The sequence below is a fragment of the Patella vulgata genome, chromosome 6, assembly GCF_932274485.2.
Source record: "Patella vulgata chromosome 6, xgPatVulg1.2, whole genome shotgun sequence".
Classification (NCBI taxonomy): Eukaryota; Metazoa; Mollusca; class Gastropoda; family Patellidae; genus Patella; species Patella vulgata.
Genome location: NC_065884.2, coordinates 27,513,547 through 27,657,725, shown reverse-complemented (window position 1 = coordinate 27,657,725; position 144,179 = coordinate 27,513,547). Strand labels below are relative to the sequence as shown.

Here is a 144,179-nt window from a genome sequence, read left to right as displayed (position 1 = left end):
CAGGACAGGGAACTAAAAGATCAAAGACTATAAACCAGTGAAGTGTATAACATGCGGCCACAATCAATGTGACCGTTGGTTAAAAGGTACTCTTCAAAGACAAAGTGTCGAAAAAAAGAATTTGACAAAAACACAATTCAAACAATGTATTTTTCACATGGTGCCGGCCATTTATTTCAAAATGGCTGCCAAGTCTGGTAATAAAATGGCGCACAAAACCAACGAGAGGGTAGTAAAATATAACTTAATTTCACAAGTTTTTTTTTGATTGCTACAGTAATACTTGAAATACATAAGACATTAATGAACCTGTGGTAAATATCGGTCTAAATGATACCAGAGACGGATTAGGGGCTGATGAACCCCGATTCTTCCTACCTGAGGGGTTCCCACTATAAGGGGTGGGGTTCTATAACCGGACTCGAGTTCTTTTTTTGAAAAACTGACTGTATATCCTGGTCTTTCTAGCTTATTCACATATTTAACAATCTTAAAATTCATTAAAAACGTCGTAAATTCATGACTAAAAGAAGTTCCCAAACTACGCATTAACTAGTTTAGGGACCCCCGAAACTACCATACTCCTTTTCAGTCCATCCCTGGAATTGATACCAAAACTCACAAGGGCTATAAACACGGATCGCATAACCATTTCTGAACTAATATTAGGGCGCAAATTTTTAACAACTTAATATATCGAAACCACTTTCAACCCCGATGAAGATGGTGCAAAGACATACCACATGAAGAAACAGAAATTGCACTAAAAAAAGCACGCTAAACAATCTCAACAATTCATTAAAAACGATTTAAATTCATGACTAAAAAGAACAACAAACTACACAAGAACATTAACTAGTTTAAAATTAGGAAACCCTGAAACTACCATACTCCCTTTCAGTCTATCCCTGAAATGATACCACAACTCATATGGGCTGTAAACACGGATCGCATAACCATTTCTGAACTAATATTAGGGCGCAAATTCTTAACAACTTGATATATCGAAATCACTTTTAACCCCGGTTAAGATAGTGCAAAGACATCACCATATAAAAGACATGGCAGTCATTTTGAAAAACAACGGCCGGCACCATGTGAAAAATACAATTTTCGGATTGTAAGATTTTAAATAAAATCTAGTTATTGTCCCACAAATAAACCCCACCGGTTATCGCTCTCAGAAACTTCATGCAGACCGCCATATTGATAGAGTGGTTCACGCTTCAAACATCTGTCCTTATAAAAACTGACATACTAATCTGCCATACTGCATCACCGACGAGATTTTCCAAAGTGAGCAAAGCTTAATCCCGCGCACATGGATTCGGAGGTCGCAGCAAATATATGTCACAAATAGCTTTCCACAAACACGCATTGTTATATAAAGCCGAATAAAAATACACCTATTACGCTCTTCGCGGTTATTTTAAAGATACATTATGTGAGATTAGATAAAGAGCTGACAGTTCTCATTATAATAGTTAAAAGCTAGATAATGTATAGGGAATTTGCTTAAGATTTCAGTCAAATTGATCCACTCTGAACCAAGAATTTAGCGATTGAATTTTAGGCCTAGCCTCGATCATCATTACTAAAGTCGGTACGATAAAAAAAAGACCTGCAATTGGCAGAGTTAGCTCTTGCATAATGTATGTTTAATAGCGAACCTGAGCAAACATTTCAATTGCACTCGTTTATTTAATTTTTGATTTTGGCGATTTCGGTACAGAGCTAGCTGTAATAGCTTTGTTTCTTTTTCTAACTTTCAAACTCATGAGCGCGGCATCATAAACTCACTACAACTCTCGTGAGTTCAGGAAATTAATATTTGCTAGCTCTAAATACGCAGAACTATTTGAGACCGGAAAATAACCGAAACAAAATTTTTATTTGTAGTCTTTATTTTCCAGACACTTTATTATCTTTTACAATTAATTTCTGGCCTTAAGCGTTAATCGACGGACTTTTTTTTCTAGATCTGAGACTGAGTCGTGCAAGATGGCGTTCACCGATGATTTGCTATCCAGCATTGGGTTGGACAAGTACCCCTATGATTTGAGCACTGTAACCAAACTACTAGGTATTGTTAATAAATTCTCGACAGCTACGGAGCATCGGTCTATCATAACTGCTTTCTTTACATGACGACTGTGTGACGTTTGGTGATAAAGACATCCAAAATAGACTGGTCAGACTGAATACAAAGACTCTGAAGTATGGTAAAAGTAAGGCTAAGTCCAATAAATCTATAAAATCATACGACGATTTTCTTGAAACCCCATTTTGCCTGGGATAGCGGACGAGACTCCATCGGCAGAATTGATTTAATAGAAAACCTTAACTGATTTAAATAGAAAAAATAGGTATTTGCGGCGATTGTCAGAGTGTCATAAAAGAACAATTGCCCAGTTAAAACATCGACTTTGAAATACTAGAAAAGAAATTATTTGCATGAAGGCTAATAATAAAAATTAAAAAAAACTTTCAGGTAAAAAAACTGGTTGCAAGTCCAAACCTTTTAAGATGAACGAAGTAATTTAGTATGATGTCGAAAATCAAAGATTACACCCCAGAATGCCATTATTTGGTCATGGAACTTAAAAATCTAAACGTTTCGAATGATAACGTAGCAGCGTTTATAACCGCATGTTTAGCTGTCGCGGGACTAAAATCCAATTACACTCCATCAAAAATTACCGTGCAATCAATATCACGTGAACGTCGGTGTATCTTTAAAACATGCTTCGGAAACCTTTAAGTCAGTGAAAAATACCACGTTATATACAAAATTTGGTTCTAAATTCGGCAGTATGCAATAATCGCTGACTCGACATATACGCAACTAATTCTTGGTCTTCGTGCAATGGCTAATAAAACTGCGCAAACTACATTAACGACATTACGCGAAATTTTGGAAGATCACGACGAAATTGCTGGACCGTTATTTTCGAAATTATAATTTACCCCTCCCCACTACACCAGCTTCGAATTCACATCCCCAACCTCAATCTTTATTGTATGTTTGTAATACTTATTGAATATTTTCCTTGTACTTTATCCGGCAATGTGTTTGTTTGTTTTTTGGTTTTTTTTTTTCACAACAAACATCATACTGCACAATATTATATTTATTTATCTATGGGACTAAAATAAAGTGTTAAATTATTAGATTTATAGAGGTCTCTCTCCCCCCCCCCTCTGTATTACATGCCATTATAAACAGACCGATGTCTGTTGGTATACAGAAATGAAAGATCTATTCAATTTAATATTAGGCTAATATTTAAATAAAATCATGTCAAACGTCATCTTTTCATATCCAGCTAAATGTGTATTTTAATTGCCACCGCAGCATTATAAGCAATTAATATTTAGACATTTGAAGGCGTGGGTGTATTGTTAAATTCAATCGTTTCATTGAGTGTATTCCATTACTTCGCAGCAAGAAAATAAATGATGTTTTCCGACTGTGATAAAGAAGTTTTCGTTACAGGGGCGTCGGTTATAATTTTAATGTGACCAAGGGACATAACTCGTATTGCTACTAAGAGTTAACTATCTTGATTGTGGGACCAAATGGTCATATCCTCAAAAATCAAACGTGGTCAGACTTCCATTGTTGATGAATAAGGTTTTTATGGTAAGTCGTATCATATAATGTTAAAATAAGCCCGAAATATCTAATATTGAATTATGTTAATTATGTCATTACGCCTTGCTTGATTTCGGTATTTGGGTATGATGCTGTCTAATATATGTATGATTGAACCCAACTGCATTGGTTTCTTTTACAATTTGTTTGGGCTCACTCCACCTTTACATGTATTACCAACGGTGGCTAGGTGGGTAAGGCGCTGGCTCGCTAGCCTGGAGGTCGGGTGTTCGATCCCCTGCATTGGCCGAGAAAGTTCATTCCGATTTTCCGGCGTGGTTTCCCCTTGTCAGTGATGCAGGACGGAGGGCCTAGTCCTTCGGATGAGACGAAAAACCGAGATCCCGTGTAAACATTGGAATGCACGTAAAAGATCCCTTGGCAGTTGGAATTCGATATAAGAGTAGTCGATAGTGCCGCTGCCCGGGCAAAATTTCCCTCATAGTACACTGTATGGCGTATGCCCGTCTTCATTAGCCCAGTATAGGAGCAGAACAGTAGGACGTTAAACCCCATTTCATTTCATTTCATTCCATAGTCCCGCAAAATAGAGCACTATCTGACTAGTCATTTAAAATTAACCGGTTGTGTAAACCGGGTTGCCGGCTAAGTCACGTGGATTCTTTAATAATATTCACATAGATTAACAATGACGCACTGAACTACATATCCAAATACACAGTAAGGAGCTGTTCTTAAAAGACAACATTAGGTTGACTCAGTCTGTTGAGTCGTTTAATATAATAGAACATAATATGTGTATAGAAGAATGCTGCTCGGGCAAAATTTCCCTCATAGTACACTGTATGGCGTATGCCCGTCTTCATTAGCCCAGTCGGAGCAGAACAATAGGAAGTTAACCCACATTTTATTTCAATTCGTATAGAATAATAAATTTAATACTGTTTGCTATGCTGCATTGTTCACATACAATACTTACACGTCAGCTACTGCACATAGTAATAGATCCCAACTAGGAGTAAATAATGTCCTTAAACATAAATATAACGTCCTACAGTACTTACAACCCATCTATTACACATAGTAAGGGATCCTAACGAGTGACTTCTGTTTCTTTTTTTTATTAGTTTCGTTATAAATAAACATACTATTAGATAAGAGCTAAATCTGCCTATTGCAGGTCTTTCTTTATTAAGCCTCAAATGTTATCTAAATTATTAATTTGACATTAATTAACTTATCCAGACCATAAGCAACTCTCAATGTCATCGCTAGCCTGCTATATTTACTGGATTTGGATACATTTTTGATGGATGATTTAACGTCAAAATGGATAATCGAGACTTTGTTCTTTATTGTACCGACTTTAGTAATGACGATCGAGGCTAGGCCTAAAATTCAATTGCTAATATCTCGGTTCACAGTGCAGCAATGTGACTAAAATTTTCAGCATATTCTCTTTATGTTATCTATATTTTTAAGGAAAATCAAATAATATTTTAATTAAAACGAAAATGGTGGTAGATGAACAAGACGTAAAGGATTATACAGTATAATACAGTATAATAATTGAACAGAAACAATAGCTCGGGGCTAAGTGATGGCAGGTTAACGAATTGTTTCCTTAAGACTGATTAATATGTTAGTTATTGGCGGTGTATCACACTATTACAATATTTACTTAATATATCTATAGAAAGTTGTTGAAACTATTGCGCATTTGATGAAAAATATCATCGGGGAATATTAAGTTTTTTTAAAAGAATTATTTCAAAAGATAAGAAATACAACATTCCATAAAAATCAGACGTTTTACACAAATTAGAAATAAATGAAATGAAATGAAATGGAGTTTAACGTCCTACTGTTCTGCTCCTAACCTGGGCTAATGAAGACGGGCATACGCCATACAGTGTGCTATGAGGGAAATTTTGCCCGGACAGCGGCACTACGGCCTACTCTTATATCGAATTCCAACTGCCAAGGGATCTTTTACGTGCACGCCAATGTGTACACGGGACCTCGGTTTTTCGTCCCATCCGAACGACTAGACAGCTTTCCTTGTCAGGCCCTCCGTCCTGCATCACTGACAAGGGGAAACCACGCCGGAAAATCTGGATGAACTTTCTCGACCAATGCAGGGATCGAACACCCGACCTCCAGGCTAGCGAGCTAGCGTCTTACCCACTTAGCCGATTAACAGCCGATTAACGTGATTAATCGTTTAGATCTGGTCTAATTTAAACCATGACACGATCTTTGAACGGATAAACTACATACCTTTATCTGAATGTCAATGTGTCACATCATGTATATCAAACATAAGGTAAGGACAATTAAACTGTGCAACACAACACATTGTTGTACACAATAGATCATACCCAGTACAAAGCAAAGTCATTGGTATTAATTTTATATCTAGTTTAATTTTTGGACCAGTAACTGGCTCCCAACCTCAACCCATTGGTATTAATTTTATATCTAGTTTAATTTTTGGACCAGTAACTGGCTCCCAACGTCAAACCCCGAACGTAAAACCGCGGATAAGTCCTCTCGTGACCCCTAATATGCTCCCCACCAAATTTGAAAATAATTCGTTAAAAACTGTAGCCTCTTTCGCTTTCACAAGGTTTACGGTAAAGGGCGACGAGGTGATGTCTCTAAAATTTAAAAAGTTCTATTAAAAACTACTGAAAAAGACTCCATTAAAAATTATTGAAATAAAGATCTGATCAATACTATACCCTCTAACGCGTTCACAAGGTGTTCGGTAAGGGACGTGGATAACTCCGGAACTATTGATAGGGCTCGTTCTCTCGTGACCACAGTGTCACCCCACCCCACCTTGTAGATATGCCAAATGGTTCGTCCTCTCATGACGACAGTGGCCCCAGCCCCCCTCCACGACCCGTTATATAGCCCCGATATCACGTTCACCTGGTTTGGAGAAAAAGAGGCATAATTCTGGAGGAATATCGATAGAGTTCGTCCCGCTCTTGACCACGATGCCACACGTAAATTGTAGAAAGATCAGCCAAAAACTGTTACTCGGGAAGCAAAATTTGATGATGGTTTATGATAGAAGGAACCCTAGTGAAGATGTTTGTAGTTTGCTATCTTTGAAAACCACGGGCTAACTTCGTAGCAATGATCTCTGAGTTAAAATTATATTTGGAACGTGTTAAACCAGTTCTATTACATATGTGATAATGACTGACACCAATATTGTCCTTTAAAAGTCTATGAGTGCCCCAATCACTATTATTAGCAGGAATAAAATATTCAGTGAATTTGAAGCATATAATTTGTATTGTGTGCCATGCGTATACCACTAAATTATGCTGCATTAGAATCCACAATCGCCTCTACGGCATAGTAGGATAGAAACGAATGGGAAGTGTTTGTCTATATGATGCACATCCGGTGCCCTATTTCTCAATGTTTAAGCAACTTCTCAGTCGACAACTCTCAAAGTAACAATACTTTTCAGTCTGGGCGCGCAAGTCTGATAGATGACTCAAAATACTTAGACTTTTGACACATGTTTTCTGCAATTGCCGATTCATACATTATTATATAGTGCTTTATAATGTATTATGATAGTTGTAACGTGTGAAGGATAAGATTCATGGAACAATTTATGATTGTTATTATTGCCTGTGTATTGCTTAATTATTGTATGCTATCTCCTTTCAAATTGGGTTTAGCAGCTTGAAAATGACATATTCGCGTTTCTCGTCCCCCATAACTTCTTAAACGACATTTCACACGGAATAATGCTCTTGCTATTGAAAGAATACTTTTCGCGCCATTTTCTTTTTTTAATTTTGGCCACCATATTGAATCAACCGTTTGTTAGATGAATCGGAAACTGTCCAAAATGAGCCCAGTGACCAACGAAACCTATAAACTGATATACAATGTCTTTCCAGCTCAATTTCAAACTATTGTTGGCCCCCATCTTGGGTTTTCAGCTCTCCTGAAGTTAGCCCGTAGTTTTCAGAGGTAGCCAACTACAGAAATCTTCACTAGGGTACCTTCTACCAGAAACCCTCTTCAAACCTAGTTCCCCGAGAAATGGTCACGGAACTGAGGGTTGTGCCCCGACAATGTAGCCTCTATCCCGTTGACAAGGCAATAATTGACGTTGGCATCCGGACGGAGGACCAACAGGGTGACTGACGACTAGATATGTGTGGGCGTATCAGGTTATGATCCCTTACTATGCGCAATAGCTGGCTTGTAACTACTGTATGTATATTTAGGTTCCGGTATATTAAAGAATTGAAGAATCACCCGGAGTCTGTTATATCTAACTGTTAGTGGCTTCCAGTGGCTTACAAATAACTTGCATTGCGTAACATTTGACTGATCTTAGAAAATCTAAAAGAAAGAAAGAAAGGAATGTCCTAGATTTACAACAAATTACTGTAATTGCGTTTTAAGCATAGGCGTGACATCTTGTTCTTTTTTATTTTTACTTTTATCGGATTTCTGCTTAACGTCATTTATTGCTACTTTGAAGTGCTTCATTTTTCTTAGTATGTCGAAATGCCTGTCTGGTTGACGACCAAATGTCTATATTAGGTAAAATAGCACACTTTTATATTATTATCTTTTGTATATGGACTAACCCTGTGGATATAAATAAACTTATTTATTCTTAGAAACCAATTTAACATAAGGTCGTTTTTATTTCAATTCACACCTAGTATCAAGGACATGGATTATTTGCTATCCCCTTCCTTTCATACACATAATATAAAAGACGATTTTTTTCATTTCTGTCATCTCTCTCTAAATATAAAATATGTATACATCCCCAATTCAAATAAACCCTTATAACTATTACTTTATTCATCCTATTTTTGATAAAAGAAAATTAGGTTACCATACCATGTAAACAGGTGGGAAAGGCACACTCCACACGACTTAGGCTGTCTTGAAGTAGTATGAAGAAGGGTAGTCAATTTATTGACGGTGCATGTATTTTATTTACCTAATGAATAAGCTATCATACACCTATTCACCTTATATATCCATTTAACGCCTACCAATGATATGAACAAACCCAGGTTCGATCTTCATGTATCACGAAATAATCAATAGGAGAACCAACATTTGATTTGGCAGCAATACATTAGACCTTAAATAAAAAAACATTTCAAGTTTCAGGTTTATAATATAAGCTGTGTTAATAATACCTATCTAATATTTCAACCGTCTTAGTCAATTAAATTCGTTCAATTATACCCCATATGACATGTTACCTGCCGTTTCTGGCTATGAATTCGAGGCATGTTGTTCGATAAAACTTACGTTTCAAATCGATGCCAAACATGAAGAGTAGACGTTGCTGTTCTTATTTCTTTCCTTCAAACTAAAGGATTTTGATCTCTTATATCTCTGATTGCCGTGAGTATATCATTAATCGACTATGCTCCGTCCCGAGACCTAGGCAGTTGAAAACACCCAGACTATCAAACCCATGACCAAGTCATCCAGAATGAGTTTATTCGCCCGATGATGTACGTACGATAGTTAAAGAATCCTAAAAATGCGTGTTAAAACAAGCAACAAAACTTAACCACGGGAGTCCTTAAAATTATAAATCTAAAGTCTCTGATCAGAAGTTTAATATCAATCCCTTGCAAAACTATCTTTTTGTCAAATTTGAATCTCTAAAATGAATAACACTCCAAAAATGGTCCACTAATGTTCAGTATTTACAAGAGAGTGACGGAGAGAGAGAGAGAGAGAGGCGCGGGGGGGGGGGGGGGTTTAACGTCCACTCGACACAAACCAAGTCATTTCGAGACTAGCGTGGTTCAATTTTTATCAACAACTCGAATGCGCGTGGGGTCTTTAAGTTGGTCACGGGATCCTACTCTTTGTCACGTACATCTGGGAAATCCAAACCACGCCAGTTGACTCCATGATAGACCTATTAATACAGCGCGCACGCGCTAACCGTTCGCCCCCCCTCCCCAGTATTTACAAAGATTGAATTGAAACATCGCAACATTCAGCATCCTATGTAGAGCATAACCAAAATGGCCAAAATTCACCCAAAACGACTAAATTTGTGGACATTTATTTGTATCTAAATACAAATCTGTATCTGTATCTCTGGATTCTTGTTAAATTACAAATGGATTAAGACTAGTAATTATCTCATGAATGTAGTTCGAGTTATAAATAGACAATTTTTCCCCCTTCTTTCTGCATTGTTTGGTTGACGTTTTGGTCCAGAATTGGAGAAAAGGCATCAAATTTGCAATTTCATAGCAGTTTTGTGTCGGAAGTCAGATTTTGACAACAGTCAACATCAAATCCCTGTAGCAAAAAATCCAAACAGTCAATCCCCTACAAAATTATGATGAGGAGATTGCCAAATGTAGTCCCCATTGTGCCTATAAAGATTGGAACCAACGGAATGTTGAGCAAAAAGTTACAGCCTGTGATGTTACAGCCATTTAACATTGAAGTCTTTAGCAGTGGGAGGACCCGGAGAAACCTCACGAGGTTGTACAGGCGACCCTACTGATTGTCACGTACAAAGGTGGGGTCGAAACCAGGCCACTTGACTCAATGACAAACCTTGTGATTAAAATCGCGTTAGACCACTAGATCACCAAAACACCAATTTTAAGACAGAATATGGCCCCGAATGTTTCAAAAATATATTTATTAGGCTAACATTTGTATAAGGTTTACATGTAAAAGCTTCCAAATTATTTTGTCATTTCCACCGCCCTTCATGTTATATTAGTTAATTAATAACATTTGTGTAGCAACCAATTCGTCCTTTATAAATTCTTACCATCTTAGAGCGAAAATTTAAAAGGGGTCGACTATTATGCTTTACAAAACTTCATATCACATTATTTACAAATTATATATAACTGTAGGAAAGAGCTTAATGAGTTTACATTGTCACCTTCGAGCGAATGCATGCAAATGAAGATTGAAGAACGTTACACGCATATATCAAAGGGAGACAACCCCATTTTACATGTCGGCTCATACGGTCACAGATCACCAATAATTTCCCCACTGACTTTAATGTTAATTCTCGTCTCTTACACTGGCTCTAACTTTTTTCCAAATTTTCGTTGGGTAGAACGCTTTCTACCACAGATGGAGCAACATGTAGCAACCTCTTGCTTAAAAGCAGGTACGAGGTAAGCCATGGAAAACTTGAGATATACAAATTGGAAGTAAAGACAAGGAAACATTTCAAACTAACAAACCTCTCAACTCTCGTATCCTTTCGCCTCAAAATCATGAACATGTATTTTCAAACCCTTTTCCTCGATTCTACACCAAAAGGTCAACAAAAATCGCAATGCAAAAGGGGGGAAAAGGTAAAAGGGAGAAAAAGACTAAAAATAACTTTCGCCCGAAATTCATGGGTGAAGGCGTAGCAATATTTTGTTTAGCTGTGTCCTATATAGGGGTGAAACTTCAGGTATCACCAAAAGGGCTTCTTATTTGTTCTGGCAGCATGTAGGTGAAAGAAAATCAAAATCAAAGATTAACTGCAAAACTGATTGCCCTTTAAGTATACATGCTGCTTTATGTACAACGGTGCATCTCGGGTCCATCGGCCTTTTGTGCTAAAATTTAAAAATATTTCTTATCAAAGGCAGTATTTGAGTTCTGTGCAAAAATTAGACAAGTTACAAACAAACTACATAGAAAACACTCATAATTTGGATTTTTTTTTCAAGAATATAATTTTTTTACTGCCATGTCATGAAAATGTACAAAATTAACATCTTTAAAAAAAACCCAATAATCTTCCACTTTTTTAGATAGCCAGACTGGCAAGAAATATACTTTTTGAAAACTTCGACAATATGCAAACAGAAAAAATGCAAATCAGTTGCATTGATTGTAATGTAATATTAGAGATCTATACTGAAACATGTATTCCAACCCCCTAAACATGTCACTGACTGAATCAATCTAATCGTTGATTGCTGAACCAACATTAGCAAAGGAATCTGTCTAACAGCTATGTTTTACCATCCCTGGCTAACATATGTACATATAAACTAAAATATGTGCAATAATTATGAATTATGATTAAAAATAGGCCTTGATGAATGAAAAAAACATATTTGGTCTACGGTCACCCCTCTCTAATAAAAGGGTCACAGAACACACAATCTCAAACCTCAGAGGCATCATACACATCCTTATTGCAATTCTTATGCTGAAGCAAGATGTCTGGACCTTTACATCAATTTCCTGAAAAAGTAAAAAAACGTAGTTAGGACAGAGTTGACAACCCAAAGGAGGCAAAATATATATAACATTTTACTTTTCTATAAGTAACATAAATGCAACAAACACCACAGATCCTAGGTTTTGATAAGGAAATATTGAACATTAAGTTGACATTTACACATCTACACCAGTTTTATATCAGGGTGTGGTATCATTGGGCTGAAATACTCCAGATTTCTAAGATTGACTCTAAACAAAAACGGTTAGAAATCCTTGAAATGTACAAAATAACTATTTATTGGTGAAAAATAACTATTTATTGGTGAAAAATAACATTCTAGCATTTAAATTTCAACACAGTTGCAATTATATCTCTCAAAACACATTAATAAAAAAAGGGTGGGGTGGGGTTATAGCCTCTCTTAATGGAATGGCGGGGTGAAAAATGCTTAGAAAGACTTGAATATTGCTTTCTTCATGATGGGTAGGCAAGAATTTAATGTTTCGAAGAAGATAAAAATGCTTGTCCTGGGTAAAATGGTGGCAAAATCGAGCCAGCCCCTGTTTTGAGCATTTTGTATTAACTCATCTGCTGTACATTATTAACACAGTATTACCAATTATCAATTTTCTGTAGGAAAGCTGGAACATTTTCTAAACCTGACAAACTTACACAAGAAAGAAATGGGTTTTAACGTTCACTCGACACAAACTAGGTCATTTCGGGACTAACATATGGTTTAATTTTATTTCAATAATTCGCTTGCGCGTAGGGGTCTCTAGCAGTGGGATGAAACCGGAGGACCCGGAGAAAACCCACGAGGTTGGACAGGCGACCCTACTCCTTGTCACATACAACCGGGGATTCGAAACCACGCCATTTGACCCAATGACAGGCTTTATGATACAGCGCGCACGTGCTAACCATTCGGACATTCACCCCCCCCCCCCCCCGCCGCCCACGACAAACCTACAGATCCCATCTAAGTTATATTACCAATGAAAATAAAGGGCATTTTTAGACATTTTAAATCATTTGAGTCGTATTTTACTGTATGTCACTGATTTTTTATGGGCACTGGTCGCATCTGCTGTTCTTATGTTCATTTACCACCAAAATATTCATTCTTGTGAATCCTATGACCATTCCCTACATTTTACACCTTGTCGCACCTTTCATGTTAATTAAATTTCTAATTAGGGGTCATTTAGTGCAAACCAGCATTATTCTCTCTTAAGTACACTGACCACCAGACATTTCATTCTTAAGTTGATGATAATGATTTCTGATATCATTCCGTCTAATTTAGAATTGGTTTCACACTAGCACCTTTCAAGTTGATTAACAGTTTATTTTCCAATGGGGGTCAAATGATATTTTCGTTATTTTTGAGATTATGGCACACAAATATCTAAAACTTCATCAATTTTATATCTCCTATTTTTAAGACTATGTCATACTTATATACTAAGCAGCAAAAGAAACGCCAGGCTGGTATGTTACTCTGAATAGACGCATTGAATAAAACTTGCCAAATGTTTGTATTGTATATTTGTGACCACATCTCCAACTTTACCTGAACAACAAGGATCCTTCCCAACCACAGAATTAAACCCAGGAATTGTTCTCAAAAACGCAACCGGACTTCTGAGATGATAATGTGTTCTCCATGATTTTCATGTAACTCATGCTGCACGTGCTGTTCACCGGGATCAGCCCTATAAAATGCACCCCCATACTTGGTTGAATCATTCACACTACAACGTCAGCAGCATGCCACGACTCACGACAGCTCAGAGGAACCAGGCGTTTGGAAGACTCGACGCTCGTCACACTGCTGACGGGCCACCAAAACTACGGATGATCTCCCCCGAACTGGTAGACCAAGGATTACAACAAGGCGACAAGACCGCCATGTTATGCGACAGCACGTGCAGAATCCCTTCACACAGGCATCCGAGACAGCACGTCAGACAGTGGAAACACACGCGAGACCCATCAGTACCGATACAGTGCGCCAACGTATCACCAGAGAGAGCATCCATTGCCGTAGACCTTACCGTGGACCGATCTTCACCTCTCGCCATCGACGTGAACGTCTACAGTTTGACCAACAACACCAGAACTGGCGACACATGCAATGGATAACTGTTCTGTTCACATATGAGAGTCGGTATCAACTGCAGATGGCAGGACCAGAATATGGCGTCGACTTGGCCAGCGTTATTCTGACCAATGTGTCATGGAACGAGACTCATGGGGAGGTCCAAGCATAATGGTTTGGGGTGGAATCGGCCTGAACCAGAGAGTGGGTCCTGTGGTGTTCCAAAATCTTGGTCCAGGGAGAGGCGGCGGAATTACAGCTGTGCGCTACATCGATCAAGGTCTCAGACGCCACGTCATGAAATGAAATGGAGTTTAACGTCCTACTGTTCTGCTCCTAACCTGGGCTAATGAAGACGGGCGTACGCCATACAGTGTGCTATGAGGGAAATTTTGCCCGGACAGCGGCACTACGGCCTACTCTGATATCGAATTCCAACTGCCAAGGGATCTTTTACGTGCACGCCAATGTGTACCCCTCCGTCCTGCATCACTGACAAGGGAGAACCACTGGCGACACATGATGAACTTTCTCGGCCAATGCAGGGATCGAACACCCGACCTCCAGGCTAGCGACCTAACCATTTAGCCACGTGATCCCCAGACGCCACGTCATACCACATTTCGCATGTCCTCGAAACAACGTTTCCCAGCCTGACAACGCCCGTGCCCACACCGCCAGAGTTACTCGGGACTTTAACTCGATTGAACATCTTTGGGGTGAAATTCAGAGCAGACTTAATAACGTCGGAGCGAGACCAAACACAACCGATGGATTGCACCAGGCTTTTCTGAGAGTGTGGTCTCAGGTGCCAATGCCGTTCATCAATCGTCTGGTCCACCCCATGTACAGAAGCTGCGCTGCTGCTATTGACACTCGCGGTACTGATGTATAGACTGTGTACAGACTCTAAACACCTTCTCGTAATGTCTTAGAATTGTGATGAATTAATCACTAATGTGTCAACATACTGTTCACAAAAATTCATTTGATCCATTTAGTAAGTCGTTTTCTAGAATGATTTGATTAAAGTGCCTCTCTGATTTTGAAATCGTACTGACGTTTTCTTTTTGATGTTTAGTATAGCTATAATTTCGTTTAGTATAGCTATAATTTCATTAATTTTATATCTCATATTTTTTTCTCCTAGCAGTATAAAACATGTAGTTTTGTGTAATATACCTGGAATAGATCACGAGATAACGAAAAAAAAAAGTTCTGAGTAAAACCGAAAAATGGCTATTTGGTGACCTTTGACCCCTTCTTAAGAGGCCTTTCCACCAAAAATCCCATTCTTAAGTTATATTTTCTAATTCAGGACACATTCCTCTATCAAATGTCACTAAAGTGGAACTTGCACCTGCCATGTTCAATAAATCAATTTTGGGGGGTTATATGGGTGACTCCCCAAACGAGAATTGGGTTTCTTGGATCTCCTAACCCAGAAATACACCATTAGCATCCCAAACCTTCCGCACCTCCCATGTTGAACAAAACCCACCTAGCCACCGGACTAAAAGTAATTGCATCCGTGCTCCTTACCCAGCGTGAACGTAATTTCTATTAGCCAGTTTTTTGTGAATTTCTGGCATGATTTGCTCAAATTTAATTTCATTTATCAGAAATGTAATTATGGTGGTTGTGGTGAGTGACATTTTAGTATGCCTGATGACTAGTAGCACTGGCTTCTAAAATTAATAAATATGGCGAATTGTTTAATCCACATGTATTATAGTTACTTAAATAGAAATAATAATACATGTACTAATTAGATAATGAAATATAAGGTATCATTGCAAAAAAGAAATACTGTTTAATTCATTAAAATATTAGCCTATATTTGTTTTTGTGTGGATTAAAATAATAATCTAATTAAAGATTAAAATAAATAAGAGAACAACAGACTATGTCTAATAGTTTATAAAATAGAAACTTATGTTTTTATCATATAGTATTTCTTTGAAGAGTAACATCTGGTATGTTAATTCTTAGTTATTGTTTGTATCTGATTGATTCGCTCCCAATAGTGAGAATAACACTGATATATCATTTACATAAATACATGAGAATAATAAATCGTTATTGCATTGTAAGTAGTAGAAGTGAAGAGCAAATCAGTTATTTCAGAATGAAAACCCCCTAAATTATTTCAGAATGAAAACCCCCTAAATATTTTGATGGTTGTACCGATTATTTTCCTATGTTAAGCAACATTTTACATTTCTTAATTCATATACTGGGATTTCTTTATATATCTGCTTAGATGATCAACATAACTGGGACATTTTAATTCGACCACAGTGGGTTTAAACCGTAACATCAATTTTGGTATGAAGTAAAACGTATCTTTTATTAATTATATCGTTAAAACATGAAAACAAACTGGAATATACGGCCATGGTTTTATTATTATGTTGGGATAAAAGGATTTTCGCAATTGCTCGAATATAATAGATATGAGTGGGTTTTGTTAAGCAACATTGTAGCTTGAATATAATACATACTTGGTTATACATTGAAATTTTAGGGGGCGAACTTATTTTGTCTGTTGTTACACAATAATAGGATAACACCCTTCATACATGAAATCGATTAGCCTTATCAGATTATGACATTGACACTCGTCTGACGCGGCCAACGGCCACGCGGAAGTCATTACTTACGACCCCTGGCCTGAGTTATGATGCAACTGCATAATCTCTTAGATATCATTTGTTTGGTAATGCAAACAGTATTAAAGACTTGATCTGACAACCTTTGTCTAGAAAGAGTTTATAAGCAGTCAGGTCCGGCCAGGACACGAGAGGGGAGGCCGTGGGGGTCTTGGCACGGGACGAGACGGAACGAGGGAGAGCGTCTGAGAGTTGGTTGTGCCAAGCTAGGACATGGCTCCCTCAATACAAGTTAGTTATGGGTGTCTTTAACATAACGATGTTTGTAACTGATATGTAAGAAGCAGAGAATAAAAGTATTATAAGATGTTAAACTATTCTTGTCATCTGAACCTGATATAAAGACCCAATACTGTCACACTGTGCATTCTTTTTGGGATTAAAAAGAAAAACTACACGAAGTAAATTGTTACTGGGTTTAATGAACCTTTGCGGGTTCCAATAAAAATGCGCTACTCACCTTGTTGATATTCATTCGGGGGCGACGCCCCGCAATTCAAGTACGATCGACATGCAATTGCAACTTGGCATTCTTGTTCCTTGGAGTTGGACGATTGCATGTCGATTGACAGACTTATATTATTTCAGTAGGGCGGCAATGACATCATGCTCGGTTCATGATCCATATAATACTGTCGTATTTGTAAGATTTACGTTCGCTTTACAGTGAATATTATCAAAACTACCAGGGTTCTTAATTTCAGCCACCATTTACTTTTTCAGACCGATGTTACTATCACTGAACCTGAAACAACATCATTAGAGTCTGTCAAGTTCGTGTTGAAATTGTTGTAGTGTATCTATTTTATTATATAACATATATTTGATCATAAATGTTACATAGGAAACGGATGTTTAAATACAGGAGAAGATATGGACATGGCAAGAACGCGTATTAACTATAATTACGTAATATATTATATCGTTACATTAAGTATAAACCCAAACAGTTAAAAGACTTGAAAGATTAGTGAGATATCAATTCGGACATTGGTCAATTACTACTTTAACTAAAATTATATAATAAAATATATACCAAAATACACTATAACAAAAAAAAAACATCCCAGAGAAAGCCGTATTTCGGATTATTGTTGCCTGAGCGAAAATGAATGTCATCCAACTTAAAGTTGCAATTGCAAATTTTCAAGTTATATTTTTAAAATGTATTAAAATAAAGCCTTAAAATAGATGGTATCCATAAACAGTCCTACCTTGTTAAAGAATAATCCTATAATTCGTTATTGCCAGCTGAAAAATTGGCAAAAATATCATTTTTATCTTCAAATTCCAACGTTAGAAAATGGCTTCCCCATGTTGTCAATAGCAAAACAGGGGAGGTAATTGTGTTGTTATTTCCTGTGTCATAGATTTTTTAAGGGCGGGAAATAATGCCCATGATCGTATAATAGTGATTTGATAACCTATTGAGCAAAAAATATAGAAATAATTATGTTTTGACTTTCTTAGAAAATTTGAAATTCTCGCTTTAAACACTGCTTATGTTATCAAAATTTATGCAGAAATAATTTTGGTAAATAATAGCATATAAATTGTGCAGGGAAGTAGGGTGATAATAACTGGCTTTGTTTAGCTCAGCCACGGCATTACGATTTTTGACAATATATAACAATAAAGAACTATTTCTCTCCCGAATAAAATCTCTTTACTTTAAATGCACTGCCAAAGGCGCTACACAATTACGAATTTTAAAAGAAATTTCAAAACTTCCATTACTTCAACATACCAAGTTTGACATTTCTTGTAAGTATATAACCGACTTCATACTGGATAATAATGATCCAATTTAAATTTTATTTTAGATTTTCTGTAGTTACCTAATCCTGTCTGAATTACCTCCCTTAATGTTTTGCCTTTATAAATACACTTACATAGTACGATTTCTTCAACATACCTGTTTTGCATTTCTTATGTGGGGTATTATATTAATATATTATATATTGTACAATTACATAACTTAATAATTCCGATTAGTCACTAGAACTTATGGTTTTTAAGCTTTTAACGTTATTTTATCTGGATTATCGGCCTATCGCCCTTATTATTGTGATTTTTTTTATCACCTTCTAAGATATGACGTCATTCTCAGTCAGCAGACGGCTGTCCCTCGAGACAGTCTACATTTCATATTTGCTTCTTTGTATTCAGTTTTGTTTTTTGTGACGATGGAACATGTACCCTATATGTATTGAATACTGAAGCATTTCTTGATTGAATTTAAGAGTTTAGACTACTTTTTTTATACATTTCACCGATGTGGTTACTTGTATAGTTGAATTTTACTACATATGCTTACATTCGTACTTCGTGTAGCATATAGCAGATCATGACTCTGTACAGCGCAGTGGACGCTTACGGCTAGCCCCCGGATCCATTCACTTTTTTTGAATTGTCTGTATGTTTGTGTTTTCCTGAGTATGATGTCCTGTCCGTGTATTTGTTTTTGTGTAAATTTTGTGTGGTGAAGCCCCCCTGCACTTACTAATAAATAACACAAGGAAAGCAATATATACATGTTGATATATTTTGTTATTTTTAACAACGTATTAATTTCTTTTTATATCATTCACCTAGACATAACTCTCCTGTTAGATTATTAACTAAATGTGTCAGAGTATGTAATAGGTAGTGGCTAATCGCATCATGCCCTAAAAATGTCGTGTTTGAAGGATTGATGAAATCATAGACAGACATTGTGAATCATTGAAATGTATGATCACCATGATATCTATGATACGGAACCTTTTATTCCATTCGGTTTTACGATAAGTGGAATATTGCATATGTGGCGACAGTTAAATTATGATCGGATACGCAACTACTCACCCATGTGATGAATTACATGGCTGTGGATGGTTTTGGACTTTGGGGTTATCATCTTCTCAGTCCGAGAGTACCATCTACTTAGTAGCTTCGGCTTTATGGCATCTAAGTTCGAAATACTGCCCCTGTTCGGCGTGAGTAATGGTGGCTATGTAAAAACCTGGGCGTGCTTACATTTTACAGAACATCTCTGAGACCACTTTTTATTTGACAAGTTTATGTAGCTCTATTACATTTATGTATCTATAGAGTAAACCCAGGACGACAACGCCGGTATGCTATAAAACAAATTACAAACAGCTGCTGTCGTCTTACACTGTATATATATATATAGTATTATATATACTATAATATATAGCTGGGCGATAAAACATTCCTACATTCGACAAAACAACTTCCCTCTACAATTTATATTGTACATTGTGAAATTAAGACACCAAGCAAGATAATCCGTCGTCTCGGGTCGTTATATTAGTAGCTACCTAAGAAACAAAGGTTTTTAGAAGTCAGCGGTCGTGCATTGGATTCGTATCGCACATTGTTGAATTAGGATACTGAGCGAATCACAGGATTTTAGACGTTAAGCTTGTCGTGACTTTAATTCTTATCGCAGATTGTGAAATTAGGATGCCAAACGAGGTAATACATCATCTCGAATCGTTGTGTTAGTAAATCTGTAAGAATCTAAGGATTTTTAGACAAAAAGCGGGTCGTGACTTGGACTCTTAAAAGTGAACAAGAATGGGAGCACTGGACTGCTTAAGGAGTATACGTGAATGTTCTACACTTTGGTTTTCTGTACTGGTACCTTTGGTTGTTTTACCGTTGCCAGTTTTACACCCCAACGATGTAAGTATCTAATTACTCAGTTAAACATATCGTATCTAGGTTGAAACGGCCTATAACCACAATTATAACATGCCGTGTGGTATTTCCGAATGTTCAGCAAAGGGGAAAACCGAAGACAGTATTTTCAACTAACACAAGTTAAAATATACACATAATGATCAGACTATAACGAGGCGAAGGAAGCCCGTTTTATTCAACAACATTTCAGGGAAGTGTAAAGTATGTCGGGCCCTTGTATTAAATAAAATGTTGTCATGGTCGTGACGTTGTATTAATTTACCGTTTACTTTAAATACCAGTGCGTGTATATACATCTGCAAGTTTCGTCACATCCAGACGAACATGATATCCACTGTTTAGATGGTTTCTTTGTTTTTGTATTGATTAGTTGACATTGGAATATATGCAGCACATGCACATGTAACTTTATACCTACCAACTGGACTTGACGCCATGATAGCTATGAAGTAATATGGTATTTGAAAGTATTTAAACTGTAAAAACTAATAGTTGTATTAAATAATTGAGAGACCCATTACCGTGACCACGTTCTTGCATGGTGTATTTACTTTTGTTGGGTATTGTTCTTGAAGAAAGCCTACGATTCTAGTTAACGGTATCAGATGTTCCGGAGAGATTGAAAAACAGACTTAGTCTGCCCCGTGTCAACAGTAACCAACAGAATCAATGATCAGTGGTCCCACTAAACCAGCCTACTAACATCTAAGTGAATGAATGAATGAATGAATGGGAAATTCCAGGTTCATGATGTAATAAATGATCATTTATCTTTGCAGCGTGCATGCCGACATTGTTTTCATTCGATCACCGCCTTTTTGAAATGACATTAACAAACACCATGTCCCAAATAATGGTTGATTGGCTTCGTACATCTATATGGATGCGCATAGCAGACGCGAAAAAAACCTCCGAAAAATCGCCGATGAACAACTTTTTTCCTTGCGTTTTCTCACTAGCTGAAACGCTTGCATTGAATCGGCGGAACGCGGACATGTTTAGCGGACACGTGCTATATCTAGGTTATCTTGTTACCTCTAAGCGACACAATTAGGGAACTTGTTTGTTATAATCAATGAAGTCAATATAATAGCCATTATTGATGTTTAATTTATTCGCATATTATACACGCATGAGCTCTTTGTACCTTATCGTGACGTATTACTCAAATTATGAATACCACCCACCCAGCATAAACATTCAGCACAGTGGAATACGTAAATCTGTTGATGCTACTTTAATCTCTTCTTATTTACGTCTTGGTTGATTGAACTCCTTCTTAACTGGGGGGGGGGGGGGTTCTTTCAAAACTACAAAAATTGAAAACCCCCAGAGCACGTCAGGTGCTGGTTATCAGGAGCACATAACTCCAATTCTGTTTTGCCCTCATTGGCTCCCTGTATCATTCAGAATATTATTTGTCTTAAATTATCGTTAATCACAAACAAATGTCTTAATCGTTTAGCGTCTTCGTAATGTCAGAAGTATTACAAATCCTCACTTCGTGAGACATACATGGTCTTCTAGGGATGATTTATCGATAGTACGACATCGACCCACACTAGCATTCTATTGTGAGAGGTCGTTTTCATTTTATGTACCTCTACTCTGGAAGAAATTGAAATCACCATCGGCTATACATTTGAAAACTTATTTATTCAAACAGGCCTTTTATTGATTTTATACATTTTCTGTTATTAGGTGTAGTTAATATTTATGTAATCTTACATTGTCTTTTCTTTTACTGGTTTACTACTAGTCAAATGCTTTTTTTTATCACTTTTATTTTATCATAAATTGTATTTTTGCGTTGCTATTTATTAAGTGGATAATCTTGACAAAAAGCGCACATTATAGTCTCCGAAAAACAAGCCTACCTGAATATAAATGTAAAACAAATGTTTTCTATAATTCTTTCATACCATCGTCAATTAGAGAATGGAACAAATTAAGTGCAGACACATAAAATTCAATATCTCTAAATATTTTCAATTCGATCCCGCGCAAACCAAATTATTCATTCGGAACTACGTCTCTCTTGCAGCAGTCTAAACGGACATAAATTTTAACGTCACATTTCCATGCTGTAATTGTGGTCATCACTTTGAAGATACTGAACATTTTTTATTGAATTGCTCCTTATATTCAGATGCCCGATAAATCATTTACCCACTGTCCGTCGAAACACCACTGTCTTATTGCATGGAATTGTCGACATGGAAAACTCACTCAATATTATTAAAACTGTCCACTCGTTTTTCGAAATCACCAGGCGGTTCAAGGGACAAACTATAACGCACTCATTGTTATTATATTTTCACTTGTACATTTCTAAAATATAAATCCATTCCAGAGACAACTATTTAACACACTCACTGTAATCGTATTTTCACTCGTACATTGATTATTTATTTCTAAAATGTAAATACATGTATCTATATGTGACAGGGAGAGGGGTATAATATAGACTATGCCGGTTCCCCAATCCCTATTCAGATAATAATCTGAACAAAATATTGCTTAAAAACAAAAAAACAAAAAAAAAATCTGGGTACTTAGTAATTGACGTTCAACCTAGGGTCATCAGCTTGCATGTAAATTAATCCTGAAGACTAGGATGAATCGCCGGTATCTGGTAAAAAAATCGAAAATAAATACAAATAATAAAAAAATTAAAATAATCAATATTGACTGTAGTACATTAGTTTTCCGGCGTGGTTCCCCCTTGTCAGTGTTGCAGGATGGAGAGCCTGACAAGGACAGCTGTCTAGTCGTTCGGAAGGGACGGAAAACCGAGGTCCCGTGTACACATTGGCGTGCACGTAAAAGATCCCCTGATAGTTGGAATTCGATATAAGAGTATAGGTTGTAGTGCCGCTGCCCGGGCAAAATTTCCCTCATAGCACACTGTATGGCGCATGCCCGTCTTCATTAGCTCAGTTCGGAGCAGAACAGTAGGACGTTAAACCCCATTTCATTTCATTTCAGTTCTAATTTTCAACATGTCCCCCCCCCTAGTCTATAAAACTAGCAACAACGTAACAATATTTAAAAATATTATTTACAAAGTGCACATACCATTTATAAGTATATCGAGCGGAAAAACTGAAAAAAAAAGTCAAATAAACATAATTCAAAGGACAATAGTAATTAACAAGGATTAAAAGACACATATGTTTTAGTAACTCCTTTTTGAAAATAAAACATGAAGATGCATGTTTCACGGTTTGAGGTAGTGAATTCAAATAAAATCATAATAACTGATGTGATGAGTCAGCGAAACGTTAAACTGCATTCATTATATGACATTATTTTTTTGTAGGCTGTACATGTTAGTGTATTTACATGTATGAATGAAAATATATGACATATCATGATTTATGGGGTTCGCGTAGTAGACATTATCATTTGTCAAAAAAACAGCCCTGACAGTCCAAGCTAACATAACACGATAAAACAAGAGAGAGAGAGAGATGGGGTTTACAGTCCACTCGGCACAAACTAGGTCATTTCGGGACTAACATATGGTTTACTTCTATTTCAATAATTCGCTTACTCGTAGGGATCTTTAGCAGTGGGGGATATCGGAGGAGATGGGGTTTACCGTCCACTCGACACAAACTGGTTCATTTCGGGACTAACATAGGGTTTACTTTTATTTCAATAATTCGCTTACGCGTGGGGTCTTTAACAGTCGGAGGACCCGGAGAAAACCCACGAGGTTGAACAGGCGGCCCTACTCCTTGTCACGTACAACCGGAGAATCGACGAAACCACGCCAGTTGACTCAGTGACAGACCTTATGATACAGTACTCACGTACTGACCATTCGGCCATCCTACCCTCCCCCAATACAAAATAGACACAAGACGCACACACCTGTACGATACAGCTGTAAAATAAGACCACATGACTATTATACATAAATATAAAACACATAGAACCACAACACTATACAATAACAGCACATAACTATTCTACAGACACATAAAGCATACAGAACCACACCATTATAAAATAACACCACATAACTATTCTACATACACATAAAATACATAGAATCAGAACGTTATAAAATAACACCACACAACTATTCTGCATACACATAAAACACATAGAATCAAAACATTATAAAATAACACCACATAAAATATATACACATAAAATACATAGAACCACAACATTATAAGATAACACCACATGGCTATTCTACATAAACAAGAACACATAGAACCACAACACTATAAAATTAATATTACCACAAAACTATTATATATACACCACGTAAAACCAAAACACTGTTTAATAACACCACAATAAAGCATGCACACCACCATAGAAAAAGAAATGGAAAGGAGATAAACGTCCTACTTTTCTGCGCCATGACAATACAACAAAAAATACATACACCGACTGGGAAAATAAAATTACACGCAACTACACTGTTAAAATAATACATTTCTGCATGTTGAATATTCTTATATTTCTAAATGCAAGTAATCTTTGAGACTAAAAATTGGGTGTTGTGAAATAATGAGCTGCGTCATATCGGACAATATGTCAATAGCCATTAATTGCTAATTTCGTCATTAAATACGGCACCAAATACACAATAGCATCGTTAAACGGCTTGTAAAAAAATCTGGTTGTTCTGAAGTATTTTTTATAAACCACAAGGGTTCAGTAATGTAATTGTTATTCTGTTTTGGTTTGGTTTTTTTTTTTTTGGGGGGGGGGGGTTAAGATATAAAGATACAGATCTAATAGTTTGATTATCATCAAACTGACATCACACGAATATTCCACATTTATCATCTTCAATAGTATTTGTCGTACTATAGTTGAAACCCCTGGGTGGATATTTTGTAATTGGAAAATATCATTAGAGACATAATTTCTTGGCGGATCATATATCATGTTTACTTGATGAAGAGACAATTCTACCATAGTAACAAAAAAAAAGAACCCAGCAAACAAAAGAAAAAAAAATCCAAGGAGAATTGTAAATGTTTCATAGAATGTTGGACAATACGATGCACACGATTCGTTATAAAGCATTTCTGGACAGGAATAGGGACAAAACGAATTGGTTAGCGAATAAGTACCATTTCTTTCGGATATAAAAGTTATATGCATGCATTGAAATACGATAGCGGATGTTTAAATACAATCTCAATTTTACAGTAAGTCTGTACCGCATATAACAACCCTACAGACACATTCAATATACAACAAACGGACATTGCAGATAATAAACACAAAACGTACTATCAAACTAAAGTGAATGGAACAGGAGGCGTTCACTGCACCCTTACATCATCGGAAGCACCAAAAAAAATTAAAACACGAAAAAGGGGTATATCTTAATGTGATTCAAAGATATATCATTTAGAGCACCCCAAACGGTGTGTGTGATAAGTACATATAATAATATTTGTAATAATGTTGTATTTTTGATATTTTTTTAGGTTTCAAGATGTGCATACTGTGTTATAGTTATAGCCCTCTTTTGGATGACTGAAATCATACCACTAGCAGTTACCTCTCTTTTACCAGTCATTCTATTTCCTTTATGGGGGTTAATGTCTGTGAAGGACGTGTGCAGTAGCTATGTTAAGGTATTACAATTCTGTACATGTATATCATGAAATTACTAATAGACGAAACCATGTTTTCAAATCGTGTATTCACCGTTAATATATTTTAACTTTGTATCGAAGAGCTACTCATTTATACCCGACCTGATTCCATGGGCGTCTATTGCTCCAGTAGGTACATTCAACAGGTTAGATATTGCATTTTGTCTTTAATCAATGTAACGCACTCACATGTTCATAAAATGTACATGATTGGCCTGAGTCGTTGACCCTGATCGATATGGGGCCTACTCAAAAAATGGAAGACATTTTATAAAAACAGATGGATAAAGCCCTTTTTGTTCAAATCAAGTAAAGTAGCCTGTACAACAAAATTAACAGCGATAATTTCTTATTTGAAAATAAACCTAATTTTAAAAATTCGCCCCTTTACGAAGAATAGTACTTATGATATTTTCTACATATATTTAGGAATAATTGTTAAATATGATGTTCTCTCTTGCACTAAATGTGACGTAATGCTTGATCACTGTATCATCAAATCATACGTACTGGAGTTCTGAATTTTATTTATATTTAATTTCCCTATTTTGATTCAATGTGCGTTATCTCAGGTATCTCCGGTATCAAGACGCTACCTTGAACCGTCTAAAAAGAACCAATTTCCCTTTCTCCCTGTGTTCCTGTATCTTAAAACTGCTGATTATCATTATAGGTATTATGAATTGCTTGCAACTTTACTACAATAGTGTAAACGTCGAATCTATAAAAAAAAACCCCACAGATTTGGAGTTATTTTTATTAGTGTGGATTAGCGTTAAAATTTGATATTGTCCGAAAAATGGAAGTGGCGATTAGCGGCTTCAAGGTAGTCCTTTGAATTCGACAACTTTCTAATACTTTTTAACACCATGACTGGTGATCATAATTATCGGCATATTTACTTCAGGACACGCTAATGTTATTTCTCGGTAGTCTTATTGTAGCAGTAGCCGTAGAGAGATGGAATTTACATAAACGTTTGGCATTGAGGACACTTACTCTAGTTGGCCCAGAACCAAAATGGTAAGTCTGCAAATGTAATGTACATAATATCTATATGTATATATAAAAATTTAAAAAAAACATCGTACGAAGCATATCAAAGTCCCGTTTCGCAATGCATATGAAAAACAATTACATGGCTGAACCTAAACCATCCACCATCTGTCTTTTAATCAAAAAGTCACAACAAATAATATTTGTGTATAAAAGGATCATGTTTACATTGTGAAACAGTCCCCGAGAACAATAGAACTTAAATTAGATGTTTATATTGACCGAATCCAATACACCACCTAGTCGAATCTCTTCTTTATTAATTTGGCCTCTTTTAAATGTGATTTAAGATAATAATGATTAGTTTAAACTATTCTGCCTCAAACTTTGTGAAGTAAAGAGGCCAATTGGCTGTAATTTATCAGAAAAGAGATTTTAAAGATGCTATTGTACTTTAATAATCGAAAGTGAAAAGAAAGAATAAAGGCCAGGATTTAAAAGATTTTCATTAGAAGATTTCTGACTAAAACCCGTTGTTTGCCTTGTACATTCTTTGTTTGGGGAAAATTAAAAAACGGATTTGACGCCAAAAAATGTTATGTTTTATTTATATTGAAGTTGATGTTACGTATTATGTTTTATTAATATTGAGGTTTATGTTAGGTATATTGCTTAACTTATATTAAGGTTGATGTTAGGTATAATGTTTAACTTATATTAAGGTTGATGTTAGGTATAATGTTTAACTTATATTAAGGTTGATGTTAGGTATAATGTTTCCATGTTTTATTTATGGTTGATGTGAAGTATTATGCTTTATTCATATTAATGTTGATGTTAGGTATTATGTTTTAATTTTATTAAGGTTGATGTTAGGTATAATGTTTCCATGTTTTATTTATATTGAGGTTGATGTAAGGTATTATGTTTTATTGATGATAAGTATTATGTTTCTATGGTTTATTTATGTTAAGGTTGATGTTAGGTATTATGTTTCCATGTTGGTTTTTATCTATGTGGATGAGTAATACAGCAACGACAGCTATGATGATGCCAATAGTTATAGCTATATTGCATCAGATAAAAGAATGTAGACAAAAGAGTAAGTAAATCTCTCACGTTTTATTTAAGATTTGTTCGACTTGTGTGAGGCAGGTAATGCTTAATCTAGAACACCAGTAACTATTTTTCAATTGAAAAGGTCACATAGCTAACACAGTCTGTTGTACTTATGCAGCGTAGAAATGTACATCGAAACAAAACAGTGTTCTATAAGAGTACGAGTTCCCTGATTCGTGCACGACTCACGTCACTGCTTAGAAAGTTTGAATCTGACTTTCAGAAGATAAGCCTTGGCCTCACTCCACGCTATTCCTATACATGTATGCACCTAAATGAGCCAAAATATTGTCTCAGGGCTATTGACTTTATAAAATTCTCGTTTAATCCCCCAGAAGTCACGCCAGACTTGAAGTTGTCCCCATCTTGGACTCCAAACACCATCCTCTACCCCCCCCCCCCACCACTGCTCATTTGTCTGAAGAAAATGGGGCCAGTGGTCTAGATTATAAGGTTTGACAGTCGATCCCAGGATGATATAGTATGCATTTTAATTACAAGAGAACTAATTTACGCCTGTTTAGTTGTGTTTTTTAAATTTCTTATATAAGCAACAATATAAATGAAGAGGATTTATTTTATATTTTACGAGGATTGAGAGCTTTGGTCTGATATTCTATGATTCTTTTAGTTAGAAATCAGAGTGGTATAATGTTATCGGAGTTAGGGAATGGTCAGACAACACACAATGAGAACATTGACGACTCTGATGAAGCTAACACGAGGTACGCATATAGTTACTTACGTTCTTATAAACTTGCCTACCATCCCATGATACACAGACATCTGCCTTAAAGGACAATATTATGTTGATCTTTACGAATTTGAATAATTTGATTTCAAGTTATATTAGTATTATGGTATATGTGAAAGTATAGAGTTAACATAGTGTATTGATCTTAACTATATTAATTAGTTCTGTTTCAGAAGAAGAAGATAAAGAATTCACAATTTTGGCAAAATCATTTTCCATATGTGCAGCTTATGCAGCTAACTGTGGTGGTATGGCCACGTTAACGGGGACTCCACCGAATATTATTTTCAAAGGGATCGCTGATGGGTTTGTTGTGATTTTTTATTTACAATTGCGAAGTGTAGGATAACATGTTGCTACGGATTTACTATCCATTTATATCGCCATGGATGTTGATCTGAGGTGTTTTTTCAACCAATGTTAAGGCAAGATTTTCTGGATTAAATTTCCATGATGATATGAAAGCCAGTTCGTTTAATTGATTTAGTTTCCTTTGGTCTCCCTTTTGATTAAATTACTTTCATTATATACATAAACCATAAATAACATAAAATCAAACATTGGGTTATTCACGGAAAATAACTGGCCCCACCGAGTGTGTGGAAGTCTTAAATGGTGATCTAGAGAGAATAAATCGTTGGGTTAAGACGTGGCCTGTATCTTAACCCGCTGAAAACTGAAACACTAGCACTAGCAAATAAAAAAAACATATTTCTTCCGATGCTAAATCTAGACAATGTGTCAATTAAAGAAGTTTCTGAGCACAGACACTAGCACTAGGAAATAAAAAAAGTCTAATTCCTCCGATGCTAAATCTAGACAATGTTGCAATTAAAGAAGATTCTGGGCACATACACCTGGAGCTGACTTTCCAAACAAACTGCAAGTGGGATATTCACACAAATAAGATTTTGGCTAACACAAGTTAACTTGTAAATCTCCTTCGCTCATTAAAATATATGTCAAGTCGTAGATATCTCCAAAGCATGTGTACCTGGGTCCGTATTCAAAGGATATCTTATGTCTAAGATAGTCACTTAACTACTAGATTTCACTTAAATATATACTGTAAGTTAGGGGTAAGTGGTATTCAAAGGCAGTGTTAATTATCGAATTTTCACTTAAAGTTAAGCTGCCTTAACTTGTAAGTGTTTAGTCTTTTAGTGGCATTCAAAGGCCAGTTTAAGTGAGAAAAATCCACTTATCTTTAAGTAACCTATGGAATCTACCTTAAAGTTAAGTGAGATTATAATGACTTCTGTTAACCGGAGTACACAATGTTGTAGCAGGTCCGTAATGGCGATTTTAAAAGTTAGGGAATTGAGATTAAAACAAAGACAATGTCGCTGAGCGTAGTTGGCGTCAAACGATTTTTTTCATAATCAGCTTTGATTTTCTAGAATCATAATAGTGTATAAGGTTACCGAAATGATCAATAGGGTTTTTCCCGATCATCTATCATGTTCGTATTGCTTAATGAATCATGTTTGCCACGACTGTCCTATAATAAAGTTTGATGCGTTAAATTTATTTGTAAATTTGACATTGCGATGACATTCCATTGTAGATTTCAGAAGATATTAATACGGCATGGCATGGTTAATTTTTACAATTCATTCCCATATACATATTTGAAGTTTTGATTGCTACATGTTCTTGTCTTCGTTTGTATAAATTTACAAATATGATGATGACTGCTGACCGAAGCGTGCCACCAAAGATTCACAATGTACCTTCATGGCCAGGCCTTTGGGATTCTAAAGTTTAGGAACTGGCACAATTTCTATGAATTTCTCAAATGATAGATTGATAAACTTTAAAGCCAATAGCCCTGTGTATTGCTAATTTGTTATTTTCTATTCGTTATGATAAAGTTTACAATATCCATCATTATACTACCACTGTTCGATAACTGCTATTGAAATCTATTGTTTTTGAAAAACATCTATACGAAAACAGCTGTTCCGGTAACGGATGCGTACCATCATAATTTATCATAAGTTATAGTCATATTATTTTCGTGCGTTACAATATAATATTTCGACAAACATTTTCCTAGTAATGACAACTAAGATTTTAATAGAGTATAGTGGTGCTCTTAAGGAGACATAACTTGCATTCGACGTGAGTAATTCGTGATTTTTGGCAGTGTAGGGTATTCCATAAGTTAAAAATTCATGCTTTTTGGCTAATGTTGTTATTCCATATTTTAAGTGTGCGGTTAAGTTTTTCACATAGCCAAGTATATGTAAAATAGACCCTTTGAATACCTATTTAAGGTAAGACACTTGGTTAAGTGGAAAAATTAAGTATTTTTACTTAACTTTAAGAAAACCTTTGAATGCGGACCCTGATATATTCTTCCTCATTTTGATTACTGGGATGTGAGTACCGCTGAGAGCTAACACATAAACTTTACAATTAGATGCACCCAGAGCTATATGCGGTGCTGTGAATGGTACAAGTCACCAACTTTTATATAAGGAAACAGGATTTATCACACTGCAGGAGAGAAGAAGGCGACATTATTAATGTTATTCTTTACTCATAAACCATTTCACCCAAGAAAACATGTTTCAATTGATACAACCCAATTTAAATTCGTATAGTGTACGCAGCCAAAATAACATCCCACATATTACTGCATAACTTTATTTTATTCTTCTTTTATCCCGTCTACAATTAGAGAACGGAATCAACTCGATCTTCCTACCAGAAACTTACCTACTACCCTCTTTTAAATCTAAATTCAGCTACCTTGATAAACTTATACCTTCAACTTACTACTCGGGCAGCAAGGAAAAACAGATTCACAATTCTCGCCTTCACCTCTCTTGCAGTGACTTGAATGGACATCGTTTTCTCAGACACACTTCTGACAGCCCTACTTGTGATTGTGGTCACGACTTCGAAGACTGAACATTTTCTTTTAATTTGCCCCTTACATTCTGATGCATGATCTTCGACAATAACACATCCACAATTTTATCAAAATCCTCAATAATTCTGAAGAAATGTTTTCTATAGTCCATACCTTCCGCGACATCTCCAAGAGATTCTGAAAGATTCTGAATAAATGAATTAAATGTGAAACTATATTCCCGTTTGTTTGGGCTCTATATAAAATCCTAGTAAATAATAGTGAAATAATAATTTCTATGTTATAGATTATATGAGAAATATAATACAGAAAATGATGTCAATTTTGCTAACTGGATGCTTTTTGCTCTTCCCATTTCGACAATTATATTTATATTCTGCTGGGGCTGGTTAACCTTTTTTATGAAAGGAAAATAGTAAGTCTTTTAATTTAGGATATTGCTTTGTATTTTGTGAGTAAGTCGTTGGCTCGCTAACCTGAAGGTCCCGTAGTCGATCGCGGTGTTGACCGAGAAAGTTCATCGTGATTTTCAGGTGTGTTGCAGGACGGAGGGGATGGGGTGAAAAACCGAGGTCCCGTGTACATATTGGCGTGAAAGTAAGAGGAAACTTGAAATTTAGAATTTGAAATGAGAGCAGGCCGTATCTACGAAAAAAGTATTAATAATTTTTATTAATACGTCTACCTATGTAAGACGAACTTACAGACAGGACACACTACTCACAAATACCTTAAACAACAAACGTATATATCAAAATAATCAAAAAGTATTTTGTAGAGTTGTTACAGCAATCTTGATCATATGTTTTGACTTTTGTATTGGTTACTTAAACCTAATTTGGGGTTGGATGACAGAATGGTTAACGCGTGCGCGCTGCACCATAAAGTCTGCCATTGAGTCAACTGGTATGGTTTCGATTCCCCGGTTGTATGTGACAAGGAGTAGGATCGCCTGTCTAACCTCGTGGGTTTTCTCCAGGTCCACCGGTTTCCTCTTTCTGCTAAAGACCCCTACGCGGAAGGGAAGTATTGAAATAAAATTGAACCATATGTTAAACCCCAAATGACCCAGTTTTTGTCGAGTGGACGTTAAACCCCCTCTTGTCATGGGCCAATGGTCTAGAGTTTCGCTTCGAGCTTTAGTTGGCCTGTCACCCCTGGCTTGTGGTTTGAGATGTGGCGTAGAGGGGCGCATGCTCATGCGCTAAAATATACCAAAAAAAAAATCACCTGTTTGCGATATCATCATCATCGGTGGAAGCGGACGTGTAACTCTAACAACAATTGGAAATGCTTTTGCCTGTTTCAGTTGCTGTCCATGTGTAAAAAGTAAGGAAGACATGACGTTTGATCCCGTTAAACAAATAATAATGAAGGAATATTCTGCCATGGGTACCATCACGTATGTACTCCTTTTCTTGATGGGGGCGGTAAAAGATTTCGAACGACTCGTTTTTAACTCATTCCATAGCAACGGATATTTTTTTAAGGATAGCAATCAAATCTACCAAGTTATAACACCTTGGAAGTATGATATTTTGTTCATGGTGGATCTAATGGTACTGTTTAGATTCCACACCGCAATCGTTACTTGCATACATGTCTTTAGAATTACTTTAACTCAAGATTAAATATTGGCCGCTGATTCTATTTTATAAAAATCCTTTTGTATTGACTTTCGTGCAGTTCCCAATTTCTCCACATTGTAATGCAAAATACAAGCTCAATTTTAAGCATCGTAACCATAAAATGATGAACACAGACATATTTTGGATTATTGATAAACATCTGTATAAATCTCTTCAATGACCTCACCAATAAAACCTAATTAGGACTTATGGCAATAAACATAAATTCAATGAATTTTAGGTTTCCAGAAATAGTGGTAGCTTGTAATTTTGTGATATTAGTGTTATTATGGGTAACAAGAAGTCCCGGCTTTGTACCAGGATGGGGAGCTTTATTTAAACCAGGGTGAGTATCACACATTAGGTCAGAAAATCATTCGACATTGGTTTTATTTGTAATCGGATTAATGGAAAAAATTGCCTTAAACTGTGGAATCACCCAGGGATCGCTGATCGGTCCTATTCTTTTTGTTATTAAGAGTTGGATACCCTTAATTAAGAAATTGAAAACCTGTAATTAAGAGCTTATTGATAATATTTTATCATTGATTTGTGGAAATGTTTGTTTGTCTTTTAGATATGCTAAAGATTCTACAAGTGCAATATTGATATGTATTATGATGTTTATTCTACCAGCAAAACCTCCTAGATGTTTTAAAAGAAAGTCATCAGCTTACGATATAGGTATATTATATATAATATTTTATAAATTGATTGCGTAGATATTATCGTAGGGTAGAAAAGACGGACCCGAATATAACTTTCAACTTCATCAGCTACATTACCCCAACCAATATAAAATAAAATTTACACTTTCATAGAAATGCAATAATAAGTTAATTTTTATACTGCCATTTAAGAGGCTCCCGCGCTCTTAGGCTCCCACTGGCTGATGTTAATTAGATGTCAATTAGGTACAGTACATAACTGTGGAACTTCACAGTCGAATGGACTTTTGGAAAATGAGTTCATAACAGTTTTTTTTTATCCAAACAGAAAATTCCACAGAGTCTGAGAATTATGTTTATGAACCTTTGTTAAATTGGAAGATTGTCCATGAGAAGTTAGCTTGGGGTGTTTTATTGTTGATGGGAGGAGGCTTTGCTCTAGCTGATGGCTGTCAGGTAATATAAATACCCCGTGTCTTTCTTATTTATACAACAAATACAAAGACTGCATTATCAGTCTAAAGGAAAACAATTTTAAATGAACCAGTCGACGAACATATATAGCTTAAGAGTATATTAAATTCTACTCTTAATAAACATTGCAAATTTGTCAACTAAGCGTGGAAAGAAAAATAAAATGAATGTTAGCAAGATAATTTAACCGCTTCGTCAAGATGAATAGAAAAATACCAACATGGAGATTAGATCAGCAACTAGTGATATCCAGCGTTCAGCGTTGAGGGAGGGAGGGCGGATGTCTTAGGCACGTGCATATGATTTTATTTTCCCTATAACGTTTTCCAATATGTATTAGATGGTTAATTTTAATCGAATAGCATAAAATAAATTAAATTAGATATAAAATCAGTCTTGATGACTTTGATCGAATATTATGTTTCAGAAATCTGGTTTCTCTGATTGGATTAGTGATAATTTGATAGGTTTAGCTGCTTTACCACCATGGGTGATCGCTATGTTACTGTCTATTATTATAGCTGGTGCCACTGAGATTACTAGTAATGCTGCTACCTCTAATCTGTTTCTACCTATAGTTGGTAGGCTGGTAAATATGCTCCCAAAACACATTTATACTATACTTTAATTAGGACAAACATGGACTTGTTGATTAAGGGTGTCTCTCGATATTTAAATTTGTATCTGGAGATGAAATGGGGTTTAACTTCCTCTTCTCTTCACCAGCCTGGCTGACAAGAAGACGGTCAGACCCAATAAGGGTAATTTTTCCCAAATAGCAATTTAATTCCTAATGTCAAGGTTTCTGTTACGTGCACGTCGATGTGTACACGGCGTCTCGGTATTTCGTCCCATCGGAACCACTATACACTATTCCTTCCAAGGCCCTCGGTCCTGCATTACTGACAATGGAACATCGCGCTGGAAAATCCTGGGTAACTTTCACGGTCAATATCGGATCTACTGGTTAGTGAGCCAACCAACAGATTTTGGAAAAGTAAATCAAATTCAACACGTTGTTTCGACCCAACTCTAATCTGTTTAACATCCATTGAACTCACATGTTTCGACATAAATAGGTTACACATACCCAAAAAATACAGTACGATCTAACTTAGTTTCTGTACATATAGATACACTCAGACCAATTGGTGTTTAATATTACTTTCCTATATCATGTATTATTATGTTTACCCATTAGACATAAATAATAGGATATACAACAAGCCGCGGAAATAGTTTGATTTAAACTGCTATAAATATGAAACGAGAAACCAAGTTTCAGTTTACTGATGTATTTCATTTTACTTTTAGGCAATAGATCTTGGTATAAATCCATTATATTTCATGATTCCCTGTACCGTAGCGACGTCATTAGCCTTCTTATTACCAGTTGCAACACCACCAAACGCTATAGCTTTTTCTTCTGGTTATCTTCAGGTTAAAGACATGGTAAGCCAAGCTTTGTAAACACGCGTTTAGTTATAATCAGTGGTTAGTGTTGTCAACAAGACAGGGTATGCTTAAATATTCTAGTGCTGCAACTACTTCTCATAAAATTTATAAATCTTGTCCTGCACCACTCGTATTGTGCATTACCCAAAATGAAATGAAATGAAATGGCCATTAACGGGCGACTTTTCTAAACCGACTGGGCTAATGAAGACGAGCATACGCCATACAGTGTGCTGTGTTGAACATTTTGCCCGAACTCAGCGGCACTACCCACTTCTCTTATTTCGAATTCCAAATGCCAAGGGTTCTTTTCGCCCACGTCAATGTGTACACGGAATCTCTTTGTTACGTCCTATCCGAAAGACGAGACAATGTTACTTCTCTGACAAGGAGAAACGACGCTGGAAAATCCCGAGGAACTGTCTTGGGCAACACCAGGGGCGAACCCGAGACATCCTGGTTAGTAAGCCAGTTTCTTAGGCACCGAGCCACCTCGAGCTCCTTGTTCAGTAACCAACCGGGTAAGAGATAAGCTAAGTCATAGTGTAAGAGAACGACATCAGTGGCCAGAATCTATGATCGCTTTTATGTTCCTAACTGACAAAATTATCAAAGGTAATTTATTGCTGACCAAATTGATATCATTTCTTTTCAGGTTAAAACTGGTATCTTCATGAATATCTTTTCATTGGTGGTTGTAAATATAGCATTAAATCTGTGGGGAGTTCCTATATATAATCTTCACCATTTACCAAAGGAATTCTTTAGTAATTACAGTGCTACGCCTACGGTTGTAAATGTTACTCTGTTAAATTAACCTGGACATTGTTTTATTCAGTTAGAAGTTGGCCTAGAGGCTTTTAAAATAGTTTAGTTTATAATACACTGACGAAGACAGATCAACAGTAAATTTCGCCTTTCAGAGAGAGAGAGAGAGAGAGAGACAGAGAGAGAGAGACAGAGGGGGAGAAGAGAGCTTTTACGTTAACGATTTTTCTACAATAAAGTTCTATGCCACAATATAGCCTTATATTCGGATTTGTTTGAGGGAAGTTGGTTTGGCACAATTAAGTCATTCAGTATTTAAAGTTCCATAATATTAACAATTCAAAGATTATGAATCTCGCTAGATAATATCGGAATTTTTAATGGTCTCAGATATATTTGTATATTGCTTATCACCCAGTTTGAATTTAAATCTGTTGATATTTTATATTGGTCAATGTAATTTTTATTTCCATTGAAGTGGTGGAAAATGTGAAAGCTAATATCTACTCCTTTCGTAGACGCAAAAAATTCGTGAGATCTTACAGAGTCATATATCGTCATTTAATCTCTCAGATTTAATCCCAGAAACACATTATTATAGTGGTATTCGTGTTATTTATTACGAAATTACTTTGAAACCTAAGCGAATAAGTAAACATATATAGAATCTTATTTAAATAGTTTATATCGTGTTTATTATATAATGTCAGTTCATCATTTGCTTATATTGATAAAGACGAGAGTATCAACGTCGAAACGTTGCATGTTAATAAACCATGAGTGTTATTGAGTTTATATATTGCTGGATAGATTGAGAGTCGTGGTAGTTCTGTGATTATGTCACTGACTGACTAACCACAAACTCCTTACAGTGTTTCATTTTATTAGAGCTAATCCCACTACTCACTCCTGTAAAGAAAGCAAATTCTTGTTCTAAATTATGAGTGGTCAATAGTCTGATTAACAACCAATAGCTAACTGCGTAACAATACCAAACAGAGCTCCAAATTGGACCAAATATGTTTACATAACGTTACGTCATGACTTACGATTTCATTATTCTCAATTAACCAGTGCATAGCAAAATATTGCAGAAAAACTAATTGTGTGACAAACAAGGCTATCAATACGGATATAATGTAAACAATATTGTTTTGAGACGAACAACACTTTCACCGTTTTAAATACCTTAAATCACTGTCCAAAGTTTTAGGGAAGGCCCCTGATTAAAAGAAGAGCTGTCGTGTTGCTGTGTTTGGGGATAGATTTGATTGAACGGGAAGAATAGACACACTCCCTCAAAAGCGCAAGTATCAGAAGCTAATCCAGCAATGGACAGAGGGATTTCTCGGGCCATTGCTTCAGGAATATGGACTAACCAGGGTGTCCTAGGTTCGACCCCGACTGGCAAAGTTCCAGTCTGGTTTTCCCATGTCGTTTGGAATATACAAAAGTCCAGGGTCCCGTGTACATGTGGCGTGCATAATTCGGAGAAACTAGGTGGAAGCGCCACAGTTCGGGCAAACTTTACCCGTCTTCATTAGCGCTCCAGTTCCTAATTGTGTGAATGATTTTTTCAACTAAACTGTATGTGGCTACTTTAAGATGATCCCGTTACGTTATAATACAATATCATCAGTAATAAAAAGATATGTTCTAAATCCTCGTCCTGTTATATTTAAACAGACACATCTTTTTACGTAATTCCATTCAGAATCATTTAAAGCTTCATATCAAATTGATCTTATTTCAAATCTGTAGCCTCTGTCGGGGGGTGGGGGGCTAACTCTGAATGTCCATAAGCTTCGTGCACTCATGGCCATATTGTTTCACAGCAAAAACAAAAACATCTTAAAACTATAGCCTCTGTCGCGTTCACAGGGTTTTCGGAAATGTCAGTGTGGGAGGAAATGAAGAACGCAGAACGCTCAGGAGTCTAATGCTTGACATAAATATGTTAAAAATGTAACAACTATCGCGCTTACGATGGGCTAACTGTCAGACGAACAATCGTAGAAGAGAGAGAGAGAGAGAGAGAGAGAGAGAGAAATGGGGTTTAACGTCCACTCGACACAAACTAGGTCATTTCGAGACTAACACATGGTTTAATTTTATTTCAATAATTCGCTTGCGCGTAGGGGTCTTTAGCAGTGGGAGGAAACCGGAGCACCCGGAGAAAACCCACGAGGTTGGACAGGCGACCCTACTCCTTGCCACGTACAACCGGGGATTCGAAACCACGCCAGTTGACTCAATGACAGACTTTATGGTACAGCGCGCACGTGCTAACCATTCAGCCACCCAACCCCCCGAACAATCGTAGACATGACCGTAATGCCACAGCATGCCCCATCTGTGGTAGAAAGCATTTAAGTTGAATGATTCAACCCTACGAAACTTTGGGGAAATGTTATAGCCGGTCAAAGAGACGAAATGAGGAAATCAATGATGACCTGTGTCCTGTCCTGCTTCACACCAAATCACGTCAATCGAAAATTATTTTTTTTATTTACGACAGGCTAGTATTACATCTTTAAAGTACCAGTGGCTTTGTGTATAATTTTTTAGAATAAAGACGCTCTATATAATACACGTTACTACTAATTGTACCAATAAAAACATTCTATATAATTCATTTTACTACTAATTGTACCAATAAAGAGAACCTAGGGAAAGTCGAGATAATTGTGCCGCGTTAAACAAAGCGATAAAGAAAAACTGCTAAAACATTATTAGTGGTAATGTATATACATTTTCAACACATTTTATATCCCTAGGTTTACCAAAAATTTTAATGGCCACTCATTATATCTACTGCGATTACCTTCCGATTTTTGTGATTAGATGCACTGCGAATCTTAGAGATGTTTCTTTTCTCACACCACTAATTACTCAAATAGTGCATGTTTTAAAACTTAAAGATACATTCACATAAAATTATTTATCGTGTACTTATTTCCGATAATATTAGGGCAATGTAGGTATAAATGGAAAGTAGAGACACCCAATCTTACTAGAATATACTAGATTTACTGAAAAACACTTATGGAGTGCATACTAGCAAAAATGTGAGGGTATCCCCAAGAGGCAGCCTGTCTACCCGAGTGACGTAAGGAGCTCGTCTTTCGCGTTGACCTAATGGCATATTAAACAATGTGATTAAACGGTGGAAAAAGAAATTAGCAGGGGCTAATCCAGGAATTTACTTAAGCTTCGATATTTAATGTATATGGACAGTGACTAATGACAAACACAATCTCTAAATGTATTTTCCCTCAACAAGTCACGTGATAAACAAGGCTGATAAAAATGGATTCTTGCAGCATTGAAATATGAGATTGAGATGGATTTAACGAATACTATTGGTAGATATAATTAGATCATACATTGATCATACATTGTAATTAAAGTATTTGTTGAATACAGCCACATTAACTAGAACGATAAAGATTTTCGAGTGATTGCAACATTTCTGTAAACAAGACACAGCCCATTGCCCTTAAGAAAAGAGAGATATAAATATGACATGGCAGTAAATACCTAAATATTAAATATTCAGTTAGATATGAAGATAAAATAGTTTTTATTACATATATTTAGAATATTATACACCGATCCTTCAGATGGTTATCTTTCCCGCTTACGGCACTGTAAAGACTTCGTTACACTAGCTTTTTAACAATATTCACATAAAATGAATCGGATTTCGATGTTTCGAGCCGCCATATTTACGGTAAATATATTTCACATAACTTAATTAAGTAAATAAATGTTAAATATGTAATTTTTTAATCAGTCTAATCCTAATATAACATAGTTTAACTCCCCTTTCTGAGGTAAAAACAATGCATAAAGATTTGTTGTTAGTTTGAATAGCATGGCATTAAAATAACCAACGTGTCACGATTCATTACAGATCAGGAATATAACATTTCCATTCATGTTATCTTTTTTTGTAAAAAAAGGAATGTTAAACAAAGTCTATAGTTTTGACGAATTTCTAAGTAATTGTATTTTTTTAAAGGGATTTTGATATTTCTTCATCTGGTCGGAATTACTGAAACATCACAAATAATGAAGCTGATAACAAAATCTTCGATTTCTTTAATTATAATTTCGATAAATTTTGTACTTGTTCCGGCTCCAGTTGCCGATATTTTAAAACGTAAGTTAAACACTTTATTTTAATCTATTGTATTTTATATTGGATAATTGATCACGTTTCAAATATAATTTATACGAAACTCAATTTGTACTTGTATTTAAATTTCTTATCTTTGACAATTCTTTCGGAGAGAGAGAGAGAAATGGGGTTTAACGTCCACTCGACACAAACTAGGTCATTTCGGGACTAACATATGGTTTAACAATTCTTTCGGAATATTTTTTTTATTAAATATAATGATGTATTTTATTTGATTTATATAGTAGTTTGGTCACTTATATAAGGATTTGATACATATGATTATTTTGTATTTTTCGACATTTATCCCGCAGCAATTTATAGAAATATTCAGATCCGGGCCATTTAATGCAGCTGTCTCGTGACTATCATAGTTTTGTCCTAAGGATGTTTATTTGGGACACCGCAAGTTAAGATATCTTTTCAAATGTATCCAAGCGCTATGACGAAAAATGCGCATGCTTTGATTAATGTCATGTGATCAATATTTATTTTGATTACGTACATGGAAAATAACAACAATGACTTTGTTTTGATTTTATCAATCTCTTTCACAGAGGATTACGAAAGTCTTCTAATATCTCTGTAAAAGATGACTACCTACAACACGTGACGTCTTATTACGCGGGGTCAATCATTGACTCAATGGCGCGTCATAAGACATAACTGTTTCGGGTAGATTGGTGTCTTTTACTCATTTTAATACCCATTTACACAAAATAGGAAATAATTTTTACCTACAAATACGTCAAACGTCTTTATTTTTTTTTTTCTAATACATAAAAAAAATTATTTATGTTGTTTATATCTCTTATAAATATGTCGATATACATTTAATTTTGTAGTCATTCCATCCGAAACCGTATTAAGATCAATTTGATATGTAATAACCTCAGACATGTAGTAGGTTAATCTTCTTGGTCTGAGAATACCTTAGAACGCATCGTAGTGTAGCTCAGCTTCGTTAGTAAGACCTCGGTCTTTATGATTTACTGGATAATAATAAGTTCGTAATAGAATAATTCAAATAATATCTTTTTCAGAATGCCTGAAACCAACCGCCATTTCTTTCTGCATCGATGGATCAATCACAAGCAATGATAAAGATTTTCAAATTATTACTGATTTTGTGGCAGATTTTATTTTTTATTGGAAAACGATACAACCTATGCTTATGTTGTCAGCTATACCGTATAGTCTTGGTATAACAGACTACGTTCAACCGACTTTTAATGTAGATGCATTCCAAGATCAAGTCAGGAGTTTGGCGGATCCTGGATCCGATGCCAACAGCAACACAGCACTATGCATATTTCGAGCGAGAACATTTCTTGCTGGAGTACCAGCAACGGTACCAAGACTTCTTTTTGTGATCAGTCGTGGCAAATCAATAAACAGTTTTCAAACACTATACGAATCGTTTTTAACAAGATCAGCCGGGATCGCCGTATTTTCGCTTGGTGTGGAATCCAGTTCGATGAATATTGAAATCAATCAAATGGCAACCAACCGTCAATTTACCAGAACTGTCTCTGGACTAGACCGACTTAATTTTCAATTGGTGAATTTATTATTACGACGACTATGTGATGGTAAGCCATTTTCTGGTTCTTTATAGTGTTCAAAGAAATTATTATACCCTTCATTGCTGTTTATTGGGGGTAACAGTAACACAAATTATAATGCATTTATTGAAATTTTGAAGACACAATAATCCCCTTCGTTGACATACATTTCAAAGGTAAATAGGGTAAATATATGTACAATTGTATTGTACCGACTGTTGCAATTGTTTAATTAGGTCCATCTGAGCATGGCCTGATATTTACCTACTTGTGGCCCTAGGCCAAACTCATCAGTGTGTCCCCAGATTTATAGAAACAATGTTATACACAGGCACACTGCGTAATAAATTAATTTTAGTGGGCCTCCAGATATCCGTGCCCTTCATCTGGGCATAAAATGGCCTTCATGTAGAATAATATAACATTATCATTATAACTATTTATGTCTAAGAGAGAAAAAGATGGAGATGTGAAATCAATAGAAACCAATGTAAATGAACATAACTTGCATTATCATTGATCGAACTGAATAACTTTTAATAAAGTTGATTTTTTTGTGTATGATCTCAAACTTTATATTAAAAACCTGTTTTTAAATTAAAAATGTTTAAACTATGTTTCGACAATCTGTTCTTTGTTGATTAGGATTTCTTGGAGGGGTGGGGTGGGTTGTAGATAACGATTGTACAATAATGAGTGGATAAAACAAGACACGTTGTATTTGTAATAGTTTAGACCAAGCAACATTTATTGAAAACATCAAATACACGATTTATGATAACACATAATCCTTTGAGGACAGATAACACGAGTTATTGCTTTCCATGTAAATGGTCGTTGTGTTACAGACCACCTTTAAAGATATGTTGCCTCGGGTATTGGAGCCCAATTAAAGTTCTTAATTTTTTTTATCGCAAACTTTTATACAATTATATGGACTCAAATTGACAACAATAATTTGAATGATTTAATTATTACAGATAATTAACTATTATTTTGTTTGTTCTGTAGTAACGTCAGCACACGTCTATTGTATGTGTACTACATAATGCCGGGAACATCAAAATTTGTAGAATGTCAACAAAGCTTTCCTGGAAGTATCTCAAAAGATACAATATATTTTTCTCGGTAGATGTGGGATATTTTGTCCAATCATTGGATATTTATAATCGAGTTTGTTGAGAAAATAGATCTTTAAAAAATAGGATGTTTCACATTTCGAAATTTCATTTAATTAAGTTTCAGTAATTGAAATAAAGCCGCCACCTGAGGAACCCAAATGGTGTACTGGTATTACTGTTAGTGGAACTATGTTGCCTATTATTGGTGACTGTAGCAGATTTGTTGAATGTACCCTAGTGAACGGTGTCATTACTCCGGATGTGAGACGTTGTCCAGGGAGTGAATTGTGGGATACAGTCAGCAGAAGTTGTAAATCAGCAGATCAGACTATGTGCTATCAAGGTAAATTGAAAAGCTTACTTCCTTTTAAGTATATCGGGTGGCCAGGAAAAAAAAAACAAGTACACTATTTAAAGTGGAATAGCTGAAAAATATATTTGTAGCATTAACGTTTCACACGAGGTACAATTTGAATGTTTGACAACTCTATTCTAAATAGCAGGTCAGCCGTATAGTTAATATAGTACGAGTTTTAAAAAAATAATATCAGGTCATGTTTTGCCGAAATAAAAAGTTGCATCACACTCACATCAGTTACATAAACAAATGGTCAATCTGTCCCCTGTCCTGCTCGTAATGACCGTTGCCACCCATAAGTAGAATTAAGCTTTGACCATCTATATATAACCGTATGCTGTTTGTTCTAATGTTTTGTTTCTTTGAATTTTGTAGAGTTGTGCTCTGAAGTAACTATCGATGGAACTTTATTAGTATTGCGTGGAGATTGCTCGATGTATGTAGAATGCAAATTAATGAACGCAGTTATAACACCTACGGTACAAAGCTGCGGACCAGATCAGCTATTTGATTCAACCACCAAAACTTGCAGCCCCGCAAACCTAGTTACGTGTTCAAATGGTAAATTGTATTTCCTACTAATTTTCTACATGTATAACTCACTAATTGTAGGCTATATATTAAGTACTTTTGCCAATGGGCATGCTATTCAACGCCTAAGCCGTGTGAATTTACACTTGTATCAATGCGGTAGGTTACGGGCCAGCAAGCGCACAAACTCGGCATGAGTCAACCTCTGTCCGGAAGGAGGTTGGCAACACGGGTCAGTCAGCATCTACATGTAAATAAACTATAAACATACTTATGGAAAACAGCTACTGATTTATTTGGGCGACGTTTCAAAGAGTATTCTCTCAACGTTTTCATCATCACAGTGGTCTTGAATAATGTTACCTTTTGACATTTATCTCCGGGAACTGCGCCTTTGTTGTTTTATATAAATGACACCGTATCTCAAAGGCACGAGAGCGCCTTTAATCAAGTGAATGGAGGTTACCTTTTCTGCCTCGCCTACCTGTTCTCACCTATGCAGGACTAGACTCATAACCACGATTGGCCCAGCAAGCAAGCTTCTCAGGAAATATTTAGGTGGAAAGGGGCGTTAAGACTTTGTTTTTTTTTAAATTGCTAGAAAACAGTATTATCAATTATTGCTGGGTTTGTATTTGTACAATATGGTCAGTATGTGTTATTTCTAGAAAAAAATTAATTGTGAAATGTTCTCTGCCTCATTGATCACACAAATGGATCCTTTATCGATATCCATATTTTATAATAGAGTGGTGCACGAATGTAACTGTTAGTGGAACCATGTTACCCGTGATTGGTGACTGCAGTATGTTTGTCGAATGTAATCTTGTTAATGGCGTCATAACACCGGAAATGAATAGCTGTGCCTCGGGGGAACTATGGGACCCAACATCGGGATTTTGTAGAACTAGTGACCAGGTAACCTGTTCAAACGGTAAGTTAAATATTATAGCTTAAGGCTATCTAAACTATTTTAATTCATTTCGAAATGGTTGAAAATAAAACTTTCAGAAATGGTTAAATATTTAAACTTGGTCGTCTTAGCTAAATGTTTTAACTTGTGTTACAGTTGCTTATTTCCTTAGATGTATGTGTCTGTATGTATACATGTATATATGCATAAATAAATTATAAAATACCGCCAGTTAAAAACAATTCAATATATGTTTATTTAAATCATGATATATAATTCTCTTGTGTATCATATCGTGATTATCTGCCCCTTCATTAATTCATATCCATTGTTTGTATTTTTATTTACAGAATGGTGTTCTGATATCACAGTAGACGGAACCATATTACCAGTACAAGGAGAATGTGGCATGTTTGTTCAATGTACATTAATCCAAGGTACAATGACAGCAGTTATGAATAATTGTGGCCCTGGCGAATTGTTTGATACGAACACTACAAGCTGTTCGCCGGGAGACGCCGTAAATTGTTTACCAAGTAAGTTTTTTTGTTCTTCGTTGCATCAAATATGTTTAAAAAACGAAAACAATGATTACAAATTCGGAAGACCTAAATGTAGTTAACTAGGTCACATTTCATGTCGACCACAGTCAACCCAGAAACAGCCACTTTGTATACAAACGGCATATATAATGCAAAAATTAATAGTTGCGGAGTTGAAATTAGCATTGTTTCAGCGATTAGTATGTTTTGTCATTTTAAATCTTGATATAAAATAAGTTTATGGATAAATATGTTTTTTATATGTTTTTTTTCATGTTTATTTTCTATGGTCATTAGATCTAAGTGTTTACAATGTAATTTCAATACAGTAGGGCATCGTGGGAACAGACATTCCACTATTTGTATCAATCAACATAATATTATATTGATCTCTTTTTGTTTTGTTTACTTAGTAACAATTTCTCTAGTTTTACCCGCAACATCTCCAACAACCTCACGCGTTACATCACCCTTAACATCCCCAACAACCTCCCCGATAACATCTCCAGTAACTTCACTAACAACCTCCCCAGTAACTTCACCAACAACCTCACCCGTTACATCACCAGTAACATCTCCAACAACCCCACCCGTCACATCACCAGTAACATCTCCAACAACTTCTCCCATAACCTCTCCAACAACCTCCCCCGTCACATCACCTGTAACATCTCCAACAACTTCCCCCATAACATCACCCGTAACATCCCCAACAACCTCACCCGTCACATCACCAGTAACATCTCCAACAACTTCTCCCATAGCCTCTCCAACAACCTCCCCCGTCACATCACTTGTAACATCTCCAACAACTTCCCCCATAACATCACCCGTAACATCCCCAACAACCTCTTCAGTTACATCACCAGTAACATCTCCAACAACCTCCTCCGTCACATCACCTGTAACATCTCCAACAACTTCCCCCATAACATCACCAATAACATCTCCAACAACTTCACCCGCTACATCACCAGTAACTTCTCAAAAGACCTCTCCCGTCACATCACCTGTAACATCTCCAACAACTTCCCCCATAACATCACCCGTAACATCCCCAACAACCTCACCCGTCACATCACCAGTAACATCTCCAACAACTTCTCCCATAGCCTCTCCAACAACCTCCCCCGTCACATCACCAGTAACATCTCCAACAACCTCTCCTATAACATCTCCAGTAACTTCTCAAACAACCTCCCCCGTTACATCACCAGTAACCTCTCCATCAACCTCATCCGTTTCATCACCAGTAACATCTCCAACAACCTCCCCTATAGCATCTGCAGTAACTTCTCAAACAACCTCCCCCGTTACATCACCAGTAACCTCCCCCGTCACATCACCTATAACATCCCAAACAACCCCCCCGGTACAATCTCCAGTAACTTCGCGAACAACCTCACCCGTTACATCACCAGTAACATCTCGAACAACCTCCCCCGTCACATCACCTGTAACATCTCCAACAACTTCCCCCATAACATCACCTGTAACATCCCCAACGACCTCCTCAGTTACATCACAAGTAACATCTCCAACAACCTCCCCCGTCACATCACCTGTAACATCTCCAACAACTTCCCCCATAACATCACCCGTAACATCCCCAACAACCTCTTCAGTTACATCACCAGTAACATCTCCAACAACCTCCTCTGTCACATCACCTGTAACATCTCCAACAACTTCCCCCATAACATCACCAATAACATCTCCAACAACTTCACCCGCTACATCACCAGTAACTTCTCAAAAGACCTCTCCCGTTACATCTCCAATAACGTCGCCTGCAACATCTGCAATAACATCTCCGGTAACATCTCCAACAACTTCCCCCATAACATCACCCGTAACATCCCCAACAACCTCTCCCGTTACATCGCCCATAACATCTCCAACAACCTCCCCCGTTACATCACCTATAACATCTCCAACAACCTCCCCCGTTACATCGCCAGTAACTTCTCAAAAGACCTCTCCCGTTACATCTCCAATAACGTCGCCTGCAACATCTGCAATAACATCTCCGGTAACTTCGCCGGTTACTTCACCAATAACAACTCCAGCAACCGCCCCAGTAACGACATCCGTAACATCTCCAGTAACCCCAACCATCCCAGGTAAGAAACAAAAATATACTCTTCAAAAAAAGTAGGGGATATTGAAATGCAAATACCTATGCAAGTTGTGATATGATAAATAGTCATGGACACTTGACATGCTTTGAGAGTATGTTCACAGCGAGCAGTAGCCAAATGCTTAATGTGTCACAGTCTTTGATCAGCAGATTGTGGAACCGGTACCTCGTTCGGGTCGTCCTAGAGCCACTACACATTCGTACACGGGTCCTGCGAAATCGAGGACAAACGGTCAATTAGCTTTCTGTAAACTTCTACCAAGTTACAGGAATTCGAGTTACACCCCAAACGATTAGAAATCGGCTACATGCAACCCATTTGCATGCGCTACGACCGCATGTTGTGCATCCGTTCATCGTCAGCACATGGAAAACAGACGTCAATGGTGCAGGCAGCGTAGAAATTGGGGTAATAGTCGATGGGCGCGTGTAATGTTCTCAGATGAGTCCAGATTTACTCTGGATTTCACCGATAGGCGTGGTCGCGTTTGGAGGCGTGTAAATGAGCGTCATGCTAACGTAAACGCCAGACAGCATGACAGATTCGGGCGTGGGTCTGTTATGGTGTTGTGAGGAATCACCATGACTGTCAGAACGGGCTTGTATATTGTTGAAGGAAGGGTCACTGGTGTGTACTACCGTGACCACATCCTGGCACCGATAGTCCTGCCCTTTGCTTAACGTGTAAGTCGACGTTTCATCTTTCAAGATGATAATGCCGTGCCCACCGCGCTCGTGCCGTGAATCACTACCTCCAGCGTCACCATATTGTCCTTATGCCTTGACCAGCCATGAGTCCTGACCTTTCCCCTATAGAGCATATCTGGGGCATGATCGGGAGACGTGTTCGTCGACGTCAACGTCAACCGACAACACTGCAAGAATTGGTCGTGGTACGACAAGAGGAGTGGGTCAGATTGCCCCCAAATCGTGATTGGACGATTGATTAGGAGCATGCCACGACGAATTGCTAAATGTCTCAGGATTGGTGGAGCAATTACTCATTATTAAGACAAAAATCAAAAACGTCCATTTTCACTTTTGACAGTGTATCTCTTTGCGAGTGAAATGGGCTGTCAGATAAGCCGCCCATATGAACTGTTTATGTTCATGTGTAGGCAATTGGCCTGTTATTAACATACACTGGTTACCTCAAATAAAAACAGCAGTGCATTTCCGCTGTTTTGTATTGTTTCTGAATATCCCCTACTTTTTTTGAAGAGTATATAATAATGATGATAATTAAAGATAAACATGCCATTTAACATTGTTATTATTACACGAAAGTTTAGATTGAATGCAAATTGCTTTCAGTTATATTTTTTTTCTCCCATGTCCACAAAAACGAAATTGTTTCAATGACATTTATTTTAGTAATTGAACTGGGGTATACAGGTCATAATTCTATGTAATACAATTACTGCTTATTACAAGACAATATATACATGTACGTACACAACAATACTTAGTTAATGCTGACCAACCAGAGATACCCCTTAATTACATGTACCTAAAGGGAATCTAACAAGTTATCCATTAATCAATTAATCAATTTGTGTTAATTTTCAGGTAAATTGATCTGATTGAATGTTGTTACTAGCATTAAACTTTGTAATCCTTAATTAAATTAGAATCCCGTTGGTACATGTAATTAAAGGGTATCTCTGGTTGGTCAGCATTAACTAAGTATTGTTGTGTACATGTATATATTGTCTTGTCATATTTTCATATTTTGTCATTGCTTGATAATGACTAGAGAAGCCTAGTCGAAACGTCACTCAGTAATAAGCAGTAATTGTATTCCATAGAATTGTGACCTGTATACTCCACAAAAACGAGTTTCAACCGAATACAGTAAAGAACCCTTGACAGTTGGAATTCAATGAAGTGTATTCCGAAAATCAGCGGTCTGGAGAAATAGATTAAGTTAAATTAGATTAGATAGAGCTTTATTTATATTAAACGTGTATCTATTACCCAAGTAGTACCATCATACAACCTGTCCATGGTACAACACAATACCGTAGCTCTTCCTCCCATACAGGAGCCACGGTGGCTAAGTGGGCAAGACGCTGGCTCTCTAGCCTGGAGGTTGCGTGTTCGATCCCTTCATCCGGATTTTCCGGCTTGGTTTCCACTTGTCAGTGGTTCTGAATGGAGGGATTGACAAGGGCATCTGTTTAGTCGTTCGGATGGGACGAAAAACAAGGACCCGTGTGTACATTTACCTCATAGCACACTATATGGCGTATGCCCGTCTTCATTAGTCCAATCGGAGCAGAATACTAGGACGTTCAACCCCATTTCTTTTCAATTCATTTTCCTCCCATACATCTATGATAACTCTGGTAGTTACCATCTATTGGATATTGGGTATGGATCTTAAAACATAATGTTATAAATTTATCATTATCAACCAAAGTTGTGTTTACTACATCTCCTGCATAAAATATAAAGCACAAGTGACTCCCAGTACTTAGTCAAAATGAAAAGTTCAATTAAGAACGAGAAGTTGAAACGATATGAATATCAATACAAATGTTTAACAATTACCATGTGGACAATCTACTTCATCAGCCGGCTTGCAACTATTAGATACTGAATCCCAGAATTCTCCAGGTAAACAGTTCTGTAATGATAGCTGTCATAATTCCACCCATGGTTATACATTGAACAAACATCTTGGTACAATCTCCAGTAAATGATAGAAGTGTTCCCCGAACAGTTATATCTTTCGGCTAGTTTTTTAAATTACTTTTATAAAAAAAAATATGATAACAACAACAACTTTGCAATAGTTATTTTCAAAATGTCATTTTGATTAATTTTAGTTTATTTATCTATTCAAATTAGATTAGAATTTCGTTTCGCTTATTTAATCTGACTTTTCACACTGCATTGTGATTTTACCTACTTTGTCTGTAACACTAACAACTGTATCCTGTCAATGTAAGGTCTATGTATTATATACTATTCAAAAAAAGTAGGGGATATTTGATTTTTAAGTGTTATTAAAGTCACCTAATGAAACTGACGAAGAAACAAATGACAAAATGAAATGAAGTTCACATTCATCGATATATTCCAAATGATCGTTAGACTAAGTAAGGCACAGACTGACCATTATAAGGGTAAAATGATACCCGGGGTCAAACAGCAAAGTTACCACAGCATCACAACCAAGTCAGTAACGGATAAATCCTCCTCTGTTTGCCAAACAAGCATTGATCCGACGTGGCATACTCCTAATATAACGTCTAAGGTCATTTTGGTCCAGATTGTCCCATTCCTGTTGCAACGCAGCAGCAAGTTCTTGGACATTGGCAGGACGTTGTTGACGTTGACGTAACCTCTGTCCAAGCATGTCCCAGACATGCTCGATGGGGGAGAGGTCGGGACTCAGTGCTGGCCAAGGTAATGTGGTGATGTTCTGTTGTTGGAGGTAACCTGTAACGATCCTGGCCCTGTGACATCTTGCGTTGTCATCCTGGAAGATGAAACGGCGGCCATGACGTCGTGCGAACGGCACAACATGGACTGCCAAGATGTTGTCCCGGTAGTACTGGCCTGTAACACGCCCTGCAACAACATGTAAAGCCGTTCTTCCAGCAACAGTGTTGCCTCCCCACACCATAACAGAACCACCCCCAAATCGATCATGTCTGATGACGTTAACGTCTTGGAAGCGCTCGTTTCGACGACGCCACACCCTCCTACGTCTGTCCAAAAAATCAACAGTGAACCTTGACTCATCTGAAAACATCACATTGCTCCAGCGTTGATTATCCCAGTGTTGACGATCCCTACACCAACGACGTCTTGCCTGAATGTGATGATCTCTCAAACAAGGGATCACGCGAGGACGTCGGGCGCGAAGGTGACCCCTATGCAGTCGATTCCGAATCGTCTGGCCACTCACTCTCACACCAGTGTCTGTTTGAAGACGAACGCTGATCTGATTTGCTGTGATGACACGATTTCTCAAGGCCAAGGTACGGATAAATCGATCCTGGGCTTGAGTTGTCGCCCTTGGTCGACCTGAGCGTGGTCTGTCCTGTACAGATTGTGTATCACGGTATCTGGACCATAGCCTGCTTATGACAGACTGAGAAACATTCATCGTCCGCGCCACAACCGCCTGTGTTGTGCCGATCTGTAGCATGCCAAGGGCACGTAACCTTTCATTTTGGGTAAGCCGACGCATATCAAAATTTGTTTTCTGGTCACTAAAACAATTAAACTGATGTTTCCACCCTGGAATTCAATGCCACAATGACTGTAACATTCAAAGTCAGAGTCGTGCAAATCTTGGGTTGGACCCCCATGATGATCCCAAGCATCACCTGCATTCCATGCGGTAGCTATTGGTGCGTTTGGGCGTCACATGTAACTGGAAATGTTTCTTCTGTTAGGTTCTATAGTGACTTTTTTCGTAGTCATTTGCATATTTTAGTATTATGCCCCCAAAATCAAATATCCCCTACTTTTTTTGAATAGTATAATATGTCAACAATCCCTTAATTCACCACCAAACCAAGCCCTGTATGCATGATCTGAACACTTTCTTCAAAGAAAATATGCCAGATGTCTTTGTATATTGAATTTTAGAAAACGATGTCATATTCATTCGCTAGAGCAGTCACAGTGGTCTCCAAGTGTTATTGTCGCGAAACCGTCGGTCAGTAATTTAAAACAGATTTGAAGCGTTACCTATATTTAAAAATATTAAGAATCACAATTTATGGTAGCAAGCTACAGCATATAAAATGAATAAGAATTTTGCATAGCATTAATTTCTACAATAAAATAAAAATATTACCTAATGGGAAGATTTGATCCACCGGAATCCTTAATAATTTTAAATGGAACACTAAAATTCCGGGAACACACTTTGGGGACTATTGGTCTTGAGAATCTACCACGTTTAAAGTTTAATTATTTAAATGAAAACCATATATTACATTCGAAAATATCTGATGTTGTAATATTTGATACCGTATGTTGAACGTAGAGTATCCATCTTGTAATGTTTGAAAGGGCTATACCAAACCCAGGTACAATTAGGAAATTTAAGATGTACATCACATAGATTTTTATTTTGGTGTTTTCGCCCGGAAGCATATGAACAACCACATACTTTCATAACAATCTGCGAATTATTTTAGTTTTTATTGCTTTGGTTTCTCAGCATTTTCGTTTATGATAATACGACAAAACATAAATGACAATGTAAAACACTGTATTATTTGCGCATTAAAGTCAATTCCGAATTTTGAAAGTGCCCTCCCTTTTGACTAGTGAACAACTCCACACATGACGTTTTGCTGACTAGCAGTAACTTCACAAAACCTGACTTGGTGACTCGGTCACTCCAGAGATTTAAAGAAATCCAAAAAGCCGTGGCTTATGCAGAAAATGATAGACGACAGACACGATTATTCCGACGGGCTTAAGCACCATTGTGAAACTACGAACGTACGAACATGGGCAAGGAAAAAATAAAATATCAATTGTTATGTGGGAATTTAAACAGCTTGATTAATACAATTTACCAAGGTTCCGAAATGTTATATTGGGATATTGATGGACATTTTGTATGATAGTAATGAAAGCGCCATATTCTGTCCGATTATACGACACACTTTATTTGCTTAAATATTTTTATTTACGTAAGTTTGAACAGTATGCTTTAGGCCACGGCGTGTTGTTTTATTTAAATTTATATTTAGCACATCGTTACCTCAATCTGTAGGCGTGATCTCTAAAGATTTGTATTATCATCATAGTCGTTCTTTTTCCTTTGGAGGTCGGTAGGAGAGTAATTGTCAGTAAATGTTCGCTTAACAATATTTTACAACGGGTTTGCTCCTATATATTTATTGTTTACAGGAAGTTGTGTTTAAAAATTTGTAGATGTCACATGATAGAAACATATTTTCTAATAATTATTTCCAAATTTAAATATAGTTTTTATTTAAACAATTAAACTTAAAATTATGTGGTCGATGTAGTTAGTTTCATTAAACTAGTGGTTTCCAAAGTGTGTACCCCGGAACCTCGGGAATACGCGGAACAAGTCAGGGCTTCCGTGAGACAAAATTCAAGAAAAACAATTCAATTATACAACATTAAATCAGAGGATACCAGAGTCTAAGAAGCCAAACCATTCATCCCATTAGGTAATCGTTTTATTTATTTATTTTTTTTTAAAAACTAATCAAGTACAAATTTGTGGCTCTTAATATTTTTCAAAAAAAGGTAAGGATTCCAAGCTTTATTAAAATAGTGGCTGACGGTTCCACGACGACAATAACGTTTCGGAACCACTGTGGCTGCAGTTCTAATTCAATATGATTAATATCATTTTCCTTAAAGATGCCGTTCAGATCCAATATGCAGGGCTCCATTTTGTGGTGAATTAAGGGAATATATATATATATATATACATATATATATAGCAAAAAATAAAGGTTAAAAATGCCTAAAGAAAGTACTATTGTTTAATTGTCTACATGTTTCGACAAGCTCAGGCGAAACATGTATACAGTTAAACAATAGTACTTTCTTTAGGCATGTTTAACCATTATTTTTTTCTATATTAACACTACTACGATCTACGACAGAATACAGTTGCTATAAAGAAAGTAGAATTTAGTGTATAAAGTAAACAAAAAAACACAAACATTTAAAAAAAAAAACAAAAAAAAAAAAAACGAAACGAAATTCTGATCTAATTTATGGATAAACTCAAATCAAACCTTGCATTTTGAAAATAAAAATAACAATGTGTTCCTTTTTTTTTACCTTCTCCTTTACTTTCCTTGTTGAAATATATAGATAATTTAGACAGATACAACTGTTGACGGAACACTCCTGTTATTTACTGGAGATTGTACCAGGATGTTTGTTCAATGTACGCTCATTGGTGGAATTATGACAGGTATCATACAGAACTGTTTACCTGGAGAATTCTGGGATTCAGTATCTAATAGTTGCAAGCCGGCTGATGAAGTAGATTGTCCACATGGTAATTGTTTAACATTTGTATTTATATTCATATCGTTTCCACTTCTCGATCTTGACTATTTTCCAGAATAAGTCCATTGGACGTATTACTTTGACTACTAGGGGTAAATTGTGATTGATTGTTTTTTCGGGGTATGTTGTTAACACAACTTATGATGGTGCTGAAAAATTTACAATATTACGTTTAAGATCCATGTAAAACTGCTCTTGACGGTATAACCTATCCAATAGATGGTAACTGCCAGAGTTATTATAGATGTATAGGAGGAAGAGCTACAGTATCATGCTGTGCCACGAACAGGTTGTATGATGGTATGAGTTGTGTTATAGATACAATGGGAATGTGTTCAGATCCCTGTGTTGATAACGGTAGGTTTTATAGCTTCAGCTTTTACTTTGGAATTATTAAACAATCAGAGATGAATACTAGTTTTAGAAGTATAAGGGAGTGGGAGTCTTCAGCGCCATACATTTATGTCATTCTGAAGCCAACATTTTCTTTTCTGTGATGGCAACTAAGTATTATGTATTATACCCAGACCGTCATGTTTGAGAGTATTCTTCCTCGAATATCAGTGTTCAAATAACTTCTATTTTTTATCTCGCTTAAACAACTTTACAGGAATCCACAAAGTTATAGGGTTTGAAGCATTCGGCCGCGCCTTGTACAGTACTCGGGGCAATATGCAATATAATCATCCAGTTGCACTGAGAGATACGGTGTTTAGAATTAAATCAACTAGCTTTAAGCTATAATTTAATGCCTCACAGCAGCCAAATCGTGGAGTTCAATCATATGAACTCATATGACCCCAGAGCTATAAATGCATACCTACGTACAGATTATTCATTTTTTAACCGCGCCTTATGGTGCTGGGAGCAATGAATTTTAAAAAGTGTAGACGACAAATAAATGCATAAGACTAAATTTCCCATGTTTTTTCTATAAACAATATTTTATTCGTAAATGAAAAGGATAGGAGAACAGACCTGGGCTATTCAACCCATAACCTATAGATAATTAAAGTTTTACATAGCATGTGTGTTAGGATAAAAATGAAAAAGAAAATTTAAACTTAACTTCGAAAAAATAACCTGCCTCTGCGAGGATGAGCTATTAAATTCTGGTGTGCTGAAGTAGCCAGTTATTATATCACACACGTCTAAATTCTATTGACAACAATTGTAAACTCTTAAACGGTAACCAAGGTACTAAAATGTTACACTCATAACTATTTGATTAATACAAAACGACCATACACAATATGACTACAGTTTGGTGTCCTGGGTGACTGACGTAAAGATTGTTTTACCCAATACAGAAGACTTCAGTTTGTTTGTTCATTGTATTAATATGGAGACCATGTCCAAAAGGGCATTTTTGATTCAATAATGAATGTCGATTGGTTGATCGGCTTCACCACTTCCACAAGGAACTAGTTTCTGCTCCGTATTTTTGTTATTTATTGAGACAACCATTCACATATTTAAAACAGTAGCCCCTGTTATGTAAAATTTGATATTTTTTCCGTTTCTAGTTATAGACCCGGATCCAGTTGCTATTACGACACCAGGTAAGGTCGTGAAATAAATTAAAGCTACTCATTGGTCTGGCTATTAAACGAGTTACCTTCTGCTTTTGCTACGAGCTGTTTATTGCTCATTCATCAAATTTATTAGATTTAAATATTTTAAAAATTATTAGTAGTCTAACACCAATATTCACATTTGAATTTTAAAAAAACTAACATTCAACCTCATTCTGCACACAGAGAACTATTTACTTTCAGAATAGATCTCTGCCCTGGATTGCCGTCATATTCAAATTTTGTAATATGCTTATAATCCCGTTTTACATCTTTCCTGCACACAAAGATTAGATAAACATTTCCGATCTTATTAAAAGGAGGATTAATAGGCCTAAATACTTCGCAAAATTATGAAAGTATAGTGTTTCGACTAAATTGCCCACGTAGGAATTAAAATTAACTTCGTGTCTGTTTGCAAGCGGAGGTAAACAAACAGTGTATCGTTCGTATGATTCAACCTTTAATGTTTTCTATCTAGATATGTGTACAGGATGTGCTATCTTTGATGGTGTTGGCTACAACCCGTACCCTGGGGACTGCACTATGTACGTCCAATGTACAGCTACGGGAACCGAAATTACAGCTCATGCAATGCATTGTCGCGCAGGACAGTTTTGGAATCCAATGCTTGTAACTTGTGTCCCTGCTCAACAAGCCATGTGCAAATATGGTAGGTATACTATTTATTTATTATCCCAAAGACACACAAAGGAACGCTGGTTCATATTGACATTGACTGTTACTATTTTTAAAACAGCTGATGTAATCTAATTATTTTGGATATTTATAACTTCCTGGTTAGTTAGTCATGTTTTACAGATTTGATTGAAAAGATAATTTGTAAATTTAAGTTTTAAACTTCAAGAAATATTTCAAACAAAAACATAACCTAGAAAAACAACTCACACAAAGTTGGTGAACTTACCTCTAAAAGAGAAAGGCATTATATTGTTGTTAAAATAGTTATACAACAGCCACCGGATTTTCGCCAATAAAATAATACAAATATAATTGTTTCAGACCCCTGTAAATCATTAGCTGATGATAGTAGGTATTCTATCTCTGGTAACTGTAGAAGTTATTATAAATGTGAAGGGGGTAGAAGTATAGCGGGTTGTTGCGAAGCTGGTCAGGTGTTTTCAACAGATGCGTGTGCACAAGACGTTGGTACTATGTGTAACGATCAGTGTGTCATAGCTGGTTCTGGAACCCCAAGTAAGTGACTTTGGCATATTAACGTAAACCAACCCCGTCCTTACTTGAAGATTATAGCAGAGAATAAAATAGTTTGCGCACGCCAGCTACCTGATCCCCATACAAATATATGAAATAATTGAATTGACTTTTCGATTTGGGTCAAAAATAAAATTGTCGATTTCACTGGATTTTCTATGTTGATTTTTTCTGTGGGGTGAAAATCTGTCATGGCTGAATATATTACCACTATAGATAAAGTAAAAAAATAAATCAAATTCAGTAAAAAATTCCGACTTGTGCTTAATCTGTGGAAAACATATGTAATGGCATAGAGTTAGTCCCACCACTATTAAAATAAGACATCAGATAAGCAAAGTTCAATGATTTATTTTGATCTAAATCAAAGAGGTTTAGCCCATTTAATAAAACTGGCATATCATCCGTTATAAAGATGTTCGAATACTGATTATAATTGTTTTCGGCCTTTGTATGGGAATTACAGAAACTGACATCCGAAACAAATATTGGAAATTGCGATTTGAGTCGAATTTTCGTTTCCACTAATTCATGTTTACATTTTTTTTTTTATCTTTTCCGGGTATGTGTTCAACTCGTCGGGTTATTCCTGGAGACAATACAAGATATGAAGCGTTAAATTTATTAAACCAGTGGATAACAGTAACCTGTGCTGCTGGTGATATATATGATGATACTGTATGTTACTGTATCAGGCCAATCTTCATACGACAGTCAACTACAGGTAAAGTTGTAAGAAATGTTTAACACAATTTGATAAGAGGGCGCTTGTCGAAACGTCGTGCTATATGTGTACATCCGAATGACTGTTTTCACCATAAGTGTTTTTGTATTGCGCCCAACCAATAAATGTCACTGAAAGATTACTTTTTTGTATACCTTGCTTAAAACATATCTGCTAATGCAAATTTGTATCGGGGAAATATTGATTAGAAAACTAGTTCGTGTGTATTATTTTGATAGTAAACACTACATGTATATATATTTACTTCCATTTGAAGATAAACTCGAATTTGGACAATGTTCTTTCTCGGCAGGACGATTTACCCAATACCACCCAATACTACTAAATACCTCATACCACCCGCAATTATGATTCAAAACACATATGGAATACATATTCCCTGAATTAGAAAAATCGTGTAAACTGGAATATCTATTTATAGTATCATTAGGCCGAGCAACTGAAGCAATTCCCAATATAACCACATTATAACACAATAGATACAAAAAAAAACAACAACCACATATTACCTTATTGGCATACACAAGTTCGCAGTATTGGGTAAATCGTCCGGGTTGTTCTTGCTTGTGATAATTCAATCGAGGGTCATCCACCATGGCACATTAACATTTTTTTTCAGAATGGTGTCTTGGTGTAACCACCCAAGCATTTGTGTCGTATCCGCAGGACTGTAGCATGTATATTCACTGCGCTAATATCGGCGGTTCCATGATGAAGTTCAAAAAGACCTGTCCGCACAAGCTATTTTGGGCCGACATGGCATGTAGGCATGCTACTGATGTCAACTGCCAAATTGGTAAGTAAACATTGTTTAATAAGAAGGAACCAAGATGCGGAAAATAAAATATATTCTCTAATATCTAGTTAATTATTATAAGATATGGGGAAATTGTATTGCGTAGGTGTAGCTTTAACCATAGTGGTTATATATAAGAACACTATTTTTGCCTTTACTGCGACAGTTTTAACATAAATCAAAAATAGTGTATCGTAAACATTTATATGCACAGAGCATTTCTAGCATCGTAAGCATCGTGTACCTTTACGCAATGCCATCTCAAAATAAAAATGTATAATTTCGATTGCGTAATAAAACGCAAGTCACCCAAATTCAGCATCTTTAGATGGATCTACTTGTAGTTTTTGTGCTTTACAGAACAATGTAAAACTGCTGCTTCTGGATCTAAATTCCCCATGAGTAACAGTTGTAGGGCTTACTTTGAATGTGTTGGCGGTTTGACGGAGATAAGGTGCTGTGCTGATGATTTCTATTTTAATGGTACCACATGTTTAGCTGATGTTGATGACTCTTGTGATGTCTCGTGCTGGTCAACGACTGCTGCCGGTGAGTATTTATGTGGTAACGGATATAGGTTAACACACCTAGTCCTCGTTGATTTGGTAAAAAGTGTTTATTTGATTAAATGTGATATAATTATTTGTTTTGTGAAGGGATAATTCAGTCTAGTGATGTGTTTTGTCCAAGAGTAAACTATATTACGCCAAATTCAATTGACCCATCATTAATCGAAATAACCAGCATTTGTTTTAACTATACTTTTATTGTCTTTCCACAAAAAAAATATTAAGGTTCTTAGTTTGCACTTTTGCAGTTAATCTAACATAGACAATAAACTGCATTCATCTCGAATCATAAGTAATATATCAAAATTCATATAATTCTAAAACTTATAATCACATAATCAGTCCGTTTATAGAGGTCTATATTATAGTTCCAGGCAATGATTGTCAACCAGTGGTAGAATACCTATTTAACGCTGATCTAAAAGATATTTCTGGACATAACATAGCCATAACGCCTACCAACATTGAACATATGGATGCTGGCCCTAACGGGTATATTAGTTTCAGTTCCATGTCTAGAATGGTCATGTGGTATTTTGCGAACATGCAGTTTGGAAGTACATTGGATATAAGTTTTAGATACCGTTTACCACCAGAAGCAGATACCGGTGCCAGTTATACTATATTAGCTAATTGTTTTGGTTTGGATGAAATGGGACCCTCTATTTACATCGGTGTCAGAAGTGGCGCTCAAAAGTCTATTGTAGCAATGTTAGATACAACGGATAATGTCAATATGCAGTTGGTGTCGCTTCCGTTCTCAGTAAGAATACATTCTATGTAAAATCACTCAGTGTTAATTTTTAAAAAAACCAAAAAAAAAAAAACCAATGCGATGTTTTCGTTCAGCGGCAAGACAAGTATCTAGTCGGTCGAATAGTACGAAAAACTGAGCTCAACCCGTGTATTTCTTGGCATTCACACAAAATTTGTCCGGCCTTATTAGCACGGTTAGTAGAGAAAAGTAGGACGTTAAACGTCAAATCATGCCATTGATCAATGATGTATATTGTCTTTTTCATTTCAATGGAATAGTTTGATCACCTTGTATTTTATAAATTGAATAGTTTGATCAGCGTGCAGTATGTTCAGGGTCGCTGTAAATATGAACATGAAAATAATAAAAACGGTTTAGCCACGTGGTTGATATCACAAGACAAATAAATAAGAAAATACAAAATATATATTTTTTTGACTTCGATATTTTGGAAGGGATAGGGGTGCAAAAGTGGTGTGTTTATGATATAAAATTATCTAAAAACTAATTGTTTTTTTTTACATTTCTATTTACATAAAACACAACAAACCCCGCAATAAAACTTGTGATTAGATTTAGTCAAGAGTGTCTCATTTATAAATTTTCTAGACTGAATGGGTCGACGTTCGATTTACTTACGATGGTTCAAAGGTTAAACTTCAAATTAACGAGGTCATGGCAGAGTTTCCACGAACAGGCCAAATAACTCGACGCCAGCCTCCGTTAGTGTTTGGAATCCCGGCTATGATTGGTGATGTAAGATTAATCGGAGATTTAGATAATGTAAGTTCTAACTTTTTGTGGTCGCATTCAAATAGAAAGCTCATAAAGATGGTGTACAACACATTACATAAGGACATAACGCGTGGGTAAGATAAGAGGGGAGAGGTTTCCTTTACACAGTTCGATCCATCCATTGGCCGAGATAGTTCATCTAGATTTTCCGGCGTGGTTCCCCCTTGTCAGTGTTGCAGGACGGAGGGTCTGACAAGGACAGCTGTCTGGTCGTTCGGATGGGACGAAAAACCAAGGTCCCGTGTACACATTGGCGTGCACATAAAAGATCCCTTGGCAGTTGGAATTCGATATAAGAGTAGGCCGTAGTGCCGCTGTCCGGTCAAAATTTCCCTCATAGCACACTGTATGGCGTATGTCCGTCTTCATTAGCCCAGTTCGGAGCAGAACAGTAGGACGTTAAACCCCATTTCATTTCATTTCATTTTCCTTTACACAAATACGAATATTACATTATCAGATTGCCATAATTTGTGACCATGGTGGCTTAGTGTGAAACGTATTGGAACAGCGTTTAGTCGTTTGAGTTGGACGTAAAAACCGAGGAAAAGAACCCTTTACAGTTAAAATTCAATTGCGGCCCGGCCAGTATTCACTCATAGTACATTGTCTGGCGTATGCCCATCTTCTTTAACACGGATGGTGCAGAAAAGTAGGCCGTTAAACCCAATAATTATCCAATGATATCGTCAGTCATTAACGACAATAACCTCGATTAGAATCTGTTTGCTATGGTTTGTGTCACTGCTATATAATGTCTTTTTTCTGTAGTTCAAGATGGCCAACTGTTTCATGAGTATTGGAAATGATCCAAGTAAGTATGTTTTGTTATTGTTCTAATTTGCATAACATTATTTTTTTTAAAACCAATGGAGTTTGCTTTAAAATATTTATGAAGTTCAATAGGTAGAGATAGTGTAAACACCCTGAATGTTTTCTATTTTTTTACAGCATTAGTCGTGCCAGCCGTTCTTGAATCTGCACCGGTCGGTGATGTAACCTCCCCCGTCACATCACCAATAACATCTCCGGTAACCTCACCCGTAACATCTCCAACAACCTCTCTGGTTACATCACCAACAACATCGGCCGTTACATCACCAATAGCATCCGCAACAACCTCCCCCTTTACGTCACCCGTAACATCTCCAACAACCTCCCCCATTACATCACCTGTAACATCTCCAACAACCTCTCCCGTTACATCGCCCGTAACATCTCCAACAACCTCTCCCGTTACATCACCTGTCACATCTCCAACAACTTCCCCCGTTACATCACCTGTCACATCTCCAACAACCTCACCCGTTACATCACCCGTAACTTCTCGAACAACGTCCCCTGTTACATCACCCGTAACTTCTCCAACAACCTCCCCCGTTACATCACCTGTAACATCTCCAACAACCTCCCCCGTTACATCGCCCTTAACATCTCCAACAACCTCCCCCGTTACATCGCCCGTAACATCTCCAACAACTTCCCCCGTCACATCGCCCGTAACTTCTCCAACAACTTCCCCCGTTACATCACCCGTAACATCTCCAACAACTTCCCTCGTCACATCGCCCGTAACATCTCCAACAACTTCCCCCGTTACATCACCCGTAACATCTCCAACAACCTCACCCGTTACATCACCCGTAACTTCTCCAACAACTTCCCCTGTTACATCACCAGAAATATCTCCAACAACCTCCCCTGTTACATCACCAGTAACATCTCCAACGACCTCCCCCGTTACATCACCAGTAACATCTCCAACAACCTCACCCGTAACATCTCCAATAACATCCCAAACTACTTCTAAGATGACTTCGCCTACCACGCCTCAAGTTAGCGTCGAACTTACTCAAGTTCAGGAAATAGGTGAGATCCACTGTAATTCGCCAAACAATTATTTAATTAATTCGTTTTCCACATAATTATCGAAGTGATTATTTTAATTACGTAAAGAATTTTACCGAAAAAGTATCAAAGCTCTACAACTAGGAATGGGAAAAATGAAATGAAATGGGGTTTAACGTCCTACTGTTCTGCTCCGAACTGGGCTAATGAAGACGGGCATACGCCATGCATTGTGCCATGAGAGAAATTTTGCCCGGACAGTGGCACTACCGCCTACTCTGTCTTTGTCAGGTCTGACACGGGGGAACCATGCCGGAAAATCTGGATGAACTTTCTCGGTCAATGTAGGGATCGAACACCCGACCTCCAGGCTAGCGAGCCAGCGTCTCACCCACTTAGCCACCGTGACCCTCTGTTTCTGAGAAACTTTCACACTAAATCAACCTGTAAAGATATCTATGAATGTCCCTTTAAATGAAAGTTGAAATCAGATCGGTCTCATATTAGGCTTCTACCAAATGTATTGAGATTTGTTTTCTTTTCTAGCTCCAATTATGTGTAACAGTGTTAGTGTTTCAAATCTCCCGGTAATGATGCGGGCACCTAACAAATGCAATATGTATATCGAATGTATTATGGTAAACGGTGTCCGCCAGTCGATTGCCAGGGAATGTGCAGCAGGTCAATTTTGGGATATCGACTCGCAGTCCTGTAAACTTGCTGATAATGTAGTGTGCTTATACGGTAACTATTTTATTTTCTTTATTTGAATTTCAATGATAATAATGTTTATTGGCACCGTTTCCCACCAGTACGGTAACTATTTTATTTTTATTATTTTTTGGGGATTTCAATGATAAAATTTTTATTGGCATCGTTTCCGAGCAGTATAGTACACATGCAAAATACAATTTCGATCAAATAATCTTATAACTAACTGATATCCTCAATGATGCCATAATTTGAAATAATTTGCCATAAATACGTTTTACTCAATCCATTTGATTGATATTAATTTGAATTGCATTACCCTAAGCAGCAAGCAATTGAAATTTTAGTACTACTTAATTTAACCTAATTATAAATTGTAGTATTTCAATAATATTAATTGATATGTTCTTGTTAAAACAGATCCCTGTAGAGTAGCTCCAGCAGGTTCTGCCTTCCCGGTAGGATCAAGTTGTACAAGTTATTATAAATGTAAGAATGGTCGATCTCTCGTATCGTGTTGTGATCAAGCTGAACAGTTTACTGGAATGACCTGCCAACCCGACCCAACTGATATATGTAGCGATACTTGTATAATTACTAGTAAGTATTAAACGTTTTACGTTTTTGTATTATATCACATTCAACTAGGCAATGGAAGCTTATCGAACACCGGTTTTTTATTTTCGACTCTCTGACACGACTTAGCAAATGTTATCGTTTTGATAATCTAATATGTTATGTAGTTTTATTAGAGGATGCACGACGCCACTAAATCGTACGTTTTCAAATATGTCGACGAAAGGCTAAACCATACTTATTTGTGTATTAAAACTTTTTTTTTTATTAGTTCATGAAAACTTTATGTTAAGGCCTGATAATTTGATTATATTTGCAGCTAATCCGCAGATAGGTGCATTGGGCATGACAGATGAAGGTAAGTTATTTTAATCCAACTATATCGCTTGTTACTGGAAAATAATGTCTATCTTCCGCAGGCTGTTTATGTAAACGTCGCATAACAATCAGTTCGTAAGGTGTCTATAATATGCGCTGTATAAATTTTATCAGGACGTGATCCTAATTGCTAAATCAAGGCATCTAATATTATTTTTATTGTTTATATTTAGAGTTGTGTGAAGGGTGCGTTATATTTGACGGCTATGGCTATAACCCCTTCCCGGGTGATTGTAACATGTTTGTTCAGTGTGCTCCACAGGGTACAGGATTCCGAGCATTTACAATGAATTGCCAAGTAGGATTCTTCTGGTCTCAGGCAACACATTCATGTGCTCCAGCTAATCAGATTCAATGTAACAATGGTAAGTTAATGATTGAAAACTGAAATATTAACAATGGTATGAAGTTTGTCCAGGATATATTTTATTTTATTTAAACCACTGGATTGGTGACTGATGTATGTCGTGATATCATCCAAGTAGCCTTTGGCTACGGAAATCCAGATCCAAACCATGGCATCAGTTAGTTATAGCACGATGCAGGTTATGCTTTTTCCTAGAACTAGGGGTGTGTGCTAATAGTCGAGTCCTTTAGTACGGTGTTAAAACTTGTGGAGGGGTATCAAAATCAATAATAAAAAAAGATTTGGAACCCCGAAGCGTGCTCCAACACACAATCTAGATTCGGAATGGGCAGTGGATTTCATAAACTATGCGCTCAAGCAACGAGGCACTAAGAATTTGAAATGTGCATCCACTGTGCAAGTGAAAGCCAAATCCCAGGACTTGATCGAATCCCAATCTTCTGATAACTTCCGAGGATATGGTAATATCGCTAAGTATGTAATTCCTGCTGTAATGGATACCGGGAAGGAGAAACAGAAGCTTTTGCATCAACAGGGTCTAGTTGTCAAGGAAATAGCAAACTTATTCCGTGACAAAAGGTGAAACAATCATTTGATTAAACTGATTAAAACAATGGGTGGCCCTTTCACAAAGGAAGCAGATGTTGATGAGCTTTTGAAAAGTAATATGGCGGACAAGCAAAAGCGTCTGTATATCGAAGTAATTAGATATGTTCGAGATGAAGCCTTATCAGTAACTAAACAAAGTGACATTTTCCGTTTATTAAATGACCATAAAAAGTTGCCAGCATTTGTTTATGGGGCCAATTTGAAGGCATGCCTAAGCAATCTCATTTGTAAATCAGATTTAACGATGAGTGATTTGAATTCAGTCTGAAATAGCCTAACTTTGCCAAAATAATGATATTATGTAATCGTATTTGGATCAATGAATTTTTCACCATATGATAAATATGTTCTTAGCGGTTTCCTTTCTGTTCGAAATCACCACAAATTCGAATTCTACGCCCTCGAATACATAATAGCCAACATATTACAACACTATGTTTGGTCGAAAAGCAAATAAATACATAATTGAGGCGCTATTTTGGCCGTCATATTGGATTTCGCCATATTGGATTGTCGCGGATCATTTTCAATGTCATATTCAGACTCGCAGACCACGAAAACCTATATGTGAGCTGGTGAAAGGCAGTCTAAACAAATTTGTTAGCGGTGAAATGACAGAAAACTGATATTTTGGCTAATTTAGGTGTACCCCATATTAAGGAGGTATGTACATGGAGGTCGGGGGAAGGGGTGTCGGGGGTCAAATTGTTTTAGTATTATGGATTGTGATACTTCTCTATCTCATTTTTAAGCACCGTACATCTTTGCTCCCAGAACGTTTGTTGAATACCCCCCCCCCCACACACACACACACTGTAATCAGTTATGTTTCCAAGCAGCAATGCCGCTTTAAGATCTATATGTACAGTTACCAAATTATAAAACCCTAAAAATTATTGTTTATATTTCAAAATACATGTAGATGTTGATAATTCATATTTTCAGACAGATGTAAAACGCTTGGTGATGGATCTCAGCACTATATGACGGGTAGCTGTAGAAGTTTCTACCAATGTGTTCAAGAGAAGAGTATACCTAGCTGCTGTAACGCTGGGTTTGAATTTATAACTGATTCATGTGTTCACGATGCAGACAATAGCTGCACTGATAAGTGTGTAACTGATGTTGATACAACACCACAATGGAGAAGTGAGATTTTCCAAAATAACTTTCCTTTTTTTTTCACCGATTTTAATAAAAATATCTCAAACTGAAAACTGAATACTAAAGCTGGCAACCGTCGAATCCCCAATAAAGTAAACAATTAAAACGTGTTTTAAAACAAACAGATAACCCGACAAAGAGTCTTTCCCCCCTCTCTATCTAGAGGCTGTTTTAGCAATTGCCATAACATTGCTCGTTTAAAATACTAAATATTATTACAACCGTCGAATCCCCAATAATGTAAACAACAGAATACTAAACGGACGAGTCCCCAGTGTTGTAAACAAATAATGATTAAAACATGTTTTAAAAGAAACAGCTAACACAACAGAGAATTCCCCCCTCTCTCTAGAGGGTGTCTTAACTATTGTCATATCAACCAAAAATTAAAGTATTCGTTTATAGTAAGATAACGTGTCGGGTTTACTATATCTTACTTTTAGATCAAGTTCATTCTACTGGACTCCCACAGGACATTACATCCGTTGCTGACCAATCTGATAATACATACGATAATGAAGACAGATTCGTCTAACATTAACATAGCCATTGTAGATATATAAAGAGCAACAATTATGACAACTTGAGTAACATATATCGATAATGTCATTCTATTATTTTCGAAATTAAACTGTCCAACCTTTTGTCTTTAAGAAGGTTCCATTCTATTCAATTTTTATTCTAATTTCGGTGAGATTGGTCAATTTTACTTTCTAGTGATCGATCTGTCTATATTTTTCAATAGATCCGTGTACATACCAGAAAGGTATTGTTGGCGATAATACTGTCTTTGAACAGCTACAAGATACTGGTAACTGGATACAGCTGACGTGTCCTGGTGTTAGTTGGTTCAACCCAGCTTCCTGTTCTTGTACATCTACACCCATTATCATAGCTCCCACAGTTACGGGTAAGAATCGACTTGATCGTTTTCAATTTAGGAAGAAGTGGTGTGGGAGACGGCTTAGAACCCCGTAACAGATTGCAGAAATGCACTAGCTAAGAATTCTTTAATTCTTAATATATAAAGAACACTATAATAAAAACAACATATCAGACTTTGACCTGAGTTTCAATTATTCTCTTGTCTATTTGTGTTTGTGTTTTATTGTGATGTAATCAATTACAAAATCATTTTTTATGTAAATCTAGAAGAACACAGCTTAAAAAATGTCAAAGTGCTGGGAAAGCCCATTACGACGACATAAACCATTCATGCAGTTCCAGGATATAAAGATAAAAGCAAAACAGTCAGTTACGTGAAAATGAAATGTAACACCTTCCTCACCTTTATTAAGCTAATTAACAAAAGGTATCGGATGGTCTGGAAAAGGTAAATATACCAGGTTCCAGGGACAATACACAAGAGGATACATAAGCTGCAATGAGCAATTATTCAAATTTACGATTTTCAAATGACGACTTTTTTTTTATTAAAAAGGATTTCTGCTTTTATTTTATGAAACCTATTCGTTTGTATCTACTGTTGCAGGGTGTCAGGCGACAGCTGATTTTCCATTCAATAATGACTTACTGGATCGATCGCCTTCAAGACTGCAAGCTCTGAATACGGCAAACCATGTAAACGCAGGCCCCGATGGTTATATAAGTTTTGATACTGACAACAGAATGGTCATGTGGCATTTCGCAGACTTCCCCTTTAGACAAGCTGTTGAAATAAGATTGCGATTCCGTTTAGCGTCTTCAGCAGATAATGGAAAGAGATATACTATTATTGCTAATTGTTTGTCTCTGTGTGAAGATGGTCGAGGACCCGGTGTTTATTTAGGTATTCAGACGGGTGTCACTGATGAAATCATCGGTATGGTGGACACAACAGACAATAATAAATTACAAGAACTCCGTTTACCTTATAAAGTAAGTACATTGTGTAATTACTGTAGAAAATAGAGCTTTGGTAACATCCCCATTCCCATTTTACTCGAAACCATAACAATAGCCCCGTTTACACTTGACCGCGATAAGCGTACCGTTCTGGTCACAGTACCAGGCCGCGATAAATTTCAAGAAATTGACCCGTTTACATTACTCTAAAATAACCGGTCTCAGAACTATGCAAAGCACGCCAAATGTGGAACTCTTCACAGAATAGTTAATTTCAGTCCCTATACAAATTACCCAGATGAAAATAATGTTGATGGTCGATTTAGTTTGAGCAGCCATTTTGACAGAACTGATAACAGAACTGTCAAAGTTTGCGGGAAAATAGGTCAAGGTTTGTTTCGCGCATGCGCAGTTATCCGTACTGAAACCGTGCTCAGTGGGCCAGATTGGCACGGTACTCAGTGCGGCACGCTTATGTTTGACCCGTTTAAGCTGCATTTCCTTTAGTACGGATCCGGTCCGACTCCGGTCCGGTTGCAGATACGGAAAAAAACACATAGAATTTTAGTAAGAGTGTTTCCTTATGTGCGGGTGCGGATATGGTTCTGTATGCGGCATCCGGTACGGTTTTTCGAAACGGACCATGTAGCGTTCGGTACGGAAACGCATGCGTAACCGTATGCTGCAGCCAATATTATCAATGTTTTTTCTTCTTTTACGAACCTTGACAATGCCGGTGCCATGTTGAAAAGAGGGCCCTTTCGCTTGAATAACCGCATATAAGGATACACAACCTGCCGTGTGCTATGTCTACTTCCGGACCGGAGCCGGACCGGACCGGATCCGTACTAAAGGAAATGCAGCTTTACACTACAAAAAAATTAACCGTACCGTGCCAGGTAAACGGGGTTAATAACATTGAAAGTGGTGTAAATAGATGTTTAGAGCTTCGTGGGTGACACAATTTTGTTGTGTGTTTTTAGAAACGATTTTCCAATAGTAAACAATGATACATTTCTTTGGCGATTGCTACATATATGTAGCCATCGATTGGACAATATGTCCAAACTACAATGAATCTGTGAATCCAAGTCTAGATTCTTTTCAGATTTCATTTTGTTTGCTTCCTAAAGATTTTCAATTCTGAATAAAGAAGCATGATTCTGTGAAATCGTCAGGTGGTGTGAATTTTTTGGAATCAAAATAGCGGTTATTGTCAAATCTCAACAGAGCATGTCGGTCGTCCGTGCAATCAAATCTGGACCCGTAAGACATTCTGGAAAGCGATTCTAGATTTTCTTTCTTGACTATCAATCACTTGGTATCAGTGAGGGCATATCTGGCACTCTGCAATAAAACTATTTAAAATACATTATGGGAGATTAGATAAAGAGCTGTCAGTTCTCACTCAAACAGTTAAAAACTAGATAACGTAGAGGGAATTTGCTGAAAATTTCAGTCAAATTTATCCACTCTGAACCGACAATTTAGCGATTGAATTTTCGGCCTAGCCTCGATCATCATTACTACAATCGGTACGATAATAAACATAGTCTGGATTATACATTTCATGATTAAATCATGAATGAAAGTTGAGCAGCAAATCGGATCCCAATCCAGTAAATATTGCAGGCTAGCGATAACATCGAGAGTTGATTATGATCTGGATACGTTAATTAATGTCTAATTAATAATTTAGATAACATTTCAAGCCTGAAGAAAGATCTAAAATAGGCAGATTTAGCTTTTGGATAATGCATGTTTAATATCACATATGATATACATTTCTGTAATGACACTGGGCTAGTTAACAGAGTTGAATTTCTTTATTTTATTATTATGAGGATATTATTCACTTTCAGGCTGATATTTTATTTTTCTCTAAATAACAAATGTCATTTGCTAAAATATAAACTCGGGGGAATGTATATTTAATGCCAGTCCACACATTTGAATAATATCATAACACCATAATACATAAATTAATTTTCCATTTAAGGGTGGATGGGTTGATCTGTTACTGAGATATGATGGTATAAAAGTTCGATTAGAAGTGGACGGGGAATCCGTAGAAGCGCCCCGAATTGGTGATATTTCTAAACGACAAACAGCTCTGTTACTTGGACGTTTTGCTATACCGGGTGATTCTAATCTTATCGGTGATGTAGATGATGTACGTTTATTACAAATTTACTTTAAATGACCAAAGAATTTAGATTATGCTTTTATATTGTTTTAACGTTTAGCACAATATTATGTTATACTGTCAAAATGTCCTTAGAAATTTTCAAAAAATACTATTTTACCCTTAAAAGACAAGGTTCAACAGAAGGCCAGTAAGCTTTTTTATTATTTGAGTTGAAATAAAGGTTGAAATGTGTTTATATAACATGTTGCCCTCGATGTTCCTGGATCAAAATGATCGATCTTTAGGCATGGAAATCAAAGAATTGACATAATTAGTATCCCATTATAATATTACAATAGAAGCCACAATAATTTTTGTTTACGCAATAGCCGTTCTCGCCTTTCAACATGCGGGGGTATTCTATTTTTCACTTGACAAATTTATCTTTGTAAATTTAAAGTAATTTCCCTTTTATGCGAATGCACTTAGTTGGTTTACTATTTATAAAAGTTATTTTTCCATATTTGGAAATTATAGTTATTTTTTGTAATGAATATATTTTCAGCTACAAGTGTTTACCTGCTTACCATGAATCTGAATTTAGTGAAATTTATATCCGGTTGATACAGAACCTTTTTGAACAAAAGAAATTCTAACTTTTTCCCCTGTGGAATTGCTTGTTTTATTTTCTGTTAACTAATGCAAATTAAAAAATAAAATCCTATAATCTATCTTTGCGTTATGACTGTTGTTTTTGTATGAAATACAAACATCAAGCATTGAGTCTATAAAGAATATATCAGCAGAAAGTTCAAAAATTGTTCCAGTCAATGAAAAGAGAATTAGCAGTCGAATTCCTCCTTCCGGACTAAGACTAGTAATTATTTCCCCTTATTTCGTAGTGCGAGTTAAAAATAGACAATTTTTCCCTTAATTTTTTTTCTCCCCTCTTCCTGTATTTTTGGGTTGACTTTTTGGTCTAGAATTGGAGAAAAGGGATCAAATTTGCAATTTCATAGTAGTTTTGGGTAATACTGATGATATTACAGCGGAAGGATAAGGGGTGTAAAGTGTCTTTCTGCAGAGCAATCATTGTGTCGGAAGTGAGATTTTCACCCCTGTCAACATCAAATCCGCGTAGCAAAAAAATCTAAATGGTCAACCCCATACAAATTTATGATGAGGATATTGCCAAATGTGGTCCCCATTGTGCCTATAAAGATTGGAACCAACGGAATGTTGAGCAAATAGCTAAAGCCTGTGATGTTACAGCCATTTAACATTGAAGTCAATGGGCAAATATTTGAAACATTTGAAACATGAAACATGAAATATTTTATTTCACTAAAGGCCTCACATGAGGCATGATAGTACAATAATTTAACAAAATTCAACAATTAGTATAATGCATGAAAAAACATATATTAAGTGGGAAGGTAATTTACCTTATTCTTTGAAGACAGACATAACAATTTAACAAAATTTAGCTAAACCAATAAGAACAAACTTGTCTATACTATTCATTAATTCAGAGAAATCCATTGTATTTTTAATTTTACATTTATCTGCAGGTAAAAACTTCTGTCGTTCAAAATTAAAGAAGGTACAGTTAAATATATAATGAAATTCGTCCCCTTGCTCTTCATTGTTACATAAATCACAAACTCTTTCTGATCTAGCAATGCTATATAATCTACCACATTCAATATGTAATCTATGACTACCGCATCTAAAATTACATAGATTAAGACTTAAATCAAAAGGCAGTGCTGTTAAATAATTTTCCAAGCCAAACTCAGATTTATACATCCTATAGTTTAAACATTTAGCTGAATTGAACGTTTTAGCCTTCCAATCATTTACAAACAAATTATGGTAAAACTGTTTCACATTTTTAGACAAGTTACAATTCGGATCTACATTTTGATTATTCCAGACATTAACAAAGCCACATTCAGTTAATATATCTTTAACACAATTTAACCATTAAGAGTGATAAACATCCCCTCAATTAAGTCGATACAATATTTCATATAATGTACGAGATATTTTCTCCTCTTTACCAGTGACGAGACGTTTCCAAAAACCAACCATTCTCGCCTTAATACTAACGCACATAGGCACTCTAGCAAGTTCTCCATAGACAATGCAATTAGGTGTACTTTTTTTTTACTTTCATTAATTCTAAATGCAATGATTCAATTATATCATTATTTTCATAACCCCAACTGTCTGCGCCATACAACAATATAGGAGCAATCATAGCATCAAATAATTGTAATAATATATCTATTGGTAAATATAGTTTTCTAGCTTTACGTATTACATAAAACATAGCTTTTCTGGCTTGTTGGACAATTCTAGATTTATTAACATGAAAAGTGCCTTTTCTAGAAAATACTATTCCCAAATACTAATTGCCAGTCTGAATCCTTCCTTTGGGAGAATAGTCTCCCTTTTTACATACTCCACAAATAAAGTCAAAATTTGTATAAATGGAAAGATAACTCGCATTGAATTGGTTTCCTAAACAAAGTTTCTTTCGTTCTACCGATAAATTAGGCAAATAATAATTGTTTTCATGGGTACAAGACTTTTTGAAGCAGCGAAACATGCAGAATTATACGCTAGATTTAGACCAAAATATGGCAAATCAGTGTACGATGCCATCATAGATTTTTGTAAATCAGGAAAATGCGATTTTGACTTGGCAGTTGATGTAGGATGTGGCTCGGGTCAAAGTACAACTCCACTGTGTTCATCATTTAAGCATGTCATTGGTTTAGACGTTAGTCCAAAACAAATTGAAAAAGCTCCAAAGAGTGTAAAGAATTTAACATTTCGTGTCAGCCCAGCAGAAGATTTAAGTTTCCTGTCAAATAATTCAACAGACTTAATTACCATTTCTCAAGCTATACATTGGGTCGATACCAATAAATTTTATAAAGAAGTAACAAGAGTTCTTAAACCAGGGGGTAGTTTGGTTGTATATGGTTATGGTTTAAATACTATGGATAATGTAGAGGCGCAAGCTGAATTGGACAAGGTTACTAAATTAATTATAGAGGAATGCATATGTTAATAAATGCTTGCGTTGAAAGAAAGGCCGATAAATTAAACGTAGATAGATCATGTGTGTATTGGCCTAGACAACCGTTTAAATAAACGTCTGGCTGTTCTGCTAATGGAGATGAAGCTGAGCATATGCCATACAGTGTACTTTGTGGGAAATTTTGCCCTGACAGCGGCACAATGGCCTTCTCTTATTTCAGGTTCTAACTGTCAAGGGATCTTTTACATACATGTGCAATCTGATTAAAATACAGATCTATATTTTGTTCCGTTTTTTCTACTTTCACTGGCCGACACTACATGAAGTTCTGACCGGTTGTACTGAAAGGTCGCATCAGGGGTTGTACAAGTGGCTTTTGACCCTATGACGTCAGGCATTGATTAATCAATCAACCTTGACGTTTCTAGTGGTTTATACACATTTCCGTGGATCGCACATCAAGAACTAGCCGTAACACATCATTTCATTGGCTAATCCCTCACTTCAACCAGAACGCCAGTAATATAACAACACTTCCAGATCCTAGCGTAGTAAAGGCAAGTAAAACAAAATTTTGAACTATAAAAAACGAAACGAACTAGGATCTGTGTTTTAATCAGATTGGCCAATGTGTACACAGGACCTCGTTTTTTGTCTCATCCAAGCGACTATATATTGTCCCTTGCAAGGCCCTCCATTCTGAGAAAGGGAAACCACGCCAGAAAATCCAGATGAACTCTTAAACATGGGACCCCCAGGTTAGCGAGCCAATGTCCTCACTGCAAATAACATTAAACTGTATGATAATAAATCAATGGGTTCTAACTGTTGAATTGTAGTTTTATAATGGTACCCTTGGTAACTACTGGGATGAAAAAAGAAAACACATAGAATGTCATTATAGAGACTATAGTCTTCCCTTTGGAGGATGGATCAGGTAAAAAAAAGTATTTAATACAAAATTCAATGTGAATTGTTAGCTATGCAAACTTTAAAAACAATTTAGAAATTAATGGTGTCTGGTGTTTAGAAAATGTAAACATACCCTGCTTTCGGGGCTGTCTTAGTGTGTCTATATAATATAGCAATTCTGTCTTTCGCCCTTTTTCATGACATTTTATTGTTGACTTTTTTGGTATAGAAACGGAGAAGAATGTTTAAATTTACATTTTCTTCAGGTTTTGGTTAAAAGTCATGTCCAAAAAAAATATATGAGATTATAGATTCCTTTGAACGGGTGTAACAAAATATCGGAATGGTCAACTTCATTCAATATTATTATCAGATGATTGTGACATTGAGAAAATTGGCATAGACAAAGAATGACATGGATTTAACATTGAAGTCAATGGGGAGATATTACAATTCTAAGTCTTTTGTACATATAGTTGGAGTTACCTCCCTTGTACATCATAAGCTTTAAATTATATTTTGTAAATTTTTTTTCTTTTTATGATAGAAATGATGATTTGAATATAACTGTAGAATGGGGTGTGGATGAGTTTGTTGGTTATTTATCAACATGGTCTGCTTGGCATTCTTACCTTAAAGAATATCCTACATCAAATGAACTCCAGAAATTATCTGATAGGTGAGATATATGATTGGTTATAATATTGTTACTCAGGGGGGCTGTGGTGGCTCAGTAAGATAGGTGTTGGTTGGGAGGTCCTTTGTTCGATCCCTGTATTGGCTGAGAAAGTTCATGGGGATTTTCAGGCTTGGTTCCCCCTTGTCAGTGGTGCAGGACAGAGGTGTATGTCAAGGTACAATAGTTGTTCGGATGGTGTACACATTTGCTTGCACATAAATGAACCCTTAACAGTTGGTATTTGAAATCAGAGTAGATCGAGTTGATAATTAATCTCATTTTGTTGAATTTCCTCAATTATATTTCTGTAATTATATATTTACTAGGTTTAAAGATTTATACACAGTAAAAGATGAATCCGGGGCTGAAGAAGAGAAAACTATCCAGATAGTATGGCCAGTATTTATGTTAATGGGACATAAACCTGTATCATAGCATATCTGCTTTTGACAAAATTAATCATCTAGAAACATAAGTATTCAAGCGTACCTTGAATTCAGTATTAATATAAAGCAATTTTAATCTTAGACATATGCTACTTCAGTCAACTTTTGAAGGTTAGCAGAAAAGTTCTAAGCCTATCTGTGAAAGATCTGTACAAAGTAGATGGTTTCCACTTATTTTGGTGTAGATTGTCAGGAATCTGACATGTTTCTGATCCGCAGTCAAAAGCTTTGTCACCAATCTTACAGAAACGTTTGTCATTCCCTTTGTCGTTCGTGATAATGTGCTCAACCTTCTCAATGAGAGATGCCCACAACACATGCATTATCGATCAGCCATCACCATTTAATGTTTTCTTGAATGGTTGCTGTTGATGGTCTTCCAGGACGTGGGTCAATGTCAAGGATCTTTCTGCCATGCTTAAATTCTGCAGCCCACTTCTTTACTGTGGAAAAGGAAGGGGAATCATCCCCTAAAGTGGAGACCATGTGAGTGTGTATCTGTGTTAGGGTTAGTCCTTTCAGTTACAGGTACTTGATGACTGCCCAATAGCCAGTTTTGTCCATTCCTGGTGATATCAACAAGATGTTCTGGTAAGAAGACAATAATAACACAACAGTTACAGTTCTTCTATCTCATTCCATGATTTTACTTGTTGGTGAAAAAAGGTTGTTTCAACCCACTTGATCTATCCTTTTCAGGCTTAGAACTTTTCAGCCAACCCTTGTATATCAATTCACAGTACGTTCTATGGCTTAAATGGTCTTGTTAAACTATAACCATGTATGTTACAGCATTGTTATAATTATTTATTTATTTTTATTAAATATGGTATGGTATATAATTAACTTATTAAAGTCAGTAAATATATTTTGATTCAAATGAATATTTATTGTGTTTTTAAAAATTGATATTACATTAGATGACTATTAACAAATAGGTCATTGAAAGGAAGAAATATTTCATCCAGTGTTAATTAATTTCATATGAAAGCTTTGTGTTAAGATTATTATTCTCTTTTTTTTTTTTTTTCCCTGCAAATCTTAGATCTCAGAATCTAACCATAGGATCTTTCTGCTTAAACTTTGACCTATCCCCCCAAGAATGGGTGGTGGCTTTTCTTTTAATATGATATTTTCAAAACATCATACGAAACTGAAATTACCAATTTTAGTAAAGAAAAAGCTAACAATGCATAGTCATAACTTGGGTTTTTTTTACCTATTTTACTAATTCTTTTTTCTTTGAGTACCTCCGTATTTCAAAAATTCGTCACTGTGATTTCGTCGCGGAATTTGAGGCGAATTTGACAACTGCTTAAATATTAGCTCGTTTTTCATGGAATGAAAGTAGATCTTACTAATGCGACTTAGAGAAATTAAGGATCAAAAGTTTTAAAAAAAATCAACAAAAAGTAGGTCAGATTGCCTTAAAAAAAAATTCTGTATTAGCTAAGAAAATACTAATGCGTTCACAAAATATGAAGTCTGTCTATTGAACAGGAAATGCCACCATCTTGAAATGTCAAAATTTCCCAAGGCTTTTGCGATATTTTACTTACAGACGTGGAAGGTACATTTTCTGAATTCTTGAAGGAATGCCTAAAAAGACGTTCAGAGCACAATTTTGATTTAGGTCAACTGATGGTCACCATTTTGAATTGAATATGAAAAATAGTGAAAAATCTACATCAACGGGAGTGAAAATATTAATATGGATATGTAAAAGAAATAAGTGAGTAAACAACAAAACAATACAATGGATACTTAATCAACAACATTTTGTATATACATATTTACACATTGGCTACGCAGTTGTTAATGTTCGCGTTTTGATCAATATAGATGTTACACTGATCATAAAAACTGCTTCTGTCAAAAAACATGTGGACCTTTCAAAGATGGCTAACAACATATGACTGCTGCTTACACCGTATGACAGATTATGTGTATTGATAAAATTAGGTGGTAAAAGATTTACAGATATTTTGCCTGCATCAGAATGTGAGGAGCAATGTAAAAGAAAATGTTCAGTATCTTCAAAGGAATAAACGCAATCACACTCGGGGCTGTCCGAAATATGCCTTAAAAATTTATGCCCATTTAGGTCACGACTATGTAATATTTGATTTTTATACGGCCACATTGAAATGTCGTCGTATTTTGTTGTCGCCCCCGTCTGCCAGAGTTATGGTCCTTGATCATGTCAAAAAATTTTGTGGACGCTCTAGAGGCTCAAGTTAATATCTGATTGACTTTAGATTTATACACAGTGTTTAAGGTCATGAGACGAAGAAGCATATTGATTTTCAGCGATTTCCGATAATTACTGTCAGAGTTATGGCCCTTGATCACTTCAAAATATCTTCTGGATGCTCTAGAGGCCAAAGTTAATATCGGATTGACTGTAAATTTATACACAGTGTTTAAGGTCATGAGACAAGGAAGCCTATTGATTTTCACAATTTCCGATAAATACTGCCAGTGTTATGGCCCTTGATCACTTCAAAATATCTTGTGGATGCTCTAGAGGCTAAAGATAATATCCGATTGACTGTAAATTTATACACAGTGTTTAAGGTCATGAGACGAAGAATCCTATTGATTTTCAGCGATTTTGGATAATTACTTCCAGAGTTATGGCCCTTGATCACTGCAAAAAATCTTGTGGACGCTCTAGAGGCTAAAGTGAATATCCGATTGACTTAAGGTTATGAGACAAAGAAGCCCTTTGATTTTCACCGTTTTCCGATAATTATTGCCAGAGTTATGGCCCTTGATCACTTTCAAAAATCTTGTGGACACTTTAGAGGCTAAAGTTAATATCTGATTGACTTTAAATTTATACGCAGTGTTTGAGGTCATGAGACGATAAATCCTATTGATTTTCAAGGATTTCCGATAATTACTGCCAAAGTTATGGCCCTTGATCACTTTGAAAAATCTTGTGACGCTCTAGAGGCTAAAGTTATCATCCCGATCGACTTCAGATTGATACACAGAGTTTAAGGCCTTGAGACGAACAAGTATATTGATTTTCAATGAATTTTGATAACTTGAAGAGCAAAATCCATGATATTAAATGTTTCATATACTAAATGTTAGCCTGGAGTAGAACTTTATAAAAATCAAACAAATTCTAATGATTTTCTGATAACTCACTCTTAATCAGATTTTAGTGTATTATAAATATTTCATTACCGAAAAAAGTAAAAATATGCGTCAACTCTTGTTGACTGCCCAGACGATTTATTTAGCTGCTGTGGGTGTGTTTTTGCCAAAGTTGAAATAAGGAGGTATATTTTTATCTTTATCAATTATTTTAGTTTTAAATATACTTATAGAGGTCGAATTTTTAATACTTAGATCAAGGTTATTCCATTCTTTTATGGTAGAAGGTATAAAGGATTTAGAAAATAAAGTTGTTTGACAAAAGTAATCAGTTAAATTATTGCTATTGCGAAGACTATAAGGAGTTTTGGAAAACTGAATTAAATTGTGGAGGTATGGAGGAGTTAGTTGATTTTAATAAGTACTTTTGGACATTAAGATGTGTTTGTGATGCCTTCGCCACTCTTGCAGAGTGATAAATCCTGTTTTTTTCATATAATAACCTATGACTGGTACCCTTTACTGCAATACTTATAGTCCCGAGTGCATCTAGTTGTAAATGTTCTAATTCAAATTTTAGTTCGCCTGTGCACCCATCCCATATTACGTCACAATAGTCAAAATGTGAAAGAATAAAAGAGGTATATTATATAGTTCTCAAGCTATTTTTGTTAAGGCAGTGTTTTAAAGACCTATGACAATCATTCTACTCGTTTTAGTCAAAATAATGTTAAAGTATTTGTCCCATTTACAGTTTTTCTGAAAAGTCAATCCCAATTGCTTGTGTTGATAAACTTCTTTAATAGGAATTCCGTCTAGATTTAGTTTAGGTAACAGTGGGTCTCGTTTAGTAGTCAGTGCAAGTGATTCAGTTTTCATAGGATTAAAGGAAACCAGCCACGTTTTTCAAGATAGCTATTTGAGACAGTCGTGCATGCGGTTGGGTCATTAATTTTTTAGATATATGCTGGTGTCATCCGCAAAAAGTCGAATTAATTTGATTTTATGTCCTTAATGATATCATTTCTATATATATATTATTTGTATAACAGAAAGCAAAGCGTCGGTGTAAGTGGAGTTTTCTCTAATCCAAAGAACGTCCCTGCTGGTTTACGGACAGAGGACAGAGCCATGTGGTACACCAGCAGGGACGTTCTTAGGAAGGTTGAATTGGAATTTTAGGAGAATGAAAATGGCCGCTCTTTGTACGCAAATTGTGTATAAGTATGTAATACAAAGGTTATGTATCCTCTAGAGGTCACAATTTTTATCCTACTTTAAACATATCTTTATATTCCAAAAATCTCAGTCCCTTTTGATATTTGCGCATTTCAGACCAATACTTTCTGGATTATGGCCTCTGATTTTACAAAAAATCGTTTTTGATTTTAGCTTGTTCTCTATCCATCTCTTGCAAAATGTGGGCATATCCTGCCTGGCAGCTGCTTGTTGTCGAAAGGGGGAGAATAAATAGATTGTATAAAGGGATAAATGTTTCAGATGAGATGGGTTTTAATAACTTGTCATTTATGTAATCAGGCCCAGTCCCAGTAGCTTTAGAGGTATCTAATGACAAGAACTTCTTGAGGTGTTAGTGTTATATTACAGAGTGAGTTTGGGTTATGTTCAAGTTCTGGAAGCTGTGCATTGGCTGTGTGAAGTTGTGACTGGTTGATAAAGAAGTCATTTAAGCACTTTGCCTTATCCAATTGGGTGGAGAAAAGGATTCTATTGGTGATAAAGGGGGGGGGGGTAATTCATCATTTTTTTTATACGGAGGCAGACCACGATTAATTTCCCCATTGACTTCAATGTTAATTCTGGCCTCTTTGCCCACCTCCAACTTTTCCCCAAATTTTCGTTGGGCTGAGTGCTTTTCACTGCAGACAGAGGAACAAATGGTCATGTCTTTGCACTAAAAATTTTGAGATACACAAACTTGAAGAAGCATACTAAAAACATGTAACTGGTTGCCGTACATATCACCATATTCATAACAAAACACAACACAAGGTATATATGGATATATATTTAATAATGACGTTTCGTAACACATACAGGTCACGTTTTTAAGTTAATGATAAATATCCATCTAGTCAGCCTATTTATACATATTTTGGCTTACACCAACTTAATTAATAATCAAAAGAAACCATTAAGAAAAATAGAAGCTTTCGTCGTTCGTTTCTAGAGTTTTACGTCCACTTCCACCTAAGGTGATATCGTAGACAAGAAAAAAATTAGAAGCACCTACAATAACAATAAATAATACAAACAATAATAATAACTGACCCTTAGTAGGATAATAACAGATAATCAGTACTAAAGATCAACCGTAATAGGGTTTCGCCATATCACATCTTAATCAGACCAACATTAATAATTACATCTTAATAACTGTTAACTTAGAACTAGGCAGTAATAAGGAAAATATAATATACAAATAATAGAGAAAACACCTTTGAACCAGCATGCCAACTTAATAGGGTTATACAAAATAAAATAAAATTATAAGCAATAAATCAGATAACAGGCCACACTGCTCTGAATTGATACTTGATTGAAATTTATGTGTTTATGTATATAATAAATAGATATTAATTACACCAGGAGAACGAGAATATAAACAAGTAAAAACCTGAAATAAAGTAAACTCCCGTATTATTAATATATAATTAGGCATATTAAGCATTAAAAGTAACTACTAAATTGTTAATATATGACTAGGAAGTTAACCGTTAATGACATGCAAAATTCAAATAACACATAGCACACAGACTTTAAACTATCAAGTCATCCCACGCATTGGATATAAATAGACCAGTGTCTCTTTTTTGTCTGTAGTGGCCAGTCTGTGTTCATTGACTCTAACTTTTATTGGGGGTTTAGTTTCTCCTATGTAGAAGCACCACAGCTACAGTCTATCTTATAAATAACATCTCTCGGATCTTGCCGTTGATTACCCATTCTACCATCTGCTTTTATTAAGTTTTTGAGTGTCATCCCACTAGTTAAAATGACTTTTACATTCAGTTTTCCAGGATTCTTTTTATCTTGTGGCTTAGGTTGCCAATAAATGGGGGGGGGGGGTGAATGGTTAGCATGTGTGCGCTGTATCATGAAGTATGTCACTGAGTCAACTGGCATGGTTTCGATTCCCCAGTTTTACGCGACAAGGAGTAGGGTCGCCTGTCCAATCTCGTGGGTTTTCTCGGTGTCCTCCGGTTTCCTCCCACGGCTAAAGACCCCTACACGCAAGCGAATTATGGAAATAAAAATTGAACTATATGTTAGTCCCGAAATGACCTTGTTTGTGTCGAGTGGATGTTAAACCCCATTTCTCTCTCTCTCTGCCAATAAATGGAATATAAACTAATACCGGTTCTTGTTTTCTAGCTGGTTTTACAACTTTCTCTCCTAGCGCCTTGTCTATTGTTTTTCTAATTATGTTGGCTGGGTAATTCAGGTGCTGAAAGCTGAATCGAAGATGGTCAATTTCTTTTTCCAGTTTGTCAGGGTCACACACAGATTTGGCTGGTTATTAAATAATAGAGAAGTAGTTATATCCGTATATACCTTGCTTCTAGATGTCATTTAAAGAATTCATATCACCGTAGCCAACCTGATAACCCTTTTATCCTTCTGCCTCAAAATCATGAATATTTACCAAAACCTGGCAGAAAATGTTAATTCAAACCCTCTTCGTCCATTCTAGACCAAAAAATTAACAAAAATGGGCATACCAATATTTCCATATTTCTTGGAAAGTCTGAGATGAAAGGCATTATTTTTAGAAACCTTGGCCAGTATACAAGAAGACAAACTGCAAATTGGTTGCATTGAATGTAACTGTAAGGAACTATAATGAAACTTGTAAGCCCACCCCTTAAAAATGTCGCTGTGGTAACAAATCCAACTTGTGTCCACATAAGTAATACTGTTGATGGAATATGGCTAATAGCCATGTTCTTCTATCCCTGGGATATATGCATACAAATAAACACAGGTACTTGTAAGAAGTATGAATCATTTATTAAAATATGGATTGATAAATGTAAAACAAATGCTGTTTTTAGGTAATAACCATCCACTCTAATAAAAGGGTCACAAAGCACTATTTTTTTTATTTTTAAAAATGGGAATATTTCAGTATTTAAAACACTTTAACAATCAGAGGTATCCTTGAAATTACATAGTGTAAATATTTTGTGGAAGCAAGTTGTTTTTTAAAATCTTTACATCAATTTCCTGACAAAATGAGGTGGAAAAGCATAAAAGGAGAATGAAAAGGCTATTAATATTTTATTGCTCAGTAAGTGGCACATTTTAAAAGATCACCACAATTAATAGATTTACATCCAAAATGTAAAACATTAAGCTGCAAAAGACACATCTACAAAATTTCCCTTGTGGGGTGTGGACTCATTTGGAAGAAATGTCATAGGATTACATGTTTGGCCATAAACAAGAAGTCTTAGAAATCCTTGAAATCTCATATGTAAATATTTGTTTATGCAAAATAAAATGCTCGGTTACAATTCAAGCACAAAATCCAAATACTGCTAATTTGGAGTCAATATATGTTCAATTGAATATCCAAATATCATGTTCAAGAAAAGGGGTGCCGTGGAGAGGGTGTCGCCGGTCTAAATGAAGACAGAGAAATTTCCCTGCAAACACATAGATTTTACTTTCTCGAGAAGCGAAATGCAACAATTTCAGGTTTCAAAAGATTAAAATTGTGTTAAGCCCAAGGAACACAGCAACAAAGTGCAGTTCACTCATGTTTTGAAAATTCTAACATACCTCAGCAGTACATAATTAGACTAAATTTCTTAATTTTTAAATTTCTGACAAACACATGGATACTTTTTCAATATCTGACAAACACAGGGATCCTTTCCAAGTTATTTAACAATTGAAATAAAGACATTTTGGTTCATTTTACAACAGGTGAATAATTAAAATTTTGACAGCAATATTGGGGGTAATCTGAAGAATTTCGGACAACTTATCATAATTTTTAGGCAAAATTGAGTGAAATTATGATACTATATTATGAAATTATTACCTTTATGATGCAGAAAAAGTAAAAATTATACATTAAAATATTTTCCACTAATTTTGAAAAGTAAATAAACACTGAAAATCACAAAATTTGTACTAAAGTAAAAATCCCCCCCACTTTTTTATTATTAAAATGTCATATATCACATTTTCTGACAATTTGGAGATCATATCATCAAATTTAGGCCTCTCATCCACTGTCAGGTTGATTACATATAATGGTTTAATTGGTTTTATAAGTTCATATATCATCAAAATTCTTTTCTTTATAGCTTCACATTTATTTTTGCAACATTATTATAATACAGAATAACCCCCCCCCCCCAACAAATTACTGCAGAAATGGTGACCTTTTAAAGTTATGTACTGTTTTGTATACAGGGTTGCAGCTCAGATCCATGGGCCCTTTGTTCTAGAATTTTAGATTCTTTCTTAATTTTGTCAAAATGTGAGTTCTGCAAAGAGATTTAAAGAGTTTCAAACAAGTCACATCAAAAATATTCAAAATATTGGAATATTTTCAAAAAATGACTTTCTTTACCTTTTTCTACAAGATGGTCAATTTCTTACACTTTATATGTCTCAAAATGCCAATATTTCCCGATTTCTTGGAAAGTCTGAGATGAAAGGCATTTATTTCTAGAAACCTTGGCCAGTATACAAGAAGACAAGCTGCAAATTGGTTGGTACCGAGATGGTGAAATTTAATGGTGGCCTGCCTCCTGTATGTTGCCCGTTCACATAAGAATTGACAAGACGCCACCAATCTTTACTACCAAATGTTCTGTTATTATTTATTTTTTGGTCTATTTTTCCATAAAATTCCCTTTCTTATATGATTAATATATTCATTTCTAATTGATCGAAAGTTTTGCCAATCATTTACAGTTTTTTATGTGCATCTTATTATTATTATTTTTTTTTTTTTTGCTTAATTTCCAAATTGTATTATTCAACTATAACTTATTCCTTGGCCGAATGGTTACTATGTTGTTTGAAATATTATTTTTTGCTATCGTGAAAGAGGCACATGACACATTAATCAAACTGTTATCAAAAATGGAATCCATTTAAAAATTAGTACGTCATGTCTAAGTCTGTCATAATTAGTTATATTGCAATCCCAAACGATGCGTTTGAAAGAAGGAAACTTTAGACGCTCGAAAGTTAACCGGCAGTACACATGGCAATGGTCGCTGAAGAAGTTATTTATACAACCAGATTCAGAAATATATCCTGGGCAATTTGTAAGAATAAAATGATTAAACTTATATTTCTGTTGTACATATTTTATTCAGTTGGCTGGGTATCTGATATACAGGGCCGCGGTTTACCCTTGTCAGTGGTGCAAGCGAGACAGTGTATAGTCGGTCGGACGGGGCCAAAAACCTAGGTCCTGTGTACACATTGGCGTGCACGTAAAAGAATTCTTGACAGAATTCGAAATAAGAGTAGGCCGTACTGCCGCTGTCCGGGCAAACTTTCCCTGATAGCACACTCTATGGCGTATGCCCGTCTTCATTAAACCCCATCTCATTTCATTTCATTTCCTTAAACCAGTTTGCCTTTTGACCATTTTATTTTAGTAGATTAATGAAGTTACTTCCCTTACACTCAGTTGTCTCCCGTAATGTTTTTACACACAGATAAGGTCAAGATAAGTTTTTAAAAAGGGAAATATTTTCGACAAATTATATTAATCAATTTTAAGTCTATATAACTCATGGCCACCAGACTTTTCGAATCAGATTATCACGCGGAACTTTATTTCAAGTTTCGACCGAAATATGGTAAATCCGTATATGGTGTCATCATAGATTTTTGTAAATCAGGAAAATGTGAGTTTGATTTGGCAGTTGATGTAGGATGTGGCTCGGGTCAAAGTACAACTCCACTGTGTTCTGCATTCAAAAATGTCATTGGGTCGGATGTTAGTCCAAATCAGATTGAAAATGCACCCAAAAATGTCAAAAATGTAACATTCCTCGTCAGCCCAGCAGAAGATTTAAGTTACCTATCAAACAATTCAACGGACTTAATTACCATTTCTCAAGCTATACATTGGGTCGATACCAATAAATTTTATAAAGAAGTAACAAGAGTTCTTAAACCAGGGGGTAGTTTGGTTGTATATGGTTATGGTTTTGATCTATTGGATAAAGAAGATGCCCAGATGAAGTTAGATAGAGTATAACTTGGATTAAATTATTTTTCTGTTTTTAGGTTATAAAAATAAATCGAGTGGATACAGCGTACATGTTTTGAAGTATATGACCTAGATACCACCAATGTCTACGTTATAAGATTACCATATTGTTAAATCGTACATACATCATTTAATGAAATAACTTAAAAAATTGAAATGATAAAGTCATGTACATGAAGTATTACTGTGTTTCGACCTCCCTTTTAAAATTGCCCGACTTCATTAGCCCAGTCGGGGCAGAAATGTAGAATATTAAACCCCATTTCATTTTATTTCCCTGGACTGATATTTCTAATATATAATATATACTGTCTTAATTTGTCAAATCAATTTATTTGTATCCTTTTCCTTTGTTGCTTTTAGTTTTATTTCGAAACAATTGCGGAGTTTTGGAGTAATAAAATACAATTGTTACTACGTAAATACGAAGACATCACTCTACCTTTTGATGGATGGATAAGGTAAAGAAATCAAAAGTTGACCTTTTCTTCGGTCAAATGATAAGGTGGGTCGGGTGTGGTTTAAAAGGATGCATTTAGGGATAGGGGCTGACTGGAATTTTGTAGCATGTTTGTGCCAAATAAATCTATCTATCTACAATACTGGCATACAAATTGCATTTGTGTGAGTTTGACGGGCAGTGACCGGAATATGACCAGGTTTCGCTGTTGACACAAGGGCCCCACTGGCATTTTTAGCCAGGGCCCCAATGCAATTTTATTCCGCCCTGCATTTACCCCCGGGCATGTCAGAGGTGTGTGTGGGTGGATGGAAGGTGGGGGGGGGTGCATCTAATAGTCATTAAACTTGACAAGTTTACTCTCTGAGGGTCAAATTGCTAGAAGAAATAGTAGCTAGGTACTTATTACTTTATACGATATGCCTAACAGATAGTTTAATATCGACAGAAAAGATGATCTAGAAATAGCTGCTGATTGGAGTGTGGGTGAGTTCATTGGTTTTGTAGCTTCATCCTCTGCTTGGCAGTCTTACCTTAAAGCTCACCCTTCGTCAGAGGAACTCAAACAATTATCAAATAGGTAATTATTTTACCTACTTGTTTTTTTATATTCAATATAATATTCGACTTTACTAGTCATTACTCGGGCAGATACTATTATTGTTCAGTTCCGGATTGTCATTGAAGTTGGCAACTTCTCACACATATGAAAGCCCACTAGAATCCATGATTTTAGCCAAAAACACGAAGTTTACTTCGAGAATTTTGAGAAGTATTTATTCTGCTTCAATTTAATAAAATCGAGAATATTTATTCAATCTGTGTGTGTATGAATAATGTAATACGGACCAGAACCGCATTACAATAGTATCTGTCTTCATTAGCCCAGTCGGTGCAGAAAAGTAGGAAGTCAAACCCCAATTCTTTTTATTTCACAAAATGGCCGCCATTAATTTAGGTCAGGGCTCACTTCTCAAACTAGTTAGTTCTCTGTGTGCGGAATGCTTCTAACACTGCCACGCATACCATCTAGCATTCACCAAAAGATGCCTTTGCATGGGAAGAAATCGTTTTCAATGAAACGTGCGAATTTTATTAGGATTTTAGTAAGATCAAGGAGACATCCTATTATCTAAAACTGATTAGGAATTAATATGCATATGCATTAAACAAATTTAGCGAGATGCAGCCGTTGTCATGTAATCGTAATTATAAAATAAGATTCATTGCGGTAAGAGTTTAACATAATTCCAAATTGTGTGATAAATTAATTGTGTGTAGTTTGATAATCCCTCATTTTTGATAGTAGGCCGCATCAATTTGATTTTCTGTTTTTAGGGGTCTTGATGAATAAATAGCAAAAGTTGTTTTGTTTAAAATTTCATAACTTAAAATTTTGGAACTGAAAGCTTTCGAACAGTTCAACTAAGTACTTTTGTTTTTTAAAGCGGTATTAGGTAAGAATTAGATAAAGAGTTATAATAGTTCTGGCTATAATAGTTTAAAAAAAAGATAATGAAAAGAGAATATTTTGAAAAATTTCAGTCAAATTACTTCACTCTGTGCCAAGGTATTGGCGATTTAATTATAGACTAGCCTCGAATGTCATTGATACCGTTGTTACGATAACAAAGTCTCGATTATCCATTTTTACGGTAACCGCATCCAAGACAAAACGTATTTGAATCTACTAAATATCGCAGGCATCCGATGGCATCGAGAGTTGATTATAGTCTTGGTAAGTTAAATGATGTCTAATTAATAATTTAGCTCATGCATAATGCATGTTTAAATAAAAAAAAATACATAAGGAAATATGGAAAATTGGTAATGCCCTAGCGCTGTTATTTTTTTTTTTTTTTTTCATGCTGTGAACTGTTATTTCAGATTCAGAGAAATATATACCAGAATCAATGAAAGCGGTGTTGAAGAAGAAGAGAAAATGCATATTATATGGCCAGTGTTTATGTTAATGGGACATAAACCCTCACCAATGTAACTATTTTAGTACGTAATTCTAAATAAAAAAGGTGTCTTATCATATTCACCCTATTTGCTATATTGATTTGCATTTCAAAATCCGAAACAAATTATTTGCCATTAATATGCCTTCCATATAGACAGTTTGAATTGTCTTTCTAAATTAATTATATGTGTCGAGGGAGGGACAGTGCGCTATACATTCTTTGAAAACGAAAAGGGGAGTGCCATTGTTATCATTGATGTAGAAAATTGTGAGGGAAACGTCCTTGAAATACTTGACGACAAACGGGTATATACAATCATAGATTCGAACCATGATAAAAGAATTATGGGTTAATAAACGGCTTAATCCAACACCACAAAAACGAACTGACGGACAAGGAGTATATTAAACACCCAAATGCCGCACCAGTGTTTTCCAACCAGACTATCTCCTATCCAGGCTTATAATTGCCGGTCTGTGCTGCTCTAGTAATAGATTATCAAATCTCATTGATACCTTACTTAAGCCGTACGTACCAGATGTAAAATCTGTTATTCGGGATGACAGACTTTGTTAATACATTACTCCAAAATCTAAATGATGGCTACTTTTTGCTATAGCAACATTTCACATGACCTATGCTTTCAGACCGTAGACTATTGACTGGAGAAACATCCCGAATACAGTCATGGGAGAATTTCCAAATGCCTCGATCTTCGATGTAAATGTTGCGACCTTAATATAACTCCAAACAGCATTATAATTTTTATAACTTCACCTTTAAAGTCAACGACAATATGAACTGTGACACACAAACAAAACCCCTCATATATGCCTTAACTTGTAACGGATAGAGTACGCATTGTAACATTGAAAATATGCCCTTATTTTTAAATAGACAGATATTTAAATGTGCACAGCATCTTCAAACAGAATTCCGTTTGATAAAATGAAAGTCATTGACATAACAAAAAGAAAAATAATGGAAAACCATTTTATTTAAAAATATACGTTCCTCGACTATCAATAAGTAACAATGTTCTATTAATTTTATTAATACATCCCGAGGTTATTTCACTCATTGTACCTAAATTATACTCATATACAACAGATCAACGGGCGTGTATACATATTTTCTCTTAGTTACCTATGTACTACGTAAGTACAGACAATTAAAACCACGGTGTTTCCATGTAAATATGTACAAATTATTGTATTGTGTCCATCAATATACCATGAGATTTTGATTTTCGGTAGATGGCCATTTTATTTTTAAATTACTAAGGGTCAGTTATGCTCGCTCTACTCTGGCTAACGTTTGAACCCACCAGGCTTGAACTGTATCTTTGCCACATTTTTCTGTGCACAGTCTTAACCAGACCGTTGCTTAAAGTGGGAGATCCCCATACGAAAAATAATAACTTAAATTTAGCTTAAAGGGCAATCTTTCGTCAAAGTAAAAGCCGTGGAAGCGGCCGTTAGTGTCAAATGCCTAGATTCTAGTCTTGAAATCTTTATTTTGTGTTTTTCATATTAGCATGTATATAACACATCTAATCTAGTAAGAAATAAAATAATGGGGCTTAAAGTCCCACTTTTCTGAGCCGACTGGACTATTTAAGACAGGGACATATCGTACAATGTGCTGCGGGGGGGGGGGGCATTTTGCACCGTATATCGAATTCCAACGTGTAAATGTCATCTACGGAAACATATCTACTTATCCGACTCTTTAAGAGAGATAAAACCATATACTAGTATCTACTACACCAATCTTTATTAAATTATTTATTTTCAAATATAACTATGTTAATGCTACATATTATGATTAATAAACATAATAATATCACAGATCAAATTTGATAAATTGGTATTGATTAATTATTATTTGGCATGGGCGGACGTTGATTATCTAATTAATTTAGTATTTGAAGTGATTAAATAACATTTGACGGGTGACCACTATTTGCAATTTCATCTCGTAACAACTTAGCTATTTTAAGTCTTTTTACCAGCATTTTTTTCGGTGTTTTTATTCAAAATAGGGAGTGGCGAAAAGATAATATTAAATAGGGATTGGGCAAAAGTCTCAGCCTACGTAAAGCCTCACTACTTATTTATAATAATGTTTAATCGTAAGAGTTTAATATACGTGCAGTTTGGAGTTCCGGGGAAGCAATCCCACTGTCGGCTCTTTTACGCGAAACGTTTTGTTTGCTTGCTTGGGACTATGTTAAACTAAGATGGGCAAGAACACTAAATCACGATTTGAGAAAACATTAATATGGTATGAAGTAAATAAATCATTAGTTTGTTTATTGAGGCGGCCATTACTTTGAATGGTATTAAACAGAAATTGCGTCTGCTTTATAGTCACTTATAACCACAGATAAATCACCAGTTCCACCCTCATGCATCATAAGTTTACCTTCTTCAGTTACTTGTGAAGTGGACACCACTAAGGTTTTCATACTATGATTTTCTTCCAAAGCCGAAGATAGAATAGCACACATATTTGTAGAGAGATCACATCCACCAATATCTAACCTCTTTAATGTTGTCACCAAACGCAGTGATTGTCCAAGGGCAAAGATCCCAGGCCTATCAAACTGTATCCCACAAAGTCGAAGTGTCTCGATGGAGCTGCTTAATTTCAATCCATGAGCTAATGCAACGATAGCTGATCCTTCTAGTCCTGTTTCGGTCAGGTTAAGAGATTTGAGAGAGAGAGAATGTTCGAGATAAGAGGCTAGATCAGTTGCACTAATGAGATTTAATGTAGTGTGAGAAAAGTCAAGCACTTGAATGGATTTTGGAAGACAATTAATAACATGGCCAGCGATTGAAGCTATAGTACAACGCCTAAATACAAACTTTGTTGTGTTAGAAAGATTTTCACAAAAAGTTTGCAAATCATCCCAAGTAACTGCTGATATTTCTTCAGAAACGGGTTTTCCATGAAAATCAATGTGCACCAAATCAAGCTGCGGTTTGTTTTGTGTTGCGATAGCTAGAAAACGTGCCACCATATCTAGTCTAGTCCAGGTAGCTTTGATTATTTTTAGTGTGGTACAACTGGATAATGCTGAAGCCAGTTCCAGGTAGGTGCTTTGTTGACCTAAGTAAAACGGATGCATAGCCATATCAAAATTTACTAAATGACAATGCCCGCTTTCAAGAATTCTTGCGAGACCCCGTAAACAGTTAATTGGATACAATCCTCTTTTGTGAAGCGTGAGTGATTTTGGAAAAGATTCAGCCACCAATCGAGTTATATACGAATTGTTGCATTCGGAAAGACTATGGAGACTCTGACTGAAAGTCACTAGGTTACTGCTATAGATTTGTTCTTTAACTTCAGAAGAATCTTCTATCGATACGACTCTACAGTGTCGATTAGATACTCGCATCATTTCCGTAATAATGGTTTCTAATGTTGTTGTTATCGGATCAGTAGCGTAGATTCCATTTAGAAAAGAAACCATATCGCTATACTTGGTGTATTTAAGAAGATTTCGCTGGTCCAATGTATCATGTAAGTCATCTAGTAACATATCAGCAAGGTATCTTGCCGCCATATAACTACAAATTGAAGAACAATGGCCTTTGATAAGACCACTAATTACAGATTTTTGAAAAATGCCCAATTTCATAATGTTTATATTCTGTGTATGACCTACCAATTCGCCTTCTGTTAAATATGCCTTCTTTGATGTCAACATGTTAAAACATAGTTCTTCAGTGAGATGAACAATATCACCTACTTCTTGAGGATACTCGCCCTTTTCCAGAACGACGTGTTGCCTTTTACAAAACTGCACCACCAAACCTTTGACATAGAGTTCAAATAATGTAGTCAAGTTCTCTACTTTTTTAATTTCAAGATTTGCGTATTTGTACGAGATTATGATAGCCATGCAAATAAAGGGGTTACACATTTGCATTCCAAGACGCCACGATTCTAAATCTTCTAACAATGATTCGTAATCATCAGCTCCAATGTGAACTATGCCCGCATATCCCAACAAACATCGTGAAACGCTTTTGGCACTTAACCCCACATTGAATAGTTTGTAATCCGGTTTAAAGAACCGACTCATAGAAGTATTTGGATTGACTAGAACAATAACGGAGCTGTCTCTACAAATGGTACCATCCATGATCCGAGTTAGTTCAGAACTACCTCCGGTAAACCCATCAATTAAAAATACAGCATCTTTTGCATGTTCTTCTAAAGTCACCCAAAACTCATCGCATGTAACTTTGCTGTGGTTAGGCATAGTCTGGTGGTAGACATACTCACGGAAATCCCCAGAGCAGCCTTGAGCGTCAACCAAAATAAGAAAGCGATAATACTGCGAAAAGAAAGCTGGTTTAGAAGCCCATTTGTAAGCCAGCATAGATGCTAACATTGATTTACCACTACCCGCCTCTCCTTCCAATATCACCCTTTTCCCTGCTCTCCCAGAAACTCTCTCGGGTAAAATATCCGCTAATCGAACTTTGTGCCTGTAAAGAAATATGTCCAGTCTTCGTTTAAAACAATACGATTAAAATATAATTTTCTATAAAAATAAATCTGTCAAATGCCTGCTCATTCGTAATTATCGACATTTCAAACTTTTTCGGTTCCATAAACGTAACTATTCAAAAAAAGTAGGGGATATTTGATTTTTAAGTGTTATTAAAGTCACCTAATGAAACTGACGAAGAAACAAATGACAAAATGAAATGAAGTTCACATTCATCGATTTATTCCAAATGATCGTTAGACTAAGTAAGGCACAGACTGACCATTATAAGGGTAAAATGATACCCGGGGTCAAACAGCAAAGTTACCACAGCATCACAACCAAGTCAGTAACGGGTAAATCCTCCTCTGTTTGCCAAACAAGCATTGATCCGACGTGGCATACTCCTAATGAGACGTCTAAGGTCATTTTGGTCCAGATTGTCCCATTCCTGTTGCAACGCAGCAGCAAGTTCTTGGACATTGGCAGGACGTTGTTGACGTTGACGTAACCTCTGTCCAAGCATGTCCCAGACATGCTCGATGGGGGAGAGGTCGGGACTCAGTGCTGGCCAAGGTAATGTAGTGATGTTCTGTTGTTGGAGGTAACCTGTAACGATCCCGGCCCTGTGACATCTTGCGTTGTCATCCTGGAAGATGAAACGGCGGCCATGACGTCGTGCGAACGGCACAACATGGACTGCCAAGATGTTGTCCAGGTAGTACTGGCCTGTAACACGCCCTGCAACAACATGTAAAGCCGTTCTTCCAGCAACAGTGATGCCTCCCCACACCATAACAGAACCACCCCCAAATCGATCATGTCTGATGACGTTAACGTCTTGGAAGCGCTCGTTTCGACGACGCCACACCCTCCTACGTCTGTCCAAAAAATCAACAGTGAACCTTGACTCATCTGAAAACATCACATTGCTCCAGCGTCGATTATCCCAGTGTTGACGATCCCTACACCAACGACGTCTTGCCTGAATGTGATGATCTCTCAAACAAGGGATCACGCGAGGACGTCGGGCGCGAAGGTGACCCCTATGCAGTCGATTCCGAATCGTCTGGCCACTCACTCTCACACCAGTGTCTGTTTGAAGACGAGCGCTGATCTGATTTGCTGTGATGACACGATTTCTCAAGGCCAAGGTACGGATAAATCGATCCTGGGCTTAAGTTGTCGCCCTTGGTCGACCTGAGCGTGGTCTGTCCTGTACAGATTGTGTATCACGGTATCTGGACCATAGCCTGCTTATGACAGACTGAGAAACATTCATCGTCCGCGCCACAACCGCCTGTGTTGTGCCGATCTGTAGCATGCCAAGGGCACGTAACCTTTCATTTTGGGTAAGCCGACGCATATCAAAATTTGTTTTCTGGTCACTAAAACAATTAAACTGATGTTTCCACCCTGGAATTCAATGCCACAATGACTGTAACATTCAAAGTCAGAGTCGTGCAAATCTTGGGTTGGACCCCCATGATGATCCCAAGCATCACCTGCATTCCATGCGGTAGCTATTGGTGCGTTTGGGCGTCACATGTAACTGGAAATGTTTCTTCTGTTAGGTTCTATAGTGACTTTTTTCGTAGTCATTTGCATATTTTAGTATTATGCCCCCAAAATCAAATATCCCCTACTTTTTTTGAATAGTATAATTCATACATTAAATCACCATTCAGCTTAACCATCCGGCCAAGTATTGTGTTGGTATAATAAGACCCTTACTCGTTCGTACACGCATAATATAATTATTAATATGATGTATGGTTAATTTGGTTGGCTTACCCGTCGCTGTTCAATATATCAAGTTTAGTGTAATATTCATTGATAGGTAGTTTGATGTTCTCAATCCATGGTAGGGGGCAACATTTAGTCAACACATTATTATAATGGGCTTTTAATGCTGTGTTACACAGTCCAATCATATCTGAAATGTGATTAACCAGTTAGGTATTGATAAAGAAAAAAGAACATATAGATTAAAAAAAATGTAATCAATAGTATTATGCTGAATAAATGGTTCTAAAAAGATTGCACCAATCGCATAAGGCAGAAGTCATATAAGACGTAAACCACGAATACAATGTATAAATATGTACAAGATACTAGAGCGGGAGCCCAGCGGGTTAACCTAGCTGAAAGTGTACCAATTGTCTCCTATTTGGTATCAATGCATGCATATCTGGTATCATCAGAATGTAAGTCTGCCGGGTATCTGTTGGTGGATGTGGCATTCCAAGCCCAAAATGCCATGCCCCCCGCCCCCCCCCCCCCCAACTAGGCTAGATTAGCTCAAAAGTGTACCACATGAAATTCCTACAGCAGTGTACCGTACATCTTCAGGTACTGCAAAAACACCCTGGCAGACATTCCTAGTGTTGGGGTACCCCTGACAGAGCTATATAATTGCCAGACATTTGTAGTGGTGGAGTATTCCTGACAAGAGTTATCTAATTTCCAGACCACAGCTAGGCTAGATTAGTTGAAATCTGTACCACCTAAAACAGCTTATATGTTCGCTGAAAAGGGCGGGGGTAAAACATTAATATATTTCAGATTCATCGCACTCATTTAACACAATGGCAGTAATGGATGGCAGGCAGGGTATACTTGCCTTTCATGGACAACTGGTACTATTTCCCACTATGACGTTTTTTCTGCAGTGGTGAATATATTTCCTGCGAAACTCTACTTTGCCGAATCCGTCCATTAGCAAGAACCCCTTATGTTTGATTTTTATTATTGTTATTAACAGTATAGTGAAAGTGTTTGGCAGATTATAATTTTATCATGAGATCGGGAAATTACCTTTAGTTTCTTTAACTCCATGCTTGTAAGTAATTCTTCTCAGCTCTGTCACTTCATCATATATTTTCGTATATTTAAACTTAAGAGCATCACAGAGCAACTTTAAGGCATATGGTAACTTAGAGTTCTGTATCTTTGCTAATATGTATTGCATTCTGTCGGAGTTTCGGGAGAGAGCCATTATTTCCTGGCGGTCTGTTATTTTGATAATTTGCCCTTGTTGAAGTCTATCAATAATATCTTCTGCCACCACATTGTCCACGAGAAGTTTAAACATTTTTGCAAGAACGACTTTATCTTCTAAGCTCAAACCTGCTTGGTGAAATGCAAAAAAAAAAAAAGAGAACTGGATTATTTTAACAGAAATAAGTCATACCTGAGTAGGTGATCGGTGAGTGTAGAACAGTAGTGGCCATTACTCATACATATCTTCATCGTTAATTTTAATTTTCATATATTTTTTTAAAGATATTCATTTCAGAAATTATAAGAACAAACGCATATAATATTCGTTACCTTCGTGTTCTTCGGTTGACTTTTTATTCCTAGAACCTTTAGAAGGCTTGTTCAATGCTCTAGGTCCATTAAGATGTCTCATCGCTCCCACATCCGATTCAATAGTTCCCCATATTTCTTTTACTTGGTGAATATAATAATTCTGTTGCTCTAGTGACAGTTGTTCGGTGTCAGTGCGGTGAATTTTACTCCGAACAGTTGCTCCACCATGGCGAAGAAGAACCCCAACTACCTGTCTCCACAGGACTGGATACTCTTCATGTCGAACACCAACAAGAGATCCGATTTGTTGTAGAAAAATCTGAAGACGCACCACATCGGCACTGAGACTGGTGTCCATAGCTAATGGTACTGTGGCCCAACCATTAGGATACGGGGGACTCAAATGACAGATGGTTTGAAGCAATATCACCAAAAGTCTGGAATCATAATACTGCGAGCTGACGGCGCCTTTACCTGGGGGATATAATACTTTCCACTGCTTCTCTGAGATGGCTTTTTGTTGATAAAGTTTTGCAAGAACGGACTGTATATGGACTTGTGCGAGGTGATCTTTCAATGATATGGCAGGGTGGATACTGTTGAAAGTACTTCTCAAGGCATAAGTCCCAGCATCGTGAAGCAACCAACACAGTTTAGCCAGATATTCTTTTTCTCTATCTGTTACCAGATTTTGCACTCCTGATCCTTGATCCATCGACGATGATCTTATTTACATTCTGAAATACACAAATAAAGAAAGCATATACTCAATGAGACTTTATACCTGTATCAATTTAAGAGACTTTATACCTGTATCAATGTTGTTCTCTAGAGTAAATAAGTCTTAAAACCCTTATAACGCTACATTAGCTAACACAATCTTTAGATCTTAACATCGATCAACATTATCAATAAATGATACAGATACGTGTACGGGCCAGCGTTGTTAGGTACACCCTGGAATGTTTTAATAAATAAATGCCAAACACGTCTTTATTACTGAAGCTAGTTATCGATCGTCATTGATTAAACTAGTCCACAGGGTAACATAACTATCAATTGCATGAATCTTCAAAATATTTCTTTATTTTCGAGGATAGCTCTTTACAGACTGGACAAAAACTCTATCATGAATATATTATGATTACAATAAGAAATAAGGATATTATTTAAGAGGGCATAAGTCAACCCCAAGTAAACCAATCATTCAAAATTAGCTTTATCCGTAACATAAGAAGCTTCAGTTAAGAAGTAAATTGTTTACAGTTCTATTATAAAGCTTTCATATCAATAATTTGAATTGCTATGTATACCAAAAACTAAAGGAAATATACCTTAGAATTGAAAGAACGCTAATGGCCCTTCTAACCAAAACATTCATCAAAGATAATAAATATGACATGTGTGCCCAAATAGTTACCAATATGATAATATAAAGTTTACACAATATACTAGCAGTCAGTAAAATATCAACAAATCATAAACACCCCATTCAAAACGGATTATATGTTTTATATTCACCTTTGAATAACCAAGAAACAACGTTCCCCCTCTACTTAAAACCTATTGACAGAAACGTCCAATCTGTCTATTCATTTACAAAGTACCATATAATTAGCTATAGCAAACAAATGGGGTCAACAGTTTAAGTTGAAAGCACTACAATATTTATTTTACTCTTACTTTTACGGTTATTATTTAGGTATGTAGACACAAATACTTTAAAATGATTGCCAACATAGCAAATCAATCCCACACAAAATAAATCAGGGGATTATAAAGATTGAATGACTTTTCACTAGGTGTAAATTGGTACAACTTCGTTAAAGTTTTTTTCATTTTAGGCCCACTTTACTGTATATCTATAAATACTCTTTATTAAAAAGATTTAAATCTCCATAAACAACTCTTAAGTCATTCCAAGCCCTGCACTCTGTATAATCATCTAAGTCTCTATATTATCCATGATGTATCATATATGCTCTATAATTATGTAATTATGTATGTATGTATGTATGTATGTATGTAAATATTTATAATGTGTACATGTACCTAAATCAGAGAGAGGGGTTACACATAGGCATAGCCTGTTCCCCAATCCAAATTCAGATTTAATGACTAAAAATATTGTTTAAAAAAAAAAATACGTTTGAATGGTAGATTTTGCTTTTAAAGTAATGACACACGTCATAGCTGAAGCTTACATGGAGCAATGAAGAAAGACATGGTTCATTTATTAACAGGTTGCTGTTATTAATACAATATTTGCCATAACAGATCTAAGTTGTCATTTCTTCCAAATAATCTACTGTTTCAAAACGTATTCGATTATTCAGCAAGTGTTATGGTATGTAATGATGTACAGTAATATTGGCTGAGTTTGGGAGGACGAATGTTTGAGCCACAGGTAATGGGCGTTAACTGGCGATAATAAGGGCAAACTAGGGTTAGGGTTTGAGTTAAAAAAAAACTGTGGCCGAACAATCTCTACTTTCATGAGTTATGTACTCAGTATTAAAATTAGCCACGGTTTCAGAATAGAAATAGAATGTTTTACAGCTAGTTATACGCCATTTTATTAATGACCACTGTATAACTTATTAAATATGTATTGTATATTCTGAACAATAATAGATTTGTAACAAATCACAAGACAAACCATTTTATAATACTGAACTCTTTATACTTAAAGCGTGATGAATCGACACGCAATACTTGTACCGTGGGAAGGTTAACAGGCTAGAATTCTAACTAGTAACGTGCAGAGAGGGATAAAGGGGTCGTCAGGCAATGATAGAGTGAATTAAATTATGTTTTTTGGAATCAGCCTTGTTATACAAGCTGCCCTGTTTATTATCAATCAACAGTTTATTTCGTCTGCTTTGATATATTTAAAGTGTCTTTTGAATGCAGTACTGTACTAGGTCCTATATACTTGAGTCTTGTGGGCATATAACCAAGCAGTTGACCCCGGGCATTATCAAACATGTGCACGCAGCTGGAACATAATAACAAAGTACAGGAGACTAAGAAGTGGTACCAGGTGTTCTAGAAATACTAGACTTAACCAACCCTTATGACTAACCGAAGAAGACGCTATTTTAACCATTATAATGACAATTCACTTAAACAGTTAGTAAACTGCTCCGCGCTATAAATATGCTGTAATAATAATAATAACAATAATAATAATTTAAACCTCAACAAGCTTGCTTTTGATTTAAAAATTAAATAAAAATATAATAATTTAAAATGTATTTCATCATACCACGAATTTAAACAGTCCACTTTGAATATAATTTCAGAAGTTGCACGCGATGCACACACGTTGTTTGTGTTTGATTTTGTATTTTTGACAATCTCATGACCCGTCACCATCGGCGAAATAGGAGACAGCTAGCTCTACATATGTTTCAAAGACTTACAATGATTCAAAATGTAATATTTGTATTGTTTTCATTTGACTTAATGAAAATGTAATTTGTGGTTTATGGATTTTGAAATATGTTTTAAAAATGGGGAAAATGTTTTGGTAACAAAAATACCATGATTTTTTTTCTGTATTGAAAATAGAATTTAGGTTATTTGAAGGAATTTCTGTTTTTATAGGGAAAACAAATACGGATAAAATGTTCCAGGTAAATTTTGTTTCCAGAACTTTTTACTTCTTTTCACGGATTTTCTTTTTGTGACAGTGTATAGAGTGTTCAGTTTTAAGGCCCCAACTTTGAGTTGAATTATTTACATTTGCCTTCAACTCGTTCTAAATACAATCAAGGCACGTTATCCAAGGGTTTTTTTTTATTTCATGTTTGGACAATGTGTTACTGTACTTCTGTTCTACAACAATATCTCTGCCATGATTGGTTTAAAGTAATAGTACCTGTGTCATCAAATGATATATACACCTTAATTTGTAAAATCCATACGTGAACAGAATTAACTTTACAGTGGACAATCATATGATATACCAAAGGCATTTCTCTGCTTACATAGGAGTCTCCTAAACGCAAAATTGTATTCTAGAAACTATTACCTCTATAAAAGAAATTATGTTCAACTAATTCAACAGCTGATCTTTCTATTAATATCATTTATATCTGCTTACAGAAAGTTCAGACTACACCTTTCGGTTTGTCAGCAAACAAATCGATATATCAATACGGTTTACGTGCACCTATATATGTATGTCATTCATGAGTGTATAATGACGTAAGAGGAAATTACATAAAATTTTATATAGCTAAGAATCCCCCAATTAAATACAGTCCAGATAAATATTAGAATCCATAATTTAACAAAAGTTTTGGTTACAATCAACTCTACGTTTGGTAAATATTCCTGTGTTCGTGGGTCTCCCAGTGAATGCTGGTCTCAAGATCCATTCACTTGATCTGGTGTTTATTGCTTGCAATAACTGTGTAGTTTGTATGTCTTATCAGCCCGCAGTTTTGTCGTATTTGATATATTTAATTCATATATTATTATTATGAATTCTAAATTTGATAGAGTTCAATTTGTGTTCTCTAGACCAAGAACAATACGTAAAATTGGTATATTTGATTTCAATCAATTACCTGTTAGCTTATCAGGATCTCTGAGTACAATTCAGTATTCATATGGAGTATACATTACATAGTCGTCTTAAATAACCATTTTAAGACAATGCGTATAACACTTACGTCAATTAAAGGCTATTGACTTCTCGAACAAAGAAAAATTACACATAATGTATGGTTTTGATTAAAATTAGATAATAAAACCACGTTGAACCGCCATCAGTACAGATATCATATTCACAGTTTATTAGTTATATTTTATAAGTTTGAAATATATGTATTAGAATAATCGTAAGTTTGAGAATGAGGTTGGCTGGAGCACAAGTTGATTGAGTTTGGTTTTTGCAATATCCAATTTACGTGTATCCATTTTTAAGCTTCAATTTTTAAAAATGTTGGAAATCTATGATTTTTTTTAAAAAAAATATGTAAATTTTATCAGAAAATCTACTCTGTTTTGGCTTGATAGAAGTGTTTACTGGAATTTGTACAAATACATCTTATATAGTTTCAGGTGTAATTTGTACTCAGCTATGTGTGTGATAACCCTCAAAATCTACACGAATTATATAACATTCAAAATTTGAATAATCGTTTATCTAAAGTATTTTATAGCTATCATATTATACATGTATTCTGTTGTTAATCATGGTGTGACTTAACCAACTTTCATAATATGTTAAACTTATCTCTATCAATAACATCAGTGCAGTTATACAAGAGCACGTTTCATATTAACTATTAATTTGAAAGGAAACAATATTTTATGAATATCGCCATTGTGTGTGTTATGTACATATCATGAATATATAACGCAATATAAAAAAAAAAACAAGCAATGAATACAAAACATCAAAAGAAACACATGTTCTTTTGTTGTCTATTCAGCTCTTTGTTACATATAGCGTTTACTTACATAATACATATCAATATTAATAAATAAAATTAAGGATTTCAAATATAAATCTAGTAACTTTATGATTCATTTCATTATTTATTTTGCATTATGATTTTTGCTTAATAACACTGCGACAGCTACGTACCCTTTCAGTGTGCCGTCGCCGTTTTTGTTTCCTTACAAATAGGTGACCACATTCTAGTACATTAATAACCTGCACGCATTATGTTTTTTACCAAAAAGCATTACAATATTTTTATAACTTCTTTGATCAACCAAAGCCACAGTTAAAGGGCGTATAGCTATATTCTCTGGAACTTTAAACTAGAAAAAATGAGTCTAAAAGCACAATTTTTATTAAAATACAACATGAATGTATATAAAGTGATTAAATTCATTTTTCAAATTTTTTATACGCCCAGATTTTCATGTGGACATATTATGCCGTCGCCCCTGTCCGTCTGTCTCCCAAAGATCTCGGTTTCTTACGAAAAGTGCATGTGTCGGACCATGACTTCATGGATTATGGCCCCTGGTTGTACGAAAAGTCACGTTTTTAGCTGGTGGACACTCTAGAGGTCATAATTTTCATCTGATTTTGATGAAACCTGAACTGCATGTTTATAACCCAAAGATCGTGGTTCCTTCTGATATTCGCACATATCGGATCGTAAATTCCTGAATTATGGCCCTTGGTTGTACGAAAAGTCGTGTTTTTAGCTTGTGGTCCCTCTAGAAGTCGCAATTATTAACCAATTAAAAAACGCGTTCGAATATATCCCCGTTACATCAAATTGTCGGTTGAGTTCGAATGTCGTGAAAATTGGACCAAAACTGCCGAATGAATGGCCTCCCCTCCCCATGCAAATAGTGTAAATATGGTATATCAAGGTTGTGGACTCTAGTCTCCGGAGGCCACAATTTTGATCCGAATTTGAATGAAACTTTAAATTTATCTTTATATCACAAAGATCTTGGTTCCTTTCGATAATCGCGAATATCCGATCGTAACTACCTGGATAATGGCCCCTGATTGTTCGAAAAATCGTATTTTTAACTCGTGGACCCGCTAGAAATCACAATTTGTATTCATTTTTTTTTTAAATGTTTAAATATCTCACCGTTACACATCAATGAAGGTTGAGTTTGAAACTATCGGACAAAATGGCCGCTCCTTGTACGCAAATCGTGTAAAAGTATGTAATACCAAGGCTGTGGACATTCTAGCAGTCACAATTTTTATCTGATTTTGATAAAAATTGAAAGATATGATTATAATCAAAAGACCTTGGTTCCTGTCGATATTCGCGCATATCGGACCGTACCTTCCTGGATTATGGCCCTTGATTCTACGAAAGTCATGTTTTTAGATTGTGAACCCGATGTTTATCCGATTTTTAAAAGAAACGTTTAAATGTATCACCCTAAAGACGGTTGAGTTCGAATTTCGTGAAAATCAGACAGCAACTGCCTTACAAAATGGCCGCTCCTTGTACGCAAATAGTGTAAAAGTATGTAATATCTAGGTTATGGACACTCTAGAAGACATAATTTTTATCCGATTTTATCTCAGTCCCTTTCGATATTCACGCTTTTCATGTCATAACTTCCTGGATTATGGCCCCCGATTGTACGAAAAATCGCTTTTATTTGTAGCTTGTTTCTATCCATCCCTTGCAAAATGTGGGTGTATCTTGCCTGGCAACCGCTGGTTTATTGTTATTTCTAATCAATTATGCTCGGTGAAATGCGCGAACAGTGCAAATTGAGCGACATACGTTTGCGCCTGCATAGTTCATTCTGCACAGGTTTTGTTATTATTTTGTCGTTTGTAAACCAGCCATTTTTAATTATTTCCGTATTATCTTCTGGTATATTACGTTTTGTCTTTGTTAATTACGCCTGGCACTCGTAACAATTATGCCGATAGAGTATTCCACGTCGTTTACTGATTTTAAAATGTTCATTGTGTCTTAAATATTGGATATTATGATCCCTATTTCCATGGTAAGATAACAGGATCAATATTGATTGACATTGACAAGTATTGAATTCTAATTCGTGTTTTTAATTTGATTATGGATAATATTGAGTTATAATAAATTTACGCATAGTTCATTTTCTTTGAGATCTCTTCATTTATTCCCGTCTTCATTTTCCCGGTCGGAGCAAAACAGTGGGACGTTAAACCCCATTTCATTTCATTTCATTTCTTCATTTATTAATAATTCTGACTGCACAAAAGTTTTTTATATTGCCATTCCTAGATTTGTAAGAAGAGCGTAAAATATCTGTAATTTCCCTGAAGGGCACTTGAAGCGAACGTCTCAAATCTCATAAAACTATTATTTTATTGTTAAACATACACTATACAAGAGCTAAATCTGTCTATTGCCTGAAATGTTATCTAAATTATTAATTAGATATTAATTAACTTATCCAGACCATAATCAACTCTCAATGCCATCGCTAGCCTGCGAATACCTTTTTTGAAAAATAATTAAACGTAAAATTGGAAAATCGAGACATTTAGTAACGATGATCGTGGCTAGCCTGAAATTCAAAAGCTAATATTTCGGTTCAGACTGAAGCAATTTGACTGAAATTTTCCGCATATTCTATTTACTTCATCTAATTTTTTAACTATTATGAATAGAACTGTCAACTCTTGATCTAATCTCCAATAATGCCCCTTCAAACTATTTAAGGTAAATGCAGATTTTAAGAGTCGTGTAGGACCTCGTAAACTTGTCTCTGTGATTAATTTTCACCGGTGTGTTATTCAAAGAAGAGCTCTTGAGGTGAACGTTTATCAGTTGTAACCAAGCTACTAAATCAAAACACTCTAAGAGAGATATAAAATTGTATAAATAATGACAGCGAACTTGACCCTAATAGGGTCTTTATACTATTAATAAAAACAATGACATTGTGTCTTGTAGAATTAAAGATACGGGGTCGGGTTATCGGAACTGGAACATAGTGAACGCCTGCCTACAGTTAGCTAAGGTTTGAGAACAGGTATTCTCGAGGTGTGAAGCAGATATGGATCTCTTGCGTTCTATAGTTTGACCATAGGTCCACAGAGTTTCCCACCCTTCAGATCCCTACTAGCAAGTGCGAACATTGCTAATTTGTAACATCTTGTGAATTGAAGTGGGGTATTGTTGCGTATGTGCTTTAATTAAAATGTTTTGTGTCTTCTGTTAAATTGAGAAGGAGTAGGGTTGCCTGTCCAGCCTCATGGGTTTTCTCCGGGTCCTCCGGTTTCCTCCCACTGCTAAAGACCCCTACGCGCAAGCGAATTATTGAAATAAAATTAAACCATTCTGTTAGACCCTAAGTAACCTAGTCTGCGTCGAGTGGACGTTAAACCCCATCTCTCTCTCTCTCTCTCTCTTTTGTTAAAATTGTATATTATTATGTTCCTTGGAAAATGTATATCTAATTAAAATGGATTCGTCCGTCCGTCTGTCCGCCACACCCCTTGGGACACACTAACTCTAATTGAGCTAGATTGTTCAAACTTTGTGTATGTGTTTATTAGGCGAATGCCTTGACCAAGTTCGATGACAAGCATTTGCTGTTTAGGCTAAATAGAGATAACAGTTTGATTGCTCGGTGCTTTACAGTTAATTAATATGTGTCATCTGTTTGCGGCAGGGGGCATCAGCCCACCAGATGGCTTGCCGTACTTTGTCCGAATATCGTTTGTTTGGTCTATATATTCAGCTAGAACCCTAACCTAACATACAACAAATAACACCACCTATTTAACACAATTGCCTCTGAAATGAGCGATCGATTACATATTTCAAAAATAATTACAAAATCAATGAATGAATGATCTGATCAATCACACAAGAAACGAAAGGGAAAATGTCACCTATAAGATCGTTGATAGCCTTTATATGGCTCAATGGGTTTTATTTTTCGATTATCGATAATTATTCTATTAACAGAATTATAAATGTAATTTTCACGGTGATTTTGATGACTGTATCAAAGTAAGTAATTAACAATGTAATGGGAACTATAAGATCTTAGAATGTATATGAGTTACTTTGGCTATTAAAGCAACCTATGTCTAATATCAGAGATGGAGAGTGTAAAACAACAAAGAACACGATTTTTAAATGATGTTTGATGTTGTATGCAGAAGGAGGGAGTGAAATGAAGCTTTACGTCCATTCGACACAACCTAGGTCATTTTGGAACTAAGATAATGTACAATTTTATTTACATTGTACATAACTCACGTTTTGCGGTTAGGTGTCTTTAGCAGTAGAATAGTCAATAATTACGGGTACAATTTCCACACTAAGCTATTAATAAAATACGTTTCTATAATGCCGAAAAACCCCGACATGTATATTGGTAGTTCACATATATTGGAATACAAATATGGCTGTGTTTGCTAATTGTTACAACACCCGATACTCTTCAAATTATTAGCAGAGGATAATTAGCGGGGTGATTTTACGCCTTAACCGGCGAATTTCAATATCCATACCCACTCATGCTTACACCGAAAAACAACATGTATATATAAAAATCAATTGACAAATTTCTAAATATCAAGTTTAATTATTCTTGAAACCATCTGTTATAATATATGAAATCTTCTTGTTTCCAAAATAAAGCACACATAACATGAATAAAATAGGGTTTAAGGTCACATTACTGTGTCCTAACCGGGTTAATGAAGAATACATAGGGAAAATGTGGAATATTTTTTGGTCCACAGTGAATCAGATGCATAATATTACATAAGTATATGTAGGTGTACATTTTGAAAATGATAAGTGTATAGCCTAATGTGTACATAACATATTGTAGCCCACTATTGAAGATCGGACATTATGATATTTATCATCTTATATAACATTACATATAAAATTATAACTTACTGCTGAGGGCAAAATATTTCTCCGAATCTTTCTTGTTCCTTAAGCCACTTTATCCTAGAGCGATATATCGTAGCAAATAGGCTTGTATGTCAGTCATAAACGATCGAGTGTACCATGACTACGTAAACAATTTAACGTGCCTTTATCATATCAGTATATAAACATGTAGGTTGTAAATTATCGTTTCATTGTGAGACTGTACGATGAAATAGTGTCATAAATATTATACGCGGGGTATACAAATTATACAAACCATATCATAGATTAAAAACTTTAACGACTGTGTGGGTATTAAATTTTAGACCTACACACATAAAGATTTAATACTGTAAAAAAAAACAGGACCACAGTATGCTTCCTGTGTATTTTTCCTAATGTAATGGCCTCTAATTAATAGCCCCAACATAAATGTTAAATATGGAGTTTGATTCATCACATAATTATTGTACTCTATCAATAAACAATTAGGCCCCAAAATTCTTTCACGTCGCCATCTTTATACACCTTAGATAAATATAGTAATAACACTGTCTTTTTTTTGTACAAAATGCCCATACTTCTTGGGATTTTTTTTTAATACTCTGATATTCTTTATCAGATAGCAAAGTTATATTACATAGTACATTGTTTCGCCTTTTAAGGTAATATGTATGAGTAATCTGACATGTTATGCCTTTAAATAGAAATTAAATGAAATGGGGTTTAACGTCCTACTGTTCTGCCCCGACTAGAGAGAGAGAGAGAGAGAGAGAGAGAGAGGGAGAGAGAGACAGAGAGAGAGAGAGGCAGAGAGAAATGGGGTTTAACGTCCACTCGACACAAACTAGGTCAATTCGGGACTAACACATGGTTCAATAATTCGCTTGCGTGTAGGGGTCTTTAGCAGTGGGAGGAAACCGGAGGACCCGGAGAAAACCCACGAGGTTGGACAGGCGACCCTTCTCCGTGTCACGTACAACCGGGGAATCGAAACCCCGCCAGTTGACTCAATGACAGACCGTACGTATGATTGCCCCGACTAGGCTTTTCAAGACGGGCATGCGGCATAAAGTGTGTCACGAGGGAAATTTTGCCCAGGCAGCGGCACTATGACCTACTCTTATATGCCTTTAAATAGAAATGAAATAAAATAGGGTTTAATGCCCTACTGTTCTGCCCCGACAAGGCTATTCAAGACGGGCATACGGCATACAGTGTGCCATAAGGGAAATTTTGCCCAGGCAGCGGCACTGTGACCTACTCTTATATGCCTTTAAATAGAAATGAAATAAAAAGGGGTTTAACGTCCTACTGTTCTGCTCCGACTGGACTAATGAAAACGGGCATACGACATACAGTGTGCTATGAGGGAAATTTTGCTCGGCAGCGGCACTATGACCTACTCTTATATCGAATTCCAACTGCGTAGGGGTCGTTTACGTGTACACCAACGTATACACGGGACCTCGGTTTTTCGTCCCATCCGAACGACTAGTCATCCGTCCTTGTCAGGCTTTCCTTCCTGCACCAGCCTTTAAATAGTAAATGCAGGAGGACGTATATATTACATCAAGACCAGCCGTACGGTGATTTGGGTATTAGGTAGATCAAGTGTGTTATTTCATTTAGTCATGGAACAAGTTTTATTCTACATGATTTTTGGGCCATGAATTGGTCCCCAAGCGGCTAAAGTTAATATCCGATTGACTTTAAATTTATACACAGTGCTTTAGGTCATGACACGAAGAATCCTATTGATTTTAATTATTTCCGATACTTACTGCCATAGTTATGGCCCTTGATCACTATGAAAAATCCCGTGGATGCTTTAGAGACCATAGTTATCATCTGATTGATTTTATATTTATACACCGTGTTTACGCCTACATATAATCGTTTTGATTGACTTCAGATTGATACAAAACGTTAGCATGGGCCAAACAAATTCTAATGATTGTCTGATAATGAGTTGTTACTCTTAGTTACAGAGAGAGAGAGAGAGAAATGGGGTTTAACGTCCATTCGACACAAACTAGGTCATTTCGGGACTAACATATGGTTTAATTTTATTTCTATAATTCGCTTCCGCGTAGGGGTCTTTAGCAGTGGGAGGAAACCGGAGGACCCGGAGAAAACCCACGAGGTTGGACAGGCGACCCTACTCCTTGTCACGTACAACCGGGGATTCGAAACCACGCCAGTCGACTCAATGACAGACTTTATGATACAGCGCGCTCACGCTAACCACTCAGCCATCCAACCCCCCTACTCTTAGTCAGATTTTAGTGTGTTATAAATGTTTCATTACCCACAAAAATAAAAATATGCGACTGCCCGTTCGATTTAGCTGCTGTGGGCATATGTTTCGTTGCCTGGAAAAAGTCTAAGACTCCGCCAATTCATATTCGATCGATAAATGGACTTAGATTCCTATTCCAAGATGGCTGCAATGACGTCATTGTCAGTTCCTGTTGAAATGGTTTAGTAAGAAAGACGACTGGTTTATTAGTTTCAGCTGTAATTGGACTGGGAAACACAATCCGTAATATCTCCACATTCATGACTTTATCTAGGGAGATTGAGCACAAAACAAATCAATATATAAAATCCAATTAAATTGACATTTATACTAGACCAAGACCGAGGGTGTGTCATTTTGAATGACGACTAAGGAATATATTTTATTCCCAAACTTATCTAAATGAACTGCTCGCACTTGTTTTAAAACACCAAAAACATGCAACATAGATCTTTGCCTTTTTAAACGTTAGGATATACTGGACCATTCCGCACACAGAGAACTATCTACTTTGAGAATAGATCTCTGCTCTGAATGGCCACCAGGTTGAAAAATTAATTTACTATTTTATTATGCAGTTCTAATCTGTTTTACATATCTTCCACACGCACAAATACAAAAATAAACATTTTTCGATTTATGTGAAAATGGAAGCTGTATAGGTACTTCCCAATGTAGAAATTAAAATATCGGTCAACTAGCTTCGTGATAGGACACCTATAAATGCCTACTTCTGCTCGTCTTTCTACCCCCACCGCCAACCTGCACCGATTTTGCATGGCGATTTTCGTTGACTTTTTGGTGTAGAATCAAAAAGGGGTTTGATTGTACATTTTCTGTCAAGTTTTGGAGAAATTTCATTACTTTGGGGCGGAAAGATAACAGTTCGTAATAATTTGGTTATATTGAAATGTAGGGCGGATAATTACCCTGTATGGTACTTCCAGTTTGTGTATCTTAAGATGTCCATGGTGAACCTTATACATGGGCTAAATATATTTGTTAAGGCCAGCTCAATTTTCGTCAAGGTCGCTGGGATGTAAATAAGGTTAGGGCACGTGATTGTTGCCGAAATTGAGTGTAGGTTTAAGGTAAGCATTAGGGCTAGGTCCAGGGTTAGGTATAAGGTTGGGATTAGTGCTAGGCCTGTTTATATTTCGTTACCTTTGACCAGATTTGAAGTTGGCCTTATCAAAAAGATCTAACCTTATACATACTTTTGAGCAAGCAGTTACTGTGGTAGAAAAAGATCAACCCAACCAAAATATTTTGGAAAGTTAGAACTGGTTGAAGAGACGAGTTAATGGGGAAATTAATGATGATATAATTGGGTCTATTCGTAGACAGATAACGTTATAGTTTCGTATGACACTGGACATGGCCACAATTAAAGATTTCATGATCTAGCCACAAGGCACCCAACCCCCCAAACAAAACAGGATAACATTTTGTTAACTAGTATATATATTATCTTTTTGGTGCTCCAAGATGTAGCTCAAAGCCAACCATATAAAATGACCGACAACAATCAACTATCATTTAGAGAGAGACAGAGAAATGGGGTTTAACGTCCACCCAACACAAACTAGGTCATTTCAGTACTAACGCATGGTTCAAATTTATTTCAATAATTCGCTTGCGCGTAGGGGTCTTTAGCAGTGGGAGAAAACCGGAGGACCTGAAGAAAACCCACGAGGTTAGACAGGCGACCCTACCCCTTGTCACATACAACCGGGGAATCGAAACCACGCCCGTTGACTTAATTGACAGACCTTATGGTACAGCGCGCACGTGCTAACCATGCGGCCACCCCCATCCCCACCCGAACTATCAGTTTAGCATAACTCCATTAAGTTAACACAGTTAGAGCAAAACAGGTAATAAAATATTAAATTACAAACACGTAGCATTCTAATTAAATTCAAATCAGTCTACACTATTTTTCAGTATACACGTACATAATTATAATCAACAATAAAAAACAGAGATTATAGTTTTATAAAAATTCAAACGATAAATCTTCTATAATATAATATTAACGGCAGTAACGTGGCTAGAGTGAGTGGTGTTGGGGGCTGTCTACTTCATTGAAAATGTTTTTTACTCCTGTACTGTAGGCCCTTTTAGCAGAATTATATTTAGTTTTCGTGGGGGTGGCCATCTTAAGGACCCCCCGGGCTTCGCCATCTCTAGCCACGCCACTGTCTAACAGATTATCCTATACAACAGTCAAACTATAGACAACACTCTAGCGGACAGAGGGAGTCCGCGGTCAGGATACTGACATAGCGTATATACTTATAACGAGTTATTGTTATAACGAGTTATTGTTAACTGAAATACCAATAACGAGTGTGGTATAACACTAAAGTAACGTATTCAAAGTTCAGTTTCTCTACACACAATTCTTTAAACAAAACACACATCAAATGGTATAAAATGAGCATTTTAACCATATTTATGTAAAAATATCGTAGAGAACCTTATCACAAAAGAGAAAGGTTGTTGATGGATCATAAGGGCGGTTAAAGAAATAACACACTTTGTCGTATACCATTTTATACCTTAATTTATAGAGACTTTTAATGGATTTCAAAATGATTTTTTTCCATTGAAGCACCATCCATGCATAAATTATACATAACATACATGTATTATTAATTGTTTTCCAAAAAATGAGTTAATTCACGTCAAATCAATTTTATTTTAAAATGTCTATGTTTCTTCTAAGACCAGACATTTGCATACCTTGTTGTGCTCTTTTTATCTATGATACGACAAGCTCTACAGTTATTACCATTGGTTGGTCCACAATAACCATCGGTACGTCTGTCATCCGTCATAACACGGCGACCACAATAATACTTTCCAGTTATTCCTTTTCGACATGATGCGCCGTCTCGATTAACCAACCATCCCCGTGGAAGTATCCGCACGTTAACATCTTTCTTCATACAGCTGGAGCAATTACATCCATTGGTTGGTCCACAATAACCGTTACAACAAGAACAATGCCCATCCAATTGCCGCATACAATAGTACTTCCCAGTTTCACCGAGACGAACGGGATGCCCAGGTTCATACAGTGTCTTGATGCGATCATTATTAATATAGGGATTAGACGCATCGATAGGGACTTCCTCTTCAAACAATTTCGATGATCCTTTTAATAACGCATCGGTATGCTCTGTATTTAAGTGGTTCAAAAAGTCATCTCGTGTTCCTTGAAATCCACAAGCTTTAGCTGAACAACTAAAGACTTTCTTTGGGCACGTCAGTTCATGACTCTTTTTCTCTGATCTCGTTAGTTTTATTCCGCAATTATAGACACATCCGATTTCCAAACCTCCTATGATTCTTCGAGCTAATGGAGACGGTGTGGCGGTATAACGAGCACGGCATGTTGGACACGCGTTATTTTGTAATCTATCCAAGCAAGATTCACAAAATATGTGGTGACAGCAGCTAGTTTCTACAGCAGCATCTGCTATTTCCAAACATATAGCACAAACGAAATTATCTTCCATCTTGCTCAAACTTTAATGTTTTATTTTATTTCCTTGTATATATTCCCCTGAAATAGAAACATTAAAGTTATTTTTAACGTTTCCGGACAACGGAGTGTTTGATGATTTTGTTAAGAATTGGTTTCTATGGGAATATTAATTTATTATGAAACAATGGACAGTATACTTTCACAAACCTCGGTGAAGATTATAGCTTTTACAATACAAAAGTACACATAATCGGTTAGCATGTGTAGTCCTAAAGTAAACTAGAAGAGTTATCTTATCTTCCGGATAACTACCACAAGCACAACCCATATTACTACTTAGCAATAGTTTGTATTTCAAGAACCAAAGCTGTGGCTTAACGCCCTGGTGAACCTACGAGCGTGGGTCAATTCAGTACCCTCGAGCGATCTCTACCCCGCCCCATAATTTATAACTAATTGCTCAATCTCATCCATAGTTGGTGCATTACAGTAGGGTGTTAATCCCAATTTCGTTTCATTTCAATTCGTTTGCTCAACCTCGACAGTAAGCGCTATGCATGATGTGTCCATTATATGGATAAGCGAACTGCCAATATTTCAGTCGAATTAAGTTCAAAACAAAATTATGCCTAGCACGGTTTATAATATCCGTTAAACTAAATTGGTTTCTATATTTAATTTGTTTTGTTATAATTTTTCAAAAGTGAATATACACAAAGATTAATTTTTAATTCGAAATGTACCCAAGTGTTTCTTTGCGAACGATACATAAATGTGTTTGGATTTTAATAACCACCTGCATACAGATCAGGAGGAATAACAATGAAAGAGGTCGAGATTGGATAAGTAAATGGTATATATGTTGGTCGATTTCTGAATCATATAATTGTCTTAAACTGTATAGCCTTTATGCTGGCATATCGGGCGTTAATGTGAATGTCAGCTTAAGTTTAGATTTTGTCTCTCGTAAAGTATTGTTTAATCCAAAACTGTTTAATCCAAAGCCCGATGATCAGAGTTTATCTACCCGATCGACTTTCGTGAGCAAAAATATGATTATTTCAATTAACAATACCTTATGAATACCCCAAAACGACAGATACGCATCTAAAACAACGTTGTGTAATGACCTTTAAAGGGACCAGGAGACGAAGTTGGCGCATAATTGTGGTTTGTTCCCAATCATTATCATAAACCTATAGCGAAGACTGTTCAGCGTTAATGGGCTTGATCCTTATTAAATAAAGCTTAATAATTATTGACAGTCTGAACACAGTTTATGCCTTCAATTCACCATATTAATATATATATAAATGGATGGTCTGTGTAGAAATAATATTTATTTCAAAATGGCAAACGCTTAGGTTAACATTCGCTTCATCTCCATTTCACTAGCTTTATGAAACAAGAACAAAGTAAAAAAATGTCGACAGCTTGATTCAAGAATTGACCATTTGAAAATTAAATGTGACTTTAAGTGTTGATCAGGATGGAACAAATAATAAAAATATCCTATTTAGTTGGGCTGTAGAATGTTATAATGTGTAAATTATTGTATTTTATCCTATATATTGATAACGCATTTGTTTGTGTGTGTACAATTATTATAATTTAATAAAACCTTTATTTGTTACAATCGATGCAGTTTCTGCTTTAAATGAGAAATGGACTATAGTTTATAACACCATTCTTCTCAGATTAACTCTGGACTAGCGGCAAAATATGATATCATTGTCTGCCGGCATTCCGGGAACACCCCATGATGGTGTAGGCCAATTTTAGCCAAACCATGGTCACACCGTGGCTATAATATTATTCAAATAAATGTTGCTTTTTTAAACTCTGGCTTTAATATTTAAATAAATATTGCTTTTTATAGATTTGTCGGCTAATACTTAAAGGCGAGGTTTTCCGCGAGCCACGTGATCTCCACTTTCCACTCGATTAACATCACCCTCGGTATCCCAAGTGGTCTCATTCCGTTCCACTCCACTATACCCTGGGCTAATCCATAGGGTTTCCATGATTTCAAATTATCTACCCTGGCCTTGATTGTAGCTTGAGTCTACGAACCAATCAAGAAACCGTTTATAACCCAGTCTTACTAATGGAACGGCCATCGTTTCGCGTTCGTTTTTATAAGGATAAAAAAACCCATTCATGTCCATTTACTGAATGATTTATATGAATAATGTATATATTTTTAATTCATTTATATTTTTTATGCTATCAAAATATGTAGTATGTTTCGCTGATTTCAAATATGTATAACATGTATGTTTTACTTTTGTTATATTGTTACTTGTTGTTAATAAATACGCATTTAGTGTAATTTGGCCTTCTCTTGTTTTTGCTTGAGTAAAATTAGGCTACCTTCTGGCTATATCATAACTTAGTCTCTTTAAAAGGTGAGTCTTTGTGTTTTGCTTGTTTTACCCGATGAGAGTTAGTTCCCTTTGTCAACTTTCTTTTCAATTAAGGATTTATGGGATTGGTCGATAACATATCACAATTATCAATAACAGATAACTGGAATACATGCCCCCCCCCCCCGGCATACTGAGGATAGATTAACACGAAACCGCGTGCTGACGGCGCATTTCTTCTACATGGATTCTTCCTCCTACCTATACATCTTATTCATTTTGCAACGGAATAAAATCAAACGGAAAGAAAACCGAAGCCCAGAAAATGCATTGTATTTTCGGTAAGAGTGAAAATAGGTAATATTACAGGACCTGCACACCTGTCGACAGCAGACGATTTTTAAAATACTTATCATTTGCTTAACTTACATTGATAGCTAAAGGGATCACTTAAATACATTTAATTTAAGCATTTGGTTTTATTGATACAATCCTATACGGCAGTTGTAATATAAACAGTATTTAAAATAAAATTTTATTGTGTAAAAAGTGCATGTAACATTAATCAAAATAGTAGATACGTTTAAAGGCTGGCGCACACTATGCGACAACTTTGGCGATTTCGGTCGCCGACGATGAAAAATCTAAAAAATTACTAGTGTGCACCCGGTCGCTAGCGATTTTCCGTCGGCGATGGCCGCGGATATATGTTTGATATGATCACTCAAGTTATCGCTTTGTCGACAACAACTCGTGTAATGTTTTCACTTCGGCGACAAGTTGAGCTACAACCTAGCAAAATAAAACCACATATGAAACAAATTAATTTTGGTTATTTTTCTCATGTGACATTACGACAAACGAGGTTTCACTGAATCTATAGTTAGGCCTAACTTACTTATTGAAATTAAGCTTACTATTGTTGATCTAATTAAACGTGTGAACTGTAAATTAAATTTTGTTAGACTATCTTAAGAAAAGATGAAAAATATCGAATACATACGGTTCCGTCTATATAACAATATACTCATTAATAATATAGTCCCAGGGGCGGATCTAGGAATTTTGAAAAGGGGGGGGGGCGCCGCAAAATGGGGGCACTGACCGCGGAGACGGGGCACGCCGCTGAGAGGGGATTTTTTTTTTTGGGGGGGGGGGGGGTCCCCAAGAAAATTATCCGTCATTATCTTGCATCTGTAGCCATTCCAAGAGCTATTTGGCTGATATTTTCGTCTAAGTAAACGTTCGGAAATCGTTGAAAAATAGCCTTAGAATCGAGCAAAAAAGCCAGTTGAACATGCGACTCGAAAATTGTCAAGGCGAGCGAGGCATTATGATGGGGAAAAAGACGAATCTATTCCCTAGCCACTTCACTATTTAAGCCCTGTAACTTGTACTTTGTACTGTCCACACATGAAACAATGCTATATCAAGTTGGGGGATCACGTGGCTAAGTGGGTAAGACGCTAGCTCGCTAGCCTGGAGGTCGGGTGTTCGATCCCTGCATTAGCCGAGAAAGTTCATCCAGATTTTCCGGCGTGGTTCTCCCTTGTCAGTGATGCAGTACGGAGGGGCTGACAAGGAAAGCTGTCTAGTCGTTCGGATGGGACGAAAACCGAGGTCCCGTGTACACATTGGCGTGCACGTAAAAGATCCCTTGGCAGTTGGAATTCGATATAAGAGTAGGCCGTAGTGCCGCTGTCCGGGCAAAATTTCCCTCATAGCACACTGTATGGCGTATGCCCGTCTTCATTAGCCCAGGTTAGGAGCAGAACAGTAGGACGTTAAACTCCATTTCATTTCATTTCATATATCAAGTTGATTCATGTGCGTCGGTGATGGGCATGAGTGTATACGCCGTCGATTCCACAAGATGTCTGTCTATAGACACTCTATAGGATTAGGGCACCGTCAGCTAAACAACAAGAATTCGTTTGAAAGTGAAAGCATTAATTAGACCAGACTGGTGTGTTTGAATCGATGGTTTGAGTCATTTGGGATCCCTGCAACGGGTTGGGAACGGACATATTTGGGTCTGAGAAAGGGCACTTTCAGCAGTAAAAAAGGGCACTGTCGAAAATTAGGGGGGCGCTTAAATCCGCCTCTGTAGTCCTATAGGATTCATAGACGATAATTAGAATGGGCGTTGTTTTTACCTTACTAAAATATCATCGTAGCAAACAGTTTCCTAGATATGACTATATTAGATATATAAAGTATACTGATTATGAACAATGTTATTGTTTTAATGATCTAAATATTCAACTAAGTGATATCGACCAGGGATGTTGATAACCAACGAAATGGCCACCGATCAATCGCAAAATACCCCGCTAACATTAAATACTACGGAATAAGATCGAGTGTAAGAATGGGGCTGGGTAAGAATTTAATATAAATTATATATGTTAGCAGCCAATTACTGACAACCTCACATTCAAGTCTCCATATATAGCTTGTAGAAATATGAGTTCAACATGAGATGGTAGAAGGTCGATAACTGGTACATTCACCCAATTAGCGTGATGTTAATCGTGTGACGTACGAACACATTCATTTTCATAATATGTTGCTACAAATCACAATGGCGGACATTTATATTTATACAAATTGAATGTCGAGGATATTGGAAAGCCTACCTTGATTCTATTATGTTTATCAGAAAGCTTATTCAGTATTCTATGATTAACGATGCCAAGCTCAAATGGTTGCGAAATTGCACGTATCTATCCCTGCCTTTCACGTTGGCCAATAATAGAAACAAAACAGTAAACAAAGGTCGATAACTCTATCATGATCAGACCACTATTAATTTCTCCCATTGACTTCAGTGTCAATATTGTCTCTTTTCCGGAGTCCATCTTTTCCCAAAATTTTCGTTGGTCTGAATGCTTTTCACTACAGACAGAAAAACAAATGGTCATGTCTTTGCACCAAATTTTGTACGAATTTGATCACCAGAATTTTGGGATACATAAACTGAAAGTAGCATACTAAAACATGTACATATCACTGTAACCAACCTGTTAAATCTTGTGATCTTTCCGCCTCTAAATCATAAATATTTACCAAAATATGGCAGAAAATGTTAATTAAAACCCCCTTCGTCCATTCCAGACCAAAATAAATCACTGGTTTTGTTCTACATTACTAATTAATTTTAAATGTATTATTATTAACTGTGAAGTTTACATAACTAACAAGATTATTATTGAAATAAGTTCAGTGTTGTATTCAGAGAAATATTTGAGATTCTTCTTCTGCACTCACTGTGTTATGTAAGATACAGGTAGCCAAAGGCGCTTTATATTAAAAGTGACAGCTAAATTAGACAACGCAATTCCAATAATAAAGTGAGTATTTATAAATAACAAGAAGCTCTTGTTTTAATGATGTCCACCGTCACTAACGACATTATCAATCATGGTATCCTTTGTTACTATGATGTAATAAACGTATTCCCCCCTTGTTTGAGTGAACATGTCAGGTATAAGGTTCGTCCTAATACCATTCATCTTACCGTCTTATAATTTATATGTAATAAATATAGCAATATTATGTATGCGTGTGTACATTTTTGGCTATATAAAGCCGAGCAACGATTTCATTTGCAGTTGTATCTTTGTCGAAACTCCAAGCACATCAGCATACCACGGTAAGAGGAACACAATTTTAAAAATATCGGATATTTCCACTTTTGGAATATACATATCATGGTTAGTAAGGTTTCGCAAAATATTTATACTAGTATTCTCCCCGACCGAGTATTCGAATATTCGATCGCAGAACTCATGTATCCGAATACTAGTCTGATATTCGAATAATCGGCAAAAATTAAATTTTATCTATCTTAGCTAGTTTTTAATAGGAATAACTTTTTCAGTAGTAGCAGCACTTCATTAAGGATATCCACCTGCTCTGAAGTTGCATTATTATCAGCAGTTGGTTCAAGGGTTCTGTAAGTTTCCAGCACCTACATCATCGTGTCCGGAAATCGATGGGGCATCAATTTCCCGACGTAGTTAATATAGCCAAGTTATAGCTCACAAGGCGTTTTAATCAGTTTTAATTGGCTCTACTAATCACCGGCAAGAACAAAAAAGAGGGGCATTTTTGTCAATAGCGCCCATAGCTACAAGAGATTGACCAACATTGAATGATGTGTCATAGATATGCATATTCCTGCTCATCATACACAAAATGAAATGATTGTTGATAATTACAATTTGGAAAAACGGCGTAATACGTATATGCAGGAACTATAGCTTACACAGGATAAGGGTTTGATAGATAGATATCATGTAAGTCCTATAGCAAAAATCGGTTTGATTGGCGAAATTTAACAAAATATATGGATTCATCCACGTCTCAACAAACCACCTTTTTTTCACCTATGAGCAAGATACTTACAATGCATGCAGCTAAGATTCTTGAATCAGTCAATTTTAGTTGTTTACGAAATCATTTAAATTTTGGATATGAAGTTTAGAATATGCATATCGTTCCTTGTAGGTCATATTTTTTTTTATGAAATCATATTAGTTTTGGATATTACGTATTTCGGTCGCTTTTTACAACATCTTGGGCGCTATTGACAAAACACGTTCTTGTAAGTTCATGTCGGTGATTGGTTGGACCGGTTGAATCAGCTTGAAACCAGATATTGTATTCATGTTACACTTCCTAAATAATTTTTTTTTATAATGTCTTAAAATGTTTGTGGTAATGGTATTAAAGATACTTGAGAAATAATCCATATTTATTTGAAGTTCTGGTTCCTCGAATTTCCATAGCAGCTATTCGAATACTATTCGGCTGTTTAAATGATGATAATTTTATTATTCGCCTAATATCCGGGTTGTGATTTAGTTCGAATTGCAGAACATAAATTTATACATTGAAATTTGGGATTCTATTCACCCACATTCGACCTTCTATGTAAAAGAAAAGTTGGACATACTACAGGTTAATTATTGTATTTGAGAAGGGTAATTACTCTACTGCTGTGATTGACATTCATTGAGTTCGTACAATTCTTTAAAAAACGAATTAAATAAATCAAAGAAATATATCATAGAATCAGATGACACAACGTTCCTAGTCAGTCTTTGTTTCAGACTTGTTTGTTCAGACTGGGTTAGTTTATCGTATTTCTTATTTCTCAGATGAAGACCTGTAACCTGGCACTATCATGCTGCTTGGCAGTTTTAACTATCACATCACAAGTGACTTCACAAGGTGAGATTTTCCTTTAATTTCTATTATCTTTTATTATTTGGATATATACATATTAAAATCAATTATTTGATAATCTCGACCCACCAGGCAATAAAATATATTACAATTGACCAAGGTCACTTTTAATCTTTAAAAGTAAATGAGACGTAGTATCCGGTGTTCTAGAATGGGGAAACAGGCATTATAATATAATACGGCCCATATAATTAAGTTCCATGTCCCAAGTCAACTATTTCAACTTCATCAATGCCAGTATTGGACAATATCGATATAAGATGTTAGATTAATGTCGCTTGTACTATCTCGTGGACCCCCCCCCCCCACCAACTGCTAAAGAACCCTACGCAAAAGTGAATTATTGAAATAAAATTGAACTATATGTTAGTCCAGAAATGAACAAGTTTGTGTCGAATAGACGTTAAAACACATCATTTTCTCTTTCTCACTAGATTCATAGATACATGTAATATGTACAAATATATCGACTCATTATTATTTTGAATACATAAAGGGTAGATTTATAACTTATAATATTCTGTTTCAAAATAATTATAGTGGCAGAGATCAACAGACAAGGTCCTATCACATATTGACAGATATTTTTAATATTTGTATAATTAACGCTAAATTGGATACCTTTTCACGGGAGTTGATAATGATACTAGGGGGACACCGCATGCTAAAATCTTAATTACTATTTTAAAACTTGTATTTGATGGATTAGATATTCGACACAAGCATTTATTCCGTTGCAATTACAAGGAATCGATGGTTTCTTGTACACAGAGTAAATTGATGTAGACCTGAATTATTAATAATGAACGTCAACCGGGACCTTTAATTGTGGAGTTATCTCCCTTCGTTGTTCAGTCCTAATGTGTAAATTGACTATTATTTCCATTCCAAACTATTGAATATTTATATCAATTATCTTACAGTTATGACTGGTGGTCATGTCCGATCTCGACAGCCGTTGATGCCTGTAGCACCAGTGGTGCCTTTTTATACCGCCGATATGATAGACACGCACCAAGATTATATGGCGGATTTGATGAGCTACCGAATGCAGATGGACATGCTCCGAGGTAGGCATATTATAACTTATTAAAAACGGTGGTAAACCAAGATCAATTTTAAATCAAAAAAAAAATAAATTAATGCGCCTGCATTTCCACATCATCAAACACAATTCATGCATTCTTAGAATTGTTACATGTATATTTGTTGTATTGTGTTATTGTCATTTTTGTAATTGTATGCTGCTCCTCGTGGGCGTTTTTATGCAATAATTTACTTACCTACCTACTTACTTACTTAGAATTAAACAAGCTTGTTTGCACATATCGTGACCTTCAATATCACTTATTCTAATATGAATTTGGTTTTGGTCTTTAAAATGGATTTACGGACCAACCGGGACTTTAACCAACATATTCGCGTATAGTGTTGAAGGGACCAAATCGCTAATATTTGGGACGTAGAAATTGACCCAGGTGGGTCGCAACGCATATAATACATTGCAATCTTTAGCGTCTGGTTATTCCAGTCTACACCGATAGTATTTATTGCGCATGCTATCCATTTGTCTGCGATATCACCTCGGTGAAAGCTGACGTAAAATACAACTAACTAACAACAACACATTTAAGAATGTGGTCACCGTTTGAGATGAGGTGTGGAATATGTTCATAGAGTCCCTTTTTACAAACGGCGCTGAAACGCATTATTGTACACGATTCGTGTACCAATGGTTAAAAGTTTATTTTGTCTTAAATATTGGATATCAGAGGCCCATCTTTTCCCGGTAAGATCACAACACCAATGTTGATTTAAATTGACAAATAATTCGTGTTTTCAATGTCGAGGACTTTGGATGAAATTGAGTTAGAAACGTAGCTACCTTAATGATAGACCCAACTTTCCCCTTTAGAAGCTTTTGAAGACACGGTGTGTTTATTTATCAATTAACACTATCCTTACCATTTCCATTTCCAGGACTCTCTTCAAACGGCTACCCCGCAAGTCCCCCAATGATTAATTCCCCTTATTACCAACCGCCTAACAGACCAGTCAACCAAGGACAGGCACCGCAAGTGACCATCATTGAAAGACCAAGATCAAACACATTTCGTAACCAACCAGTAAATAACCAACGATTCAGGAGTTCTAAGGCAGGGACCCGACAACGGTCCAATCCAGGAAACATAGTCTTATTGTCCCGTAAGTATAATTTTGTCGCGGGGGGGGGGGTTAGTGTGGCCTAGTGACCACTAGCTGGCGGGCCACCTCTTGGATGCCGTTTCCTTGCCTGGTGTGAGCGTATGTGGCTTGGAGATAAGAGTGCCTTCTGAACCACGTGGGTTTACTTCGGATACTCTGGTTTCTTCCCACAGAGTGCGCCAAGATAATAAAAATAAGAATTGTCTGCGATCTGCGATATCAACTAGGTGGAAGCGGACATTAAACACCACCACCAACAACTAGAGATTTCACAGTAACTGATATAAACGACACATGCATCAACTTTTTATGGAGTATAATGTGATTGCCACCCATGGATGTTCGTCCATAATTATTGTAAAACTACACCCTCTCATACTTCACTTTCCAAAGTCCCTTTTGTCTATGTATTTATTTAACAATGTTTAATGTTTTCCTTGTAGGTAAGAAGAGATTCCTCCGTATGCCTTTCGGGCCTACTATGCCCTTTGCACCAGTAGGAGGTAATTAATTTGTTCTAAAGACAAGATTAATATATAATGTATGTCCTACGGGTGAGCAATCGGACACACCATGTCCTTTGCACCATTAGGATATAATACACTTATTTTAAAGATTGATATATTTTTTTATGTGGTAATAAGATTGATCATTTGGATCTGCCGTGGCATTTGTACCATTAGGACGTAATGCAATTGTTTTAAGATATGATTAATATATTTAGTGTGTTTTAATAAAGTTGATCCATACCCCTCGGGCCACTAACAGGTGATGAACTTGCTTTGGAAGTTGGATTTGTTTATTTGTTTACGTTTTAATAAGTCATGCTTTTGTGCAGAGACGGAGTGATTAATTTGTTAAGTTAGTGTGACTATATTTTTATATTCTAATAAGTATGGTTATTGACTTTTGACTAATTAATGAGTGGTAATTAATTTGTTGATTTCTAAGACAACCCAATCATGCCTTTCGGTCTACTGGGGGAGGGGGGCAATGAATTTATTTTGAAGTTAGAATTAATACACGTTTATGCGTAACAAAGTTAAACATGTCCATCATGTTTTAGCACATTTAAACCAAAGGTATAGCAGTAATGAGGCGAATTTCTAAACTTTCGAAAATTAGCAAAACTTATTCTACACCCTGCTTCTTTCTCGTTTTAGGGATTAACCCTTACATGAATCCTTTGGTTGGTGGAGCTATTGCTGCTGGTCAGATGGTTGCTCGTCGTAATATGTTAGGTAGATTTGGCCGACGACCAAGAGCTAATACTAATAGAATTAATTCCCGGGCTATGACACTGGACCAACCTCAACCCGATCAATTCCAACAGGTGGACAGTTTAAACAATTTTAACAATGTAAACAGTTTGAACAATGTAAACAGTTTGAACAATGTCAACAGTTTGAACAATGTAAATAGTTTGAACAATGTGAACGATTTTAACAATTCAAACGGGTTAAATACTTTGAACGGTATCAATACTTTAAATAATAATGTTAACGGGGTTACAGCCTTGGACACAGTGAACAACCTCAGTAGTATGGCCAATGTAAACAGTTTAAATGGTGTCAATAGTGTTAATAATTTTCCTGGTCAAGAACAAATTCCACCCCCTTATTAATACAAGTTTATTTATAAAGGAAATTTATTTTTATAATTTGACATGTTATTCAACTTTTTTGAATAAAGTTGATAGCAATGATGTATGAATATGTTTGTTTCATAATTCAGTAATGATTCGAATATGTAACTTGACTTGTACCTAAATTTTAGATTCAACAGATTTAAATTAATAACTATGTCAAAAAAAATATTGCACATTATGAACCGAATGCTATCAACTAGTTTCAATGGTTTAAAATGTACGGAAGTTTAACAAACCTTTCGATTGCCCAGCATGATTTTAATATTACACTGCAAGTGGTACTAAATATGGTAAACTAAATTTGTTGTAGCTTCTGTGATATACATTTTGTAATTGAATATATTGACACAAGGTACAATTTTGTGGATTCACAATTAACTGAAGTTATTGCTGTGTAATCTTTATAAATCGAAATGTGGCACTTCCCATTAACAAATTTAGCTTATTAATTAAGGTCCGATTAACAACTAATAGACTAGCCACATCTAATGGTAAAGAATAGAGTATTCTCGTCGAAACTTAGCATGATAATAAAGTGTAAATATTTTATTGTTGATGTCCAAGTTATGTTTGTCGACAAATTACTTAAATGTATTTTTTAAATTTATGTTTATTAGTATATAGATTATGAATATTGTAGGAATAAAGGTATAAGTTATTTTTGTGTCTTGTCATTGGGTAATTATTTCACAACTGTTTTACCATATAGCTAGATTTAATACAGATGTTAATGTCCACCAAAGTTAGGTATGTGATAGACTGGCTAAACACATTTCACAATACAATTGCTACGGTTGATACATAACAAACAATTAAACAATCTGAAAGTGACACAAAAACAAGAAAATGAGTTATTCTTACTGGCTAATTAGAGAGCGATAATAGCTACACAGCTGATTTTCATCATAGACTGTAGCAAATATATCTGTGTTATATTTGGAATGTGTTTAACCAGCTCTACTACATTATGTAATATTGGTGAACACCAACACTGTCCTTTAACGCCCTACTTTCTGCACCAACTGAGCTAAGGAAAACTGGTATACACCTCGCAATGTGCCATCAGGCGGATTTTGCCCCGGCAGCGGTGCTACGGCCTACTCTTATTTCGAATTCCAGCTGTCATGGGTTCTTTTACGTGCTCTCACCTTGTTTGTTTGTTCCATCCGAACGACATGGTTCTTTGTCAAATTTTCCGCCCTGCAGAGTGGAGATCACGCCCCAAATCACCGAGGAACTTTCTCGGTCACACCAGGATTAAACCCGGGACCCCCAGGTTAGCGAGCCACCCCAACCCTTTACAACTTTCGCATGTAGATGAATATAGCCCAAAATGTGCAATTGTGTTTACATGATGGAACAACGGGCCAGATTACATGAGAAATGAACCCATCATCACCAACGACAGTTTTTAAAGCTGGACTTGTTATCAACCCCATTGGGATATTAGGTCTTCCACCAGTTCTTTGGCCGGCTGAGGGCGACAACAAATAAGATCGCCAATCCAACTTTTTGGATTTTCTCTGGTCTCAAGTTTCCAGAATTACTGGATGGCACGGAGTGGGCATTAAATTAGAAGGGGTGTGGGGGTATTGGCGGGGGGAGGTAATTTTCCTTCATTAGGCCTAATATGCTGATTATTTAACTCTAAAAGTTTTGTGAATCGAAGACTCTAACCCCCCCCCCCCCCAAGGTGCATGTCCCTGGAAAATTCATATCCCTATTTTTGCCGGCTTTTGGCGTAATTTCCTCCACATATACATCAAGAGTGCCTTGTTTGGTGTCAAAAGGGTATATCTAAGAATTTCTAAAGATTAAGAAATAGAACCTCTTGCATTTCAAAATTTCCACAAATCAAGATACAACATTTGGACACATGATACCCAGAACAGTTCTAATTGACGTAGAGATACACAGCTTAGACAGAAATGTGCATATTAATTGGGAGATTTTAAAATTGCAAAAAGGTGTATTTGATTAATTTCCTGAGATACACCCTTTTGACACTTCACCGACGATATGGACTTTTTTTTCGAAAATCCAATATAGTGGAAATTCAGAGTGGCGACCAGTATGGCCCCATAGCGTGGTCGCCGCTATAATTGGTACACCCATTGAGGCTTTGTGCAAACGAATAATTTTCATCACATATAATCATAATTTGTATTAAAATAAATGCATTTATCACAAACAATGAAGTATGAACCATTAAACTAGTCACCGAACAGTCTCTCTTTGTGATAATGCACTTTTCATCTTCGACGTTTTATGCATACAAGTCATAACGTTACACACTCAAAATCTCGAATTATTATGCAAGGTTTCACTTTTATTTCGCAATCAACCAATCATTAATCCATGCTGTAAGTACATAATCATTGAAAAGTCTGATTAAATCAAATACAAGATTATGTACAAAATGACGACCATGTCTGTGTCCACCATCTTGGATGGTCGAAAGTTGTAGGTTTCGGATTCATACTATGCAGCATCGAAAAAGACATTATTACAAGCCATATACGATATAAGCATAGAGTATGTGTCCACTCTCTTGAATTTCCGCCACGTGACAAGGAGTAGGGTCGCCTGTCCGACCTCGTGGGTTTTCTCCGGGTCCTCCGGTTTCCTCTCACTGATAAAGACCCCTACGCGCAAGCGAATGATTGAAAAAAAATTGAACCATGTGTGAGCCCCGAAATGAACTAGTCTGTGTCGATTGGACGTTAAACCCTATTTCTCTCTCTCAATTTCCGCCATATTGGATGGCCAAAAATAGACTTTTAGTTCAGATTCAGACTATACAGCATCAAAACCCCATAACAAGACATTAATTTTACAAATCATATATACGATATAAGCATAGAGTTAAAACAAAATGGGGTCATATTGGTCGTCATTTTGCATTTCCGCCATACTGGATTGTCGAAAAAACTTTTGAATCCATCATCACACTAAGCATCATTTAAATCCTATAAGAATACACCACGCAAAGCACCTTTGACGTATTTATGGGGAGTTTACACCAAAAGCAATATTCGACAGACAAAAAATATGCGAAGGAACTTTCAGGGCGCGCCGGGGCATGTACAGGTGGTTAGAGGAGTCGGGTACCCCAAAAATATATTTCAGACGTATAAAAAATTATAATAGGTACAATTAACAATATGCATGGACAAACATATAATACATTTTATATTTTTTTTATAGATTTTTATATATAGCTATTTAGCCAAAATGTTTATATACAAATCAAACAGATATACAACTGTACATTATCTATATGATATATGATATACAATATTTTTTCATAGAAAATAATTTATTATAATATCGGAATTTTGAAACACTATATACATAGTACATGTTATTGTTATATCAATAGTAATATTTGATCATTGAGGAAGAAACATGTTCGACGAGTGGAATCAGTTGTCTTATCGCGATTGTACTTAAATATTATAATGTGGCAGTAACAACGACTTCCGCAAAAAGCTTATATAAATAACAATTTAAACACATAAATCTAACATACATTTGTTAAACAAGTAAATACAGTAATATACAATCTGGAAGTATAAAGTACACCAAATTCAAACGTTTTTACATATGTAGAATAATTTTTAAAAAAAAAAGGCTGTGAAAATCTAGTATTGCGAAGTAATATCATGGTAAAATTGAAATATTAAGTCATCCGAAACCATAAGTTTGTCTTTATTTTCACACACAGTATAAAAGTAATAGAAAAGAAATAGTATAGTTTGATTATTATAAGATGTCAAATTAAAATATGGTTTAGGTAATTGGAAGGTTTTGTTATCGGAGATGTTTTGTATATGTGTTGTAGTGAACTTACGATAATAATATAAATGCGGACAGTTTTCAAACAAGTGAGTAAGTGTCTCTTCTTTAATTTTAATTTTGCAATAATTAAAAGTTATATCAATTCTATAGAAAGTACGTGATTGTAAAAGTGGCTTTGTTTTAAGTGCAGAATGAACAATAAAATACAGAAAAACTCGTTGTCTACTTAGTAGAAATTTGTTTTGTTGGAAATGAAATACGTTTTGAAGATTTAGCCCCTTGTTATTGGAAATTACATTAGGTGTATGTTTTATCTTTAATAAAAGTTCTGTATAGATCATCTTTGTTTCATTTTTTAATTTCCAGTTGATGAGTGTCGAGTGATTAAAGTAGGTATCTTTTATTTCAGAGATAGTTGATGGTGAATTGATGTTATATAATATGGATGGGTGGTATGGAATATAGTTCCTTAATGTAATGCCAAACCAGTACAACCCTAGAGCTATACAGGCATGTTGAGGTTTAGAGTGTCTTAATATTAACTGGTTGATGATTTTAAGGTGAGAACATTGAATTTTTAAGTTTTTGTCCAGAATTTTTAACCCACCTCTTTCCAAATCTAAGATGAGCGTTCGACGTTTAATTAACTCTATATTATCTGGCCAAATGGATTTAAAAATTATTGTATTAATAATAGATTGATAATATTTATCAGGTGGGATTATATAACTGGTGTACCAGATTTTACTAAGAATGTACGTATTGAGTACCGTTACTTTTTCTTTAAGAGACAGATATTTTGACCGTTCTTTAAAAAACTTCAGTTGACCTAACAAAGAATCAGTTAATTTTTTCCAGTTATGGTATTTAATATCTTTTCCAAAATAGATTCCTAAAACTTTAATACTGTCTTTAGGTATTAAGTCTGTTGTATTGCTGAAATAGTTTATTTTCAAGAGTTCAGTTTTGTTAATGTTTAGTCTTGATCCAGATATAGCCCCCAAAGGATGTGATTTCCTCGACAGTTTGGTTGATTTATGTTGAGTTAGTGATAATAGTTGTGATATCGTCTGCATGTTGGAACAATTTTGTATCTATTTTCATGTTTGGTATTTTAATTCCTGAATTGCATTTGTTTTGTATTATTTTTGATGCAAGCGGGTGTATTGCTATTGCATATAATAACATTGAGAGGGATTCTCCTTGGCGTATCGAATGATTAAAAGGAATGTTGTCGGTAAAGGCACCATTTACAAGAACCTTGCTGTTTATATTTTTATATAAAATATTTAGCCAATTTAGAATATATGTAGGAAAATTTAACTTTTTAAGCAGGATTTGTAGATAATTTATTTCTATTCTGTCAAAAGCTTTCTTTTGATCATGGGCTACTAACGCGCCACCTATATTTTTATTGTTCATATAATCTAGAATAAACTTAATTGATATTAAATTATCTTTAATTGTCTTGTTGTCCCCAGCTCCAGTCTGAGTTGGGTATATTATTTTATCGAGAAGTGGTTTAATTTTATTAGTGAGAACTTTAGTAATTAGTTTGTAATCTATACACAAAAGGCTTATTGGTCTGTAGTTTTTAAGTTCCGCATGACTCCCTTTATTTTTGTATGATATGGAAATGATTGCCGATTTCCGAGTATTAGAAAGTGTCTTTTGTAAGGTACACATTATTTAGAATTTCTGACAAGTCATCTTTAATATCTTCCTAAAATTCAATATAAAATTCTTTTGGGAGACCATCCACCCCAGGCGATTTATTGTTACTCGCTGACTTTAGAGCCGGAAGAATTTCACTTTCAGTTATTGGACCTATCATTGAATCATGATCACTGTCATCTAGTTTATCAAGAATAGTGGAATCAAGATATTCTACGATTTTTTAGTTTGGTATTGATTGTGTAGTATATAAAAGAGTATAGAATTTTGTTATTATTTCCATGATATCCCTTTCTTCTGTTTTAATTTGTCCACGTTCATTTTTAAGTTTTTTAATTTCTTTATTAGAGGCGTTCTTCTGCTCGAACATTTTATATAAGTGTATATTTTTGATCTAATTAAAATACCCATATTTGCATTATTTTCAATTTCGTTTATATGTTTTTTAATTTTATCCATTTCGAGATTGTTTACCAGGGTTGTCTTCTCTCAATTTTCCAAAGTCTTGTATAAAGACTGTAATTTTTCTTTTTTTGTCTTTTGCTATTCTTATCGAGTGTATTATCGAAATTTCCTTAGTCCTATATTCTCTCAACGTTTATCAAGCTAATACAATATAACAAAGCACAACTGATTACGGATAGGGGCTAATGTATTGATAAAGCCAGATAATAATTGCAGTGTTAATAACAGAGTGATTCCAAAGGTTGGGCTGGTATAGGCAACTGATTAAACTGCACATATATTAAATAAATTGAAATAAAATAAAATAAAAATGACAAAGTAATATTACACGTGTGCAGTAATTAGGAAAAAAATATTGGATATTTAATTATTTCATCGTACGCACTCGACAAAGATATCCCATGTCGCGGTTAAGATCTGGTGTGCTTCATCTGATATGTATCGCCTCAATTAGTTTGCGTGTCTTTTCTACGGGGAGATTAACTGTCAGGGTTTTGTATGACTCTATTCTATGTCCTTGGTTAGATCGGAGATGTTGGGCTACAGCTGAGTTAGTAGTAGAGGATTTGGACTTATGTTGACTCATTCTTTTGTCCAGGGGCTGTCTAGTTTCTCCTATGTATTTACTATTACAGGAACAGGCAAGTTCATAAACACAGTCCTTTGGAGGTGGTGGTTTGTTCGGAGAAAGCTCACCATTTGCCTTTAGGATGTCTTGTAGGGTTCGTCCTTTAGAGAATGTGACTTGGATTCCTGTTGGGCTGAGTCTCCTAAGGTGATAAGATAACTTCCCTTGAAATGGTATGGTGATTCTTACTGGTGGTTTGTCAGGTTTTGGTTTAGTGGTTTCTGTGGCACTGTTATAGTGGTAGTCTTGATGGTTTTCTACACTAATTGGTTTGGATAGCTGTTGTATTTGGTCAGGACTTCTTCAATGTGGTCAAGTTCTGTTTTAAGGGAATCTTTGCTGCAGTTGTTCATGGCACGGCGCGCTAGTGCGGCTATGGTAGCTGTCTTTACACTGTGGGGATGGTTAGACTTAAAGTTAATGTATTGGTCAGTATGGGTGGGTTTTCTATACACGCTGGTGGTGAGTTTATGATCAGATTTCTTAACTAGGACATCTAAAAACGGGAGGCATTGGTTCTTTTCTTTTTCTATGGTAAATTTAATTTTGTTGTTTTGGCTATTGAGGTGATGAAGGAGGAGGTTAGGATCTGCGTTCTGATGGAGTATGACGAACCTAACCTCAACCCTACGAAGCCATGTTGTGGATTGGACTGCTGAGGTTGATAGGGCACTCTTCTCAAAACTTGTCATGTAGATCTCACTAAGAATAGTTGACAAGGGGCTTCCCATCGGTAGTCCGCGTATCTGTTCATAGTAGTCTCCTCCCCAGGAAAAGTAGGTAGAATCTATACAACATTTGGTAAGCATGATTATATCTTCAGTACTAAGGTTGGTATCCATCGGGTTCTCCAAGGACTCAAGTCTGTGCCGTAGTTCTGCTAGGGATTCGTCACGGGGGATATTGGTGAAGAGATCTATGACATCATATGATAACATTTATACATCGTTTGGTAGGTCTTGTATGGCTTCAACCTTGTTATTGTAATTTTGTCTATATATGGTGCTTCAAATTTTGTTATATTGTATTAGCTTGAAAACGTTGAGAGAATACTCTTCGAAACGTCGCCTAAATAAATCAGTAGCTGTTTTCCATAAGTATGTTTTTAGTTTATAATTAATTGGCTTATCACAGAACTCCGTTAATATGTCCCGGGCTATCACAACTAAGGTAACCAATGCTATATACGTGCTAGCAGTTTTCCATTGTATGTTTCATGCGATGTCTTTGAGTTTGATTCCCACAAAGTGCAAACGGTCAATGCCGAAAAATTAGGAAACGAACCGTTTAACATACCCTTGGACATATCTTCTATTCACGTATCTATCCGCTTTCCTTTTTTCTGTATTAAAATAATAATCGTCATTGATTTTGTATGTATTTTTTTTAAATTCAGACATATGTTAATATAAACGTGTGGTATGAACCCGTTGGTGGGTGTGGCCATGGTAATTGGGAATATGTCGAAAAGTCTGAAAATGTCCTTCATGTTCCAAGAGAGAGGTAGAGAGAAATGTGGTTTAACGGTCATTTCGGGCCTAACACATGGTTATATTTTATTTCAATAATTTACTTGCGCGTACGGGTCTTTGGCAGTTCGAGGAAACCAGATGACCCGGAGAAAACCCACATGGATGGACAGGCGACCATAAGACTGAATGGCAGACTTTAAGATACAACGCGCACGCGTTAACAATTCGGCCACCCAATTCCCGCAGGTTCCAAATTAGAATGATCGGGTTCCGTCAGACAAATGTACAAAAATGTACGCTCAATCGGATCAAAAAAGAACTCGACGAAATCCATTACAAAATGATCACAACCCCATATAACAAGAGTTATACCCATTCCTCCCCGAACAAGTTATGCCAGATCAACCCAGAAATGAACTCATGAAACACATCACAAAATGTTCAGCATCACTCCAGGTATCATGAATAGACAATATCAGATACTGTTGGTGGCGGGGTATTTCGTCGGTTCGTCTTTGCTGATAAAGCTTACTTCTTTGTGCACCAATTAAAATGATGGGGGGTTGGATGGCTGAATGGTTAGCGTAATGGTTAGCGTGCGCGCGCTGTATCATAAAGTCTGTCATTGAGTCGACTGGCGTGGTTTCGAATCCCCGGTTGTACGTGACAAGGAGTAGGGTCGCCTGTCCAACCTCGTGGGTTTTCTTTGGTCCTCCGGTTTCCTCCCACTGCTAAAGACCCCTACGCGCAAGCGAATTATTGAAATAAAATTAAACCATATGTTAGTCCCGAAATGACCTAGTTTGTGTCGAGTGGACGTTAACCCCCATTTCTCTCTCTCTCCAATTAAAATGAGTCTCATCCAGCAGCATGTTGAATTACTGTTTTAAATCCCCCTAACTAACTTGCTAGTTTGGTTGCGTCATATATCTATAAATGTCCTGTTTGTGATTTATCACTATCAGATTCATTCCTTGTCTTGGTCATCTTTTGCAATGCAGTATGCGTTGTTGACAAAACGCGTCATTCACCTGTTCTAAAACAAACTAGCCGGTGATAACGCGTAATGAAATAAATCAATTAAGTTATCAATGACATGATTTGCGGAGTCACGGAGGAAAATGTTGGAATAGCTTAATAAAAACACAAGCTGCTAGGCTACGTCGTCAAAACAGGTATGAAATTCTAGGTAGGAATGACGGCTCTAACATATATCGATAATTCGGCAAATTGTAACGACTTCAACATTTTTGAAGTAGAAATAAAAAATTAAGAATTTGAAATAAGAGTCGGCAGTAGCGCTGCTCTCCGGGCAAAATTTCCATGAAAGCATACTGTTGCCCATTTTATTTCCTTCCCTTTGGGAATCAGTTTATTGAATGAACATGGGACACGTGTTCAGATGCACATTGACCGACGAGATGTGTATTGCTTTTGAGGTCACGCCACTATCTCCTCTGGTATTAATGTAATTACAAAGTGTTTAATTTAAATCAGAATATGTGTGTGGAACTGGCGTGTAATGTTTCTAATCACTCTGCCTTTAAGCATATTTCACTTGTGTGTGATCTTTAATTATATAAATTATTTTATATGCTCTTTCAGTATATAATTTACGGCTATTACTCTATTTCTCATAAAATATTTCTTTCAAGAAATATTTCAATTCCATCAATTCTAACTTAAATTATGGGCATATACAAATAATGGAGTGTTTCTGTTGATTTTACACCACCGTGTTTGTATGTGTTAGATAAATAAAGTAATACTAATTCAGTCATTTTATCTTCTCGACAATTAACTGGAGTGAGAAAAATCAATTTGATCGTCCACCCGCATTTACGGTAGCCGAAATTTTGGCATATGATTATTCGGCTGTGTGGGCTCTCCACCGATGCTTCTATTCTCTTTAAGGGATCACGTGGCTAAGTGGGTAAGACGCTTGGCTCGCTAGCCTGGAGGTCGGGTGTTCGATCCCAGGAGAGAAAGTTCATTCAGATTTTCCGGCGTGGTTTCCGCTTGTCAGTGATGCAGGATGGAAGGCCTGACAAGGACAGCTGTGTAGTCGTTCGGATGGGACGGAAAATCGAGATCCTGTGTACACAATGGCGGGCACGTAAAAGATCACTGTACTTGTCAGGCCCTCCGCCCTGCATCACTGACAAGGGGAGGGGGTGGGGGCACGCCGGAAAACTGGATGAACTTTCTCGGCCAATGCAGGGATCGAACACCCGACTTCCTGGCTAACAAGCCAGCGTCTTATCCACTTATCCACTTAGCCACGTGATCCCCCAGGAATATATTGAAGGAGTCTAGAAAAAAAGTGGGAGAAATAAGTTTATTTTAATTATAAGATATTATGTTAGTCTACCCTTTAGCCATCAAAATTGGATGATACGCATAGAAGCCTTTCGTTTGATACCAGTAAATTCTAGTCTGAGATTAATTTATTACAAACTGCGTTGTCAGACAGTCAATACACACCCCGGTCACACAAGACGAACAATCCCATCAAATTTGAAAAACACTTCAAAACGCTGAACTGTTTCATCAACAGGGACAGTAATTCTTAACCGTTACGGGGTTCTGAATATTTACAGAGTTCATGTTTAGAACTAACCGAACAATCCCCTACACATTCAATATAAACAACAACGCCGATCTGTTTACATGGGTAACAAAAATCATTTGGACGCATGGGGGAATGAAATCAACAAATAAGGGATCCTGGCCTTTATATTATGTTACCTGTCTAAGATAATGATCTAGTATGACATCCGATCTACTAAATCATGACTATTCAATAATAATATTTAACACTGACAATATAACTGCATAATGATCTGTCAGATTCCCACTTTAGGTTTCGGTTATTACGAAAGCATGTATATTATCATGACAGGTGTATGGATTAATTAACGATTTGTTCATCGGATACATATTATAAAAACACGTTTGAATACCACCCTCCTCATTCAAGTTCTTGTCTCTTTGTAACATCAGATCAATATTATAAGGTAAGTTTTACAGTTTAACTATAAACGTACCGTACGTTACTGAATTTTGGAATACATTTGGTCAATGTATTAATAGCCTGAAGCTAAAAATAAGCAGACAAAACCAGATCACAGTATTACTAATACGCGTTATTTTAATAACAAAAATGTGTTAATATTCAATCTGATTAAAAACACAGGTCCTATTTCGTTTCGTTTTTATAGTTCAAAATTTCGTCGTTTTACTTGTCATTACTGCACTAGGATCTGGAAGAGTGGTTATATAACCCGCGTTCTGGATGATGTGAAGAATTAACCAATGAACTGGTCTGTTACGGCGAGTTTTTGGCTTGAGGTTAATCAAATGTCTCACATCATAGGACCAACAGCTGCTCGTATGACCTTTGACGCGACCTAACACTACAACCGGTCAGATCTTCACGTAGTATAGGCCATCGAAAGTATATAAAACGAAACGAAATATAGATCTGTATTTTAATCAGATTGTGTTGTGGACATGACAGTCTATGCTAACCGTTTTTAGAATACTAGATAACCGTATCTACTGTTGATGTCTATTCTCTGAGAAAATTTCTTATGATATTTCTTTTTTACGCCATATACAAAAATATCGTGATTTATAAATGAGGGTTCTCCATTTTCAGATTTCCGTGTCATCATAACATTTAACAATTTTAATTCAAGATGAATACTATTTCTATCTATGCTCTAATTGCAACCATAATTAGCAGTGCATGTGCTTATCCTATCTATGGTGAGTACACATTTTAACGGATACAAAATCGTTATGACATAACAATTCTTTACTTTCTTAAAGGGCGTATAGCTCTATTCTTTGGAATCTTTTTAATTTATAATCACTTTTGCTTGGTGAAATATGTGAACATTCCACATTGAAAGGCAGTCATTTGAGCCTGCATAGTCCATTCTATACACTTCGCTTTAAATATTATTTTTCCCGCTGGTGAATCAGCCATTATTAATTACTATCGCCTTGTTTTGTGGAAATGTTTTCCTTGTTCATTACAAATATTGAATTTCGAATATTATGGATAATATTGAGTAAGAGATTTAGCTCCAATAACTAACAGTGGATAAGAAAAAATGAACGAATGACGTAATTGGAGATTCTGTCACCACGCCCTTTGAATATATTCTGGACCCAACACTTACGATGATGTAGATCTCGAAACAAATATCAATAAAATACTATAACGATGCCTTCAAACTTTACTCGGACTCTAGTCATCGCTACTATATTTGCGATATAAGAATACGTATACTAAATTATTGTATTTATTATTCCAGATATGGACATTCCTACTCCCGATTTTGATCTTGGTAAGTAACACCTGTACATGTATAATTGCCATAGATTTTGACGTGTTGCAAAATAAATAGCTAAAGGAATACTCTTCTCGTGCAATACTGATTATTAACAATTTTATGAAAATATTGTGAAGCATTTTAAGTAAAGATTGGGGCGTTGTGTTACCAACTCTGGCAAACACACTCCGTAATGATGGCATCTACTATTTTTTCAATTACTTGTTTCCCGATTTACGATAATATGTACCCCGGTGATCAATTATATTTATGCAATCGATTCGTAACCCTAGAGACAATATGGGCACCCAAATACATGGCTATCTAACAACTATTTGTTTTAATATTAAGGAAATCGGGGTTGGTTATTTATATATATTTTAGGATACTTTCCTGGAGCTGTAGCACCCATTTCTTCGTACAGTAGATTCAACGGCAATGTTTCTCCGTACAATAGCTTCCATGATGGATACAACTATGTTTCTGCCCACGACAGCTTTAATGGTGGATACAACAATGTGTCTCCTTACAACAGGTTCAATGATAGATACAGCAGCGCTTCTCCCTCCAGCAGCTTCAATAGTAAATACAGCTATGTTTCCCCGTACAGCAGCTTCAATGGTGTAAACAGTAATTACCCCCAGAGTCAACCAATCTATGTTATGTATTAAGTCTGTAAATACATTACCTGTACAATATTTTTTATTTACCACGCTCCACTTATAGTGAAAGGAAATTAAATATTTATATATGTAAACACCTTTGCTTGGTTTATTATGAGTTTCCCGGGCAATTGTTTCAAGTTATAGGTATTCATATTATTTTCGCCGAGAAACTGTTGCTTTCAAATTCGGAAAACCAGAAAAGGTCTGTGACCTGGTATTTCAAATACTTGTTTCCGGCACCTCCTTGATCGGATCCCAAACCAATCCATACCTATGTTGCTAGAAAACAAAAACAAAAGTTTGAAAAGTCTAAAGCTTTTCTATTTAGCCCCACGCAAACAGATGATGTAGTGACTGGCAACGGTAATAATTTGAGATGGTTGCACTCATTCAAAATGTACACTGTCAAATGAACATGTCAATACCCACATTGTAACTGAATTAGTAACATATGAATTATTTGGTAATTCTGTTTTCTGTGGACCATGTGTTCATTTGCCAAAAACAATAAAACATTCCACGAGAGAGAGGGAGAGAAAGATACTTCCACTCGACACAAACTAGGTACAATCGGGGAATCGAAACCACGCCAGTTGACTGAATGATATACCTTATGACACAAAGCGCACGCACTAACCATTCGGCCATCATACCCCCTAACATTTCATGAAGAACGGGTTATTAAAAGTTAAGAGACGGTAAAAAAAGGCGGGGGGGGGGCCTGGAAACTCAGATAGCAATTGACGGAGTCTAACGGTCCAACTATCGGCCTTGTCGGTGCTTCTGTGCGGCCTACCAACCGGACTTCTATAGACTATCGCCCGATACCGTCCGGACAATCGCTGGGGCGTCAATGACTGATTTATTATTTTGGCGCCAGTCCCTATCGGTTGTGGTCTGTCGGAGTCGGCTGTTGTCGGATTTGGCCGCACAGAAGCACTCTCGTGCCACCGACAGTGGAAACTCCGATAGGCTGTCGGAGTGCACCTGGCTGGCGGTACTAGGCCTCAATCCTGGCTCTCAAAATGGCTAATAAAGGTGCCCGGACCACTGATTATTCCCAAGAAGAGAAACACGTGATAACCAGTACAAGAGTCGTGCATTCTAAGGTTTCCGGAGCCATTTGTAACGGACCGTGTAGAATGGACTAAGGCGGGGTAAACGACAGACGTTTATTTTCACTGAACATAGCTGAATATATACAACAATATTCTTTTTAAAAATTGAATATGAATCACTTTATATACATTCATATATAACATTAAAATTGCGCTTATTTTAAGGTTGCAAGGAAAAGAGCCTAACACCCTTTAATACATGTAGTGGCAATTTATAACCTAATACAACATACCTCGAAATATTCTCGTGCTGTAGGTCGAAACTGTTCAACTTTTAATGGAGCAAATTCGGACTGCGTGGGGCACTCTATTTGAGTCTTAGCCTATGCATTCTGACCACGTTTGATTATATTTTATGAGATTCAATGAGATACCCAAACGGATTCCATTACCAAGTCAACAAAAAGGGGGTTAGTTATTTTATTACCTGCGAGTATGTCGCTCAATGCAGGGTCCAGAATATCCAATAACTCTTCGAATCTTGCCTTTGGAAATCGGTATTTACGAATAAAGTGTTCATGCGTAAAGTCCTCAAATGGGTCCACTCGAGGCCGGAACACTTTCAAATGGCAACGAAATTCTTCATAATCAGCGAAAAAAAAAAACGCGTCCGCATTCACTCGCCACTTGTTGAGAAATGTCTATCGGACTACTAAAGGTATTTTTTCCCCGACAGAAAAATCGCCTATCGACCTCTGGTCCGACAGGATGTCGAACCTATGGATGTTTCTATGCGCACTTCCACTTCATAGTCGTGGTCTGTCGGAGTTTCTATGCGTTGGCTGTCGGCCGACTGATATTTGGACCGATAGACTTCGTCAATTGCTATCTGAGTTTCTTAGCACCCGGTCCAGGCACAAAAACACCTCTAGTGGCCCAATAGACATTCCTCGACATGTGGTGATTGCGTACAGATGCGTTTTTGAGGATTTGGGCAAATTGTATGGCCCATTGAGTGGTCTAGCCTTGAGTGAATCCATTTGTTGAGGACTTCACTGGGTAAACGAAAAGTTGTTACATCCGACAGCTGGCCCATAGAAAGTCCCACAGCAGTCGGCTGTCGGCTCCAATAGACCACGACTGGGTAGGGCACATTTTTTTAAAAAACATTTTGAGATGTTTGACTGTTCACTTGGGCTTCTTTTGTTGAATGATGAAATAAATGTCTACGCGATTATACACAGCGAGATCCAGGAATTCTACAATTTGCCCATTTTGAGGAGCCTAATGCCGTTAGCCAGTACACTCCGATAGAGTATCGGAGTTTCTACTATTGGCCTAGAAACCCTGTCACTTCGCCACCGACAGCCATTGTCGGGACGCCATTAGGCGATAGTCTGTCGTGATCAGGTTGCTAAGCCGCACAGATAACCGTCGATCGACCAATATTAGAAACTGGCAAAAGACACCAGAGTCCTCAAAATTGGCATTTTTTATATTTCATGGATATCGCTGTGTATAGTCGTGTAGAAAATATAATCATTCAACACACTAAGAAGCCCAGGTGAATTGTCAAACATTTCAAAATGGCTAATAAATGTGCGCTCCGCAGTCGTGGTCTATCGGAGTCAACTGCTGTCGGACGTTCTATACGCCCACTGTCGGCTTGCAGCAACTCTCCGAGTTATTGGCTTCGAAAATATAAATTTAAGAAAAATGTTAATCGTAAAGTCCTGATATATGACGAAAGTTATTTTTAGACTTTTCCCCCTTTTGCATGGCGATTTTTATTGACGTTTTGATGTAGAATCGAAGAAAAGAGTTTGAAAATACATTTTCTGTCAGGACTTGGTGAATAGTCATGATTCTGAGGCTTAAGGATACAAGAGTTGAGAGGTTGGTTAGGTTGAAATGTAGGGCCGAAAATTGCATTTTTACTTGTCTCTACTTCCAGCTTGTGTATCTCAATTTTTGCATGGTGAACCATATACATGCTTTTGGGCAAGAGTTTGCCACATGTTGTTCCATCTGTGGCAGAAAGCGTTTTACCCAACGAAAATTTGGGAAAAAGTTTGAGCCGGTCTAAGAGACGAGAATTAACATTAAAGTTAATGGGGAAATCATTAGTGATCTGTGGCCATATGTGTTCACTCGAGGTTGAAACACTCTCAATGGGCCGCGAAATTCGCCCAAATCCTCAAAAAAACCTTCCGCATCCACTCACCACAGGGACCGTTAGACTCCATTAGTTTTTATCTCCGCCACAACAGTCCCACAGAGCAATGTCACGTGCTCAGCATGGCCTTATTATCGTAAAGTTACTAAAATATGTACTATTCATAAATGTATAAAGCAAAGTATTTATACTATTCAAAAAAAGTAGGGGATATTTGATTTTTAAGTGTTATTAAAGTCACCTAATGAAACTGACGAAGAAACAAATGACAAAATGAAATGAAGTTCACATTCATCGATTTATTCCAAATGATCGTTAGACTAAGTAAGGCACAGACTGACCACTATAAGGGTAAAATGATACCCGGGGTCAAACAGCAAAGTTACCACAGCATCACAACCAAGTCAGTAACGGGTAAATCCTCCTCTGTTTGCCAAACAAGCATTGATCCGACGTGGCATACTCCTAATGAGACGTCTAAGGTCATTTTGGTCCAGATTGTCCCATTCCTGTTGCAACGCAGCAGCAAGTTCTTGGACATTGGCAGGACGTTGTTGACGTTGACGTAACCTCTGTCCAAGCATGTCCCAGACATGCTCGATGGGGGAGAGGTCGGGACTCAGTGCTGGCCAAGGTAATGTGGTGATGTTCTGTTGTTGGAGGTAACCTGTAACGATCCTGGCCCTGTGACATCTTGCGTTGTCATCCTGGAAGATGAAACGGCGGCCATGACGTCGTGCGAACGGCACAACATTGACTGCCAAGATGTTGTCCCGGTAGTACTGGCCTGTAACACGCCCTGCAACAACATGTAAAGCCGTTCTTCCAACAACAGTGATGCCTCCCCACACCATAACATAACCACCACCAAATCGATCATGTCTGATGACGTTAACGTCTTGGAAGCGCTCGTTTCGACGACGCCACACCCTCCTACGTCTGTCCAAAAAATCAACAGTGAACCTTGACTCATCTGAAAACATCACATTGCTCCAGCGTCGATTATCCCAGTGTTGACGATCCCTACACCAACGACGTCTTGCCTGAATGTGATGATCTCTCAAACAAGGGATCACGCGAGGACGTCGGGCGCGAAGGTGACCCCTATGCAGTCGATTCCGAATCGTCTGGCCACTCACTCTCACACCGGTGTCTGTTTGAAGACGAGCGCTGATCTGATTTGCTGTGATGACACGATTTGGGCGTCACATGTAACTGGAAATGTTTCTTCTGTTAGGTTCTATAGTGACTTTTTTCGTAGTCATTTGCATATTTTAGTATTATGCCCCCAAAATCAAATATCCCCTACTTTTTTTGAATAGTATATATTTAAATATTTCGTATCAAATCGATCAATTCTAACCTTTGTGTATTTGAAGTTTATTTTGATATCTATCGATTTCATGTCACTATCTATGTGTATCTTAGACAGAAAGGGACTGTAATAATGGTTATGTCACTATCTATGTGTATCTTAGATAGAAAGGGGCAGTAATAATGGTATCGTTTTCGAGCAAGTCAGGCCATTCTTTTGTTTTATTATTTGCTATATGCTCGAAATAATGAAGATTTAAAGCTTGTAAAATCCATAGACAATAGGTATGGCCTTTTCAACTAGACAGAGATGGATCTGAACCGAGCTAATATAACCAATCATGTCGATCTGTCTAGTTGTGTAATGTTACCTCCAGAAACGTTCTACAATTGGTGATTTTCTAGTGTAGTGACAATACTAGTATTCGCTAACGATTCAAATACCTATAATTCAGATGATTTATCAAGCGCTTACTTGTTATTTGTCAAATTAAACACGTTGATAATACTAGACATGCAACTGCGACACGGGCAGCTCACACCCCAGGGCACAAGACAAAAAACGTGTGCACCTAACCAGTTTGTGCCACTAATTCCCTATGTGATGATTATAAATGATGTTGGAAACTCGAGCAGTGGATTCACATAAAATACAATACACTTTCTACTTGTATCTTGATATTGGTGAATAAGACTTAACTCTCAAAAAAGATTTCAAGGATGTATATCTACAGAATGTCTCTCCAAAACATTTCATTAAATACAATTTTTTTCAAAGGAACTAAACAAATTAATCGTAAATGAGGATGTCTGAGCAGTGGATTCACACAAAAGCAGCTCTTTCTCTCTATTTTTCGATATTCAGATTTGAATCTTTAAAAAGCAGATTTTAAGGATGTATATCTATAGAATATCTCTCAAACACATTTTCTTTAAAACGGACTAATTAAATCCCAAAAGATGATGCCAAGGCAGTGAATTCACGTAAACACGGCGCTGTCTCCTAGTTTTTCGATATTCAGGAAAGCTGGAATAGCGAAACATCGGGATTGCATATGCAGTACATATTCCGAGAATGACATTGAGTAACTGCTACTGAGATGATCTGCCCCGTTTACATCATTGTAAGGTTGTATTGAGTATTATGTGGTGGTATACCGTAGATTGACCTGTCACATATTTCGCGCCTTCGACGCCCCGAAGAAAGATTTATAATAAATAACAAAAATATTCTCTGGCGCCACTTGTGACAAATAAACCCATCAGAATTTCGGCACCCCTGCTGAAAAGTGCTCTTATAAAGTTAGCTAGGGATATAATTAAACATTAAATAAATTTTAACAGCATAACGTTTCTAAGTGGCAAATAGACAATAGAGAGGTTCCGCAACCAGTACGAACTACGAACACGCCAAAATGCGAAGTCCGAAGTAAGATGTTTAGTTCCACAGATGTCGCCCAGTGTCTTGCGAAAATCAAAACGGCTGCTCGAAGAGAATTTGTCGAAAATATACTACTGTTAGGTGAAAATTTAGACGATGATGCACCACTTTTCCTACAAATAGAGCACAAAGAAAGAACATACGACCCCACTAGGCCACAGGCTCGAGTGGAACAGTTCAGCAATGCCCAATGTAAGACTTGTTTTCGATTCTTTAAACAAGACATTTATCTTTTGTCACAGGCCTTACAAATTCCTGAAAGATTTGTATTACCAAATAGTTGTGTAGAAGATGGAGCACAGAGTCTTTGTATTTTTCCGGCTAGACTAACTTATCCGAACCGGCGGAGTCATCTCGAACAGCTGTTCAACCGTCCGCAAACTACAATGTCAATGATTATTCAGGCAGTGCTAGCTAGACCAGTGTTTGGAATCGACCATCTCTCACCAACACAATTTCAGGAGTTCGCGGATGCTGTACATAGAAAAGGAGCACCTTTACGGAATTGTGTCGGTTTTGTTGATGGAACTGTTAGACTACTATGCAGGCAAACCTATTTCCAAAGAGCGTGTTACAGCGGTCACAAGAGAGTACACG

The 144,179-nt window shown here is 36.3% G+C and overlaps 5 protein-coding genes, 1 long non-coding RNA gene and 1 other non-coding gene across 8 annotated transcripts; 5 read left to right on the top strand and 2 right to left on the bottom strand.

Annotated features, from left to right (window-relative positions):
• Positions 1 to 19,905: 19,905 nt before the first annotated feature.
• Positions 19,906 to 38,351, top strand: LOC126824613 (Na(+)/citrate cotransporter). Its single transcript, XM_050553876.2, has 14 exons — positions 19,906 to 20,321; positions 25,808 to 25,957; positions 26,886 to 27,001; positions 27,949 to 28,076; positions 28,725 to 28,818; positions 29,010 to 29,153; positions 32,015 to 32,143; positions 33,038 to 33,130; positions 33,598 to 33,702; positions 33,934 to 34,040; positions 34,353 to 34,480; positions 34,926 to 35,087; positions 35,813 to 35,950; positions 36,609 to 38,351. Exons 1-14 carry the CDS (start codon positions 20,214 to 20,216, stop codon positions 36,768 to 36,770), a joined length of 1,764 nt encoding a protein of 587 aa, XP_050409833.2. The 5' UTR covers positions 19,906 to 20,213; the 3' UTR covers positions 36,771 to 38,351.
• A 6,908-nt stretch (positions 38,352 to 45,259) lies between these two features.
• LOC126824320 (mucin-2-like) lies at positions 45,260 to 49,729 on the top strand. The gene is made up of 3 exons (XM_050553521.2): positions 45,260 to 45,284; positions 46,363 to 47,882; positions 49,706 to 49,729. Exons 1-3 carry the CDS (start codon positions 45,260 to 45,262, stop codon positions 49,727 to 49,729), a joined length of 1,569 nt encoding a protein of 522 aa, XP_050409478.2.
• Positions 49,730 to 60,670: 10,941 nt separating this feature from the next.
• LOC126823700 (uncharacterized) lies at positions 60,671 to 71,913 on the top strand. Its single transcript, XM_050552655.2, has 13 exons — positions 60,671 to 60,795; positions 61,399 to 61,572; positions 62,356 to 62,398; positions 62,536 to 63,453; positions 63,979 to 64,176; positions 64,564 to 64,743; positions 65,039 to 65,077; positions 65,271 to 65,462; positions 67,019 to 67,222; positions 67,983 to 68,147; positions 68,730 to 69,115; positions 71,082 to 71,255; positions 71,776 to 71,913. Exons 1-13 carry the CDS (start codon positions 60,685 to 60,687, stop codon positions 71,800 to 71,802), a joined length of 2,811 nt encoding a protein of 936 aa, XP_050408612.2. The 5' UTR covers positions 60,671 to 60,684; the 3' UTR covers positions 71,803 to 71,913.
• Positions 71,914 to 73,700: 1,787 nt separating this feature from the next.
• LOC126823942 (putative methyltransferase DDB_G0268948) lies at positions 73,701 to 77,167 on the top strand. Its single transcript, XM_050553010.2, has 4 exons — positions 73,701 to 74,256; positions 75,102 to 75,199; positions 75,722 to 75,853; positions 76,180 to 77,167. The coding sequence occupies exons 1-4, from the start codon at positions 73,792 to 73,794 to the stop codon at positions 76,286 to 76,288; spliced, it is 804 nt and encodes a 267-aa protein (XP_050408967.2). The 5' UTR covers positions 73,701 to 73,791; the 3' UTR covers positions 76,289 to 77,167.
• Positions 77,168 to 90,879: 13,712 nt separating this feature from the next.
• On the bottom strand, positions 90,880 to 107,559 carry LOC126823646 (uncharacterized). 2 transcript variants are annotated; one of them, XM_050552604.2, is made up of 5 exons: positions 107,300 to 107,559; positions 96,951 to 97,669; positions 96,435 to 96,746; positions 95,412 to 95,553; positions 90,880 to 93,615 (listed from the first exon to the last, which is right to left on the bottom strand). In XM_050552604.2, exons 2-5 carry the CDS (start codon positions 97,645 to 97,647, stop codon positions 91,452 to 91,454), a joined length of 3,315 nt encoding a protein of 1,104 aa, XP_050408561.2. In that variant the 5' UTR covers positions 97,648 to 97,669; positions 107,300 to 107,559; the 3' UTR covers positions 90,880 to 91,451. The 2 variants fall into 2 exon arrangements, with proteins under 2 accessions (XP_050408561.2, XP_050408562.2); XM_050552605.2 differs by lacking the exon at positions 107,300 to 107,559 and having other exon boundaries at positions 96,951 to 97,739.
• Positions 107,560 to 111,465: 3,906 nt separating this feature from the next.
• On the bottom strand, positions 111,466 to 118,218 carry LOC126823645 (uncharacterized). Its single transcript, XR_007681240.2, has 2 exons — positions 118,079 to 118,218; positions 111,466 to 113,151 (listed from the first exon to the last, which is right to left on the bottom strand). It is a non-coding gene; the product is annotated as an uncharacterized LOC126823645 (long non-coding RNA).
• LOC126823644 (uncharacterized) lies at positions 117,713 to 123,465 on the top strand. The gene is made up of 5 exons (XR_008788629.1): positions 117,713 to 117,820; positions 120,605 to 120,677; positions 121,616 to 121,762; positions 122,673 to 122,897; positions 123,341 to 123,465. It is a non-coding gene; the product is annotated as an uncharacterized LOC126823644 (transcript).
• Positions 123,466 to 144,179: the final 20,714 nt, after the last annotated feature.

Coding starts and splice junctions, on each gene's coding strand:
- LOC126823700 (XM_050552655.2), top strand. CDS start 60,685: ATGGGACCCTCTATTTACATCGGTGTCAGAAGTGGCGCTCAAAAGTCT. Junction 60,796..61,398: donor TGGTGTCGCTTCCGTTCTCA/GTAAGAATACAT, acceptor TAAATTTTCTAG/ACTGAATGGGTCGACGTTCG. Junction 62,399..62,535: donor GAGTATTGGAAATGATCCAA/GTAAGTATGTTT, acceptor ATTTTTTTACAG/CATTAGTCGTGCCAGCCGTT.
- LOC126823646 (XM_050552604.2), bottom strand. CDS start 97,647: ATGGATCAAGGATCAGGAGTGCAAAATCTGGTAACAGATAGAGAAAAA. Junction 96,747..96,950: donor GTCAACCGAAGAACACGAAG/GTAACGAATATT, acceptor TTCACCAAGCAG/GTTTGAGCTTAGAAGATAAA. Junction 95,554..96,434: donor TGGAGTTAAAGAAACTAAAG/GTAATTTCCCGA, acceptor ATCACATTTCAG/ATATGATTGGACTGTGTAAC.
- LOC126824320 (XM_050553521.2), top strand. CDS start 45,260: ATGTTACCCGTGATTGGTGACTGCA. Junction 45,285..46,362: donor ACCCGTGATTGGTGACTGCA/GTATGTTTGTCG, acceptor CAATTTCTCTAG/TTTTACCCGCAACATCTCCA. Junction 47,883..49,705: donor CATCTCCAACAACCTCCCCC/GTTACATCGCCA, acceptor TAATTAAATTAG/AATCCCGTTGGTACATGTAA.
- LOC126823942 (XM_050553010.2), top strand. CDS start 73,792: ATGGGTACAAGACTTTTTGAAGCAGCGAAACATGCAGAATTATACGCT. Junction 75,200..75,721: donor CCCTTTGGAGGATGGATCAG/GTAAAAAAAAGT, acceptor TTTTTATGATAG/AAATGATGATTTGAATATAA. Junction 75,854..76,179: donor CTCCAGAAATTATCTGATAG/GTGAGATATATG, acceptor TATATTTACTAG/GTTTAAAGATTTATACACAG.
- LOC126824613 (XM_050553876.2), top strand. CDS start 20,214: ATGGGAGCACTGGACTGCTTAAGGAGTATACGTGAATGTTCTACACTT. Junction 29,154..32,014: donor TTCAAAGGGATCGCTGATGG/GTTTGTTGTGAT, acceptor TCTATGTTATAG/ATTATATGAGAAATATAATA. Junction 35,088..35,812: donor TACCTATAGTTGGTAGGCTG/GTAAATATGCTC, acceptor TTTTACTTTTAG/GCAATAGATCTTGGTATAAA.